Source organism: Hevea brasiliensis, chromosome 5 (assembly GCF_030052815.1).
Source record: "Hevea brasiliensis isolate MT/VB/25A 57/8 chromosome 5, ASM3005281v1, whole genome shotgun sequence".
In the NCBI taxonomy this organism is placed as follows: domain Eukaryota; kingdom Viridiplantae; phylum Streptophyta; class Magnoliopsida; order Malpighiales; family Euphorbiaceae; genus Hevea; species Hevea brasiliensis.
The window spans coordinates 78,289,895-78,434,073 of record NC_079497.1 but is presented as its reverse complement, the minus strand read 5'-3'; the positions used below and the strand labels follow the sequence as shown (position 1 = coordinate 78,434,073).

At 36.0% G+C, this 144,179-nt stretch overlaps 1 protein-coding gene across 5 annotated transcripts; it reads left to right on the top strand.

Annotated features, from left to right (window-relative positions):
• Window positions 1-38,778: 38,778 nt before the first annotated feature.
• On the top strand, window positions 38,779-93,585 carry LOC110671955 (protein kinase and PP2C-like domain-containing protein). 5 transcript variants are annotated; one of them, XM_058147201.1, is made up of 11 exons: window positions 38,779-39,157; window positions 39,272-39,389; window positions 43,558-43,713; window positions 43,781-43,870; window positions 55,702-55,753; window positions 57,127-57,676; window positions 58,363-58,432; window positions 58,521-58,740; window positions 58,831-58,935; window positions 59,625-59,720; window positions 93,315-93,585. In XM_058147201.1, the coding sequence occupies exons 1-11, from the start codon at window positions 39,043-39,045 to the stop codon at window positions 93,327-93,329; spliced, it is 1,587 nt and encodes a 528-aa protein (XP_058003184.1). In that variant the 5' UTR covers window positions 38,779-39,042; the 3' UTR covers window positions 93,330-93,585. The 5 variants fall into 5 exon arrangements, with proteins under 5 accessions (XP_058003184.1, XP_058003186.1, XP_058003185.1 ...); XM_058147203.1 differs by lacking the exon at window positions 93,315-93,585 and having other exon boundaries at window positions 43,563-43,713; window positions 59,625-59,881; XM_058147202.1 differs by lacking the exon at window positions 93,315-93,585 and having other exon boundaries at window positions 43,796-43,870; window positions 59,625-59,881.
• Window positions 93,586-144,179: the final 50,594 nt, after the last annotated feature.

The window sequence follows — 144,179 nt, the reverse complement described above, 5'->3', positions numbered from 1 at the left end:
GAGACAGTTATCAGAGGTTTGTGCACAATAACTATTTCTTTTGAATTTTTCAATTGAAATGAATTATGACTATTTGTACATTATTGTTTTAAATTGTGGAAATGTGTTTGAATGGATATTTATTTCTTGAAAAGCATTGTAAATGATTTGAAACTGTGAGAAATTGTTTGAATGATATTGATGGATACTTATTGATTGAAAAGCATTGGAAATGATTTGAAACCACAGCTATCATGTATATTGATTGTATTCCTCGCTAGCTTGTCTAGTGGGACGAATTGAATTCCCTCTCTGGCTGAAGTGTTGAGGTGTGTGCTTGTTGAGGACGAATAGGATGAGTACTCATATTTTTGCTAGCTAGCTATGTTATTCCTCATTAGTCATCGACTTTTGGGACGAATTGAATACCTCATTAGCCATCGGCTTTTGGGACGAATTGAACCTTGGAACATGATTTAAGCTGTGTGTGATTTATTGATATGCATTGTGAGATTGTGAAATGAATTTAAACTCTTATTGACATATACTGTCTTTTGAATTCAACCATGACCTGACTTATTAAAATTTATTGTGATATTGAGAAATGGAGTTTAAATTCTTGTTGACAATTACTGTCTTGAAATTAACTATGGTTTTAAGTATCCACTATTTATATGATTTATGAATTGTGATTTAAATTGTATGTGGTTAATGTTGTGCACCACTGAGACATTGTCTCAGCGATAGCTTTTTATTGCTGTCGCAGGTAGACAGACAGATAGGGCAGCAGATCAGGCTGCTAGTACCTCCAGCGAGAGATTACCGAGTATAATGAGTATACCAACATTTTGCATTTTATACTGTAATGTATGACCACTGTATGTACATATTATTTTTGGTTTTAAGCAGTTGTAAATTAAAATTGTACATTGAAGTTGTAAAGTAAATTATGAGTTATTTTGACTTTTAAAAATTGTATTATATTTCTTTTATCTCAGTATTTGAAAAATCACTGTGGATTTAAGTTGATAAATATGTTGTGTTGAGAAATATGTTGAAGTTGAGATTTGGAAAAATATTGAAGTGCTTTCTACAGGTTTTCTGAAGAACTGTTTTATCCAAAATACAGATGGCACTCTGCCAAAATTTTTACAGAAATTCCAAATAATTCAAATGTGTTAGTTCTATCACTTCAATTCAAAAAGGTTTTTAATACCTGTAAATAGTGCTCACCACTGTAAAAGAAGTAAGAAAAGTTTTTAAAATCTCTTGTAGTGTATTTAATGGGTTATCAGTAGACGGAGTTGGTAATTCATTAGATATACTACGGGATCATGTTATGCCTTACAGAGGGGTAGGGTGTGACATTGCCTATGCTTCACGCCAGCTTAAACCACATGAGAGGAATTATCCTACGCGTGACTTGGAGCTGGCAGCCATTGTCTTTGCCTTGAAGATCTGGAAACATTACTTATATGGGGAGAGATATTATATATATATACAGATCATAAAAGTTTGAAGTACTTGGGCACACAAAAGGAGTTAAATTTGAGGCAGAGGAGATGGTTAGAGCTGATAAAAGATTATGATTATTTGATAGACTATCAGCCTGGAAAAGCTAATGTGGTAGCTAATGCTTTAAGTCGCAAGACTATGGCTGGTTTGAGGGTTTCCCCATTGTCCATGGTGCATGAGTTAAGGGCATTGCATACTAATTTGGAGATTAATGAAGATGGGCAGATGGTAGCTACTTGGCAAGTGAAGCCAATGCTGGCAGAACAAATTAAAGCAGTTACACAGAAGGATAAGTATGTGAACTTAATGGAAGAGGCTCGAGATGGCAAAAAACCATAATTATCAGTAAATGATGAGGGCTTGTTGTTATATAAGGGCAGAATGTGCATTCCTAAGAATGTTGAACTGCGGCAAACCATTTTAAAGGAAGCACATGATTCACCTTTTGCAATGCACCCTGGTGGAACCAAAATGTATAAAAGTGTGAAAGAGCACTATTGGTGGAGAGGAATGAAGAAAGACATTGCAGAATATATTGCCAAATGCCTAACTTATCAGCAAGTAAAGGCAGAACACCAAGTGCTTGCAGGGTTGCTACAGCCATTGCCAATTCCCGAGTGGAAATGGGAAAGAATCACTATGGATTTCGTGACAGGACTTCCAAATACACAAAAGAATCATGATGCAGTTTGGGTTATTGTTGATAGATTGACCAAGTCTACACACTTTTTGCCAGTGAAGATGAATTACAGCCTGGAAAGATTGGCCAAACTATACATTGATGATGTGGTGAGGTTACATGGAATGCCAGTGTCTATTGTGTCGGATAGAGACCCAAGGTTCACTTTTAGATTCTAGGGTAGTCTCCAAAAAGCCCTAGGAACTAGGGCGAACTTCAATATAGCATTCCATCCACAGATAGACATCCAATCTGAAAGGATCATTCAGATTTTGGAGGATATGCTTCGGGCTTGTGTGATTGATTTTGAAAGGAGTTAGGACACACTTGCTTTTAATTGAATTTGCCTACAACAACAGTTATCAGTCAAGCATCGGGATGCCTCCATATAAAGCACTTTATGGCAGAAAGTGTAGAACTCCCTTGTGTTGGGATAAAGTGGGCGAGAGGAAGTTGATTGGCCCAGAAATAGTGCAGCAAACGGAAGAAAAGGTTAAGCTCATTAGAGATAGACTCAAAGTTGTAATGGATAGACATAAGTCCTACATTGACCTAAAGAGAAGAGATATTCGATACAATGTGGGTGACAAGGTGTTCCTGAAAGTTTCCCCATGGAAGAGGATCATGAGGTTTGGTAGAAAGAGGAAAATAAGTCCTCACTTCATTAGGCCGTATGAGGTTTTAGAAAGAGTGGGTCCATTGGCATATAAACTTGCATTGCCTCCGAAGTTGGAAAAGATTCACAATGTCTTCCATATCTCCATGTTTAGGAGGTATAGATCAGACCCCTCTCTGTAACATCATCCCTGTACGTATTCTGTATGTTCTATTGCTCCAGTAGCCAAATAACAGTCCAGGCAAGTCAAGATGTCTGGAACTACACTTCGGTGATAGTGAACAAACATATAATGATGAAATAAATAAAAAGAAAATACAAGAAAAATTAAAGAAAAATGAAAGAGAGAAAATGAAGCTAAGTTAAGCAGTAGATCTGCGGCGATGGGTGATCAGACTTGGGAAGGTCGTTTGACCCGTGACCGTGGGGAACCCTCGGAATTTAATTTTGAGACATAAATAAAGGCTTATTGAAATGTAATTGACACTAGAAATATCAAAGAAAAATTAATAAATTAGTACAAAGAAAAACGAAAAATCGAGAAACAGACAAAAATCAGTGTTACCGAAAAATCGAGAAAATAACCCGAAGTGGGGTATTTTGGTCATTTGACACCTAGAGTTTCCTTTTGACCTCAATGTCCATTAAAAATAAATGATATTACACTTAGAGAATGTCATGAAAAATTAAATTGTGATACATTATAAGAATAGTGAAAGAAATGGGGGATAAAATCCAATTTATGAAACTTTGAATAATTAACATTAAAATCCAAGTTAGTGCTCCACTAACTCTTAATTTGGGACACCTAAATATGCCTTTGGGACAGCAGAACTATCATCTTCCACCTTGAGAGATAACCAGCCGAGAGAAATGAAGTTCACCATGGAAACCACCATGGACGCCCCACATGCAACCTCCATGGGTGCATGATCAAGCTACCATTTCTACTTAGTTTCTTCATTAAAGCTTACCTACTTACCTTGGGGAAGATATTGGCAACAAGAAAAACAAGATTTGGTGAAGTTTTGATAAGCTTCAAAAGTGGTAAGTGTCCAAATCTTCTCCCTAGCTTTAGTAAAAGTTGTGTTTAGGTTGAGATGAGTAGTTTGGTGAAGAGAAATGAAAGAAATAGTGAGATATGGACTTGTCCATTTTTGGCAGCCATGAACCTTTGTTGAGCTTGAGTTATTTTTACTTCTAATGAATGGAAATGAAGGTTGATTAATTCAAATGAAAGTTGTAGTAAGTTTATATCCAAGTATGTGCATGCTAATGCTTGAATTTAGGGTTTGAAATGGGATTATGATACTTTGGCAAACTGCCATGTTTGGCAGCCTATTAAATCATGAATTTGTGTGTGAATATGTAGTTTATTAATGAAATATGCTAGTGTTAAATTGTGGGCAGTATGTGTAAGTGATATTGAAGTATGATTATGTTGAAGTGTATGTGTAATATTGACATTGAGATATGTTAAATTTTGGCGAAAGTGAATGTTGAACTTAATGGTGAATTGTGTGCATTGAGCACCTGAATATTCAGCCCAAAATTTTTGCTGGAATTGAGTACCATATATATATGGAAGTTTCATTGATTGAATATTGAAGTAATGAGGAGGAGAAGGAATATCAAATTGGAAGTGTATGTGCTTTGTGCAGTTTATATATTGAAGGCAGTGCCTAAATTAGGTCATAAGTGACAAACTGTGAACCCAATTGGTATGAGGCCAATGGGGGGGGGGGGTGAAACTAGACACCAAATAGGCCAACTTTTATGTAGAAATGTTGCCAAAATTCTGCCTAGAAACTGACCTTAAAAATGACCAAATCCGGAATGGCAACCTTGCAACCCAGATTTTTGATCATATGAACAGTAGTTCTTAGGATGACCATAACTCACTCAAAATAGGTCCAATTGACCTGAAATTTTTACCATGGTTAGTTTAGACATAGATCTACAATTCGTACGAGGACACCAAAGCCCAAAAATGGCCAGAACTAAGTCAAATGGCTTGCACAAGTTCGGATACAAAAACTGCCGAACCAAAAGCGACCTAAAATTGACCAAATTTTGCACTAAAGGTGCAATCTGTCCAACTTTAGTAAATTGACCATAACTTGGTCTATATAACTCAGAATGACTTGAAATTTTGCCCCGCATGCAATAAGACATAGAGCTACAATTTTGCTTCTTTGACCAGAAGCTAAAAACTAAGAGAAATAGGACTTTAAGCTAGACCAATCTAGCACACCAAAATTGAGAATTTGACATTTACATACAATAATGCTTGAAGCACTTTGGCAATGAATGCCAACTTGTAAAAATGGTAAATTGCACTATATTGGCAGCATATTGAATTACAATATGTGACATGATGATGCTAGAAACAACTTATCCATAGTACCTAAAAAGGTCAACATATGCATTAACTTATGAATTACATAATAGTTAGTAAACTCTAAAAATTGAAGAATTAAACATTTAATTTATAATGTGCCCTAGTTTGCCTAGTTGACTAGTTTGGATAGGTTGGCATGCCAATAGGATTCTGACAGCTATTCTGTAAATGGCTTCATGCCATACTGTGTTTTTACGGCTTATTATGTCGCACTGTGACTTTAATAGCCTACGACTATACATATTGTGTATTTATTCTTGACTTATCGCCAGATTGACTATATGGCTTTTTAGCCATGCTATTTGCACACCGAGAGACACTTTGTGACCGATGGTGTGATGGCCCGAGGTACTACGTACCCAGTGCCAGTATATCCATTTATCTAGTTTGGTCAGTATATAGGCTACACGAGCAGTAATTCAAGTACTATTAAATTCAAATAGCTAAATCCAGTCTACTGACACATAGCACCACCAAAAATTCGTAAACACTTTATTTACTTTATTTTAGTGTATATTTCTTTATATTTGGCACCGCTAAGCAAAATTGCTTAGCGCGTTACTTTTATAACGCGTAGGTATTGGAGACACAGCTGGGGAGCCCAGCAGACCTACGACCGGTTGAGACATCAGATCTGCACAGGAGTCTAGAGTCATCTGCACTGTATTGCATACATGGTAGGACTTAGAATATCTTGTATTTTATACTTTTATTGTATTTTTGAAATTCGGTCTTGTATTTTGTAATATTATGAAAGCTCTAAAGTTTGTAATATCTTGTACATATTAAATAATATGGAGATTTTCTGGATATATTTAAATTATTAAGGACTGTATTATAGAACTGTTTAATGACTGTAGAAGTCTATTGACTTTACTGAGAAATAGAGACCGTGAAATATTTGAGATTTTGATATTATCATATTAAATTGTTTTCAACAAGTTTGGAAGGACAGTTTGTTCGAAATATAGACGGCACCTTGCCAAATTTTTATTACCAATCTTGAAACATTGATTTTATCAAAGTATGAAAATAGTATCAGCATAATATGAATATTACATAAAAGACTTCTTAAAATCAAATTGAGCTCAGGAAAATATGATAATCACAGACTAGGTGTTCTAGCACGCCGTGTAGCACGCCTTGCTCGGCTATTCTATAGACGAGTGAGGGGTGTTACATTTAGTGGTATCAGAGCACAGTTTAGGCATTTCTGGACCTAGATAGATTGCATATCATGCATTGCATTATAAGTGTTAAGATGATTCTAATGCAGATCTTTTGATTTGTTTTGTTATTTTGATCAGAATATGGACTCCACATAGCAGAGAGCGGTAGATGAGGAAGTGGAAAGTCATGCTCCATCTATGACTGAACTAGGAGACAGAAGGGAACCTGCTCCACCAGTACTAGGTGCACTAGCCACATTTCAGCAAATGGCTGAGTTCTTTAGACAGATGGCAGGAGTTATGCCACCACCACCACCTCCACATCAAAAATCTCATATGGAGAGACTCAAGAAGTTTGGAGCAGTGGATTTTCTAGGCAAAAGGGAAGATGATTCTGTCACAGCTGAAAATTGGTTGGACAGAACTGGAAGAGTCTTGAAACAACTTCATTGTACTCCAGAGTAGAATTTGGAAGCTGCTGTATCACTACTGCAAGATGATGCATACCAATGGTGGGATACAATAACTAGTGAGGTGCCACCATAACAGATAACTTGGGATTTCTTTCTCACTAAGTTTAGAAAGAAGTATGTGGGCAGTGTATACCTGGAAGAGAAGAGAAGGGAGTTTATTACCCTACGCTAGAGACAGCTGACAGTGGCTGAATATGAAAAAGAATTTGTTAGACTGAGCCGCTATGGGCGGGAAATAGTCCCTAATGAGGCAGAGAGATGCAAGAGATTTGAGGAAGGACTCAATGATAACATTAAAGTAATGATTATAGCCTTGGGGATTACAGAGTTTACCAAGTTAGTGGAAGCTACACTGAAGGTTGAAAATGTTAGAATGAATGAGTAGAACAGAAGGGATAAACAGCAGAAAAGAGGTCAGGGTCAGACTGGTACATCTTCTGCCCCTAGTAAGAAATTCAAAGGTTCACCTACTTAGAGTTTCAGTAGAGCACCAAGTCAGGGTCAGTCATAGAGGCCCAAATCTCAGTTTGCACCAAGTAGAGGCCAGTCTACCCCTTCAATGGCTAGCACTCTAAGGACAGGATTTAGGGGACCAGCCCCAACAGTATCTGTTGCTTGCCCACATTGCCAAAAATGGCATAAGGGTGAATGTTGGAGGATGATAGGTGCTTGTTTACAGTGTGGATCTATAGACCACCTAGTCCGAGATTGTCCTCGCAGAACTGCTACATCCACTCCGGTATCAATTGATAGGCCTGCCCCTCTAGCTTCAAGGGATAGAAGGCTGGGTAAGGCTGAGGCACTTCACGTAAAGTCGTGTGTCAGTGCGTGGAGAGCGAGAAGCGAGAAAACCAGCCAGAGCCTATGCTATAAGGGCACAGGAGGAACAAGATGCTCCAGATGTCATCAAGGGTACTTTCCTCCTCTATAATACTTCTGTGCATGCATTAGTGGATCCTGGATCTACTCATTCATATATTTGTATCAAGCTGCCCGTAGAAAAGGGAATACCAGTAGAGGAAAGTGACCAAGACATCCTGGTCACAAATCTGCTAGGCCACATTGTGGTAGTAAACAAGGTGTATAAGGGCTGTCCATTGAAGATTCAAGGGAATGAGTTCTCAGCAGACTTAATCGAACTGCCTTTCTGTGAGTTTGATGTGATTTTGGGAATGGACTGGTTATCCCATCATCAGGCAATAGTAGATTGTAAATTAAAGAGAATCTCTCTGAAAACTGCTGAGAACGAAGAAATAACAGTTGTGGATGAAAGGATAAATTTCTTGTCCAATGTCATCCCAATTACAGTTGCAAGGAGATGGTTGAGAAAAGGGTGTGAAGCCTATTTGGCACACGTGGTTGACACTAGGCAGGGTAAACTTAACTTGTTTGACATACCCACAGTAAGGGATTTCTCTGAGGTATTTCCTGAGGAATTGCCTAGTTTGCCACCAGAAAGGGAAGTTGAATTTGCTATTGAGATTATGCCGGGTACAGCTTCGATTTCAATTGCTCCGTATAGGATGGCACCTGCTGAATTGAAAGAGTTGAAAATCCAGCTACAAGAATTACTAGACAAGGGGTTCATATGCCCCAGTGTGTCACCGTGGGGAGCTCCGGTACTATTTATAAAGAAGAAAGATGGGACACTAAGGTTATGTGTTAACTACCGGCAGTTAAACAGAGTAACAGTGATGAACAAGTATCCGTTGCCTAGTCCCTAAGTCTTTGCTAACTGAAACACACAATTTGAAGTGTTTCAGTACTCATTTAAACCGTCTCTAATAATAAGGCTTAATACTCAATTTATTGAATTCTATCATTTCCTTAGTCAACCTAAGATGTTGACCCTCGATGTAGTCTAGGTGAATTAGGTTTCAATGTTGCCAATATGTCATATTTGTAGCCTTTTAGGGTTGGTACATGTTACCTAATTCATTTCCATGTATACTACGTTTTATTGCAATTTGTCGGATTCCAGTATACTAATTTGACCTAACCGGATGACCTAGTTCCCTCGGTTTTCGAGTTTCGGTCAAAACTACAAACTTGTAGGTCTATGTCTTATTGCACGCGAGGCAAAATTTCGGGTCATTCTGAGTTTACTAGACCAAGTTATGGTCATTTTACTATTGCTGGTCAAAATGTATCAAAATTAGTCACTTTAAGTCATTTTTAGGTCGCTTTTGGTTTGGCCAATTTTTGGACCCGAATTTGTGCAAGCTATTTGACTTGCTTATGGTCATTTATGGGCTTTGTTGTCTTCATAAGACTTGTATATATATGTCTCAACTATTCATGGTAAAAATTTCAGGTCAATTGGACCTGTTTTGAGTCAGTTATGGCCAAAACACTAACTGCTGCCCAAATTGTCAATTTCCAGGCCTTAAATGCACTAATCCGGATTTGGTCATTTTTCAAGTTACCTTCCAAGCAGAATTTTGGTAAGCTTCCTTCATGAAAGTTGGCACTTTTCCAATTGGTCTCATACCAATTGGAGCCACACACTTAAGGTTCTAAGCCAAAATGCACACTGCCCTATTGCAACACTCTTCATCACATACCAAATACACTTTTAACACTTACCAAGTTACACATTCATGCCATTTATGTTTTGTATCATAACATAAACACATTTCACAACACATTTTTGGTCATTTTGGTAGCTTATAACCACACTCAATATGCACATTATAGTCCAAAATTTTCCAAGTTTAAGTTACAAACCATTTAACCACATAACCTAGCTCATTTACATGTCCAAACTCAAACCTTTCTACCCAAGTACAAGCTGCCATAACAAGCACCATAATTCAACCATATAATTCCATAAACCAAACCATGAAATAACACATTTTGGTTCACACTTCAAGTTTTCTGAATTGTACATTTCCTTCCATTAACTTCTAAGCTTCCAAAATCAAGTATACATTCACATACATTTAATATACATCACCTAATTTATTCCTACACATATAAACACTTCATCAACACTTTAATCTACCATTTACATACAAGGATAAACTGCCCTTAAGGAGTTTCCATGGCTGCCAAAAATATACATCTCCCTTCAAACATCAAACTCCAAAAATTCTTCCACAATTCAACTACCCATAACACCCACACAAACTTTAATGAAGTAAGCATCAAAAATACTTACTTACCACTTTGGAACTCTTCAAAACCTTGACCAAACTTGATCTTCTTGCTGCCTATCTACTGCCCAAGTGGTGTAGAGCAATTTTAGTGAAGGAATCAAGTGGAAAAATGGCTTGGAGATGAGAGAATGGAGCTTGCATGGAGCTTGGAAGCTTTGGCCATGGAGGATTCTTTCAAGAAAGTTTTCGGCTGGAATTTTGAGAGGTTGAAGAAGGTGAATTCTGCTGTCCAAAATGAAAGTTAATGGTCCACTTTAGGTGTTAGTGGACCACTAAGTGAGAATATAATGTTAATTTAATCTTAAATTCCCAATTTCTCACATTAAGCTCCCAATTTTTGCTATTTAAACTATGTACCACCAATTTAATTTTTCATAACATTTTTCAAGTGTAATATCATGTATTTTTAATGGAAATTTAGATCAAAAGACAACTCGGGATGTCAAATGACCACAATGCCCCTGTTCGGGTTGCATTCCTGACTTTTCGGTAACACCGGGTTTTGTCTGTTTTTCGATTTCTCACTTTTCTTTGTACTAATTAATTAATTTTTCTTTGATATTTCTAATGATATTTATGCTTCAATAGATGTCTATTTAAGTTTTAAAAATATTTTCTAGAGTTCCCCGTGGTCCAGTGCTAGTCAACGGTCCACGCCGCAACTTCCCGGTACAGTCACCCATCACTAAGGTTCTCGGCTCGTTTAACTTGGTTACATTTCATTATTATTATTTTTCCTTTGTTTTTCTTGTTTTTTCTTTTCTTTTATTTCATTATTCTATGTCTCCTCACTAATATTTAAATATAGTTCTAGGCATTCTAGCTGTCCGGACAGACATTGGTCACCGGAACAGTAGAACGCACAACCAAACATAGGGGTATTACAGGAAAAATTTAAAAGGACTTATTGGGTATTAAAGAAAAAGGTGAACCGAAAACCCGATAAGAGTAAAATTTGGTCAATAAAATTTGGAAGTCCCACATTGATCAAGAATGAAATTTATTAAGCCATAAAGATAAATTCATTTAATTAATTGAGATTATAAAAATTAAATATAATTATTAACAAAGTCAAAATAAATTATTACAAAGATTAAAGGAATTACAAGTTTGCCATTCTAATATATTTACAACTTTGCCATTAATTACTAAATAATTATAAATATCAAAAAAATAAATAAAAAAGCAGAAAATTAGTCTTCATCTAGTCGATTCTCTGTCTCTCTCTCTCTTTCATCTCTCTCAAACCTTTCTTCCACCATTGAAGCAAAAAAATCAAGCTTCATACACCTTAACTTTCTTAATAAACCTTAGTGAAAATTGCTAGGAAATTTACCTAGAACCTTTAATTGAGAAAGACAAGCAAGAAAGGAAAGAAAATTGGAAGGTTTTGGGGCAGCCAAGATTCAGCCAAGGAAGTTGGAGTAAGGGGAAACAAGCTTGATTGATTGGAAAGAGTGGAGTGAGCTTGGTTGAAGATTAAAACAAGGTTAGTGCTAATTAATTATAAGAAATTTAAAATTCCAGTACTTGGGGTTTAGGGTTTTTGAAATTGGAGGTTGGAATTCATTTGCTTGAAATGATATATTTATGTCTAAATTAAGTTATTTGGAATGCAACTAGTCATATGAGTGAATAAAATTACCAAACTATTGGTTGAATGGGGGAATATGCAATGAAACAGATTCTGGACAACTAGTGTCCAGTAGGTTTAAATGGCTATAACTTGAGTTTCATAACTCTAAATATTATGAAATCAGTGCCAAATTAAAGATGAAATCCATACCTACAACTTTGATGATTTGACCCGAACCAAATTTCTTGGGAAACTTAACCAAATTGCTAGGGCAAGTTGAAAATTCTGCATCTAGAATTGCCTAAGATTCCAGTAGAATGCACTATGATATCTATGTACTAAAATTAACATAACTTACAATATACAAGTCCAATTGAGATGATCCAAATTGTTCTAAGAACCTAAGACATAGGGCTATAACTTTGATTTAGAGACTTTACACAAATTCTGAGTGTAAGATACCCAAATATGGAATGCAAAAATTGACCTGAATACTGAAAATTTGGAAATCATAGGGTATTATGCCTATGAACCAGGATTAGTAATGTAACCATAACTTATTATGTATAACTCCAAATGAAGTAAAATTTACCTTGTTGGAAAGCTGAGATATAGGGGAACAAATGTTAAGGAGAAACCTTGACCTGAAAATGATGGGAGAATAGCCAAAAACTGACTGGAATTCGGAATTATAATTTTGGAATCCTGAAAATGACCAAATGAACAGCACACATTTCAATGAGTATAACTCACTCTACAAAACTCCAAATGGAGTGATTCAGAAAGGGAATTAAAGTTAAGACATTAAGGAATAACTTTGATGAAGAACAGTTGATTAAATTTTCACTGTAGATTGGCCTAATATAACAGTGAACTTAGGTTACAAAATCTGAAATTTTTGAAATACTCTTAGAATGACTTGGTATATGGTTGGCAATTAATGTCAACCACTTAATGAACCAAAATGTGGGTTGAACATGAAATTGGGACTTGTGTTCCCATTATATATGGCATAACCAAAATTTAGCATGAATAATGTTGTGAATAGTAACCATAGTGACACAATGTAAAGAACCAACACCTAAAATGCTAATGTGCCCATGTATGCCTAGTTTATGATTGGTTTGGATAGGTTAGTATGCCAATAGGGTTTTGACTTGCAGTACTGCTTATGGCTCCATGCCATTCTGTGATTTATGGCTTTTATTACCATTCTGTGATTTATGGCTTCTAGCCATTACATTTGCACACAGCGGACACTCTATGACCGATAGTGTGACAGCCCAAAGTACTTAATAACTAGTGCCAGTTTACCCGTTTATCCAGTCCAGTCAACTTATATAAGTTACTTGGCCATTAAAATAAGTCCTAAAAATTCACTAATAATTAATAAATAGAAAAACCATTAAATTATATATATTACAAACAGTTATCAAAAATATATCCTGTGTGGTATAATAGTATAATTTCTTTATTTTTAATTATTTAGTTTATTTTTATATTATTATTGCACCACTAAGCATTATGCTTAGCGCATCGTTTTTTGCCACGCGTAAGTACTGGAGATCAGGAGAGAGAGTCAAGTAGACCTTAGATTGGAAGTTGGAGATTTTGGATCTGCATAGTATCGGATTGTGTCACCTCAGACTTGCAGTGCATTTTGGTCGGGTTCACCAGACACAGTTAGTTATTTTTGTGTATTGTAATTATTCATAAATTTTGTAATGTAAATTAAGAACTTTATGTAATTATTTTGTACATTAATATAAATTAATAAATTTTCATACTTCATATATGAATTTGTATGAATGGATATGAATGGAAATGATTATTGAAAAATTGAATTTGAGATGAGAATGATGTTAATAATGAGAACATGTGTGATGATATGAAATTATTTTTAAATAGGTGGGAGATCGTTAAAATATTAATAAATTAGGGGAGACTCCGTTAGTTTTTCCTATTGAATAATTGAACTTAAATTAACAAAAATTAAATTTAATTACTAGAAAATGTAGTAAGATAAGATAAGGTGTTCCAGCATAGAGTGTGACATGTCTTGCTCGACTACACTGTAGACTAGGTAAGGGGTGTTGCATGACTCCTGGCTATTCCTAAAGGTTTTCTAAGGCCTTCAGCAAATATAAATACAATAAGTTAGGATTTCAAAAGGGATGAACCTTTTTACATTCAAGAAAGCGTATTACCTTCAAGAGAGGTGAAAAGAGAAATAGATTTGCAAGGTTTTTAGAAGAGGTTCCAGCTAAAGTTTCAAAAGTTCAAGGCTGTAATTCTCTATCTAGGTTCTCATTTTTTTTCTCTTTTATTTTATAAACTTGATTGTAAAACTCACCATGTGTGAGTAATTTCTTTATTCTAGAGTTAGGGATGTAGCACTTTCAATTCAGTTATGGATTTGAATTGATTTTATGTTAATAAATTTGGAATTTAATCTTTGATTTAATCTCTTATGTTCTTAATGCATACTTTTTGTTGAGCTCCACTTAGTATTGATTTAGATATTAATTAAGAGACTAAAAGGTGAAAATTAATATTAGAATAATAGGATTTTGAACTTAGGATTCTTGATCTAATGATAGGCTAAAATTCTATGTGGAAATGATAATTAGTCAAAGAACATAATAAGTTTTAATTAATTTAATAGCCACGAAATGTAGGATTTGGGTAAATTAAAATATAACTTGAGTGCCTTGGGAGAAGAATTAATTAAGATAACTTAGGATTAATTTCCTTGAAAGTAATAATCTCCCATTTATTAAATGAATTAGAATAAATCTATAATTGATTGAAGTGTGAACCTTTAGCTCTGAAATGCTTTTATTAATTGACATTTAAGTTTAGTTAATTGTTTTAGATTTTATTTCATTTACTTTAGATTTAATTACTATTTCTCTATAATTCAATCGTTTAGATAATTGTAATTGGTATTTAGTTCAATATTCAACGCAATCCTCTTGAGAATGATACTCGCTAATCACTTTATTACTTGTTACTATCCGAGCACTTGTGGAATTTTGCACAATAAAAATATGAGAAGAGCCACATCTAAACCACCTAAAATCTCCTGTTCACTTTACTCAAAGGGGCATCATGAACTATCTAAGCTAGAGCCTAGTAGTTAGAACCAAGTAATATGCTCACTAGGGCACACTCACCTCCTATGGCTATAAAATGGGCAAGTAAGAAGAGCTCAACCAAAGGCCGACTAGATGCAGGATAGAACAAGTACTTGCAAAAGAGGCACTAGATGAAAATAATATGATCAACAGTAGTGGTTATCCTAGTTGAAATTAAGGCATTGTAAGAAGTAAACTTCCCTTTGTGTTGATATTTTGGGTCAAGTTTTGTGATCAAGCTGGATGCATCATTCCCAGTTACTAATAGACCAGTGAATATGTAGATATCCTTGAGTGTAATGGAGATGGGTCCCACAGGTAGGATAGAAAAGTTACAAGTGCGGGACCAAAAGTGGAGAGAACCTGATATGAGTCTAGGGTATAATGGAGGTTCAAAGCGAGTCAAGTAAATAAACTTCACAATGCCAGCCTTCTACCAGAGGCCTGAGTATATAAGAGATAAGTTGTCAATCTACTCAGCCCATCTAGATGTGTATCTGAACTAAGATTTGATCTTCTCTGATTTAGAAATAGCCTTCAAGGTCTTCCATGCAAGTAACTCATCAATTCGGCCAAGTGGGAAAGGAGGATATGGAAAATCAGTAATAACATGCAAAGGACCAATGCTAACATTGGCTACACCTAAGCTCTGCAAAAGGAAAATGAAAGAGGAGTTAAAGACAACTAGAAAACACTAGGAGAAGTGGGCAAAAGAGTTACAAAATGAGATAAGAATGCTTATTGTCATAGATGAACCTGCTGTGGAGGGACTAACACTTAAAGAACTACCAAATGAAGAAGGGAAAAAAAACATGAGGAAGCACCTACAAAAGCAATAACAACACCTAGTTAGAGAAAATTTTAGTAGAGTTTCCCTTGCACCTAGAGGGGACAAAAAATTAGCTTGTTAAAATTTAGGGCCAATCTTTGAAAAAAGAAAAAAACACAACTTGCAAGAAAAACATAGAAGCACAAGAGTAACAAATAACACAACTTAACCCAGCTGCAGCACATATTTAAGTACGAGTATAGTAGCCATTATGGAAAAGGGGTTGATATTGGACATGGGGAAGCTTGGTGGCGAGAAAACTTTCAAAACAATAGAAGCTCGAGACAAAAGTACTTAAGGGTAGAACCACTAGAAGAGACACTACACCAGTACTTGTGGTTGGTGTAATGGCAAATGTGGTACCAAGTGTAGTACCAGATGAGGTGGTAAGTGTTGTGATAGGTGCAGTGGATGACATTTTCGCAATACAAAATCTAAAAAAAAGCACAACACCAACAGAGTATCCATTACACTTCAAATGTGTAAACAAAACCTAATAGCACAAAGGTACCATTTTCATTCCCAAAATAGCAAAGTTTATAGCACCTACAAATTCTTTTGAACTATCTCAAAATTCCCTCAAATTCTTTTCAAATTTCCAACACCCAAACTGTAACGATCGGGAACCAGCCACTAGAGGAATTGTCTGCTTTGGCCATAAGCCTCACGGTTTTGTCCCATAGGTGGAATGGAGAACTTCCCAGGAGGTCACCCATCCTAGGATTTCTCTCAAACGAGCACGTTTAACCCTGGAGTTCTTCCAACTCTCTAGGCCATTCCACCAAAAGGCGCCTCTGTCTAAGGTTGAGCTCCCTCTGAGTTGGCAAGTATTTCAGACTCTTGTGGTCTGTGTAAATGTAGCACTTTTCACCATACAAGTAATGCCTCCATATCTTCAGTGCGAAGATAATTGCTACAAGCTCTAGATCATGGGTAAGCTAGTTTTATTCATGTGGCCTTAGCTGTCTGGAAGCATAAGCGACCACCTTCCCCTCTTGCATCAATACACACCCTAACCCATTATGAGAAGCATCACTATAGACCACGAAGTCCTTTCACGACATCGGTGTATTAACACTGGTGCCTCTGTCAACATAGCCTTCAACTTCTCAAAACTGGTCTGACACTTGTCATTCCAGTCAAATTTGACATTCTTGTGTAACAACTTGGTCATTGGAGCAGCTATTAAAGAAAATGCCTTCACAAATCTTCTGTAATTCCCAACTAGCCCCAAGAAGCTTCTGACCTCAGTTGTATTCCTGGGAGGCTTCCATTCCATCACTGCTTCTATTTTCTTGGGATCCACCCTAATCCCATCGGCTGACACTATGTGTCCAAGGAATGCAATCTCATTTAACTAGAAGTCACACTTGGACAACTTAGCATACAGTTTCTTTTCTCTCAGGGTTTGCAGAACAATCCTCAAATGCTCATCATGTTCTTCCCTAGTCTTGGAATACACCAGAATATCATCAATAAAGACCACTACAAACCGATCTAGGTATGGATGGAAGATACGGTTCATAAGGTCCATGAACGTCGCTGGTGCATTTGTTAAGCCAAAGGGCATCACTAGAAACTCATAATGCCCATATCGTGTCCTGAATGCAGTCTTGGGCACATCTACATCCTTCACCCTCAGCTGATGATACCCTGATCTGAGATCAATCTTAGAAAATACTCCTACTCCCTTCAACTGATCAAACAGATCATCAATTCTAGGCAACGGATATTTGTTCATCACAGTCACTTTATTCAACTGCCGGTAATCAATACAAAGCCTCAAAGTCCCATCCTTCTTTTTCACAAACAGCACTGGAGCTCCCCATGGTGACACACTGGGGCGTATGAACCCCTTATCAAGCAACTCTTGCAACTGAGTTTTCAACTCCCTCAATTCAGTGGGTGCCATCCTATAAGGAGCAATGGAAATAGGTGCTGTACCCGGCAGTGTCTCAATAGCAAATTCAACTTCCCTTTCTGGTGGCAAACCAGGCAATTCTTTAGGAAATACCTCTGGGAAGTCTCTCACTGTGGGTATATTACTCAGGTTTGGCTTAGCCTGCCTAGTATCCACCACATGTGCTAGGTAAGCTTCACAGCCTTTTCTCATCATTCTTCTTGCAACTGTGGCTGAGATGACATTGGACAAGAAATCTGTCCTTTCCCCCACAACTGTAATTTCATTACCCTCAGGAGTTTTCAAAGAAATTCTCTTCAATTTGCAATCAACTATTGCCTGATGACGTGACAACCAGTCCATTCCCAAAATCACGTCAAACTCATGGAAGGGCAACTCAATCAAGTCTGCCAAGAATTCATACCCCTAAATCCTTAACGGGCAACCCTTGTACACTTTGTTCACTACCACACTGTGGCCCAACGGATTAGTGACCAGAATGTCTTGGTCACTCTCCCCTTTCTACGGGTAGGTTGATGCAAATGTAGGAATGAGTAGATCCTGGATCTACCAATGCATGCACAGGTGTAGTGTAGAGGAAGAACGTACCCCTGATGACGTCCGGGGCATCTTGCTCCTCCTAAGCTCTCAGGGCATAATTTCTGGCAGGTGGTACATTATCGGCCTCTCTGTGGCTCGGATCTGAGCCTCTGTGATGGTCCCACCTGCGTCGGATCTGCGGATTTTCTACCTCTGCGTAGTGCGGGAGGCGAGTCTTTACGCTTGTGTTGGAGCAGCTATAGTAGTTCTGCGTGGACAGTTCTTCAACTGATGCTCTGTTGACCCACATCTCAAGCAGGCACCAGTCACTCTCCAATACTCCCCCTTGTGCCATTTCAGACAGTGTGGACATGCAGAAGATGTTGGGGCTGGTCCCCTGAACCCCATCCCTGGAGAGCTGCCCACTGATGGTGTGGACTGACCTCTCCTAGGGGTGAGCGTGGCACTGGGCCCTGAGTGACCACGACCATGTGGCTGACCTGAACTCTATACAGGTGGACCTCTGAACTTCTTCCCAGGTGCAGGAGATGAGCTAGATTGACCCGGGCCCCTCTTCTGCTGTCTCTCCCTTCTGGTCTGCTCACTTATTCTTACTTTTTCAACCCTTATTGCAGCTTCCACTAACTTGCTAAATTCTGTGATTCCCAAGGCAGTGAGCTGAATCTTTATGTTGTCATTTAGTCCCTCTTCAAATCTCTTACATCTTTCAGCTTCATTAGGGACTATCTCCCTTCCGTAGCGGCTTAATCGAACAAATTCCTTCTCATATTCGGCCCGACGGTGTCTGCCTCGAGTTAATAAACTCTCTTCTTCTCTCTTCCGGTGTATACAGTACCCACATATTTCTTCTTGAATTCGAGAGAAAGAAGTCCCAAGTTCTGACTTAGGCTGCACTTCACTGGACACCGTGTCCCACCACTCATAAGCATCATCTTGCAACAAAGATATGGCAGCTTCCAGGTTTTGCTCTGGAGTGCAGTGGAGTTGTTTTAGTACTCTGCCTGTTCTGTTCAACCAATTCTCGGCTGCAATAGAGTCATCTTCTCTCTTGCCATAGAAGTCCACAGCTCCAAACTTTCTTAGCCTTTCCAGGTGTGATTTCTGCTGTGGAGCTGGTGGTGGTGGTGGTGGTGGTGCTGGCATTACTCCGGCCATTTGTCTAAAGAAGTCGGCCATTTGTTGGAACATGGCCTGTGGAGGCTGAGCAGGCTCTGCTTGAGCTTGTGGAGTAGGTTCTCCCCTACCCCCAGTCTCAGCTGCTACAGGTGGAGCATGACTCTCCACTTCCTCCTCGACTGCTCTTTGTGATGAAGGGTCCATATCCTATTCAAAATAAGAAAGACAAACAGATCTGCATTAGTGTCACCTCGACTCTTACAAATGCAATGCATGGTATGGACTCAATCTAGGCCCAGAAACACTTAAATCGTGCTCTGATACCACTAAATGTGACACCCCTTACTCGTGTACAGTATACCCGAGTAAGTAATGCCACACGGTGTACCGGCACATTCTAATATACCTTAATTAATTTATACCATGCTTGTGAATATAATTTATGAAATATAATTTATTTTAGCCATTTATCAAAAGTATTATTTATTTGAGGTTCCGAAGATTTTAAAGAAAATCCGACGGAGTACCGGCTAAAAATGGAGAAAACAGTTCTTCGGAACCTGTGAAAAACACTTCCAAATAATTTCCAAACAATCTCAACTTCAATTCATCAATAAAATCTCAATATCAAGATCTCAACAACATTTCAATTTCAGTTCTCAATCATCCATCACATGTGATGATCACATATAAATCACAAATAAACATTTACTTTTCCATTTACAAACACAGTTTTCATCCTTTACATGAACGTCTATATACATTACATAATCCAAATACATATGAGAAAATAAAATTTAATTACAAATCACCAAAATGACACCTAGTGTCCTACCAATGCACTGCAGAAGTTGAGGTGACACGGACACTGTGCAGAACTGCAGGATGGACTCACCCAGTCTGCGGTCTACTGGGCTCACGATCAGTATCTCCAGTACCTACGCGCCTACGCGTGGCAAAAGCAACGCGCTAAGAAATAATGCTTAGTGGTGCAATAATAAAATAAAAGAAAATAGCAAGAAAACAAATATGTAGTGAATGTGTATGATTCAATTGTTTAGTATGGGTATATACATTAATTCATTAACTTTGTTCACTTTCATTCATTTGGTTGCCCAAGTAACCTACACTAGACCACTGAACTGGATAAACGGGTAAACTGGCACTGGGTATCAAGTACCTCGGGCCGTCACACCATCGGTCACATATGCATCTCCCGGTGTGCAACAGAACAGCTAATAAGCTGTAATAACATCAGGCACAAGGCCAAGTCTCAATACAAAGTCAGAATGGCTAAAAGCTATGAAATCACGGAATGGCATATTGCCATGTGTAGTACTGCTAACTGAATCCTATTGGCATGCCAAACTATCCAAACCAATCATGTTAGGTATACTAGGGCATTTGAAACTTTTAAATTCTTCAATTTGTGCATTTCAAGTTTTGATGTCACTATTCACCTCATTGGTCAACAAAAATGTTGACTTTTGGATAGAAAATAGGTGTATTGGTTTTAACACCCCAAACATACCACATTTTGTATTTAAAACTTGTTGGAATTGATTGCCATTTCCATTTCTCAACTTAATTCTAAGAGGGCAGAAATTTTAGTTTTTGAGACCCAATTTTACTGTTCCATTGGGCCCTGTTGCAGTGGGAATTGGAAGAAATGACAAACATGAAAGTTGTTCCTTATTTTGTCTAGTTGAATTTCTTTTTTTGAATCACTCCATTTGGAGTTTTTTAGCTCTAGATATGGTCCAAAAACCACAGCTGGCCGGATTACCAATCTGCAGAATTGACCATATCTACAGTAACATGAACAGTGACTGTGATTGCATTTTTGAATTGGTTCTGGCCATAATTTGGGGTAGGTTTCTTCATGAAAGTTGTTTTTCTATGTCTTAACTTGTTTCTGTAAAAATTTTAGGTCAATTGACCAAATCTACAGTGAGTTATGGCTAAATGAACAGTCTGTTCATTTGGTCATTCTGCAGAATCAGTTGCAAGGTGTCCGGATTGGGGCCAAGTTTTGGTCCTCTTACTTTGGTCTTTTGGGCATGGTTTCTTCAGCAAAAATGTGCCATTATAAGCCTAGTTTCATGTCCAATTGGCCAAACACCAATTGGACCAATACAGCCAAAGTTATGGCTGTGTAATTTGACTGAAATTTCAGTCCATTGCTGCTGTCCTAGGGCAGCTTACACCTTCACTTTTCCATACTATTTTTCAGTCCAAATTGTGGTCAACTTACCTAAAATGGTCACTAATTGACCATTAAAATGTTCTCTAATAATTTCCTAAGCCAAATCAATTTTTCACTTCTCAAAACCCTAATTCCCATATGAGTTTTCACAAATTCCTTACTTAACTATTTCTTTCTTTGTATATGTATAGGTATGCACTTTAAACATAAGCTCTAGTTCACTCTAAGTCCATCAAACCAATCAAAATAATTCCTTCACAAGGGCTGCCGAAAATTCATAGTATGTATACACATAATTCTTGTTTATTTTAGTTACAATTCTTACTCAATTCAAGTTACAAATCATAAAAATAAAGAGTTTTAAGTATCTAATGCACTAACCTTGAATAGGGCAGATTTTTTTCCAAGTTAAATCTCACTTTCCTTCACTTTCTAGGCTGCCAAACACTCTCCCAAGATGAGTGGACAACTTTTAATGAAAGGGGTTTAGGGTTTATGGTGAAAAGAAGAGAGAAAATAAGCTTGATGGAAGTTGGCAATGGAGGTTGGCTATGAGCAAGGGTTTCGGCTGGAATGGGAAGAGGTGGCTGCTGGTTTTTCTTTTATTTTTTTAGTCTCAATTATCTCTTTTATTTGTTAGTCAAATGGTTACTTAATTGTGATTGGTCATAGTGTTCTTAATGACATCTCCATGATGTCATAAATAAGCTTTTTCCTCACTTTCTTTTCTTTCCTCCACTACTCATCTTCAATTTAATTTCTAGTAATGTTTATTCATATTTTATGTCATATTAATTATTTACTCAACTGGACAAGTCGGCCAAAAATCACCTCTGAAGGCGAAATGACCAAAATGCCCTCCGTTTGGCTTAACGGGTCAAAATTGTCTATACCGATTGAAAAATTTTTTTAAATATTTTCTTGGCATTCTAATGCCATAGGAACCTCAATGACCCTTCTCTGGAGTCCCAAAAATTATTTTATAATTTTTCCCCCGGGTCTAGGGCTCCTAGTTGCGAGAACCGCAACTTCCCTCTGGTTACCCCTCACTAGGGCACCGGCTCGTTTAATTTGGTTGTATTTTATTTCTAAAATTTTTACTAAATTTTTCTTATTAATATTTGAGTTAATAATGGTTCCTGACTTTAGTTTAAATATTTTTCCGGACGTTCTAGCTGTCCGGACCGACACCGGTCACCGGAACAGTAGAATGTACGGAGTTGCTATCGGGAGGGTGTTACACAAACAATACCCAATACTCATATTACTTAGAAATGACTATTAGAGCCAAGATTTGGTTCAAAGAAAACATGAAATAAAAAATGGAGTTGCGAATGAAAGAAAAAAAAGCAACAAAGGTGCAAACTTAGCAATTTTAAAATTTTAATTTCTAGTATTTCATGCAATATACTAATAATTTATACTATTACAAAACACATATTTAGGTTAAAATAATTGTAACTCAATTGCTAAAAGGCCTATTTGCCATTAAGAAACAAAAAACTTTAAATAACAAGACAAAAAAATGATTTTTACCCGAACAGGAGCAGAATCAAATTCAACACCAAATTCGAAAAGCAAAGATCACCAATAGTCAATCCGCTAGTCCATCCACATGAACAAGATAATCAAAACACCAATCTTGAACCAAAACTCCTTTGTGCTTCCTTTCTTGTCTTGGCCAAAGCATGCACAAAGATGGAGTTTAGCATTTTTCTTGGCTTTTAACCTTTTGGAAGTATAGAGAAACAATTTCTCTACCTTTAATTCAAGAGTAATAACTTCAAATATCTCTTGAATTAATCACAAGGAAGGAGATAAGAAAGTTTGGCTCAAGACAAAAATGGAAGAAGAAAGATTAAATCTCTTAATTCTCTTATAATCTCTAACAATTAGAGATTTTTAATTCCCTTAAAGTCAATTAGTGATTGACCACTAATGATTATCAATTTTACAAGTGTATATCTAATTCACCAATTAGATGTGTTTTCTAATTTTGATTAGGCCACTTATCAAGTTAATATAAATTAGGGAATTAAAACACCATACCATTTTAGGGATTCCCATATCCCTAAATTGTTATGGATACATTAATTAATCATAAATTAATTTTCTCTCATGACTTCTTAATTTATTTTAACCAAATTAAAATCTCTTACCCTATAAATTAATTAATCAAGTTTATATTTAAACACTTTAAATATTAACTTAAATACTTCCAATGTTGAATTTACTTTTAAGTAATGCTAGAGACTTTGCAATCTAATTACAAACTAAAAACATTAATTTAATTAATTAATTAAACCATTTAATTAATTAATCAAATTGATTATACTTTGATCATGTTATTCTTACTGTATGTGACTTTCTATATTCATTACCCATTGGCAATGAAAATAATATTAACTCTTTAATATTATTAGAACTATTCCATACTTAGAGTGAAATTATTTTATCACTCTTAGTTCTCATAAATCATGATTGACACCTAGCATAGTATACCATAACTGCTCAACTAATGATAAATTAATTTATGCTTAACTATGAACCTTTATCATACATACCATGCACTAAAGTCTCTTCGTTACATAATTCTAATTCTAGCTAGGGCCATAATTTATGTCAAACTCTAATTGCTTAGAATCATATGTGTTCATCTTAATTCCAATTCTTGATTAATAAGACTTTTCAATTAGAAACACTTTTCTAAATAAGTATATCTGTCCTGGCTAGAAACTTTATTTATCAAGAGCAATTAAGATAGACGTAAAATTTTATCTCTATTTACTTAGAGCGATGGATTCCATCTTGACTGAACACCTATCTCTATATATAACTAGTGAGAGCCAACACATACCCATATACTCATATCTAGTACAAGTATGTAAATGGTATCAAATTCAAGCCACCTATATACAAGATAATTGTGCTATCTCAGGTCAAGAGATTATATGCACTATTATGATCCAGATGATAATGTATTGACAAGAGTAAACTCCACGTACATATCATCTTAATGTCACTAGTTCAGCTTACTTATCTTATAAGTACCCACTATATTTATTATATGGCATGAGACTTACCATTCCATCTTATTAATATCTCATACTAATCCATGAAAACAAACAGAGATGATAGTCTATACAGATAAATTATACCCAATGAGGTATTCTTAACTATAAACCAAAAATTTATAACACTTGTATTAGATTATTCCATCACTCATGTTCTTAACATCTTAAGAATAGAACATCTAACAAGCTGTTAAAAGAAAAGATATATGCCATTAATTAAGAATAAATATTTACAAGATACAAATTACTAGTTATGCTCTAGGGCATACTACTAATAATCTACTAAGAACGAAATACCTTGAATGGTGACGGGTATGGCTAAATGGTCACAAATTGCATGAGAATGCTCCCAAGAGCAGACAACAAGGTTGTTTGCTGATGATAGTCCACGACCGAGAATGCAAGAATCGTGTAGTGGGAGTAATAACGCTTTGAAGAGAAAAGAGAGAGAGAAGAAAGGAAAGAAAAGCTTTGGGTTTTATGAGTTTATGATCTTAGAAGGAGAATGATAATGAGTTTAAGCTTTGGGTATGAAGTTGATGGGTTATTTTTTGGGAGAATTTGAGAGGAAATGGGAGATAAAAAGAGTTGCAGTAAATGAAATGGTAGGAAATCGTGAGAGAAAATGAGTTTCTCTTTAAGTGGGAAGTCATAATTACTTTGGGAAGGTAAAAGGTCGATTTGACTTTGATAGAAATTTTATAGGCATTAGGAACTTCATAGAGATTGAATTTTATTTAAATTTAAATTCTTAGCAGAGGAAGCAGTAACCTCAAGTAAGTTCCACGTTAAATTTTCTAAGTAGAGGGGGGAGCAGGTGAAGTTTAAAGTCCTAAGGAGATTAATTGTCTACATTAGAAACGTCTAACCAACCAATCAATGTGCAAGGCTAATTGTTTGCACCAAAAATAATTTAATCAGCTAATTAATTATTTTTAGGCTTATAATTAATTAAATTAATGTAACACCCCAAAATTTTAAATTTTATTATTTTATGAGTATTATTAATATTTTAATTTTATTTAAATTTTAAGAAATTATTTGAGATTTTTCAGATTTTAAAAATCGGGTTCGATTTTTCGAAAATATAAACTTTGATGATTTTTAAAAATTAATTTAAAGACCACGTGGCAAAACTAAAAATATATTTAGAGTCTATGAATTTTTTTGAGTTTTCTGGAATTTTTTTGAGTTGGCAGAGTAAAAAATTCAAAATTTTGTATCCTGAATCGAACCGACCGAATCGAACCGGACCGGATCGGACCGGTCGAATCGGACTGGCCTTTTCTTTTTCTTCCTTCTTCCTCCCCGTGCGTCCCGACCCCGCTCCCTTTCTCTCTCTTTTTCTCTCTCCTCCCTCCTCCCCTTGCCGCGCCGCCACCTCCCTTGCCACCCCAGCTCGCCGGCGCGCCACCTCACCCCTCCCCCATGGCCGGCCGGCGCACGTGCGCGTGACCGTTCGTCTTCCCGGCTAAAATCCGGCCGATCCGGCCACCAATCAGACCGGATCTTGTGTCTAAACTCATCTACTCGTCGAGAGCTTTCCATAAACACCAAGAACACTGAAATCCATCAAGCGGTTTGTCAAATTTTTGCCTGGGAAGTTTTAACCCATTTTGAGTTTTGGGCTAGATTTCTCACAAATCGTAAACCCCACGAGAAAACCGAGAGTACCAGAGCGCTCCACTCATTGAGAGCTTTGCGGCGACATAAATTTTGAATTTTTCCGATACCGTTTTTCGGTGGGTCCCACGGAACTTCGCAGTATTTTTTCGAGCATTAAATGAGCTTAGAAAATTGCGTAAAATTTATGTACTAACCCCCGTGTTGTGGGCTTCGTGTAGGTATCCTCAATTCACGGAAATTCGACAGTTGTCCGGGTCTATGAATTTCCGACCAGACAGACCTGTTACCGGAAAAGTCTCCGAATTGGACCGAGGTTTTGGCTACCCCCCATTGTCAGACGTCCCGAGCGCATCCCTGAAGTCAGAATCTGCAAAGGTAAACCCGAACCTTGTTTTTTTCGTAATTTTCTAGTGCTTAAATAGGATTAAAAATCCATAAAATATTCGTGGTAGCTCATAAAATTATGATTCTTTTTGAAATAGCCTAGTAATATTACTAAGGACCACGGGGCAAAGTTTTAGAATTTTTAGAGCTTGTTTGGGTAGTTTTTGCAAAAATGATCAATTACAAGGATTAAATTAAAATTTTACATATTGTGATGGATGGCTGATTTGATGGGCCCAGGAGGGGCTGTGTGATGTGATTGAATTGTGGATATATGAGTTGCAAATATAGAAGTGTGTTTTGAGCTCTTTTGCAGGTTGGGTAGGTCCTAGGTATAGGGGAGACTCTGCCAGATTTTCGGCACGACTTAGGACGTATTTGGTCTTTTCTTGATTTGTATTGAGTCATTTGTATTAAATAATTGTAATGTAATTGTCAGGTGAGCCGGGACAGCCTTCTTTCTCCTCCCAGCCGCCACAGTGACCGTTATCAAGTCTGTGAGTAAAATATTAATTTTAATTGTAATTTCACTATTATTATATGTTCAAGTATGCCCATGAATCACTTATATGCATATATCTATGTAGATAAACTTTAGGCACGATTTATGTTGCATTCATAATTGTGAAAGTGCCATATATGTTATTGTGGTAATTTGGAGCAGTGTGCGTGCGTTGGCGTGCGTGTGATGTGGTGTGGACTATGGATAGGACGGGTAGACACGGCTTGAGATCTTCGCTGGGACCCGGTCCTTCGGGGTAGACACGGCTTGAGTTCTTCGCTGGGACCCCGACTTGGTTATTAAGTGGAAGTCCGAGCTGAGTTCTTCGCTGGCACAGTTGGAATTAAGAGAGCTGTATAGGGGATCAGCTCCCATATATATTATGATTGATATTACCGGGTGCGTGAGTGCTCCAAATTACCTTTTTGATGTTATGATGTGAAATTATTGCTGGTGTTGCATTTCACTCTACAGGGTGCATTAGTTTTAGATAGTTATAGAGATTATGGTTAAAATTGATATTTTACTCTCTGAGTCGAACGCTCACTCCTGTTCAATATTTTTTAACTCATCATGAGGATTTTATTGTGGTTAACCTGCTTTTCTCCTTCGCAGGTTGTTTATCAATATTTGTGTAATTTTATTTACTCCTAGAATTTTCGCATGTGTTAGAAATATTAATTGATTCCGGTCTATAATATAAATTGTTATGTGGACCTGTAAAATTACTATATGCATGTTTGATGGACTGGATGAGGGAGCTGAGCTCCCATTTATCTTTATGTTGATATGAGTATATGGAGGGTGAGCTGATCTCCCCAATTGATGATATATTTTGTTTACAGGTCGGGTGAGTCAAAAACTCCCCGTTGAAAGGTCCACTTTATGGCCGGACTCCGTCCGGTTGATTTCTTGATATTGGGCCCAAATGGGCCTTAGAGTTGGGTTAGTGAATAGTTAGGCTTACTACTGGCCTCGGGAGCTTTAGGCTGGCCCAAGTCCTAGTGCCGGTCCAGCCCATAGGTTGGGTCGTGACAAATGTGGTATCAGAGCTTAGGCTACAGATTCTTAGGGAATGTTCATCTAAAGTGTTGGGAAGAGTCTACTAGGAGTCACATGCGGAAAAATAGGGTCCACATTCGTCTTGTATTGTCATCTTTGCTTCTAGTTTCTACTTCATATATTGTATGTAAATATGAGTCTATAGAGCTGTGTAATGAGTAATTTTGAATTTTATGGGCTAATACTGCTGAATTTCAGGAAAATGCGTAGAAGCAGGAGAGCTGCCACTGCACCAGAACCAAATGTGCCTGACGAGGTGTCAGCACAGGATGAGGCGCCTGCCCCGAGGAGGCGAGGTAAGAGGCCTAGAGCTGCTCAAGTAGAAGAGCAGCTGCCAACAGTTCAAGATCAGTCTTTCATGGCACAGGGTCCCATGGACCCCATGGCAGCTACTCTAGCTGAGTTGCAGAGAACCATCGACATGATGGCGCAGTATATGATCCACCCTCCACAGCAGCAGCAGTCCACCGCACCAAGAGGGGAACCTTATAAACAGATCATAAATTTCAAGAAGTTGGTGCCTGGTACTTATGATGTGTCAGATGATGCATATCGGTTTTTGGATTCCTGCAGACAGGCAGGAATAAAATTGCAGTTGACTGATAGAAGACTTATATAGTGTATGCAGCATGTCATGGGGCCTATGCCTAGACAATGGATGAATGACTACATATTACCTTGGATGGAGGGTTTGTCGTGGACTCAATTTGTGAAACTGTTCATCAATCGGTTTGTGCTAGAAAGCTTCAGGGATCAAAAGCAATGGGCTTTTGAGGCCTTAAGACAGAATGGCAGGTCTGTAGATGAGTATGCTATAAAATTTCTAGAGTTGAGCAGGTATGCCCCTACAGCAGTATCTACAGAAACTATGAAGGTGAAGAGATTCCTCAAGGGGCTGGACAGGAGGTATGCAAACCTGGCCATGATGTCTGATCAGTCTTTTGATGTAGTAGTTGATCGAGCCAGACAGATAGAGATTAGCTATGCTGTGGATGACAGCGGAAGAGCAAAGAAAAACAGAGCAGAGGTTCTTCAGGTGTTCCCCACATGGGTACTACGGATAGTAGTGGCCAAACTAATTATAGAGGAAGAAGCAGGAATAAGAGAAGTGGTTTTAGACACAAATCCCGAGGGTTCAGACCAGGGTATGGATCTAGTAGTGGTCACAGTTTGGGGTATAACAATTCTGGGTCTGGTTCAGGATCTTCCTTAGCACCTTGTGCACAGTGTGGAAGAGGACATTCAGGACCTTGTATGATGGGTTCAAGAGTATGCTTCAGGTGTGGCCAACCAGGTCACTTTGCTAGGGAATGCCTCATGTTCAGCGAGCCACAGATGGGGTCACAGGGTTATGTTGCAAATATTCCTCGTCAGTTGTATCCGGGTACTTCCAGTATGGCAGGCGGTCAGTTCAGTGGCCAACAGGTCCGAGGACAAGGGGGACGTGGATTTGGAGGCAGATCAGGAGGTAGAAGTCAATATCAGGGTTCTGCCACTCAGGGTAGGGGTCAAGCTCGGGGTTTCACCCTGACCCACCAGGATGCTCAGGCTTCCAATGCAGTTGTGGCAGGTATTCTACTAGTATGTTCCTATGAGGCTCGTGTTTTGATAGATCCGGGTGCTACGCACTCATTTGTCTCCCCTGTGTTTGCCATGAGATTGGGTAGAAACCCTACAACTTTAGAATGCCCTTTGTCGGTAGCTACCCCACTTAGTGACAACATAGATGTAGATATGGTTTTTCCGAGTAGCCCAGTAGTAGTGGATGGAAAGATCTCCCAGCAGACTTGGTTCCTCTACCAGTAATGGATTTTGATGTAATCTTAGGGATGGATTGGTTGGCAACTCATTATGCCACTTTAGACTGCAGGAACAAAAAGGTGTATTTCCACATACCCAGTGTGGAAGAGTTTAGCTTCGATGGTGGTAGGAGCATGGCTCCATATAACTTGGTGTCAGCAATTAGTGCTAGAAAAATGTTGAGGCGTGGATGTCAAGGGTATTTGGCATTGGTGAGAGATACCTCTGTAGAACGTGTCAACATGGAAAATGTTCCTGTTGCCAGAGAATTCATGGATGTCTTCCCTGAAGAGCTTCCAGGGTTGCCACCAGAAAGGGAAATAGAGTTCTGAATTGATATTGTGCCGGGTACAAACCCTATATCAATGCCGCCTTACAGGATAGCGCCAGCAGAATTGAAGGAGCTAAAGGAGCAACTATAGGAGCTTTTGGACAAGGGTTTTATACGTCTGAGCACTTCACCCTGGGGTGCTCCTGTTCTATTTGTGAGAAAGAAGGATGGGTCATTGAGGTTGTGTATTGACTATAGACAGCTGAACAAGGTGAATGTGAAGAACAAATATCCACTTCCTCGGATCGACGATCTGTTTGATCAGCTCCAAGGGGCTAGATTCTTTTCCAAGATAGACCTGCGATCAGGCTACCATTAGTTGAGAATCAGGAATGAGGACGTGTGCAAAACGGCATTCAGGACAAGATATGGTCATTATGAGTTCTTGGTGATGTCATTTGGACTCACTAATGCACCAGCAGCCTTCATGGACTTGATGAACAGGGTGTTCAAGCCATTTTTGGACCGTTTTGTCATCGTATTCATAGATGACATTTTGGTATACTCTCGGACCTAGGAAGAACACGTGTGGCACTTGAGGATGGTGTTGCAGACTTTGAGGGAGCACCAGCTATATGCTAAATTTTCAAAATGTGAATTTTGGCTAGAAAGCATCTCATTCTTGGGACATGTGGTTTCTAGTGACGGCATTCAAGTGGATCCCAAGAAAATTGAAGTCAGAATCGATTAGCTTAGGCCTACAAATGATCCTTGAGGTGCTAAGTTTTCTGGGTCTAGCTGGCTACTATAGGCATTTTGTGCAAGATTTTTCCAGGATAGCGGCTCTCCTAACTAAGTTAACTCGGAAGAATGTTCCATTCATTTGGACAGATGACTGTGAGAAGAGCTTCCAGAAGCTTAAAGAGTGTCTAACCACCGCCCCTGTGTTGACACTACCTATGGGTGGTGAAGGATACACCGTGTACTGTGACGCCTCCAGAGTTGGCCTAGGGTGTGTTTTGATGCAGAATGGAAAAGTAGTGGCTTATGCTTCAAAACAGCTGAAGAGGCATGAACAGAACTACCCCACCCATGATTTGGAAATGGCGGCTGTAGTCTTTGCACTAAAAATCTGGAGACACTACCTGTATGGTGAAGTGTGCGAGATATACACCGACCACAAGAGTTTGAAGTACATCTTCCAATAGAGGGATTTAAACTTGAGACAGAGGAGATGGATGGAGCTTCTGAAAGATTATGATTGCACTATCCAGTACCACCCTGGGAAGGCCAATGTAGTAGCAGATGCTTTGAGCAGAAAATCTTCTGGTAGTTTGGCGCACATTTCAGCAGAGAAAAGACCATTGATTCGGGAAGTACATGAGTTAATGGATCAAGGTTTAATCCTAGATCTTTCAGATGAGGGGGTATTATTGCCTCATTTTTCAGTGAGGCCAGACTTGCGAGACAGAGTTAGAGTTTCCCAGCACAGAGACCAATAATTGATAAAAATCATAGAAAAAGTATAGCAAGGTGAAGGTGGTGAGTTCGGGTTTGCCAATGATGGCGCCCTTATGCAAGGTTCTAGGATATGTGTGCCTGATGTGGACAATCTCAAAAATGAAATCATGCAAGAGGCACACTATACACTGTACAATATCCACCCAGGCTCCACCAAGATGTACCATGATATGAAGGATAGCTATTGGTGGAATGGCATGAAGAGAGACATAGCAGACTTCGTGTCCAAGTGCTTGACTTGTCAGAAGGTGAAATTTGAACACCAGAGACCGTCAGGGAAGCTGTAAGAGCTCCCTATCCCAGAATGGAAGTGGGAAATGATCACTATGGATTTTGTGATTGGGTTGCCTCGTACCACGCGAGGATATGATTCGATATGGGTAATTGTAGACCGTCTAACCAAATCAGCTCACTTCTTGCCTGTGAAGACTACATATTCTGTGGCACAATACGCCCAGCTCTACATTCGAGAAATAGTCAGATTGCATGGAGTTCCAGCTTCCATAATATCCGGCGAGGGCTGATTCACTTCTCGATTTTGGAGAAAGTTGTAGGAGCCACTTGGCATACTGATTGAACTTCAAGATCGCTTTCCACCCTCGCATGGATGGGCGATCAGAAGGACAATCCAAACACTGGAAGACATGCTTCGCATGAGTGTTTTGGATTTTGGAGGTCAATGGAATGATCAGCTAGCTTTGGTAGAGTTTGCCTACAACAACAGTTACCATTCCAGCATAGGGATGGCACCCTATGAGGCACTCTATGGAAGAAAGTGTAGGTCTCCTTTGTGTTGGACGGAAATGGGAGAAGCTAAAGTATATGATGTAGACCTAGTGCAGTACATTTCAGAGATAGTTTCTTTAATCAGGGAACGATTGAAAACAACTTTCAGTAGGCAAAAGAGTTATGCAGACCCCAGACGGAGGGATGTGGAATTTGCAGTAGGCGACTATGTATTCCTGAAGGTTTCTCCAATGAAGGGAGTCATGAGATTTGGAAAGAAGGGCAAGTTGGCACCTCGGTATATCGGACCTTTTGAGGTTACTGATAGAGTTGGAGCAGTTGCCTACCGGTTGGAGCTACCACCCAACCTTTCTCATGTTCATACTGTGTTTCACATCTCCATGCTCAAGAAATACATTCTAGATCCTTCCCATGTACTACGGCCGGATGTGATAGAGCTAAAAGAAAATTTGACATTTGAGGAGCAACCTGTAGCCATGGTGGACTACCAAGTGAGACAGCTAAGATCAAAACAGATCCCTATGGTTAAGGTTTTGTGGAGGAGCCAGTCGGTGGAAGAGTGTACCTGGGAGTCAGAACGGGACATGCGTAGCAAGTACCCTTATCTGTTCAATGTGTAATCTTGTACTTTATTCTGTCTTGCGTAAAATTCGAGGACGAATTTTCTGTAAGGGGGGAAGAATGTAACACCCCAAAATTTTAAATTTTATTATTTTATGAGTATTATTGATATTTTAATTTTATTTAAATTTTAAGAAATTATTTGAGATTTTTCGGATTTTAAAAATCGGGTTCGATTTTACGAAAATATAAACTTTGATGATTTTTAAAAATTAATTTAAAGACCACGTGGTAAAACTAAAAATATATTTGGAGTCTACGAATTTTTCTGAGTTTTCTGAAATTTTTTCGAAATTTTTAGACCTCGTTTTCGGTCCCGAGGCAGAATAAAAATTCAAAATTTTGTATCCTGAATCGAACCGGCCGAATTGAACCGGACCGGATCGGACTGGTCGAATCGGACCGGCCTTTTCTTTTTCTTCCTTCTTCCTGCCCGTGCTTCTCGACCTCTCTCCCTTTCTCTCTCTTTTTCTCTCTCCTCCCTCCTCCCTTTGCAGCGCCGCCACCTCCCCTGCCACCCCGGCTCGCCGGCACGCCGCCTCACCCCTCCACCACGGCCGGCCGCCGCCTGAAACGCCGAAAAACGGCTCCTGAAGCGACGCGACCGTTCTTCTTTCCTGCCAAAATCCGGTCGATTCGGCCACCAATTGGACCGAGTCTTGTCTCTAAACTTATCTACTCATCGAGAGCTTTCCATAGACACTAAGAACACCGAAATCCATCGAGTGGTTTGTCCAATTTTTACCCGGGAAGTTTTAGCCCATTTTGACTTTTGGGCTAGATTTCTCACAAACCGTAAACCCCACGAGAAAACCGAGAGTACCAGAGCACTCTACTAGTCGAGAGCTTTACGGCGACATAAATTTCGAATTTTTCCGATACCATTTTTCGGTGGGTCCCACGGAACTTCGCAGTGTTTTTCCGAACATTAAATGAGCTTAGAAAATTGCGTAAAATTTATGTACTAACCCCCGTGTTGTGGGCTTCGTGTAGGTATCCTCAATTCAAGGAAATTCGACAGTTGTCCGGGTCTATGAATTTCCAGCCAGACAGACCCGTTACTAGAAAAGTTCCCAAATTAGACCGAGGTTTTGGCTACCCCCTCATTGTCAGACGTCCCGAACGCGTCCCTGAAGTCAGAATCGGCAAAGGTAAACCCGAACCTTGTTTTTTTCGTAATTTTCTAGTACTTAAATAGGATTAAAAATCCATAAAATATTCGTGGTAGCTCAGAAAATTATGATTCTTTTTGCAATAGCCTAGTAATATTGCTAAGGACCGCGGGGTAAAGTTTTAGAATTTTTAGAGCTTGTTTGGGTAGTTTTTGCAAAAATGATCAATTATAAGGACTAAATTGAAATTTTACATATTGTGATGGATGGCTGATTTGATGGGCCCAGGAGGGGCTGTGTGATGTGATTGATTTGTGGATATATGAGTTGCGAATATAGAAGTGTGTTTTGAGCCCTTTTGCCGGTTGGGTAGATCTTAGGTATAGGGAAGACTCTGCCGGATTTTCAGCACGACTTAGAGCATGATCTTGTATGGTTTGATGGATTTAAATGAGTTTATGGACCTCCATTAGTTGATTGATTATGGTTGAAAGCTTTGAATTTAGTTATTTTCAACAATTAAGTGAATTAGGGTTTTGGGACTTAGGGTTTGTGAACCAAAAATATAAGAAATGAGTAAATGGCATGTTTGACCTATTGTGAAGTGAAAAATAGTCAATTGTGACCAAATGAGTTGTGTTTGAATTGTTGGAGTTGAAGCCAAATTTGGAGGGTATATGGTCATGCTGCTGGCAGCATGACCAAGTCAACTTTGAAGGATCAAAACTGAAATTTTACAAGTCCAATTGATATGGTATCAATTGGGGATGAAAATAGACATAAAATGACATAATTTTCATTTAGGAACCATGCCCAAAAAACTGACCAAAACCTAGTGAACAAATTGACCAAAGTTGAATAAGAGCAGTTTGCCACTGTACAAACTGACCAAATGAACTTGTGGTAGAACTCATAGTGGGGTTTGCTTCAAGGCCACCGGAGCATGTTTTAACTGTGGAGGGAGCGGACATTTCGCTAAAGATTGTACTAGTCCGTGCCGGTCTGGATCTGTTGCTACATCGGAAGGATCAGCCCAAGTCTCTGCACCTAGAGGTTCACAGTCAGCTGCTAGAGGTAGAGGTAGAGGTAGGGGTCCTGGCAGCACTCCTGGAAGTCAAAGCACTGTTAACCAGCCAGTATCCAGTGGCGCACCAGTCAGAGTGTATACCATGCGTTAGAGGGAGGAAGCTGAAACATCAGATGTAGTAGCTGGTATTTTCTCCATCCTTGACCAAGATGTGTATGTGCTATTTGATCCTGGCTCCACACATTCGTATGTTAGTGCTAGGGTGATGTGTTCTACTGCTATTCAGTGTGTACCAATGGACTATGATGTGCTAGTAACTAGTCCATTAGGCTAGGAGGTTAGGGTAAATTGGCTATATAGAGACTGTCCTTTGGTGATCCAAGGACACACTTTTCTGTCTGATTTAATTGAAATGCCCTTCAGAGATTATGACATTATCTTGGGCATGGTTGGTTAGCCAGGCATCATGCGATGATTGATTGTAGACTGAAGACAGTCACTTTTGATCTTCCTCAGTATGGTGATGTAGTAATACATGGGGAGAGACAGTTATTACCTTCAAACATCATTTCAGCTGCACTGGCCAGGAAAATGATTAGAAAAGGGTGTGAGGCGTACTTGGCACATGTGATAGACACCCAAGTGGGGAGTCTAGCATTGGAGGACATTCCTACTGTATGTGACTTTCCGGATGTATTTCCTGATGAATTGCCAGGATTACCTCCAGGAAGAGAAGTGCAGTTTGAAATTGATGTTATGCCTGGTGTGGAACCAATCTCCATAACACCATACAGAATGGCACCTGCAGAATTGAAGGAATTGAAAGTGTAGTTGCAAGAGTTGCTTGACAAGGGCTTTATCCGCCCTAGTGTGTCACCTTGGGGAGCGCCAGTATTGTTTGTTAAGAAGAAGGATGGCACTCTCCGGTTATGCATTGACTATCGGCAGTTGAATAAGGTGACAATAAAGAATAGATACCCATTGCCCCGCATTGATGATTTATTTGATCAGTTGAGGGGTGCAGCTGTGTTCTCCAAAATTGACCTGAGAACAGGTTATTATCAGCTGAAAGTACAAGAGCAGAGTATTCCTAAAACTGCCTTCAGAACCCGCTATGGCCATTATGAGTTCTTGGTCATGCCATTCGGGTTAACTAATGCTCCGGCTGCTTTTATGGATCTGATGAATACTATTTTCAGACAATACCTCGACCAGTTTGTTGTGGTATTTATCGATGATATATTGGTCTATTCGAGGAATGCAGAAGAGCATGATATACATCTGCGGATTGTACTACAAACTTTAAGGGAGAAACAGCTATATGCCAAACTGTCAAAGTGTGAATTTTGGCTAAAGGAGATATCATTTTTGGGGCACATAGTATCAGCAGAGGGTATTAAGGTAGATCCTAGCAAGATTGAAGCTGTCCTTAATTGGAAGCCACCCAGAAATGTTATAGAGATTCGCAGTTTTCTGGGGTTAGCTGGATACTACCGTCGATTTGTGAAGGGATTCTCCATGTTGGCATCTCCATTGACCAAGCTACTTAGAAAGGATGTGAAATTTCAGTGGACGGACAAATGCCAGCAAAGTTTTGATGAATTGAAAAGATGTTTGACTGAGGCTCCAGTCCTGACTTTACCTATACCGGATAAAGAATATACAGTTTACAGCGATGCTTCTCACAATAGGTTAGGTTGTGTGTTGATGCAAGATCGAAATGTTATTGCCTATGCATCACGCCAGCTAAAACCGCATGAGAGGAATTATCTAACACATGATTTGGAGCTTGCAGCTATCGTGTTTGCTCCTAAGATCTGGAGACATTATTTGTATGGGGAGAAGTGTTACATCTATACAGATCATAAGAGTTTGAATTATTTGGGCATCCAAAAAGAGTTGAATTTGAGACAGAGGAGATGGTTAGAGTTGATAAAAGACTATGATTGTCTAATAGACTATCAGCTAGGGAAAGCTAATGTTGTGGCTGACGCCATAAGTCGCAAGACTATGGTAAGTCTACAAGTTACTCCCTTGTCTTTGGTACATGAGTTGAGATCATTACATGCCAGTTTAGAGATTAATGATGAGGGGCAGACAGCAGTTGCATGGCATGTACAGCTAGTGTTGATTGATCAGATCAGAATGGCTGCTCAGAATGATGAAAAGTATCAGAAGCTGTTGGAAGAAGTCAGACAGTATTTCCAAACAAACAATGAGCCATCTATTTTATATGAGCAATGTGGCTGACGAGCCATTTATCCTGATGAGCAATGTGGCTAATGAGCCATCTATTCTGGATGAGTAATATAATTTATGAGCAATCTATTCTGAATGAGCAATGTAACTAATGAGTTATCCTCTGGTTGATTCATATATTGCCAAACAATTTATGGTGGAACTATCTTCTAGTCGAACCATATATGACCGAATCATGTGTGGCTAAACTATTTTCTAGCTGAACCATCTTTTGACTAAACCATTTATGGGTAAACTATCTGTGGCCGAATTATTTTCTAGCCAAATCATATATGGCTAAACCATGCGTGGTCGAACAATTTATGATTGAATTATCTTCTAGCCAAACTGTATGTGATCAAACAATTTTCTAGCTGAACTAGTGTGGCCGAATCATTTGTGAGAGAACAATGTGTGGTTGAACTATCTTCTGGGTAAATAATGTGTGGCTGAACAATGTGTGCTCAAATAATGTGGCCAAACAATTAATACGATTTGGCCATGAGCTATCTGAGAATTTGAATTACTAGGTTAAGTGTGGGTGTGTATATATACTTATATTCGGAGTTCTATATCATTATTAATAAAATTAAAATTAAATATAATATATATTTTTTATTTGTCATCTCATGAGGTAATTTAATAGGAGAAATGAACATATTCTAATTCCATCGTTCTGTAATACAATCAATTAAATAATAAATAAATAAATAATAAGTCTATTTATTATATTTTTTTATATGTTGACTGAAAATAAAATTTTTTTGGACTGTCACTATTAGTAATTCATGATATTATAATAGAAATACATGTGGTCGATCTAAGGGGACAAATTCAACAATTTGGTAAAAAAGAGTGAAATTTCAACAATATTACTTGAAGATAATAACCAGAACAACCCTACAACTAGAATCATTGTTGTTAGACCCAGACTAGTCCGATCGGTTTAATGAGGAACTAGAGTTTGGTCTGGTCTCATTTACTCACAAATCTGGGTGGGTTGCTCACAGAAAAGATTTAATTAAGACGTGTTAATGGGATTAGATCCCTGGATGTATTGTTCTTTTTGAAGCCTGATTTTCACTCCAACAAGTGTCGTTACCTTAAATATTATAAGGTATTTTTTAATGATTTAAATAATTTATGTTACATGAATTATATAAAATATAAAAATTTTCTATTTATTATTGTCTAACATTTTAATAAATTTAAAATTTATTTATTTTATTGATATTAACAAATTTATTATTAGAAAAATTATTCTAAATATTTTTATTGTAAATAATCATTTAAAATTTTATTTGAAATATTAATTTTTTTTAAATATTTAAATATTAAACTTTAACTAAATTTATTATAATTATTATTTATAAAATATATTAAATATTAATTATAGTAATACCTTATTTTGTTGCAATTTATAAAAAATTAATAATTTTATAATATATTTAATATCATACCGATTAAACCGTAAACAATAAACTCAGCCATCTCCCTTCACCTGTTCATTGACCGGACGCCAGATTTGAAGGCCTCGACTGAACGAAAACAGCCAAGGAAAGAAGCTTCCTTGAGATGAAAACAAAAAGTGAAACTCGCCCAAAAAACTGGAATAAAATAAATTCGCATCCGTTCTTCTTTCACTTCTCTATGAACACTTTTTAGCATTGCATCGACTAGCAATTCCAACTATTTCCACTCTTCAAAACTGCGTGTAGAGAGCGAGAGCGAGAGATTGCGCGATGGGGCTGGAGATTGTGGAGCCAAACACATGCATAAGAGGTCGCTGCAGCAGCAATTCCATTCCTCTTCACCTTCCTCCGTCTTCTTACGCTCTCCTCTCTCCAATTGCCAGAGGTAACTCTCAAATTCTTCCTCCAATTTCATTTTTTTTTTCTACTTTTGGGACGAATTCTCGTCTTTAAAGCAATCCAATCGCTTCTAATTTCGTAATGATTGTGGTGTATGTAGGGGCGGAGAGTGTAGTATATGAAGGAATTTTGGATGGAAGGAAAGTTGCTGTGAAGAAACCCATCTTGTCTACTTCTGATGACATTGATAAGTTCCATAAGGAGCTGCAACTCTTATGGTATCTCTCTTTCTCTCACCAAAATCTATTGAAAGAAAATTGTAATTTTTTTTTAATTATTTTTTAAGTGTAGTTTAAGTCACATTTCACCGTTTACTTAGCTGGGTTACCTATAAATAATTGCCTTACTTGAACAGTTTACTCTTGCAATCATTTATTAAACATAAGTAATTCAAGAACATTAAAATTATGGTCATATGATCAAACAAACGAATCGAATAGAATGTCCTCAATTTTTTTTATTTAATTATATCTATGATATGCCGTTGTGAAGCTATGGTGATTATATTATGATTTCTATTGTGATAATGTTATGGTTCTAATTACATTGTAATTATATGAGGATCATATTTATATTTCTCTTTTTTAATTATGTCTCAAGTCATGCTGAAATTCAATTTAGGAGAATTGGCTATAGATCCTTTTCTTCCATCTAACTTGATTTAGGGCTGTGTTAGTGTGTTTCCATTAATGTCTGGAGATGCTAAATGCCTCTTCTCTACTTTAGTCTTTTCCTTGGTCCAACTCACATTTTCATTGTTTTCTGTAACTTGAATATGCTTAATCATCCATGCTGATTCATTTGTTGATTTATACTTAATATGGTGATGTAGAACAAAGGGAAAGAATCAAAAACAAAGAAAAATCAAGGAAAGACTCAAAAACAAAGAAAAATCAAGGACCAATCCTTGAACAAAAGAGAACTAATTCTCAAGATATTATTAAGTTTATAGAAATTGTCAGAACAAAAACTACTAACAATGAAAAATTTAGATCTTATTTATAGGATTAGGAATCCCAATCTCATTAGGATTTGAGAACCCTAATTCAATCATAATTAGGAATTAAAGAATTCCAATTTAATTAGGAACCTAATCTATTTAGGATACACAGTCATAAAAAACTAAAATTTTTATTAAACTAAAGTTCTTATTTTCTATATTTTTTCCTAAAATAAGTACTCCTAAAATCTTTAGGAGTGTATTTTGCATCATTCCCCCTTGGTTGAAAAGATCTCGACTCTTTAGAGTTGACTTGCAAATAAGCATCCAAGAGAGAAGGATCTAGGCTCTGGAATTCCTCTCGTGTGATCTAAGTAGCATCAGAATCAGGACGGTCTTGCCGCTTGGACAAGAAATCTGTAAAATCTATGTTGTGAGGAAGTAACAAACTCATCATCAAGCACTGTGTCAATGTTATCTTTAGGCTGAGGAAGTGGTGTCGACTTTGGCACAAGCTGACCTGCAGAAACACTAGAAGGAAAAATAGGAGGCTCAAAAGTGGAGCTATAGGTGACAAGTCCTCCATATTGAAAATAGGACTACTATTTATATCTTTAGGTAACTCAAGTAAATATGCATTAGATGCAAGTTTTTGCACAATGGAAAAAGGGCCAATGGCTCAAGTATGAAGTTTTTTTGGAGAATTTTAAAGAAAATTTTCAAGGCAAATACGAACTATGACATAATCACTAACATCAAATTCTTTATTCCTACGATGCACATTAACAGCAAGTTTGTAATTTTCATTACTTAAAGCAATCTTTTGCCTAATCTCAACATGCAATTCATGAATATGTTGAGCAAAAGATTCAGCAGGCTAGGAAACACGAATATCAGGTGGAAGTGGAACAAGGTCAACTGGGGTATGGGAAGAATAGCCATGAACAATCTCAAAAGAGCTCTTACCTATGGAACAATTTACTGAATTATCATAGGCAAACTCTACAATAGAAAGAACCAAATCCCAATTACCTTGCTTCTGTCCTACAAGACACCTAAGCAAATCACCCAAGTTACAATTCATAACTTCAGTTTAACCATCTGTTTGAGGGTGAAAAGCTGAAGAAAATTTCATTGTTGTGCCAAACAACTTCCAATGTGTCTTCCAAAAGTAACTAACAAGCTTAACATCTCTATCAGATACTATAGAAGAAGGTAAGCCATGCAATTTGATAACTTTCCTAAAGAACAATGTAGCTACATGTGAAGCATCATATGTCTTGTTACATGGAATAAAATGCGCTATTTTTGAAAATCTATCAAATACTACTAAGATAGAATTATGCCTTTGAGCTGTTTTAAGTAACCCAAGAACAAAATGTATACTCACATCTTTCCAAGGGGTATGTGGAATAGGAAGAGGAGTGTACAAACTAGTGTTATGTTTCTTAGCCATACCTAATTTACAAGTGCATTACTGTGAGACAATCCTAGCAACATCTCTCTTTAATGAAGGCCAATAGAACCTATCCTGAACAAGTGCAATGGTCTTATCTTTTCCAAGATGTCCTGTAAGCCTACTTGCATATAATTTCCATACTAAAAATTCTCTAAGTGAAGAACAAGGAATGCACAATTTAGTGGCCTTAAATAAATAAACATCATGAATAACAAAATCACGACGATTACCTATATTCACCTCTTGAAAAATAAGACCAAAATCAGGACAAGTATCATAATCATCTTTCATCTTTTCAAATCTAATGACATTTGCACTCATTTCCTGACGAGCAATTGCTATACGACTAAGTGCATCAGCTGCTTTATTCTCAAAACCAGAATGATGTTTAAGAACAAATGAATACTCATTAAAAAACTCAACCCACCTAGCATGTTTAGAAGTCAATTTCTTTTGTGAGTTCAAATACCTCAATGCTTGATGGTCAGAAAACAAAACAAACTCTTGTGGTAATAAATAATATCACCAATGAGGAAGAGACTGGACAATAGCATAAAGCTCCCTATCATAAGTGGAATACCTTTGTTTAGCCTCATTGAGTTTTTCACTAAAGAATGCTATAGGATGACCTTCTTGACTCAAGGCACCTCCAATACCAACACCTGAAGCATCACAAGCAACTTCAACTTAATTTCATCAAAGGCTTTAGCAGCAACTTTAGTCCAATTAAACTCACCTTTCTTAAGACAATCAGTAATAGGAGCCATGAGTGAACTAAATCTCCCAATGAACCTTCTATAAAAAGTAGCCAATCCATGAAAACTATGTTCCTCAGAAATTGTTTTAGGTATAGGCCACTCTTTAATGACTCTTATCTTTTCAGGATCAGCTACTATACCTTGTGCAGACACAATAAATCCTAAGAAAAGCACTTTAGATTGCATAAAAGAACACTTGCTAAGGTTAACATATGATTTTGCTTCCTTAAGAGTATCAAAAACCTGTCGAAGATGATCCAAATGCTCTTCTTTACATTTACTGCAAATCAAAATATCATCAAAATAAACTACCAAAAACTTACCAATGAAAGATTGTAAAACATGATTCATGACACACATAAAAGTACTAGGTGCATTAGACAATCCAAAAGGCATCACTAACTATTCATACAATTCTTCTTGGGTTTTAAAAGTAGTTTTCCATTCATCTCCTGGTCTAATCCTGATTTGATGATACCTACTACGTAAGTTAATTTTAGAGAACACACAAGATCCTGAAAACAAGTCTAACATATCATCAAGTCTAGGAATTGGGAACCTATATTTAATAGTGATCTTGTTTATGGCTCTACTATCAACACACATTCTCCAGGAACCATCTTTCTTAGGCGTCAAGAGTGCAGGAACAACACATGGGCTAAGACTACGCCTAACAAAGCCCTTTGTTAAAAGTTCTTCAACATGCCTATTTAACTCAGCTCGCTCCATAGGGTTCATCTTATAATGAGGAAGATTAGGTAACTGTGATCCAGGAACTAAGTCAATAGCATGTTGAATATCTCTCATTGGTGGTAACTCACTAGGTAACTCATTAGGCATAATGTCGGAGAACTCTTCTAACTAGTATTTTACCTCAGAGGAGGTGTCAGGTCTAGAATCACAAGGGACCTCTTTAGCTATGACAGTTAAGCAATATTTACTTTCCCTTCATACCTTATCAAAAGCCACATGATTCAAGAGCCACATGATTCAAGATAGTAATTTTCTTTTGAGCCTTAAGTGAAGACTTAGGCTTTGGGTTTGAAGATGAGGAGTTCTTTTGGGAAGGTTTGATAGGTGTCAAAATGATTTTGTTTCCATTAAACTTAAACACATAGGTGTTGTCCTTATCATGGTTAAGCACATAATGATTATAAAGCCAAGGGCGACCTAAAAGAATATAACCAACATCCATAGGTAAAATATCACAATAAATTTCATCTTTATAGTGCAGTGTTATCAAAGGCGAGCGAGGCGCCAGGCGAGGCGAGGCGCCCCTCTGTCGCCTCGACTGGAACACCTGGCTCGGCTTGGAGGAAGCGACGCCTCCGGCAGGAGAGGCGAGAGGCGACGCAGGCGAGAGGCGACGCCTCTTCACAGCAACGGTAAAGTGTTTTTTTTTTTTTTTTTTTTTAAATTAAAAAATCAATAAATTTATCTGCGTACCGTCAGCCATTCCACCAGCAGAGACCCTTTTCTTCTCAACCTCAAGAAGACGCTTTTCTCCTCAACGGCTCAACCTCTACTTCACGACGGCAACAGGTACGCTCTCTCTCTCTCTCTCTCTCTTTCTCTCTCTCTCTTCTTCTTCTTCTTCTTCTTCTTCCGCTTCGATCTCTCTCTCTGTTACGTCCCTTTCTTTTTTTTTTCTCCCTCTCCAGTCTCCACCTCTGTTCGATCTCTCTCAGATCCTTTTTTTTTTTTTTTTTCTTTCCTGCTGCGCTGCTTCGATCTCTCTCACGTCCCTTTTTTCTTTTTCTTTTTTTTTTTCTTTCCCTCTCCACTGTTGATCTCACGCTGCTCTCCTCTGTTGATCTCACGTCCCTTCTGCTCTGTTTTTTATTTTTTCTTTATTTTTTCTTTTTTTTTTCTCTCCTCTCCTTCTTCTTTCAGCAGTCCCTTTTTATTTTTTTTCCTTCTCCTCTTAATTAATTAGTTATTATTAATTATTTATTTATTTGTTAATTTAATTATTTTATTTTTATTAATTAATTATTTAAATTTTATGGGTATTGGTAAATTGATTATTTTAATTTGTATTCTTGTTTAATTAGTTGATTAATTAATATGGGTATTGTTGATTTGTTGGTATTTAGTTTAATTTTTATTTGTTATTCTTGTTAATTTGATTAGTTTTACTTTTTACCTTGTTAATTAGACATTATTTATTAATTAATTATTTATTTTATATAGGTATTATTAATTTATTGTTAATTTAATTTTTTATCTCATTATTGTTAATTAATTATTTAATTTATATGGGTATTGTTAATTTATTATTAATTAGTTTACCTTTTACTTGTTATTATTGTTAATTAGTTTTAATTTGATTAATTTTACTTTTTTCTTTTTAATTAGATATTAGATGTTTATTTTATATGGGTATTATTAATTTATTGTTAATTTGATTTTTTTTTCTTTTTGTTCTTAGTAAGTAATTGTGTAATTTATATGGACATTATTACTTTGTTGTTAATTAGTTTACTTTTTACTTCTTATTATTGTTAATTAGTTGTTAGATTAATTAGTTTTACTTTTGTCTTGTTAATTAGACATTAGTTGTTTACTTTATATCGTATTATTAATTTATTATTAATTTGATGATTTTACTTTTTGTTCTTATTAATTAATTGTTTAATTTATATAGGCATTGTTAATTTATGATTTTACTTTTTGTTCTTATTAATTAATTGTTTAATTTATATGGGCATTGTTAATTTGTTGTTAATTAGTTTACTGTTTTACTTTTTACTTATTATTCTTGTTAATTACTTATTTAATTTATATTGGATATTGTTAATTTGTTGTTAAATAATTTATTTTTTATTCTTGTTAATTTTTTTGTTAGATTATAAATGGGTGATAAGAATAATACATCTGGATCTTCTGCTAGTAGTAGAAGAACGGACCCAGGATGGGCACATGTAATTCAAGTTAGTGAAAACAATACCAATGATCTTCAATGCATGTACTGTATGAAAGTTTACAAAGGAGGAATTAATAGAATCAAGCAACATCTTGCTGGAGGTTACAAAAATGTAATTCGGTGTCCAAAATGTCCAGAAGATGTAAGGAATCAAATGCAGGAATTCATTGCTAAAAAAAGAGCGCAAAAATCAATTATGAATATGGAAAGACCACCTGAATTTGATGATGTTGAAGCACTGGGATTAGATGAAAATGAGGAAGAGGAAGAGTTGATGCAAGAAATTGGCAGTGAAAGAAGAAGGCAAGTACTGGAAGTTACAGGTACTAGTGCTTTTAAAAAATCAAAAGTTTTACCACCACAAAGTAGTAGAGGGCCTATTGACTGTTATTTTTCCCCTAGATCTGCTGTTTTGGGAAAAAATATGAGGCAAACTACCATTGATGAAAATAGTCCAGCTAAAAAGGAGTTAAGGGAGCGTGCTTGTGTTGCCATAGCACGATGGATGTATGATGTGGGAATAGCTTTTAATGCTGTGAATTATGATAGCTTTGGGGAAATGATTCGAGCAATTGGAAATTATGGAAAAGAAATGAAACCTCCAAGTTTTCATGAGGTTAGAGTTCGGTTACTTAACAAAGAAGTGCAAATCATAAATGATCTTCTCGAGTCTCATAAAGAAGAATGGGAAAATTATGGATGTACATTGATGTGTGATGGATGGACGGATAGAAAAGGGAGAACCTTGATTAATTTATTGGCTAATAGTCCAAAGGGAAGTGTATTTATTAAATCAGTTGATTCAAGTGGTGAATCAAAGACAGTGGCATTGTTGGCTAGTTTGATTGAGAAAGAATTGATGGAAATTGGTCCTGAAAAAGTAGTTCAAGTTGTTACAGATAATGCATCAAATAATGTTACAGCAGGTAAAATTTTTATTTAATTTTTTATATTACTAAAAAAAAAATCATTTTATTTTTATTATTAATGGAATGAATTTTTCTACTTGTTTATGACAGGGAGAATATTGGAAGCAAATTTTTCTCATCTATACTGGACTCCATGTGCAGCTCATTGTATAGATTTGATGTTGGAGGATATCTTTAAGATCCGTGTTTTCAAAGAAACATTCCGCAAAGCTGTTGAGCTTACTGGTTTCACATATGGCTCTTCAGGAGCTCTAAATATGTTGCGGAAGTTTACTAATAGAGTAGAATTGCTAAGGCCAGGGCAAACTAGATTTGCCACTGCTTTTATTACACTGGGAAGGATTCATCTTCAGAAAGCCAACATTAGAAAAATGTTTACTTCGGAAAGTTGGACAACTAGTAAATGGGCTAAAGAGGTGAAAGGCAAAAAGTGTGAAAGGACGGTTTTGAGTCCTGCCTTCTGGAATCATGTTGTTTATGCTCTTAAGGTTTCCGGTCCTCTTGTTCGTGTGCTTCGACTTGTTGATAATGAAAAAAAACCAGCTATGGGATATATTTATGAAGCCATGGATAGGGCTAAAGAAGCCATTGCCAACTCACTCAATGGCAATGAAGAGAAATACAAGAGCATTTTTGAGATTATTGATGTGAGATGGTCACTTCAATTGCATCGTCCTTTGCATGCTGCTGGATACTTTTTGAATCCTGAATTTTTTTATCCAAATAAGATGAGAATTGAATCTGATGAAGAGGTCAATACAGGATTGCTTTCATGCATTCATAAAATGGAAAAAAATTCAGCAAAAGTTGATATGATTCTTGATGAAATTGAGAAATACAAGGCAGCTGCAGGGACCTTTGGTTTTCCTTCAGCTATTAGAGGAAGAACAACCAAATCTCCAGGTTATTAATTTAATTCTTATTAATTTTTCATTTTGCTCATTTATTAATTTATATCATGAATTTAACAATCATTGGTTCTATATTTTAATATTGCTTGGTGGAAAACATATGGTTCTTCAACTCCAAACCTACAAAAGTTTCTTTGTAAAGGTTACGAGTCTCACATCTAGAGCAAGTGTTTGCGACAGATATTGGAGTGTTTTTGAGCATGTAAGTAATATATATATATATATATATATATATATATATATATATATATATATATATATATAGATTTCTTCATTTGTTATTTTATCTTGAGCCTTTTGAGTTTGAAGTTTAACTTATTTGTTACTGTAAAATAAATGACAGCTTCATAGTAAGAAAAGAAATCGGCTATTTCAAGAACGCTTGGACAATTTGGTATATGTGAAGTACAATAGAGTGTTGCTACGCCGACACACTTTTGGGGATATCACAACACCTATTGATTTGGCAAATATTGATGAGAGTAATGAATGGTTGCTTGGTGAATTAGAAAAAGGTGATGGGGATGATGATGATGATGATTCTCTTGTTTTCATGAATGACGTATTGACCTGGGGTGATGTTGGTAGAGCAGCTGGAGTTTCTGAATCTCGTTATGAATCGAGAACGGCTGCAAGATCAACATCACCAGTTGAAACTCCATCATTTCGAAGGCCTCGTGCAATGATAGGTGCATCCTCTTCGCAAGTTGATGATGATGAAGAGGAGGAAGAATTTGTGATGGCCGTTGTTGAAAATGAAGATGATTTTGGAAATCTTGATGATGAGTAGTTTTAGTTATAAGTTTTTTATGTACTTATTGCATTCTGTTTATTATGACTTACAACTTATTTTATGTATTAATGTCTGAACTTCTATAATTTATATTTTCTATTATGTGACTTATGACTTATTTCTAATTTTTTATTTATTATGTATAATTTTATAGCGTCACTTTTATCATATACATCTGCTGAAAATTCAGGTATGAACTATTTCTTTTTTTAACATCTCTTATTATTATGTATGTTTTTACTTATGCTATATATTTTAATTTTACAGTCTCATACTTTCACTTGTATCTTATACTTAAGCTGGAAATACAAGTATGCACTATTTTCAATTTCTCTTATTTTAGATATAAACATAGTGTAAATCATATTTTTTTTCTTTTTAATATGTTTTTTTTACTTATCAACTATTTAAAAGTATATATATATATATATATATATATATATATATATAATTTAAACAATTAAGGTTATGGCGCCTCGCTTCAAAAAGGCCCTCGCCTCGCCTCTCGCCTCTCGCCTAAGGCAATAGAATGCTCTATCGCCTTAGTGTCGCCTTTCGCCTTGATAACACTGTTATAGTGACCCATTTAGATAGGAGCAAGACATCTTTCAATTACAGGTAAAGTTATATTATTTACCCAAGCAACCATAAAAGGTTAAGGATATGGCACTACCTTAAGGTTAAGTCTATCAATGGCTTTCTTAGCTATCCCCATCAATTATTTACCCTAGCAACCATCAAAGGTTTAGGATATGGCTCTACCTTAAGGTTAAGTCTATCAATGGCTTTCTTAGCTACCCCCATCAATTATTAACTTGCATGACCTATCCCCACTTTTAACAAAAGTATGAAAGATGTTATTGCGTTTCCAATCATCATCAACAACCATTGACAACACACAGTGAACAATATTAACATACTCATCATCTATATCTAGCTCATTTTCATCACCAGAATAATCAATAGGTCCTACAAATTCTTCCTCATAATCAGATGAGTTATGCTCACTTTCATGTTCCTCTTCACATGTTTGTTCTAAAGCTAGTGCACGGTGTGGACACTGAGATGCAATATGACCTTTATCATGGCACTGAAAGCATTTTATGGAAGAGCTATTAGCTCGAGACCCACTAGATGCAACAACAGAATGAGAATTAGCAGAAACAATTGCTTTACTTATGCTTTTTCCTGTGCTATCTTTAGGACTGAAAGATTATTTTGGCACAAATTTTGATTAACTTGGACCTACAGATTGTGGAGAAGGTTTAGATTGATATGACCTAACTGACTGTGAAGCAAACCTATGGGAGGTGGGGAATTGGTAACAACTCTCAATCTCTAAAGACTTGTGATAGGCTTCTTTTATTGTTTCAGAATGCAATTTGAGTTCCTTTTGAATGTCAAGTCTCAATCCATTAACAAATCGATGAAGCACAAGCAAAGGGTTCTCAACTGAATCACAATATAAATCACATCTAAGCAAAGTTTCCTCAAATTTTTCCATGTATTCAGTAACACTAGAGGTTGATTGCTTAAGATTCATCATCTCATGTGCTATATTGTCCTCATAATAGCTAGGTACATATTTCCTCTTCAACTTACTCTTCATGATAGCCCATTGAGTAATAGGAGGCTCATTCAAGTGCTCCATATTGCGTTGAACACTTTGCTAATATTTTCTAGCAGCTCCAGTCAATTTTATTTTGGCAAAATGAACATGCTCCAAATAGTCTTGTGATAAAAATCACAGTACTCCTCTAACCCATCTAACCAATCAATGAAAGCATTAGGGTCCAATTTTCCAGCATATTCAGGAGCATTTAGTTTGACCTTCGTAGTAATATCAACATTTTCATTATTATCATATCTAGGAGGTTGCCTATGGTCTCTATCAAAGAGTCTACCATAAGGATCAAGTTGCTTGTAGTTTCTATCAAAGGCTCTACCATTATGATCATAATGCTCAAAATGAAGATCTTGTCTAAAATAAATCATTTAGAGTGGAGAAAGAGAATCTATATAGCCGACCCCAAATTTTTGGGATAAAGGTTTAGTTGAGTTGAGTTGAATTGAGTTGTATCAAGAATATACTCATCATAACCAATATGTGTCCTTTCTTTAAAGTGCAAAGGCATATTACCAACAGGATTAAACCTCACTTGCTTTGTTGCTACATTACTACCCCTATGCGATGTATTTTGTGTGCGTGGTGTATAGATTGCAGCAGGTGTAGACTCAACAGAATGAGGTGACCCTAGGTGTAGCTTAACAGACCCTTCTTCCATTACAGTTGGTTTGCCCATGGCTTTTAGATGTTCAACAATTTGTTCCACTTGTCTCTTTAATTCAACAAATTCAGGCTAATTATGTAATGTGGAATTAGGGGGTGGGTATGAGGTAGAGGCATGGTACTTATATTTAGTCATAATGGATGCTAAGCAGACTAAAATTGCTAAAATTAATGCAGATAACAAACTTAATGCAAACACACACCAATAAGAATACCAAATCCAATTTTAATGATTTTTGTCAAGGTTATGGGTAATTGGATTGAATATAAGTAAAAAGACAAATTAAAGGGATGAAACTGTGTAAGGCTAATGTTGAATGGATAAGATGAATTATGAGGCAAATTCTTGGATCTAAAACACCTTACAAAACTACCCAATTTATGAATAATAATAAAGTTTTAAGTAGAAAAGCGTACTTCACCGAAAACACAAAAGTTAGCCTCTTGGAGTTGTTTTCTGCAAAAACGGATGCCAAAATCGGATTCACAACGTCAAAATTAGTCAAGCAGGACACCTTCAATTTTTTTTTGGTTGACGTGGCACTAGATGGCGTGTTTGATGAGGTGGCAGGATGAAGTGGCAGATGATTGCTGGCGTGGTGATGATGTGTCGATGAGGTGGTGGGATGATGTGGCAGTGGTTGGCTGACGTGGTGATGATGTATTTGATGAGGTGGCAGGATGACGTGGTCCTTTGATGAGCGGCAATGATGATGTGGCAGGGATTGCTGACTTGGCGATGACATGTCGATGATGTGGTAGGATGACGTGGTGAGATGATGTGGCACTCAATTGCAAACATGTCGATGAGGTGGCAAGATGATGCCACAGTGGTTGGCTGACATGGCGGCAGCTTCTGGGTTTCTCCATTTCACAATTTTTTTTTGAATAAACAGTAAACTAAAGATAAAAATTTAATGGAAGAAGTTTGAGATTTTAGAAGGCAAGAACACAGATTTGAAAGCTTGAAAGTTTGCGAAAGCTAAAGAAATTTGGATTGATTTTGGCTCTGATGCCAAAATTGATGTAGAACAAAGGGAAAGAATCAAAAAACAATGAAAAATCAAGGACCAATCCTTGAACAAAAGAGAACTAATTCTCAAGATATTATTAAGCTTATAGAAATTGTCATAACAAAAACTGCTAACAATGAAAAATTTAGGTCTTTTTTATAGGATTAGGAATCTCAATCTCATTAGGATTAGAGAACCCTAATTCAACATTCAAATGCCCATGATTACCATATAGTAAACCTCTTCCTGGAGTGCCCTTCAAATAACACAAGATTTGTTCCAAGGCTTCCCAATGAGCAACAGTTGGGGAAGACATAAATTGACTTACCACACTAACGGCATAAGCAATGTCAGGACGAGTGACTGTAAGGTAGTTCAATTTTCCTACTAATCTCTTGTATCTCTCTGGATCTTCAAACAACTCACTATCCCCTGCTAACAGTTGTAAAGTTGGAGTCATTGGTGCGCTACAAGGCTTAGCACCTAATTTTCCTGTCTCTGTCAAAAGATCGAGGACATATTTTCTTTGAGAGAAGAAAATACCCTTCTTACTTCTCATAACTTCGATACCCAAGAAATACTTTAACAATCCCAAGTCTTTGGTCTGAAACTGAGTTTGGAGGAAGGTTTTAAGAGATGAAATACCTGCAGAGTCACTCCCAGTGATGACAATGTCATCCACATAGACTACCAAGAGAATTAGACCAGCCTCAGATTGCCTATAAAATACTGAGTGATCACTCTTACTCTTTTGCATACCAAATTCCTGTACTGCTTCACTGAATCTCCCAAACCATGCCCTAGGACTTTGTTTCAAGCCATAAAGAGACTTCTGAAGCCTACAAACTTTATCCAACTCCCCCTGAGCAACAAACCCAGGTGGTTGCTCCATATATACCTCCTTCTGAAGATCACTATGAAGGAAAGCATTCTTGATATCCAATTGATGCAGGGGCCAATCATATGTAGTTGCTAAAGAGATAAATAAGCGAATAGAAGTAAGTTTAGCTACAGGAGAAAAAGTATCAGAGTAATCAACCCCATATGTCTGAGCATATCCTTTTGCTACAAGGCGTGCTTTTAACCTAGCCACAGAACCATCAGGATTTACCTTTACTGTAAATACCTATTTGCAATCAATAGCTTTCTTAGTAGTGGGCAAAGGCAATAGTTCCCATGTACCATTAGTATCTAAAGCCTTCATTTCCTCTTTCATAGCATCACACCAGTTAGGATGAGACAGTGCCTCATCAATAGTATTAGGGATAGGAACAGAGTCTAAAGAAGTAACAAAACACCGAGAACAAGAAGACAATTGATTATAAGAAACAAAAGAAGAGATAGGGTAAGTACATGAACGTTTACCTTTACGAAGAGCAATGGGTAAGTCTAGATCAGAATCATGGTCGGTATGAGGTACAGGATCTCGCAACGAAGTAGCTGGTGGAGGATCTGAGTCAAGAATCTCTAATCTCCTGGAATAAACATGAACAACGGGAGGTCGAGTAGGTCTAGAGACAGAAGGACCAGGCTGTGGGAGAGGACTAGACATTGGTTGGACAGTATATATTAAGAGATCATCCTCCTCCCCCTGACTCTCATACACAGATGATGGAGGAAAAAATGGAGTGGACTAAAAAAATGTGACATCTGCAGAAACAAGATAACGATTAAGAGTAGGAGAGAAACAACGGTACCCTTTTTGGAGCCGGGAGTACCCAAGGAAGACACATTTGAGAGATTTTGGATCCAATTTAGTAACCTGTGGACGAACATCACGCACAAAACAGGTACAACAAAAAATACGGGGTTCAATAGGGAATAAAGATTTTGTAGGAAACAAAGTAGTATAAGGAATATCCCCATTAAGGACAGAAGACGGCATACGATTGATCAAAAAACATGCCGTAGAAACTGCATCCACCCAAAAGTGTTTAGATACTTTCATTTGAAAAAGAAGAGCACGAGTTACCTCAAGAAGATGACGATTTTTTCTTTCGGCCACGCCATTTTGGTAGGCTTTAGAGATGCCTGATACTGGAAAAATTGTGCAAAATCCTCTGCAGATACCAAAATAGTTTTCTCAAAGGAAGATACTGTAGAATTCTTTGCTGCCATATTTGCCATCTGTGATCGCTGATTTTTCCTCTGAAGTTGCGGACAATTATATTTTGTATGGCCAGGCTCATGGCAATAATAACAAATGACTCATCTTGAGTCCTGATTAGAACTAGCCTCTCCATTACGTTGATTACTTCTGTTGCCTGTAATTCCTCCTCTACTTCCTCTTCTATTACCCTGTTGTCCATTTGGATTACGGCTAATAAGAGCACTACTGGCAGGCTGTGAAGATTGAGTACTCTCTGTATGAAGGATCTGTGTGAACGTTTCATGCAAAGAGGAAATCTCAGAACTGGAGAGAATCTGAGATTTAGCAGTCTCATACTCTGAAGGAAGGCCTGCAAGAAAACTCATAACAGCCAGTTGCTCCCGTTGGGCCTGCTGAACTTTCACATCAGGACTAAAAGGCAACAATACATTAAGTTCCTCATATACCCGTTTAAAATTCATAAAATAAGCCGTGAGAGACTTATCCTCTTTCTCAGCACGGTAGAATGACTTACAAACATCATAAATACGAGAGATATTTCCTTTACCAGAATACAGAAAATCTAAGTAATCCATCAATTCCTTAACAAATTCACAGTGATTAATTAAACTAATTACCTTACTATGAATCGAGCTCCGAAGCTGCAAAAACAACCGAGCATCCTCCCATAGCCAAGTTTGTCGTGTATCATCAGTGGTTGGATCTTTAGTAAGGTGATCATCCTTATCAATGCTACGCAAATAGACCCTAACAGTCTTACTCCACTCCAAGTAATTCGAACTATTAAGTTTGTGTTCCGTGATTTTAGTCATCACCGGAATCACATCAGAAATAACATTCTTATTGTCTGCCATTTGTTGAGACAAAGAAAACTAACCGAAACGCTAATCCAAAGTGCTTATAACAACAAAATAACCCAAAATCACAAATCAAGCAAATACCGAAATAGGATCTGAGAGCCAAACCTCAGAAGTCCTTTAATGGTATACTGGATCAGGCAATAGCACACAGTGGTGGAATGAGGGGGTTGAGGCGACGCCGGCGATGTTGATCGGGGTTGAAACGGTCGGTCGGCGACCAAGGTCTCTCCTGAGCTGGGTAGTGAGAACAAATAGTCACCCTAGATTGATGACCTGCTCTGATACCATGTAGAAAGAGATGATTCTCATTGATTTCGATTAATCTGTACATGGGTATATATATACAATTGATTCCTATAATTGTGTTCTACTAATTAGGAAGAAATCCTAAATAAGAAATCATAAATAAGAAATCCTAATAGGAATACAGAATACAGAATATACAAAGAAATAATATAGTGATTGACTTTCCATAACATAGTGATTGACTTTCCATAACACTGGTCCTAGCACGTTTTAACTGGGTCCTCCATCAGGCATGGACTCTATGACTTAGGTGTGTGCCTTTTTCTAGGTGCATCTCACTAGCCTCCACCACTTGTGAGATTGACTAGCTCTCTCATTGGCAGAGGTCAAGAAATTTTCTTACACATGGCCATCCATGCGGGTGTTACATGGGTCATGCTAAAATAAATTGTTCTCTTTTGCACTTTGGTGCCATATAAGTGTATTCACAAAATTGGCCAAATGTGGTACTGAACTGATCAGGGACAAAAACCTCAGGTGATAAATGGATAAAAGAAAAAACACAGGCCCCATAGCAACTGTTAGAATATAGATATGTAACAAAGCACCGAGTTATGGGGTAAGCTTTTGAACTTATATACGCATTTTGATAAGGGCTTTGTAATCAGTAATTACCATCATCAATGAAAATAAGAGATTGAATTAATTTCATTTATTGTTGAAAATGTGCTGTTGTAAGCAAACTATGCATTATACACACAAAATTTATGCCCTTTTGACAGTAAGATAGTTAACCCAGAAATGACTTGGATTGAAGTTATAAGAAAATATTTGATTGTAAAAGTCTCCTGTAAAATATGACTCTAGTTATGGCAGAATGGAGAGATGATAAAATGCAATTGATCCTAATCACTCCAAGATAAATTTTGTTGAGTTTTCTCTGTGCGTGCACCAATTTATGTGTGTGTGAGAGAGACGGAGAGAGATTGACTGACTCAAAGTAAGCATCTTAACTAATTGCTTGGACATCTACTTGTGTTTAGGACAAGAAAAATACGCTACATAATGCACCACTTTAAGCAGTTCACAGTGGAGATATTGCTTTAGGCAGAGCTAGTTATAGGTGCAAAGTAGCATACTTTGATGCTCCTACCTGTCCCATGTTGGTTTCAATTTCTTGCTTTGTCATTCACCTAGTTCTCATTTTTTGGTCTTTTCTGGAGTTGCTAAAGGAAAATTATTCATTTATTGTTACTCCCCTTTAAACAAGAAACTTCATTTCCATTGTATTGCAGTGAGCTTCTTACTGGTGTTGTCCCATATACTGATCTTCGTGCTGAAGCTCAGGTTAGACCTTTCTTATGTTTGGCTTGTCATTTATTTATTTATGTTATTATTTCTATGTTCTGAACCTTAGTTATCTACTCCAAGTTTCTTTTTGTGTTCTAATGTAAATTATTTTTGCTATTTCATTGTTCTAGATTATAGTCATTTTCCTTTTTAGCTATTGGCATGTCAAATTGAGATGTGTATGATTTGTTGCCATTAGTTGTATTCTAGAAACCACTTTAAAGTCACTAGTACTTATAGCCTCAAAGTTTATACCTGTGTCAGTTTTCAACCTTTGGCATAATTGCATTAGAAGTCTTTCTGTTTATATCAATTACTCAATTAAGTTTAAAACGTTTCCTCAATAAATTCCTCATTATTCACAAGTATTATTGAACTATGTTGATGAAAATGCTCTCTGTGAGATAAATTATTTTTAAATGCTAATGCGAAATGCACATCACAGTTCCTTTTTTTCTAAAACTTTCTTCCCCCTTCTCTCTCTCTCATCTATTTCTCTGCCTGTCTCTCCACCTATCTATCTCATGTTTGAATGCTAATAGAGGTTACATCTTAACATAGATTAATAACACTTATAACTCTAACCTACATCCTTAGATAAATGAACATAAATGACCAATAACCCTAAATCGTAATTATTATATAGGAAAAACAAACTTCTAAATAATATAATTATTTTCTTTCTTCCCCTCTCCCTTTTGTTTTTCTTCTTCCTGGAAATACCCAGCACGCTTCAATTGAAAAAAAAAAAAAAAACGTTTGGATTACACTCTCAGTCTTCTATCGTGTTTAAAAAAGGAGCCACTTCAACTACAATTGTTGAGAAACCTGTATTTTCTTCACCTTTCATCTATTTCTTCATTTTTGTCCAATTTCAGCACTAATGAGCATTCTGGTCGTATTCAATAATCCATCTTCACCATTTACAAGTTGTGAATTTAGTCATCAGTCGATGCACAAATTGAGAGTGAGTATTGAAGAATCTCATGATTATATGAAAATCATGTGATTGATTAGCAAAATCATTGGCTTGATTAATGCTTGTATAAATGTGTGATTTATGGCTTATTGATACGATCCATGTATTTCCATTATAAATATGGACTCTTATATATTATGTTAAACACACAAGTGAATGAAATGGACCCTTTGAGGTTTTGTGTCTGTGGACATGGACTCTTGGTAGACGAATCATGTAAATCATTCTCTTGTTATTTTCTCCTATCTCTTTTATCATTCTAAATTTAAACAGATGATTTTTGAGAGACTGAAATTTATTGACTTGATATTTAGTGACAAGTTTAATGATTGCAGATGAAGTTAGCCCCTAAATATTACAATGTTTGGTTTGACTCCTCAACTGCTGGCAGGCTTATACTGTATTGGAGATGAACTATACTGAGCAGCAACTTACTGCAGCAGTGGTGTCTTGTAAATTGCGACCTGTTCTTGCCGGTCCTGAGTCAGGGGCATCCACAAGTATGCTGACATTGATACAGAGGTGTTGGGATGAAAATCCTCAAAATAGGCCTTCTTTTAGTGATATCATTTTGGAAATTTGTCCAATTTTGGAGCACAGAAAAAAATCAATGGAAGAAAATTTCGCCCCTGGAGCATCTTCTATTTTAGAGGTTGAACAGTTCATTGATGGTGCCAACAACCTTCAAACATTTCTTGAGAGTGTTAACTGGTCCACTCAGGGAAAACAGTTATCAAAGAAAGCTTCTTTAGCTGTTAATTCACATATGAATAATTGGCTTGATTCTTTGAATGAACCTTTGGCTTATCATCCGGTACTTTCTTTGGGATCCTTTGCTACATGCGGGAGAAGGGAAACCATGGAGGATGCACACTTCCTTATGCCCCACATGTGCAATGAAAAGGATATCCATGTTTTTGGCTTCTTCGATGGTCATAGAGGTGTGCTATGGGGTGACTTTCATTGCTAATGGTCTTTTGAGACTGAATTTGAGGAAGAATAGTTCAAATGACAACTAGAGTTCAGTAGACAATTAATTTGGAGACTTGAGACTAAGTTACTAGTATAATCTTTATGGACATCACCGATGAAATGATTCCTAGATAAAGAAAAACTAGAAAAGAGCACAAACTTCTGAGATCTTTTATAATTTCAAGATGATCTTTCCTTAGAAAGTTGCTTCCCACCATCATATTTTCCATTTTTTAAGCAAATCTCGTGGAAGAAAATCCTTGAAAATGTGGCTTACATCGACCAAAGAATTTTATATTGCAAAATTTCTGCTGAGCATTCTGTTATCTGATGTGGGACAGCAAGTTGTGTGTATCTTGCAGTGCAAAGAATCGGTCTACCATGTTTAGCCATTTCTCTTGTTATTATCTGAAATGGCATGCAAAAAAGGATTCCTTTACATGTTGATTGGGCATTTGTTTAGTTTTTAGGTGTTTTAAGTTAGTAATGGCAATGGATAAAATTTCTGGAAGTTGGTAACTGAGAATGTAAGACTTGCTAAGTTTTCTAAGATCCTAATAGTGTCACATTCATTCTTCCTCAGCCTGTTTTGTTCATTTAATTCTAATGCTATTTTTATATATTGATGGTATAGTTGTGACTGGATTGCATGCAGGTGCAGCAGCAGCTGAGTTTTCAGTTCAGGCTTTGCCAGGATTTCTGCAGAGTTTAGCTTCTATAAGAAGGTTTGTTCCTCTTTGGGGGACTATTCTTTCAGCATTTATACGCATGATACAAGTCCTTTAAGTAACTAACTTTTTTGTGTGGATGCAGTCCCATTGATGCATTATTTGAAGCATTTGTTAGTACAGATGCTGCATTTCGAAATGAACTCGATTCTCACCGTAAATTTAAGGGAGTTCTTCAGAAAGACTGGCATCCTGGATGCGCTGCTGTTGCAGCTTTAATAGTTAGAAACAAGCTTTTTGTTGCTAATGCTGGTGATTGCAGGACAATTTTGTGTCGTGCTGGCCATGCCTTTCCTTTAAGTAAGGTGAGGTGAACTGGTTTAAACAAATTCTGTTTTATTGCTTATGTTTTCTTATTAGGTATATTGTGAAACTAATTGACTTTAACATATTAGGATCACGTTGCAAGTTGTCTTGAGGAAAGGGAGCGTGTTATTAGTGCAGGGGGACAGGTTAAATGGCAAGTTGATACTTGGAGGGTTGGTCCTGCTGCGCTCCAGGTTTTCTTCTTCACTTTTCATGATTTTTTTGTCATCCTATTATATAAAATGTTATACTTCTATCCAAATTCTTTATTTCTCTAGTTTCATTTACCCACAACTCTGGTGGATTGCTCAAACTGGAAATAAAATTTGTATGATAATAATGATATGCAGCTTCTGATTGTAAACCAGTAATTCCTTTGTATATGATTGCCATTTGTAGACTAGCAACAGCTAATCAGTATTTACCATTTCCTTTTGGTGTCAAACTTTATTTTCATAAAATTAAATGGTTCTCAATTGCAGAGTTTTTGGGAAGAAAAGAAAGAAATGGGTGCATAATTTTGGTGAACATTCCAATTGATTTTTGGACCAAATATCTGGAATTCCAACTTTTTATGGTATCAGCTGCAATTACAATGACAAATGAGATAGACTGAAATGTTAGATGATAAAATATTGTGGCAATGAATTTGCAATGTTTTCCCTACAGGACACTGCCAAAGAAATTATACAACAATATCTATAGTTAAAGAATTCACTAAAACTATAAATTAAAGTTTTTTATGATCCAAGGAATAAGAAAAATTCTTTTGAAATTAATGCAGAATAGGAAAAGTTGGCAGCTTTACAACTGGAAGGTTTTGTTTACATTTTTTCTTCTTCTTTCTTCTTCCTCTGATTGATTAATTCACTTCTCTAATCAGGTCACTCGCTCCATTGGTGATGACGATTTGAAGCCTGCTGTAACTGCAGAACCTGAGATAACTGAAACTACTTTGTCAGCAGAGGATGAATTTTTGGTAACGTTCATCTTTTTATTGACATAACTATGCAATTTTAAAAAGGCCGAGATTGACTAGTGTATTGTCTCAAACCTTAAGAGGGTAAATAGTAATTTCCCCTTTTCTTATCCATGTCAAACCCTTGAAACTTTTTATCGAAACCCTAAATTGTACATTAATCTGTGTCAAGTTCTCTAATATATGGCCTGAAATGCTGTTTATGGGTACTGTTTATGGTGTAGACCTGCAACTTTAAACTGCCCCAAAACCTTTGTTATGCACCATGGAAGTGTGTAAACTGCAAAGAAATAAAGCAAACACACAAAACACTAATATTTACGTGATTCACCTTCTCAACATAGGGCTACATCCGCGGGTATGCTATCTTTAACTATCAACAATAATAAATCATCATTACAAGCATTAACCTAATTAGACCCAAGAGGACTCATATAAAATCAAAATACTCATAGTAAATATATTAGTTAGTCCATTTCAGTCTTCTCTAGACATAATCCAATATATTTACTATTACAACACTACACCACAAATGGTGCCTTCAACTATATGGGCAAGTGCCCTCTCACCAATGGACAAGAATCCATTCCTCTTGAATTCTATATCCTTACTCCACCTTAGACCGAAGCCTCTCTCCACTGCAATGGGCAAGTGCCCCTTATCAATGGGCAGACCCCTCTCTACAATGGCCAATAGCCTCACTCTATGAGCTGAAAGCCAAATGACCCTTTCCACCATTTTCCTATTTATAGTGTTAATTCCCTCAATCTTGATCTGATTAGGAGTCCTACTCAATTTAAGAATAACACTAAAATAAAAGTTCTACTTTATATAGGAAATATTCTTCTATCCTATTGAGGAATATTTCTCATACTCAAATTAGGAAAAAGTATCTTCAAATCTTACTAGGATTTTGAGTAATAATTCTAACAATCTCTACTTTGACGTAAAATCTATTAACCATTGCATACCTCAAATTCTTGGGTGCCTTCAATTATCACATCTCTATACTTTAGCTTGAACGCTTCAAATCATCAATCTCTCAAATTTTCATCTTGGCTGTAACTTGCTTCTTTTTTCAAAAAATTTTCACGTAATCATTCTTCTTCATTTTGCATCAAGAGCTCCACTTCAATTTCAACTATCCATTATTACCATTATTGCATGTGCGACTTTTACATATCGTAGCAGCTCTACCTTCAACCAAACTCACCAATATCATTCCCATGCTCTGATACTAATTTGTTATGCATCGCGGAAGTGTGTAAACTGCAAAGAAATAAAGCAAATATACAAAACACCAATATTTACGTGGTTCACCCTCTCAACATAGGGCTACATAAACGGACATGCTGTCACACCTTACCCTTCTTTAAGGCATAACATGATCTTGTAGTATACCAAATGAATTACCGAACTTCGTCTAACGATAACTCATTAAATACAGTACAAGGGATTTTAAATCATTCCAATTCATTTTAAATGGTAAAATAATGTTAAAGCATTATTTAAAAGCCTTTAATTGGAGTTTAAATTTTAAGTGAGAAATTTGGTCAATTTTATTTTTCGCAAATTTTATAAAAATTTCGGTAGAGTGCCGGCTGTATTTTAAGAAAACAGTTCTTCAAAGACCTGAAAAGAAAGCAATTTCAATATATTTTTCTCATTTTCAATTCCAACATTTCTCAACTCAGTATAATTTCAACACAAATTCATTTCCATCAACACAAACTCAATACATTTTCCATATCCATCAATTCTTAATTCAACACATTTGAAATAAACATCAATTATATTTCATTTAATTTAATTTACATACTAAAGTCTTAATTTACAATAAGGAAAACAAAAAATAATATCATTACAATTTTTACTGTACAATTGCTTAATTAGTATAATTGATACATATGAACAAAAAATATTTACATCAAATTAAATTATAAGGGTATAAATAATATATCCATACAAAATCCTCAACTGAGCTCCCCTGTCACTTTAGCAGCTCACTCTGCTGCTTTATCCTTTCCCTTATCTGCAATAACAAATAAAAGTCATCGCTGAGTAACTTTTGCTCAGTGGTGCACAATAAAAATTTAAAGATATTGAATATCAAAACATACATCAATAAGCATATATTTAAACCATTTCACAATCATAATTCATGAGATTGAAGTTAACTTTTATAATACCATTTTGTCAAAATAATTTATAAATCACACTGTTGTCAATTCATACACAATTTAGATCATGACACAAAATTTTCGATCAATGCCGTATTGTACACCACGACAAAGCAATCTCAGCCCTACTAATCGAAATCAATGAGGGAGGTGGCTAGCTAGCTATATGAGTACTCATCCGATCTTAACCTCAATTGGCAAGCCAGAGAGGGAGGAAAATAGTCTATCTCAACCCCATAAATGGAAGAGGAATATAATGATACTATCATGCTAAGTGTGAATCCAAAACCAATTCAAAATCAAGTTATTCAAACATTTCATTCAAACATCAAGCAAATTTTCATTTCGAATTTCAATTCACAATTGGGCAACACAGCATTTCTCGAAACCCATAATTAATACAAATAGTTCGCAATGCACATCTAAACAAGTTTTCTAATAGAAAATAATAAATCAAAATTTATTGTGCGCAAACCTCGTATGAGTCGCCTCTAGGCCTTGACTCACTTTTTCCTTATCCTTTCTGGTCACTTCTTCTATTGAAACACAAAATTAGAAACATCTCAATACTCATCTAAACCATTTCCCACAATTAATTCAACACTAATTATATGCATACTAAATTTCTCTTATAATTTTCTCTTAAGTTTTGAGCTCTTTGTATGTGGTATGTTGATGGTTATTATTCATTTGACCAATTGATCAAAATGTTGACTTTTTCATACTAAATAGGTTTGTTAACTGTAATTGCACCCACATACTACATTTTGGGTCACAATTATGTTGGCATTGATTGCCAATTGAATTTCTAATATCCTTAAGTGACTCAACTCAACTCAACTAAGCCTTTATCACAAAAATTTGGGGCCCAAATATGGATTCGCTTTCTCCACTCTAAACGATTTTGGGTTAAATCCTCAGATATGTGTAATGCTTGTAGGTCATGTTGTACTACTCTCCTCCAAGTCAATTTAGGTCAACCCCTTTTTTTCTTTCTATCCTCTAACCTAATGTGCTCTACTTATCTAATTGGTGCCTCCGTATGTCTACGCTTCATATGACCAAACCACCTCAATCTTCATTCTCTCAATTTATCCTCAATTGGCACCACTCCTACCTTTTCTCTAATACTCTCATTACGGACTTTATCTATTCTAGTATTGCCACTAATCCACCTTAACATTCTCATCTCTGCAACTCTTATCTTAGACTCATACGATTCCTTCAGTGCCCAACACTCACTACCATGTAACATAGCCGGTTGTATGGCTGTAATCTCCCTAAGTGAAACTTCAAAAATTCAGTTTTGGATCACTTACTTGTACTGTTCCATTGGTCTTTTTACAGTGGGAATTTGGCCAATTTTCCTTCATCAAAGTTGCTCCTTAATGTCTTAACTTTAATTCCCTCTTTAATCACTCCATTTGGAGTTTTGTAGCTCAAGTTATGCTATTTCTAGGGTGGCTGGCCGGACTGGTTAAAACCCAGAATTTTGGGTACCATTTTGGTTCTGGCAGTTTTGAGCAACCAACTTTGGTTGACAATTTTACTTAATTATGGACAGAATTTGGGTTTGTGTTCTTTATGAAAGTTATATTACTATGTCATAGCTTTCCAATGGTGTAAAAATCAGGTCATTTGGACCTTTCTACACCAAGTTATGACCATTTGAACATATACTGTTCATATGGTCAGTTTTATACAGTTGCAGTGTGTCTAATCCGGATTTGACCTAGTTTTTCACTAACTTAAGGTCAGTTTTAGGGCAAGGTTTCTACATAAAAATTATAGCGTTGGGTCTTAATTTTCATCTCCAATTGGCCTCACACTAATTAGAGTAATCAATTTCTAGTTATACTCATTTGAATGGGCAAGGGTCAAGTTGCCAGCATTGACCCTTACACATTCACCATTCCATTCCAATTCAAACCATTCAAACACTCTTCATTTCACACCAATTGACCATTTTAAGTCTCAATTAGGTCAAATTCCCCCATTTCCCCAAATTCCCATTCCCAATTTTTCTCCCAATTTTCAATGGCCAAGAACTCTAATTCACCCATTTGCACAAATCATTCAAATTAAAGCTTACAAATCACCTTCACCTACTTAGTTAAGCCTAATTACACACTTAATTCCATTTAATTCACTTCAATCACACCTCCCCCATGGCTGGCCGAATTTCACTATGTCCTTTAACTTATCATTTTTGTTCCATTTTTCAACAATTTCCTACTAAATTAAAGTGTCTAAGTATGGTTGTAAAGAGAGAAGTAGAAGAATCAACACTAACCTTAGGTGTAGCTTTTCCCTTTTTCAATTATTCACTTCTTCCTTGGAGGAAAATGGAGGAAAATGGGTGAGAGGAGAGAGAGAGTTGGGACGGCAATTGGGAGAAGATGACACTTTTTTCTTTTTTTTTTAATTTGTCTTATAATTGTTAAAAATTATCTCAAAATTTTCAATATTTTAAAATTTAAATTATTGCATCATGCTTGTGTCATGCATGGTGTCATAAAGCTTTTCTTTTTTGAATTTTTCCTTTTCTTTTTCTTTTTCTCTCTCACCTCTTATCTTTGAATTTAATTTTCAATATTTTAATTTTCTACATTTTATTGGGCATTGAGGCCAAAAGTCACCTCTAAGGGTGAATTGACCAAATTGCCCCTTACTGGTCTGATTCGTTTTCCTAGTAACATTTGATTACTTTCGGAATCCTGATTTGATTATTTGAACTAGTTCTTGGTTCTTTTCTGTGGTTTTCATAATACCCTTAGCTTCGCAATAATTCTTAGGCCTAGGGTGTCACAATGTCCCACTCGAAAATAGGGCAGCGACTGACTTCGCAGTCACTTCCCGTTTTGGTCACCCATCGCTGTGGCCTTGGCTCATTTAACCCATTATGCCTTGTTTTCTTTAATTTACATTTAACCTTTATGTAATTGCTATTAATTTTTGTTTCTGGCTTTTCTAAATGGTTTAATGATGGTTCTAAGCCTCTTGACTGTCCGGACCGACACCGGTCACCGGAACAGTAAAATTTATAGGACTATGCATGTAGGGGTGTTACAATTCTTCCTCCCTTAAAATAAATTTTCTTGAAATTTTACCAGGTGTCAGTCTCTGAACAGCTGTGGGTGCTGTCTTTTCATATCTTCCTCGCGCTCCCAAGTAGCTTCCTGGCCTGAATGATGGTTCCATAGCACTATCACCAGTGGTATCTGCTTGTTCCTCAGTTGTTTTACCTCATATACCAGAATCTCAATAGGCTCTTCCTCATAAGTGAGGCCTGAATTCACCTCAATCTCTTCAATAGGTAGCACATGAGAGGGGTCTGATCTGTACCTCCTTAATATAGATACATGGAAAACATTATGCATCTTTCCTAATTCTGGAGGTAGTGCCAATCTACATGCCAAAGGACCCACCCTGTCCAGAACCTCATATGGTCCAATAAAGCGAGGACTCAATTTCCCCTTTCTGCCAAATCTCATAATCTTCTGCCAAATCTCATAATCTTCTTCCAAGGGGAAACCTTGAGGAATACCTTTTCACTCATTGTATACTTAATATCTCACCTTTTCAGATCAATATAGGATTTCTGGCTATCTGATGCAGCCTTGAGTCTATTTCTGATGTGCTTAATATTCTCCTCTGCCTGCTGAACAATCTCTGGACCAATTAACTTCCTTTCACCCACTTCGTCCCAACACAGAGGAGTTCTGCACTTCCTACCATACAAGGCTTCCTATGGAGGCATCTCTATGCTGGATTGGTAGCTATTATTGTAGGCGAACTCAATTAGAGGCAAGTGTGTTTCCCAACTACTTTCAAACTCAATCACACAAGCCCGTAGCATATCCTCTATTATTTGAATCACTCTCTCAGACTAGCCATCTGTTTGTGGATGAAATGCCGTACTGAAGTTCAATATAGTTCTTAGGGCTCTTTGCAAACTACCCCAGAATCTGAAAGTGAATCATGGATCTCTATCTGATACAATCAATACTGGCACTCCATGAAGCCTCACTATCTCATCAAGGTACAGTTTAACCAATCTGTTCAGGCTATAATCCATTCTCATTAGCAGAAAGTGAGCAGACTTGGTTAATCTGTTTACAATAACCCATACTGCATCATGATTCTTCTGTGTTTCGGAAGTCCTATCATGAAGTCCATTGTGATTCTTTCCCATTTCCACTCAGGTACTAGCAGTGGATGTAACAAACCAGCTGGTACTTGGTGTTCACCTTTATTAGCTGACAAGTTAGGCATTTAGATACATAACTAGCTTTATCTCTTTTCATACCCATCCACCAATAGTGCTCTTTGACAGTTCTGTACATCTTGGTTCCACCAAGGTGCGTAGCAAAAGGAGAGTTATGTGCTTCCTTCATGTAGAAAAAGATGATTCTCCTTGATTTCAATTAATCTGTACGTGGGTATATATATACAATTGATTTTTATAATTGTGTTCTACTAATTAGGAAGAAATCCTAAATAGGAATACAGAATACAGAATACAGAATATACAGAGAAATAATATAGTGATTGACTTTTCATAACACTCCCCCTCAAGTTGGAGCATAGATGTTAATCATGCCCAACTTGTTACAAATGTAGTCAATCTTAGCTCCATTCAGAGCTTTTGTGAAAATATCTCCTAACTGCTCTCCAGTTTTTATGTGTCATGTTGAGATGATCTGTTGTTGAATCTTTTCACGACTAAAGTGACAATCAATCTCAATATGTTTGGTCTGCTCATGAAATACCGGATTAGAAGCAATATGGAGAGCAGCTTGATTATCACACCACAATTTCGCAGGCAGGGAGGTCTTAAAACCTGTCTCATCTAGTAATTGAAGTATCCACATTACCTCACATACTGATTGTGCCATGGCTCTATATTCGAATTCAGCACTAGATCGAGAAACTACACTTTGCTTCTTGCTTCTCCAAGACATTAAATTTCCTCCAACAAAAACGCAATATCCAGTAGTTGACCTCCTGTCAACCTTAGATCCAGCCCAGTCGGCATCTGAAAAATATTCAACATTCAAATGCCCATGATTACCATATAGCAAACCTCTTTCTGGAGCGTCCTTCAGATAACACAAGATTTGTTCCGAGGCTTCCCAATGAGCAACAGTTGGGGAAGATATAAACTGACTTACCACACTAACGGCATAAACAATGTTAGGACGAGTGACTGTAAGGTAGTTCAATTTTTCTACCAATCTCTTGTATCTCTCTGGATCTTCAAACAACTCACTATCCCCTGCTAACAGTTGTAAAGTTGGAGTCATTGATACACTACAAGGCTTAGCACCTAATTTTCCTATATCTGTCAATAAATCGAGGACATATTTTCTTTGAGACAAGAAAATACCCTTCTTACTTCTCATAACTTTGATACCCAAGAAATACTTTAACAATCCCAAGTCTTTGGTCTGAAACTAGGTTTGGAGGAAGGTTTTGAGAGATGAAATACCTGCAGAGTCACTCCCAGTGATGATAATGTCATCCACATAGACTACCAGGAGAATTAGACAAGTCTTAGATTGCCTATAAAATACTGAGTGATCACACTTACTCTTTTGCATACCAAATTCCTTTACTGCTTCACTGAATCTCCCAAACCATGTCCTAGGACTTTGTTTCAAGCCATAAAGAGACTTTTGAAGCCTACAAACTTTATCCAACTCCCCCTGAGCAACAAACCCAGGTGGTTACTCCATATACACCTCCTCTTGAAGATCACCATGAAGGAAAGCATTCTTGGTATCCAATTGATGCAGGGGCCACTCATATGTAGCTGCTAAAGAGATAAACAAGCGAATAGAAATAAGTTTAGCTACAGGAGAAAAAGTGTCAGAGTAATCAACCCCATATGTCTGAGCATATCCTACAAGGCGTGCTTTTAACCTAGCCACAGAACCATCAGGATTTACCTTTACTGTAAATACCCATTTGCAACCAAAAGCTTTCTTACCAGTGGGCAAAGGCAATAGTTCCCATGTACCATTAGCATCCAAAGCCTCCATTTCCTCTTTCATAGCATCACACCAGTCAGGATGAGACAGTGCCTCACTAACAGTATTAGGGATAGGAACAGAGTCTAAAGAAGTAACAAAACACCGAGAACAAGAAGACAATTGATTATAAGAAACAAAAGAAGAGATAGGGTAAGTACATGAATATTTACTTTTACGAAGAGCAATGGGTAAGTCTAGATCAGAATCATGATCAATATGAGGTATAGGATCTCTCAACGAAGTAGCTGGTGGAGGATCTGAGTCAGGAATCTTCAATCTCCTGGAATAAACATGAACAACGGGAGGTCGAGTAGGCCTAGAGACAGAAGGAACAGGCTGTGGGAGAGGACTAGACATTGGTTGGACAGTATATATTAAGAGATCATTCTCCTCCCCCTGACTCTCATACATTGGTTGAATCACTACATTTTCAGTTTTGTAGGCCGAGTTATGGTATTTTTGCCACAACTGGTCAGGTGGCCTGAAGTCCAGAATTTCTAGGTCAGTTTTGGTCCAGGCAGATTTGATGACCTAATTTTGCCTAGTAAATTGGTTAGGTTAGGGACAGAATTTAGCTCTAAGTTCTTCATATAAAATGTCCTCCTATGTCTAAGCTTTTCATGGGTTTAAGAATCAGCTCAATTGGAGCTTCCTAATGTGAGTTATGCCTATTTGAACATTTACCGTTCATATGATCATTTTTCCAGGTCCAACATGTTGTTACTCGGATTCAAGTCAATTTTAGGTCATTTTGTGTTTGGTTTCTGAGCAGGGTCTTGTCACACATTACCCCTCTGTAAGACATAACATGATCCCGTAGAATACCTAATGAACTACCGAACTTCATCTACTGATAACTCATTAAGTACCTACAAGGGATTTTAAAATCATTTTCTTACTTTTTAGAAGTGGTGAGCATTTTCTAATAGGTGTTAAAACATTTAATTAGAGTTTAAAGACTAGTTAAAATTTTTGTCCCTTTTTATTTTTTCGCAAATTTTAGAAAAATTTCGGCAGAGTGCCGTCTGTATTTTGATAAAACAGTTCTTCAAATACCTGAAAAAAAAACTTCCAATGCTTTATCTTATCAACTCAACAACTTCAACATCCACCACAACAAATTTCAACATCATTTCTCAAATTCCAATTTCAAAACAACAATTTCCAATTCAATATCATCCAAAATAATACTAAGTAATTTCATTCAAATTAAAACAAAATACTTTCATTCATATTTCATTACAGTTAAAACAAATTACATTCATCCAAAATTTACATTAGAAAAATCCAACTAATTTTATTACAAACTTTATAAAACTTTATACAACTGCTCATAACCAATTTTACATGTCCATACAGTTACATACATTTACATATATCAAAATAGTTTTTACAATCAGAGTATAAAATGTACCCGATAGACTTCAAGGCAGGTAACTCCTCAATCATCAGCAGCTTACTCTGCTGCTCCTCTAGTCTCTATATCTGCGACAGCAATAACAACCATCGCTGAGTACTTGGACTCAGTGGTGCACAACATACTAAAATAATCTTTATGCAGAATTAAAACATAATTATTCAAAAATTTAACTGAACATGAGACATAAAATTCAAAATATGATTTTAACCCAAACAATTTCATTTCAAAAGTCTCAAAACAAATTTCATAAAAATACACAGTTATATCATGTCATTAAAAACAAATATCATCTCAATAGCCAGAGGCTAAGGAGAAGTCACATCACAAGACTAGCTAGCTCAAATATATGGGAACCCATTCTTTTTCTTCTTCTATTGGCATACACCTTAACACTTCAGCCAGAGAAGAAATCAAAATTCGAAACTGATTTCCCCCACTAATTGTGCTAGTGAGGTATTTAAATATATGGTCATGACACTGTGGTTTCAAAACTATCTTAACAATTTACTAAACATTTGATGCCATTTCAAATATATAAAATTAAACTTTCAACAATTTAAATTAAAAGCATAATAAACATTTCAAGACAATGATATCACAATTCAATATTTCAATTCATTCAAAACGATGTGCAGAAGAAAATTTACAGAAATTCTATGTTGTGCACAAACCTTATACGAGTCGTCTCTTGGCCTTGACTCGACGCCTCGGGTTTTTTTTTTTGTGTTCTTTTCCACTGAAACACACAATTTTACATTGTTTCAGTACCATAAATTATCATAAGTCTAAAAATAATTTCAAATCTGACTTTTTTATGCTTAATTTGACGTTCTTTGAAATTTATATTTCGGGGTTACTATTTATGACACTATTCAAGTCAATTTGTTGACTTTCTAATGCTTAATAGGTATGAAAATTCAAATTTCACCCATATACCACATTTTAGTTACCTAACTTGTTGGTTTTGGTTGTTTTCTCAAATTTTAAGTCCTTTAGGCAAAATTGTAAATTTTCTATTTTGGTGTCCTATTTTGCACTGTTTCATTAGTCATGTTGCTGTTAAAATTTGGCTAAGTTTTTTTCATAGAAATTGTTCTTTATTGTCTTAACTTTATTTCCCTTTTTGAATCACTCAATTTGAAGTTTTGTAGCTCAAGTTATAGCAATTTGAACATGGCTGGCCGGATTAGACTTACCCAGATTTTCTATGCACCAACTTGGTTCTGGCAGTTTTAGGTCAACAACTTTGGGTGGCTAAATGACTTGGTTAAGGGTATAATTTGGACTTATGTTCTTCATAAAAGTTTTAGGTCTATATCTCAGTTTTCTACTGGTAAAATTTCAGGTCATTTAGATCTTCTTAGCTCAAGTTATGGCCAAATGAACAAACACTATTTTTTTTGTCATTTTTGTATAGGGCAGAACACCCAATTCCGGATTTGGTTAATTTGTTCACTATGCTATGGTCACTTTTTGATCATGATTCCTAAATGAAAAATGTGCCATTTTGTGTCAAGTTTCATTCCCAATTGACCTCACACCAATTGGGTTGGTAAATTTTCAGTTTTGGTCCCTGAAAGGGACCTTGGTCCTGTTGTCTGCATAATGGCCATATCCAATCCGAATCTCCACTTGATTCCAACATTTCCAGCATACCACAATTGGTCACATATGACCATTTTTCAGCTCAAACAAGGTCAAACATACCATTTGACTAATTTTTCAATTTTTGTCTTCCAAAACCCTAGGTTCAAACCCTAATTCACTTGATTTGTTACGTTTAATTGATTCTAAGCATACCAACACCATTTCTCAACTCATTCAAGCTTACATACACTTTTAATTCATTCAAAACACATCATATTCTCATATAACTATGGCTGGCTGAAATTCACATATAGTCCTCCAAAGTTGTTTTCATTTCATTTTAAGTACATTTCTAGGTTTATTCAACTATAAACACAATAAATTCAACTAGAACTTCAAGTTTAGATTACTAACCTTTATGCAGAATTTTTTTCCTCTTCAAACTTCTTCCTTTCTTCTTTCTTTCTCCTTGAACTTTCTTTTCTAGTTGCCCAAACAAAGTTTAGTTATGGTAATTGAAGTTTCTATGGTGGGATTTTGTTGTCTTCAAGCTCAAAATTAAGCTTCCATGGAGGATTTGGTGAGAGAGGGATGAGAGAGATGGGTCACGGCAATTTGAAGAAGATGAAGGACTTTTTGTTTTGTTTTTTTTTTTCTCTTTTCTTTTCCTAAATATTTAACCTTTAGTAAGACCAAAAATTATCCAAAAATTTAAAATTTTAATTATAATGTTTATTGCATCATGAATGATGTAATCACTTTTTCAATTTTTTCTTTTTCTTTTTTTTTTTTCATTTATTTTTCTTTAGTTCTTTAATTTAATTTTCAATTCCGAAATTTTCTTTTCTTCGATTTTATTTGATAGTTAGGTCAGGAGTCAGCTTTAGGGATCAATTGACCAAATTGTCCCTCACCGGTTCGATCCGGTTTATAAATAATTTAATATTTCTTCTGGATCCCTGACCTAATTATTTGACCCACTTAATAATTCTTTTTCATGATTTTCTCTTTTCCACTGTGTTTGCAATAGTCCTAAGGACCATGGCGTCACATTTTATGATTCCAAATTTGAGTTTAAATCGACTTCGCAGTCCTTCCCGAGAAGGTCACCCATCGCTGTGACTCTCGGCTTATTTAACCTCTTATGTTCTGTATTTCTTATTTATACTTAACTAATTGACAATTACTAATTATTTGTGTTTAGGGCTTATCTAGTTGTCTTAGATGTTATAATCCCCTTAATTGTCTGGATCGACACTGATCACCGGAATAGTGAAATATACCAGGCTATGCAAATAGGGGTGTTACAGGGTCTCTTAATGAAAAATGTATCATTATGTCCTAAGTTTCATCTCCAATTAGCCTTACACCAATTGGAGCTACACAATTCAACTTATAGCTACACAAACCTACTGGACTCATAGGTCTAGAATTACAGCACAAAGCAACACTTCCCATTTCATTTATTCATCTCAACCAACACATCAATTTATCATAAATACACATAAATTGGTCATTATTTGGCATTAATAATACCAATTGTGCATCATAGCACCAACACGCCTAAATTATCTCAAACCCTAACTTTTGCAATCCAAAATTTCATACCACACATGCAATTCCACATATAATTCTTATATTTCATCTTACCTAAGTTAGAATTCAAATTTAAATTCAATTAAACACCTCAACTCCTTTTCCTGCCATGGCTGGCCAAAATTCCACTTTGTCATACACACTTCTTTTTCATCACTTCTCACCTAATTTCACCTCAATTCATCTTAAATTTAAGAATTAAAGAAGAGAATAGACAAGATTAAGCATTAAACTCTTTTGATCAAATCTCCCTCTTGCCAAAACTTCACTTTCTCTTTAATCTTTCACCTTCAATATTCTTACCATAAGCAGATATCAAGTTTTTGTTTTGGGAACTAGGTAATTTATGGAAGTTTGTCAAAGAAATTAGGCTTGGAAAAGAAAGAAAAATGGAGGAGGGAGAGAGCACCATGAATTCGGCTAAGATGGATGATTGAAGAAGATGATGGCCATTATTAATTTTTGTCTCTTACTTATTGTAACACCCCTCACCCGACTACAGTGTAGCCGAGCAAAGCGTGCTACATTCGGTGCCGGAGCACCCTATCTTATCTTACTTTATTCTTTTAAAATATTAAAGTCGTTATATTTTAATATCAATTATTTTTTGACAGAAAAACCAGCAAAGTTTCTCCTATTTTATTAAATATTGATGTGATTCACTATTCACCTATTTGAAAATTTAAAATCTTATCCATGCAAATCATTATTATCTCATCAATCATTCTCATAATTATCTCATATTTCAAATCTCATCCATATTTTTCAATTTCATAGTCATTTTCATACATTTCCATTCATACTGAATTCATATGTAAAAATTTTTAAATTACATAAATTTACATGATTTATAAACTAATTACACAAGTTCATAATTTACATAATATACAAAATACATAAAATAACTTATATAGGCCCTATCTACATGCATTGCTGAGGAGGTGACAACCTTGAACCCTTCTGACACTTCTGCAGATCTAGACTTCAAAATCCTAGTCTAATATCCACTGGGTTTTGCCTTCAGTATCTGCGCGAAGGAAACAAATCCATCGCGCTAAGCATTTCTGCTTAATGGTGCAATAATATAACAAGAAAATAATATATACAAAATACGGATGGAAATAAAACCTAATTTGCGTAATCAAGAATTATTTTCATGTCATATGGAATTCCTAATATTAATTATCTTTTGTCATATTATATTATTCTTTGGAATCGCTTGTTTCCTAAATTTACTATAGTGATATACAAAATATGAAATATATTAGTATATTACATTTCTATTTATGTTATTTCAGAAGATGTTGTAATTATTTATTTAAATGATATATATTTTGCTAATCTTTTTATCCTTTCACTCAACATTTCCTAGGTGTTTGGATCATTTCATAGTAAATAAAATTTTAAAACTAATTCTAATTTCTTTCTTATTCAATCATTTAATTCACATTATTCTTAACAAATTTCACTGCCCAAGTAACCTATGACAGGCTGACTAAACTGGATAACGGGTCGTTGTGTCACACCCTACCCCTCCGTAAGGCATAACATGATCCCGTAGTATACCTAATGAATTACCAAACTTCGTCTACTGATAACCCATTAAATATATTACAAAGGATTTTAAACATTTTCTTATTCCTTTTTACAGTGGTAATGTGACACCCCTTACCCGTCTACAGTGTAGCCAAGCAAGATATGCCACACAGTGTGCCGGAGCATCAAATCATATTTCAATTCAATTTACCCTTTTTTACTTTTTTATTTACAATTTTTTATTAATCTAAATTTTTCACAAATTTTATAGAAAATTCGGCAGAGTGTCGGCTGTAAATTAGAAAAACAGTTCTTCTGAATCTATTAAAAAGACACTTCCAATATAATTTTCAAATCCAGAACTCCATTATACACACATCTCAACTCAATCTCAAAATCTCAACACTATTTTCTGAATTTTTGTTCACATCATCACTAGAAGCACATTCATGAATATTTCTCAACATTTCATTTTTCAACATAATATACAGAAAATTTCAATAACATGAAATTTCATATCTTTACATTATCACATAAGCTCAAGAATTTGTAATTACAATCAAAACTAATACAAAATGCAAAATACAAAATGCAAAATATAACCCAAAGTCCTAATGTCCTACCAAAACATTGCAAATGTGAGGTGACTCTGAACTCTGTATGCAGATCTGAAAGCTCACCCAGCATGAGGTCTGCTGAACTCCCCATCTATGTCTTCAGTACCTGCGCGTGGCAAAAGCGACGGGCTAAGCAATTCTGCTTAGTGGTGATAATATAAAATAAAATAAAATAAAATAACTAAAATAATATAAATATGCAGAATGTATGTTTACATTTTAGGCAGACTTAATTTCTGGCATTTATTGCAGTATAATTTGATTAAAATTTTGTAAGATTCATTATCATTGCCCGAGTAACCCATACTAGTCGACTGGACTGGATAAACGGGTAAACTGGCACTGGGTACTAAGTACCTCGGACCATCACACTATCGGTCACATTGTGTCTCCAGCAATGTAATGACTAATAAGCTGTAATAATCATCAAGGATATAATTCAAGTATAACAACTCAATTAACATAGCCAAAGGCTATTTTATCACAGAATAGCACGGGAGGCCATAAAACACAGAATGGCATGAAGCCATATGCAGTACTGCTAACAGAACCCTATTGGCATGCCAACCTATCCAAACCAATCTTGCTAGGTGTACTAGGGCATATTACACTCTTAATTTATACAATTCTTGAAACTTAAGTTTAGGTGTTACTATTCATTCCATTAGTCAACAAAAATATTGACTTTTGCATAGACAATAGGTACATTAGTTTTAATACTCCCAACATATCACATTTTGCATTCTAAAATTGTTGGTATTGGTTGCCAATACCATTTCTAAGCTTAATGTTAATTGCTCAAAATTTTCAGATTTCAAGTTTTGTGTTTACTGTTCCATTAGTCATTTTTGCAGTGGGAATTTAGCAAAGTGGTCAACATGAAAGTTGTTCCTTATTTTGTCTAATTATATTTCTTTTCTTAAATCACTCCATTTGGAGTTTTGTAACTCAAGTTATGGCCCAAAAACCACAACTGGCCGGATTACAAATTTTCTAGATTTTATGGATTGATCAAATATACAGTATTCTGGGCAGTGACTGCAGGTCACTTTTTGAATATGTTATGGTCATAATTTGGGTTAGGTTTCTTCATGAAAGTTGTAGGTCTATATCTCAGCTTGTTGCTGGTAAAATTTCAAGTCAGTTGGACCTTTCTACACTGAGTTATGACCAAATGACTAAACACTGTTCATTTGGTCATTTTAGCCAGACAGATTGCAGGTCACTTAGATTAGAGCAATCTTTAGGTCAACTTGGTTTGGTTTTATGAGCATAGTTTCTTCACCAAAGTTGTGCCATTATGAGTCTAGTTTCATGTCCAATTGGCGTTGCACCAATTGAACCTCTACAACTCCAGTTATTGCTGCCCAAACCTACTGGACTCATGCCCAGTCCTGTAAGTCACCAAGGGCAGCCACACTAACTTCAATTCCCACTAAAAAAACCACTTCATTTCTTATTCACACACAGCCCAATGGTCAGTAATTGACCATTAAAACTCTCTTTCACCAAATACATGAACAAAGTCTCAATTTGGGTCCAAACCCTAGCTCCACCATTCTAGATTATTGCATTACTTGCACTTAACCTTCCTAAACAATATATTAGTGTTAAGGGCAACCACAATATCATTTTAATTCTAAAAAATCTTCAAAACTCAACCAAGTTCAAGGCTGTTGGAATTTTTAAGCAAGACATACACATGATGTTTACTGAATTTTCTTGTAAATTTGCATCAAATACCATTCCTTCAACATGAATTGAAAGATAAAAGTCAAGTTTAGTCACTAACCTCTAATGGAGTGAAATTCAAACTTGCAAGAACTCTTCTTTTACACTTCTTTTTGCTCCCAAAAGATTCACCAAGATGAAAGAGCAAGCTTTTGTTTTAACACTTAGGGTTTTTGTTGGAAGAAAACTAGGGAAAGCAAGCTTTTGGTGAGCTTGGCTATGGAGGAATGAGAGAGAGGCTTGGTGCGGCTTGGAAGAAGGGTGAGAGGTTGCTGAAATTTTCTAGAATTCCCTCCTTTTTTCTATTTTTAATGGATTATAATTGTATTTCTTGAATTTTGATTGGCCAAAGATTTTAATGACCTCATGCTTACATAATGCTTATGTAATAAAGCTAAATTTCTTTCATTTTCTTTTCTTTCATTTCCTATTCATTTTTAAATAAATTTTCATCAATATTTGTTCATATTTTATGTCATATAATTCACTTACATAAATGGACAAGTTGGTCAAAAATCATCTCTGAAGACGAAATGATCAAAATGCCCTCCGTTTGGCTTAACGAGCTAAAATTGTGTGTACCGATTGATTAAATTTTCTTGGTATTTTCTTAACATTCTATTATCATGGGAACCCCAATAATCCTTCCCTGAGATCCCAAAAATTATTTCATGAAGTTTTCCCCGGGTCTAGGATTACTAACGGCCTTCAGCGTCACTTCCCTTTCGGGTTACTCATCCTTGGGGTTTCGGCTCGTTTAACCTTAGTGTATTTCATTCCTATAAATTTTCCTTGATTTTTATGAGCATTATTTAGTTTCTTTATAACAGCCCACTTTAGTCTAATTATAATTTCAAACATTCTAGCTGCCCGGACCGATATTAGTCACCGGAACAGTAGACTGTATGGACTAGTTAAAGTGAGGATGTTACAACTCTTCCCCTCTAATAAAAATTTCGTCCTCGAAATTTACCTGATGCAAATAGTTGAGGAAATTGTTGCCTCATTGTCTCTTCACTTTCTCAAGTTGCCTCTTCAGTGTTGTGGTGCGTCCAAAGCACTTTCACCACTGGAATTTGTTTATTTCTCAGTTCCTTTACTTCCCGAGCTAGGATCTGTATAGGCTCTTCTGTATATGTCAAGTCCGATTGGATTTCAATCTCTTCCATGGAGATGACATGTGAAGGGTCTGAGCAATATCTTCTTAGCATAGAAACATGAAATACATTATGGATTTTATCCAGTTTTGGTGGTAAAGCTAGCCTATAGGCTACTGGATCCAGACGTTCAATGACTTCATATGGGCCAATAAAACTAGGGCTTAACTTACCCTTTCTTCCAAATAGCAGTACTTTCTTCCACGGTGAGACTTTGAGAAACACTTTGTCGCCAACTGCATACTCTATCTCTTTTCTCTTCAAGTCGGCATAAGATTTCTGTCTATCTGAGGCAACCTTCAAATTTGCTTTGATTATTTTCACTTTCTCCTCAGTCTGTTTCACCAGGTCTGGTCCTACCAGCTTATCTTCGCCCAATTCAGTCCAACATACAGGGGTTTTACACTTCCTCCCATACAGTGCTTCATACGGGGCCATTTGAATGCTAGCTTGGTAGCTATTATTATATGCAAATTCTGCCAGTGAGAGATATCTATCCCAACTTCCCCCAAACTCAATGACACAACTCCTCAGCATATGCTCCAGAATCTATTACATAATTCACATTGTTACTATCATTTCAATTTGTAAATTGTGAAAATTCAATTAGGTTCTAGGTTTACCTGGATTACTCGTTCTGACTGTCCATCCATCTAAGGATGAAAAGCCGTGCTAAAGCGGAGTTGTGTGCCCAAGGCTTCTTGCAACTTTTTCAAAAATCCCGATGTAAGCCTTGGGTCTCGGCCAGATATGATGGAAAGTGGGATTCCATGCAGTCTAACTATCTCACTGATATACAATTCTGCTAGCTTCTCCAGTGAGTAGTCAGTCTTAACTGGCAGAAAATGTACTGACTTTGTCAATCTGTCCACTATCACCCATACTGTATCATGCTTCTTATGGGTGAGAGGTAGACCACTAACAAAATCCATAGTGACCCGGTCCCATTTCCATTCAGGTATGCTTATAGGCTGTAGCAACCCTGATGGAACTTGATGTTCTGCTTTAACTTGCTGATATGTCAAACACTTAGTAACATAGTCAGCTATATCTTTCTTCATATCAGGCCACCAATAATGAGGCTTCAAATCATTATATATTTTTGTGCTTCTCGGGTGTATAGCATAAATACTAGTGTGTGCTTCTTTTAGAATATTAATCTTCAGTTTCCCATCATCTGGTACACATACTCTTCCTCTGTAGTACAGACACCCATCCGCTTTCATCTCATAATCAGTTTCATTCCCCTCTAGAATTTTACCCACAATAGCCATCAATTTTTCATCGGCCTTCTGCCCATCTTGTATCTACTGTAGCAGGTGTGGCCTTACTTGTAACTCAACCAAAATAGCTCCATCTTGAGCTAAGGACAAACAGGCATTTAGTGATCTTAAAGCTGTGATGGACTTCCTACTCAAAGCATCAACAACTACATTTGCCTTCCCAGGATGATAATCTATCACACAATCATAGTCTTTTAGGAACTCAATTTATCGCCTCTGTCTAAGATTGAGCTCCTTCTGGGTTGGCAAATATTTTAGACTTTTGTGGTCTGTATATATGTGGCATTTTTCACCATATAAATAATGCCTCCATATCTTCAGTGCGAAGATAATTGCTGCTAACTCTAGGTCATGAGTAAGGTAGTTCTGTTCATGTGGCCTTAACTGCCTGGAAGCATAGGTGACCACTTTCCCCTCTTGCATCAATACACACCCTAACCCATTATCCGAGGCATCACTGTAGACCACAAAGTCTTTTCCCGACACTGGCTGTGTTAACATTGGTGCTTCTGTCAACATAGCCTTTAGCCTCTCAAAACTGGCTTGTCGTTCCAGCCAAATTTCACATTCTTGTGCAACAACTTGGTCATTGGAGCAGCTATAAGAGGGAACCCCTTCACAAATCTTCTATAATACCCAGCTGGCCCTAAGAAACTTCTGACCTCAGTTGTATTTCTGGGAGGCTTCCATTCCATCACTGCTTCTATATTTTTGGGATCCACTCTAATCCCCTCTGCTGATACTATGTGTCTAAGGAAAGAGATTTCACTCATCCAGAAGTCACACTTGGACGGCTTAGCATACAGCTTCTTTTCTCACAGGATTTGTAGAACAATCCTCAAATGTTCATCATGTTCTTCCCTGGTCTTGGAATATACTAGAATATCATCAATAAAGACCACTACAAACCAATCTAAATATGGATGAAAGATACGGTTCATAAGGTCTATAAATGCTGCTGGTGTATTTGTTAACCCAAATGGCATTACTATGAATTAATAATGTCCATACCGGGTTCTGAATGCAGTTTTTGATACATCTGCATCAAACTACCCATAGAAATGGGAGTTCTAGTAGAGGAGAGTGATCAAGACATTCTGGTCACAAATCCACTAGGCCACAGTGTGGTAGTGAATAAAGTGTATAAAGGTTGCCCGTTGAGGATTCAGGGGTATGAATTCTCGACAGACCTAATTGAATTGCCCTTCCACTAGTTTGACGTAATTTTGGGAATGGACTGGTTGTCATGTCATCAAGCAATAGTTGATTGCAAATTGAAGAGGTTAAATGTGACACCCCTTACCCGTCTACAGTGTAGCCGAGCAAGATATGTCACACAATGTGCCGGAGCACCAAATCATATTTCAATTCAATTTACCCTTTTTACTTTTTTATTTATAATTTTTAATTAATCTGAAATTTTCACAAATTTTATAAAAAATCCGACAGAGTGCCGGCTGTAAATTGGAAAAACAGTTCTTCTGAATCTGTTAAAAAGACACTTCTAATATAATTTTCACATCCAGAACTCCATTATACACACATCTCAACTCAATCTCAAAATCTCAACACTATTTTCTGAATTTTTGTTCACATCATCACTTGAAGCACATTCATGAATATTTCTCAACATTTCATTTTTCAACATAATATACAGAAAATTTCAATAACATGAAATTTCATATCTTTACATTATCACATAAGCTCAAGAATTTATAATTACAATCAAAATTAATACAAAATGCAAAATACAAAATACAATCCAAAGTCCTAATGTCCTACCAAAACACTGCAAATGCGAGGTGACTCTGAACTCTGTGTGCAGATCTGAATGCTCACCCAGTATGAGGTCTGCTGGACTCCCCAGCTATATCTTCAGTACTTGCGCGTGGCAAAAGCAACGCGCTAAGCAATTCTGCTTAGTAGTGACAATATAAAATAAAATAAAATAAAATAAAATAACTAAAATAATATAAATATGCAGAATGTATGTTTACATTTTAGGTAGACTTAATTTCTGGCATTTATTGCAATATAATTTGATTAAAATTTTGCAAGATTCATTATCATTGCCCGAGTAACCCGTACTAGTCGACTGGACTGAATAAATCGGTAAACTGGCACTGGTACTAAGTACCTCGGACCATCACACCATCGGTCACATTGTGTCTCCCGGTGTGCAACAAAATAGCTAATAAGCTGTAATAATCATCAAGGATATAATTCAAGTGTAAGAACTCAATTAACATAGCCAAAGGCTATTTTATCACAGAATAGCACGGGAGGCCATGAAGCACAGAATGGCATAAAGCCATATGCAGTACTACTAACAGAACCCTATTGGCATGCCAACCTATCCAAATCAATCTTGCTAGGTGTACTAGGGCATGTTACACTTTTAATTTATACAATTCTTAAAATTTAAGTTTAGGTGTTACTTTTTATTCCATTAGTCAACAAAAATGTTGACTTTTGCATAGACAATAGGTACATTAGTTTTAATACTCCCAACATACCATATTTTGCATTCTAAAATTGTTGGTATTGGTTGCCAATACCATTTCTAAGCTTAATGTTAATTGTTCAAAATTTTCAGATTTCAAGCTTTGTGTTTACTGTTCCATTAGTCACTTTTGTAGTGGCAATTTGGCAAAGTGGTCAACATGAAAGTTGTTCCTTATTTTGTTTAGTTACATTTCTTTTTTTAAATCATTCCATTTAGAGTTTTGTAGCTCAAGTTATGGCCCAAAAACCACAACTGGCCGGATTATAAATTTTCCAGATTTTTTGGACTGACCAAATATATAGTATTTTGGGCAGTGACTGCAGGTCACTTTTTGAATATGTTATGGTCATAATTTGGGTTAGGTTTCTTCATGAAAGTTGTAGGTATATATCTCAGCTTGTTGCTGGTAAAATTTCAGGTCAGTTGGACCTTTCTACATTGAGTTATGACTAAATGACTAAACACTGTTTATTTGGTCATTTTACCCAAGCAGATTGCAGGTCACCTGGATTAGGGCAATCTTTAGGTCAACTTGGTTTGGTTTATGGGCATGATTTCTTCACCAAAGTTGTGCCATTATGTGTCTAGTTTCATGTCCAATTGACCTTGCACCAATTGAACCTCTACAACTCCCGTTATTGCTACCCAAACCTGCTGGACTCATGCCCAGTCCTGCAGGTCACCAAGGGCAGCCACACTAACTTCAATTCCCACTAAAAAAATCACTTCATTTCTTATTCACACATAGCCCAATGGTCAATAATTGACCATTAAAACTCTCTTTCACCAAATGCATGAACAAAGTCTCAATTTGGGTCCAAACCCTAGCTCCACCATTCTAGATTGTTGCATTACTTGCACTTCACCTTCCTAATCAATATATTAGTGTTAAGGGCAGCCACAATATCATTTTAATTCTAAAAAATCTTCAAAACTCAACCAAGTTCAAGGCTGCTGGAATTTTTAAGCAAGACATACACATGATGTTTACTAAATTTTCTTGTAAATTTACATCAAATACCACTCCTTCAACATGAATTGAAAGATAAAAATCAAGTTTAGTTACTAACCTCTAATGGAGTGAAATTCAAACTTGCAAGAACTCTTCTTTTACACTTCTTTTTACTCCCAAAAGATTCACCAAGATGAAAGAGCAAGCTTTTGTGTTAACACTTAGGGTTTTTGTTGGAAGAAAACTAGGGAAAGCAAGCTTTTGGTGAGCTTGGCTATGGAGGAATGAGAGAGAGGCTTGGTGCGGCTTGGAAGAAGGGTGAGAGGCCACTGAAATTTTTCTAGAATTATGCCTCATTTTCTCTAATTTTAATGGATTATAATTGTATTTCTTGAATTTTGATTGGCCAAAGATTTTAATGACCTCATGCTTACATAATGTTATGTAATAAAGCTAAATTTCTTTCATTTTCTTTTCTTTCCTTTTCTATTCATTTTTAAATAATTTTTCATCAATATTTATTCATATTTTTTGTCATATAATTCACTTACATAAATGGACAAGTTGGTCAAAAATCATCCCTGAAGACGAAATGACCAAAATGTCCTCCGTTTGGCTTAACGAGCCAAAATAGTGTGTACTAATTGATTAAATTTTCCTGGTGTTTTCTTAACATTCTGTTATAATGGGAACTCCAATAATCCTTCCCTGAGGTCCCAAAAATTATTTCATGAAGTTTTTCTTGGGTCTAGCGTTGCTAACGGCCTTCACCGTCACTTCCCTTTCGGGTTACTCATCCCTGAGGTTTCGGCTCGTTTAACCTTAGTGTATTTTGTCCCTATAAATTTTCCTTGATTTTTATGAGCATTATTTAATTTCTTTATAACTCTCCACTTTAGTCTAATTATAATTTCAAACATTCTAGCTGCTCGGACCGACATTGGTCACCAGAATAGTAGATTGTACGGACTAGTTAAAGTGAGGATGTTACAAGTGAACACTTTAGACAGGTGTTAGAATTTTTTTTTTTTTTAACTGAAGTGAACCCAAATAACATATATGAAGTATCAGTAATTTCTGTAAAAATTTAGGCAGAGTGCCATCTGTATTTTGAATAAACAGTTCTTCAAAAACCTGTAAAAAGCACTTTCAATATATTTGTTCAATCCCAAACTCCAGTATGGCTCAACACAAATCAATTTTCTCAACATTTTTCAAACTCAATTCAACATCAATTTTCAATATTTCCAAAGATAGACTACAAAATGACTGAGTAGTTCAAAAGTTGAGATAAGAGAAATATATTACAACTTTAGTTGACAACTGCTCAAGACCAAGTACAATATATACATACAGTGCACATACATTACAATAAAAATTACAAAAAAGGTGGTATACTCAATATACCCAGCAGAATTCCAAAATGTAGCATAAGCAGCCTACTCTGCTGCTCTGTCTGTTTGTCTACCTGCGATAGCAATGAAAAAGCTATCGCTGAGCCAATGTCTCAGTGGTGCACAACATTAGGAAAATGCAATTTTAAACTATAAACCATAAATCATATAAACTGTAGATACTTAAAATCATAGTTAAATTCAAAAGATAGCGAATGTCATAAAGAATTAAACTGTGACATCCCTTATCCGTCTACAGTATATTTTAATTCATTTATTTATAATTTTGATTAATCTAAATTTTTCGCAAATTTTATAGAAAATTCGGCGGAGTGTCGGCTATAAACTGGAAAAACAGTTCTTCTGAATCTGTTAAAATAATCATAATATCAATCTCAGTCAACCACCAACATATTTTCAACAATTTCTCAAATGACTTCATTACCTCAAATTTCAATTCATTTCATATCATACTCAATTCAATAAGAAATACTCAAATTTATTACTGAACATGGTTCATAAATAATTACATCAAAAGCATAATTACATGAGTTTATGATATACATTACAAAAGTTTACAAATTACAAAAGACAAAAAGTAGCCTAATGTCCTACCAATTCACTACAAATGTCAGGTGACTCTATGTGCAGATCTGAAAGTTCACTCGGTATGAGGTCTGCTGGACTCCCCAGCTATGTCTTCAGTATCTGTGCATGGCAAAAGTGACGCGCTAAGCAATTCTGCTTAGTGGTGACAATATAAAATAAAATAACTAAAATAAAGTGAATATGCAGAATGTATGTTTACATCTTTAGTAGACTTAATATTTGGCATTTATTGCAGTATTATTTGATTAAAGTTTGGAAAGATTTATTATCATTACCCGAGCTGGACTGGATAAATGGGTAAACTGGCACTAGGTACTAAGTACCTTGGACCATCATACCATCGGTCACATTGTGTCTCTCGGTGTGCAACAGAATAACTAATAAGCTGTAATAATTATCAGGGATAAAACCCAAGTATAATACCTCAATTAACATAGCCAAAGGCTATTTTATCACAGAATGGCACGTGAGGCCATAAAACACAGAATGACATGAAGCCATATGCAGTACTGCTAACAGAACCCTATTGGCATGCCAACCTATCCAAACCAATCTTGCTAGGTGTACTAGGGCATGTTACACTCATAATTTATACAATTCTTGAAATTTAAGTTTAGGCGTTACTATTTATTTCATTAGTAAACAAAAATGTTGACTTTTGCATAAGCAATAGGTACATTGGTTTTAATACTCCCAACATACCACATTTTGTATTTTAAAATTGTTGGTATTGATTGCCAATACCATTTCTAAGTTTAATGTTAGTTGTTCAAAATTTTCAGATTCCAGGCCTTGCATTTACTGTTCCATTAGTCATTTTTGTAGTAGGAATTTGGCAAAGTTGTCAACATGGAAGTTGTTCCTTATTGTGTCTAGTTACATTTCTTTTTTGGAATCACTCAAATTGGTGTTTTGTAGCTCAAGTTATGGCCTAAATACCATGACTGGCAGGATTGCCAACTTCCCAGATTTTCTGGACTGACCAAATCTACAGTGTTTTGTGTAGTGACTGCAGCTCACTTTTTGAATATGTTATTGTCAAAATTTGAGTCAGGTTTCTTCATGGAAGTTGTAGGTGCATGTCTCAACTATTTTTGGGTAAAATTTCAGGTCAATTGGACCTCTCTACACTGAGTTATGACCAAATGAATAAAGACTATTCATTTGGTCATTTTGCCTAGGTAAAATGCAGGTCACCCAGATTAGGGCAATATTTAGGTTAACTTGGTTTGGTTTTCTGGGCATAGTTTCTTCATCAAAGTTGTGCCATTATGTGTCTAGTTTTATGTACAATTGGCCTTGTACCAATTGAACCTTTACAACTCCAGATATTGTTTCCCAAACCTGTTGGACTCATGCCCAGTCCTGCAGGTCACCAAGGGCAGCAACACTAACTTCAATTCCCATTACATAACCCACTTCATTTCTCATTCACACATAACCAAATGATCACTAATTGACCATTAAAACTTACTTTCACTATTGTATGATCAAAGTTTCTATTTCATGCTCAAACCCTAACCCTACTGTTTCCAATCATGCATTTACTTTCCTTTTATTATCCTAAACAATATATTAGTGTTAAAGGCAGCCACAATATCATTTTCATTCTAAGAAATCTTCAAAACTCAACCAAGTTCAAGGCTACCGAAAATTTGGGATGGGCATACACATGATGTTTATCAAGTTTCTTTATAAATTTACACTCATTTTCACTCCTCCAACATGAATGGAAAGAGAAAGATCAAATTTTGTCACTAACCTTTAATGGAGCTAATCCCAGGCTTGTAAGAACTCTTTCTTTTTTACTTCTTTTTGCTCCCAAAAGCTTCACTAAGATGAAAGAGCAAGATTTTGTGTTGGAACTTAGGCTTTAATGGGTGAAAAACCAAAGAGATCAAGCTTTGGTCAGCTTGACAATGGTGGACAATGGAAGAGAGGTGGTTCGGCTTGGAGAAGGTTGAAGAAGCTTTTGATTTTTTCTTTACTTTTTCTGCCCATTAAGTCTTTTTAAATAAATTAGTGCCATGTGTCAATATTTGATTGGGTGGGAGGATTATAATGACATCATAATAATGTCATAAGTCCAATTTCTTTCATTTTCCATCATTTTCTTATCTATTTAATTTCAATTAAATTTTTTAATAATATTTATTCACATTTTGTGTTATATTAATTATTTATTTAACTGGACAAGTTAGCCAAAAATCATGTCTGAAGATAAAATAATCAAAATGCCCTCCGTTTGAGTTAACGAGCTAAAATTATGTGTACCGATTGATTAAATTTTTCTAAGCATTTTCTTGGCATTCTAATGCCATAGAGACCTCAATGACTCCTCTATAGAGTCCCAAAAATTATTTTATGAATTTTTTTCCCGGGTTTAGTGCTCTTAGTTGCGAGGACCGTAACTTCCCACTGGGTTACCCATCATTAGGGCACCGTCTCATTTAACTTGGTTGTATTTTATTTCTAAAATTTTTCCTATATTTTTCTTTTTATTATTTGAGTTAATTATGGTTCCTCACTTTAGTTTCAATATTTTTCCAGACGTTCTAGCTATTCGGACCGACACCAGTCATCAGAACAGTAGAATGTACAGAATTGCTACAGTGAGGGTGTTACAACTCTTCCCCTCTAATTTTAATTTCGTCCTCGAAATTTACCTGATGCAAACAGTTGAGGGAACTGTTGCCTCATCATCTCTTCACTTTCCCAAGTTGCCTCTTCGGTGTTGTGGTGTCGCACCTTACCCCTCTGTAAGGCACAACATGATTCCGTAGAATACCTAATGAACTACCGAACTTCACCTACCAATAATTCATTAAGTACCCTACAAGGGATTTTAAAACCATTTTCTTACTTTTTGGAAGTAGTGAGCATTTTGGTAGGAATTAAAATCATTTAATTGAAGTTTCAAAACTAGTTAAAACTTTTGCCCATTTTATTTTTTCGCAAATTTTATAAAAATTTTGGCAGAGTGCCGTCTGTATTTTGAGAAAACAGTTCTTCAAATACCTGAGAAAAACACTTCTAATAAATTTTCCACAACTCCTAACCTCCAAATAATCTCAAGTCAACACAATTCAATTCATTCCACAATTCAACCAAAAATTTATCAACTTAAAATATTTCATAACTTCATTCACAGTGCATATAGTACGAAATTCACAAAAAGAAAATCCAAAATAACATTATTACAATTTATTGTACAACTGCTCAACTTTACATTGATACATAGAACACTATAATGTTTACATCAAATAATTACAAAGGTATAAATAAATACCCGTACAAAAGTGATCAAAGAAGTTCTTGCCAATCCAGCAGCTCACTCTGCTGCTTTTTCCTTGCCCTTATCTGCGATAGCAAAATAAACTATCGCTAAGTATAAAAATACTCAGTGGTGCACCATAAAAATTAAAATGCAGTACATAAAACATTCTTTAACAAATTCACAATTTGAATATTTCACAATCACATTTAACAAATTATCAAAACTCATTATAACACAATTTTGGTTAAATAATTTATAAACACAGTGTTGCCAATTCATGCACAACTTAAGCCATGACACAAAATTTCTAATCAATACCACGTTGTACACCATGACAAAGCAATCTACAACCCCACTAATCGAAATTAATGAGGGAGGTGGCTAGCTAGCTAATGAGTACTCATCCGATCTACAACCTCAACTGGTAAACCAGAGAGGGAGGAAAAATAATCGATCTCACCCCATAAATGGAGGAGGAATAATAAGGCACTGTCATGCTAAGTGTGAATCAGAAATCCATTTCAAACATTTTATTCAAATATTGCATACGAAAATCAAATCAATTTCCAAAGTTACAATTTCATCACAAAGTGGCATCACAAAAGTTCTTAAACTCATAATGCGTACTAAATCAATTTTTCAAGGATAAAATGCTGAAATAGGGTTTATTGTGCACAAACCTGACGTGAGTCGCCTCTAGGCCTTGACTCAGTCTCCCAGACTTTTCGAGTCTTTTTCAGCTGAAACATAAAATTTATAATGTCTCAGTATCTTTACTTCATAACAATTCCAATATCTAATTCCAATATGTTTAAACTTACATTCTTGTAATTTCATGTTGATGTTACTATTCATGGTACTATTCAAGTCAATTTGTTGACTTTTTAAGGCTTAATAGGTATGGAAACTCCAAATTCACCCACATACCACATTTTGGTCACCAATTTTGTTGATTTTGGTTGTTTTCTCAAAACTTAGGTCTTTTAGGCAAAATTACAAATTTTCAGTTTTGGTGTCTTATGTTGCACTATCCCATTGGTCATTTTGCTATTAGAATTAGGCTAAGTTTTCTTCTTAGAAATTGTCCCTTAATGTCTTAACTTTATTCTCCTTTATGAATCACTGCATTTGGAGTTTTGTAGCTCAAGTTATAGCCATTTGAATCATGGCTGCCGGATTGGACTTAACCCAGATTTCTGAGCACCAAACTGGTTCTGGCAGTTTTAGGTCACCAAATTTGGGTGGCTAAATGACTTGGTTAAGTGCATAATTTGGGTTTGTGTTCTTCATGAAAGTTTTAGGTCTATATCTCAACTTTCCACTGGTAAAATTTCAGGTCATTTAGACTTGCCTATCCCAAGTTAAATGACCATTTCTCACCTCAAACCAAGTCCAACACACCATTTAACACATTCCCACATTTTTGTCTCCAAAACCCTAGATGCCAAAACCCTAGTTCATGCCATTGATCAATTCCTTAATCAAATCATTACACTAATCACATATTCAACCTTATTTAAGCTCTAATTCTTGTTTAGTTTAACTAAACACTATCAAATCCAACACCCTATCAAGCTGGGCAGAAGCCCTCACGGTTTTAAAACGCGTCAATAGGGGTTACGAACCAACAACTTATAAACCCAGCATCTCTCTCGTGTTTTATCGATGTGGGATTTGCCTAGGATGTTACAATCCACCCCCCTTATGGGACTCAGCGTCCTCGCTGAGGTTTGTCCCACCATCGCTCAAGGTTGCACGTGGAGCGGCTCTGATACCACAAATGTAATGGCCCGGCCCACTAGTGATATTGTCCGCTCTGGGCCGAAGCCCTCACGGTTTTAAAACGCGTTAATAGGGGTTACGAACCAACAACTTATAAACCCATCATCTCTCTCATGTTTTGCCGATGTGGGATTTGCCTAGGGTGTTACACGGGAAGCATAAAAATGTATAATGATTTGAAGCCTCATTATTGGTGGCCTGGTATGAAGAGGGATATAGCTGACTATGTGACCAACTGTTTGACATGTCAGCAAGTTAAAGCAGAACATCAAGTTCCATCAGGATTGCTACAGCCTATAAGGATACCTGAATGGAAGTGGGACTGGTCACTATAGATTTTGTTAGTGGTCTACCTCTCACCCAAAGGAAGCATGATGCAGTATGGGTGATAGTGGATAGATTGTGAAATCGACATTTTCTCGCCGATTAGGGTGACTACTCATTGGAGAAGCTAGCAGAATTGTATATCAGTGAGATAGTTAGACTGCATGGAATTCTACTTTCCATCATATCTGACCGAGACCCAAGGTTTACATCGAGATTCTGGAAAAAGTTGCAAGAAGCCTTGGGCACACAACTTCGTTTTAGCACGGCTTTTCATCCCCAGACGGATGGACAGTCAGAACGAGTAATCCAGGTAAACCTAAGAACTAATTGAATTTTCATAATTAATAAATTGAAATGATAGTAACAATGTGAATTATTTGATAGATCCTAGAGGATATGCTAAGGAGTTGTGTCATTGAGTTTGAGGGGAGTTGGGATAGATACCTCCCACTGGCAGAATTCGCATATAACAATAGCTACCAAGCTAGCATCCAAATGGCCCCGTATGAAGCACTGTATAGGAGGAAATGTAGAACCTCAGTGTGTTGGACTGAATTGGGCAAAGATAAGCTGGTAGGACCAGACCTGGTGTGACAGACTGAGGAAAAAGTGAAGATAATCTGAGCTAATCTGAAGGTTGCCTTAGATAGACAGAAATCTTATGCCGACTTGAAGAGAAAAGAGATAGAGTATGCAGTTAGCGATAAAGTGTTTCTCAAAGTCTCACCGTGGAAGAAAGTACTGAGATTTGGGAGAAAGGGTAAGTTAAGCCCTAGGTTCATTGGCCCATATGAAATCATTGAACGTGTGGGACCAGTGGCCTATCGGCTAGCTTTACCACCAGAACTAGATAAAATTCATAATGTATTCCATGTTTCCATGCTGAGAAAGTATCGCTCAGACCCTTCACATGTCAGTTCCATGGAAGAGATTGAAATCCAACCGGACTTGACATATATACAAATCCTAGCTCGGGAAGTGAAGAAACTAACAAATAAACAAATTCCACTGGTGAAAGTGCTTTGGAGGCACCACAACACTAAAGAGGCAACTTGGGAAAGTGAAGAGATAATGAGGCAACAGTTCCCTCAACTGTTTACATCAGGTAAATTTCGTGGACGAAATTTTTATTAGAGGGGAAGAGTTGTAACATCCTCATTTTAGCTAGTCAAAATGCAGTTCTTTATTAGGTGACCAGTGTCGGTCCGGACAGCTAGAACGTTCGGAAAAATATTTAAACTAAAGTGAGGAACCAAAAATTAACTCAAATATTAATAAGAAAAAAATTTAGGAAAAATTATAAAATAATTCTTGGGACTCCAGAGAAGGGTCATTGAGGTTCTTATGGAATTAGAATGCTAAGAAAATACTTAGAAAAATTTTTCAATTGGTACAGATAATTTTGACCCGTTAAGCTAAACGGAGGGCATTTTGGTCATTTCGTCTTCAGAGATGATTTTTGGGCCAACTTGTCTAGTTAAATAAATAATTTATATAACATAAAATATGAATAAATATTGTTAAAAATTTAATTGCAATTAAATAGATAAGAAATAAAGAGAAAAATGAAAGAAAAAGGATTTATGACATCATCATGATGTCATTAAAGTTCTCCCACCCAATCTAACATTGACACATGGCATAACTCTATTTAAAGAGATAGAATGGGCTGGAAAAGAAAACAAAAATCAGAACCTCTCTTCTCTTTTCTCTCTTTGCCGTCACACACACCTCCACCATTGCCCTCCATAACCAAGCTTTACCCAAGCTTGATTTCTTGGGTTTTCATCCATTAAAACTTAAATTTCTCAACACAAAAACTTGCTCCTACACTTTGGTGATCTTTTTGGGAGCAAAAAGAAGAGGAAAACAAGAGCTTTAGCAAGTGGGAAAATCTTAATCCTTTGAGGTTAGTGACCTAACCATGAATTTTACTTTAAATTCATGTTAAGGACTTTGAATGAGTGTAAATTACAAAGAAAAAAAATTGTTGAATACCATTTGTATGTAAACCCTAGATTTTTGGTAGCCATGGTTAGGGTTTGATTGTGTTGAGTTTAATGAAATTAAAAGACTATCATGGCTGCCCATAATATGTATTTACTAAGTGGATTGATGAAATGAAGTGAAAATGCATGAATGGTAATGTGTGAGTTAGGGTTTGGAGTGGAAAAATGGGACTTTGACCATGTGATGATGGAAGTAGGTTTTAATGGTCAATTAGTGACCATTTGGTTTGGTTTGAATAAAAAATGAAGTGGGTTTAGTGATGGGAATTGGGTTTAGTGTGGCTGCCCATGGTGACCTACAGAATTGGACCTGAGTCCAGCAGGTTTGGGCAGCCATAACTTGAATTGTAAAGGTTCAATTGGTGCAAGACTAATTGGAAATGAAACTAGACATATAATGGCACAATTTTGGTGAAGAAACCATGCCCATAAAACCAAACCAAGTGGACCAAAAGCTTGCCCTAATCCGAGTGATCTGCAATCTTCCTGGGCAAAAATGACCAAATGAACAGTGTTTGGTCATTTGGCCATAATTCAGTGTAGAACGGTCCAATTGACCTAAACTTTTACCAGCAACAAGCTGAGATATATACCAACTACTTTCATGAAGGAACCTAACCCAAATTATGACCAGAACCTATCCAACAAGTGAGTTGAAGTCACTATTCATCACCTTTGTAGATATGGTCACCCGTAAAAATTTCAATCCGGCCAGTTGTGGTTTTTGGGCCATAACTTGAGCTAAAAAACTCCAGATGGAGTGATTCAAAAAATTAAATTCAACTAGACAAAATAAGCAACAACTTTTATGTTGATCATTTTGCCAAATTTTTGCTGCAAAAATAACTAATGGAACAGTAAAGATGAAGCATGAAAACTGAAAATGTTGTTTAATTAATATTAAGCTTAGAAATGGTATTGGAAACCAATACCAACAAATTTTGAATGCAAAATGTGGTATGTTGGGAGTATTAAAACCAATGTACCTATTGTCTATGCAAAAGTCAACATTTTGGTTGACTAATGAAGTGAATAGTAATACCAAAACTTGAAATTCAAAAATTGTAAAATTCAAAAGTGTAAAATGCCCTAGTATACCTAACAAGATTGGTTTGGATAGCTTGGCATGCCAATTGGGTTCTATTAGTAGTGCTGCATATGGCTTCATGCTATTCTGTGTTTCATGGCTTCCTATGCCATTTTGTGATAAAATAGCCTTTGGCTATGTTATTTGAATTGTTACACTTGTGTTTTAACCCTGATAATTATTACAGCTTATTAGCTGTTCTGTTGCACACCGGGAGACACAATGTGACCGATGATGTGATGGTCCGAGGTACTTAGTGCCCAGTGCTAGTTTACCCGTTTATCCAGTCCAGTCAATGAGTATGGGTTATTCGGGCAATGTTAATGAACCTTACCAAAAATTTTAATCGTATAATAATGCAAATAATATCAGAAGTTAAGTCTATCAAAAAAAAATATATAAACACACATTCTGCATATTTGTTTTATCATATTTTATTTTATTTTATTTTATTTTATATTGTTATTATTAAGCATAATTACTTAGCGCGTCACTTTTACCACGCACAGGTAGTGGAGACCTAGCTGGGGAGCCCAACAGACATCAGACAAGGTGAGCCTTCAGAGCTGCATCCGTGGTCCAGAGTCATCTCACATCTGCACTGCATATAGTAGGATATTAGGACTATAGGTGACCCTTTTGTATTTTTGCATGTTGTATTAGTTTGGATTGTAACTGTAAACTCCTATAATTATGTATTAATGTAAATATATGAAATTTCATATTATTGAGATTTTCTGCATAATGTATGTTAATAAATGAAATGTTGAGAATTTTCTGTGAATATGCTTCAAGTGATGAAGTGAACAGAAAAGTTTTGAAAATAGTATTGTGATTTGAGATTGAGATTTTGAGATTGAATTGAATGTGTATAATGGAGTTTGGATTTGGAAATTATTTTGGAAGTGTTTTACACAGGTTCAGAAGAACTGTTTTTCTAATTTACAGCCGGTACTCTGCCGGATTTTCTATAAAATTTGTGGATAAATTCGGATTTATCAAAATTGAAAATAAATGAATTAAAAGGGATAAATTATAATAGAAATATAAATTGGTGCTCTGGCACACTGAGTGGCATAACTTGTTCGGCTACACTATAGACGGGTAAGGGGTGTCACACTATAAGAGAAAACTCCTTCACAAATCTTCTGTAATACCCAGCTAGCCCCAAGAAACTTCTGACCTCAGTTGTATTTCTGGGAGGCTTCCATTCCATCACTGCTTTTATCTTTTTGGGATCCACTCTAATCCCCTCTGCTGATACTATGTGTTCAAGGAAAGAGATTTCACTCATCCAGAAGTCACACTTGGACAGCTTAGCATACAACTTCTTTTCTCGCAGGGTTTGCAGAACAATCCTCAAATGTTCATCATGTTCTTCTCTGGTCTTGGAATACACCAGAATATCATCAATAAAGACCACTACAAACCGATCTAAATATGGATGGAAGATACAGTTCATAAGGTCCATAAATGTTGCTGGTGCATTTGTTAACCCAAACGGCATCACCAGAAATTCATAATGCCCATACAGTTACGAATGCGCTTTTGACACATCTGCATCCTTTACCCTTAACTGATGATACCCTGATCTGAGATCAATTTTTGAAAATACACTGGCTCCCTTTAACTGATAAAACAGATCGTCAATTCTGAGCAACGGATATTTATTCTTCATAGTTACTTTATTCAATTGCTGGTAATCAATACACAATCTAAAAGTTCCATCCTTTTTCTTCACAAACAGCACCGGAGCTCCCCATGGTGACACACTGGGGTGTATGAACCCCTTATCAAGCAACTCTTGTAACTAAATTTTCAACTCTCTCAATTCAGTGGGTGTCATCCTATAAGGAGCAATAGAAATTGGTGCTGTATCCGGCATTACCTCAATAGCCAATTCGACTTCCCTTTCTGGTGGTAAACCAGGCAATTCTTCAGGAAACACATATGGGAAGTCTCTTACTGTGGGTATATCACACAGGTTCGGCTTAGCATGCCTAGTATCAACCACGTGTGCTAAGTAAGCTTCACAGCCTTTTCTCATCAATCTTCTTGCAACTGTGGCTGAGATAATATTGGACAAGAAATCTGTCCTTTCACCCACAATTGAAATCTCATTTCCCTTGGGAGTTTTTAGAGAAATCCTCTTCAATTTACAATCAACTATTGCCTGATGACATGACAACCAGTCCATTCCCAAAATCATGTCAAACTCGTAGAAGGGCAATTCAATTAGGTCTGCCAATAATTCATACCCTTGAATCCTCAACGGGCAACCTTTATACACCTTATTCACTACCACACTGTAGCCTAGTGGATTTGTGACCAAAATGTCTTGATCACTCTCCTCTACTGAAACTCCCCTCTCTACGGGTAGTTTGATGCAGATATATGAATGAGTGGATCCTGAATCCACCAATGCATGCACAGATGTGTTGTAGAGGGAGAATGTACCCCTAATGATGTCTGAGGCATCTTGCTCCTCCTGAGTTCTTATGGCATAGGCTCTAGCAGGTACTTTGACCTTTGGCCTCTCAGCTGACTCAGATGCAGGCCTCAGTGATGGACTAGCTGCCTTAGATTTACCGGGCTTCCTACCCCTTTGAAGTGTAGGGGCAAGCGTATCAGCTTGTGTTGGGGCAACTGTAGTAGTCCTCTTCGGGCAATTTTTAATCTGATGTTCTGTAGATCCATAGCATGCACCAGTCACTCGCCAACAGTCCCCCTTGTGCCACTTCTAGTAGTATGGACAGGCAGAAGATGTTGGGGCTAGTCCCCTAAACACTGTCCCTGGAGAGCTGTCCACTGATGGTGTGGACTGGCCTCTCCTAGGTGTGAACTATGGTTTGGGCCCCTGGGACTGACCCTGACCTTATGGTTGTCCTGAACCCTGAGCAGGAGGACCCTTACTCTTCTTACTGGGAGTAGAGAATGAACTGGACTGACCTGGACCCCTCTTTTGCTGTCTTTCCCTTCTATTTTGCTCATTTATTCTGACTCTTTCTACTTTCGATGCAGCATCTACTAATTTGGCAAAATCCGTGATCTCCAATGCCGTTATCATGACTTTGATTTTGTCACTGAGCCCTTCTTCGAACCTTTTGCACCTTTCTGCCTCTGTAGGGACTATCTCCCTCCCATACTGGCTCAGTCTGACGAATTCTCGCTCATACTCTACCACTGATAATTGCCTCTGTCTCAGACTAATAAATTATCTTCTTCTCTCATCTAAATACACTTTACTAACATACTTCTTTCTGAACTCTGTTAGGAAGAAATCCCAGGTAATCTGATCCTGTTGCACCTCACTGGTTACTGTGTCCCACCACTGGTATGCATCATCTTGAAGTAGGGACACAGCACCCTCCAGGTTCTACTCGGGGGTGCAATGAAGCTATTTCAAAACTCTGATTGTTCTATCCAACTAGTTTTCTGCTATCATAGGGTCATCCTCCTTCTTTCCAAAGAAATCCACAGCCCCATGTTTTCACAGTTTATCCAGATGGGACTTCTGTGGTGCTGGTGGAGGTTGTAGCTGTGGTTGTGGTGGTGGAATTGCCCCCATCATTTGCCGGTAGAATTCGGTCATTTGCTGGAATAGTGCAAACTGAGGTTGGGTAGGTGCCTCAGCTGCTGGTGGAGCAGATTCTCCCCTGCCTCCAGATTCAGCCCTTGGTGGAGCACAACTCTCCACCTCTTCATCAACTGCTCTTTGAGAAGCATGATCCATATCCTAATCAAAATAACAAAACAAATAAATCTGCATCAGTGTCACCTCAACACCTACAAATGCAATCTCTATCTAGGCCCAGAAACGCCTAAACCGTTGCTCTGATACCACTAAATGTGACACCCCTTACTTGTCTATAGTGTATTTTAATTCATTTATTTATAATTTTGATTAATCTGAATTTTTTACAAATTTTATAGAAAATTCGACAGAGTGCCAGCTATAAATTGGAAAAACAATTCTTTTGAATATGTTAAAAATACTTCCAATATAATCATAATATCAATCTCAGTCAACCACCAATATATTTTCAACAATTTCTCAAATGACTTCATTACCTCAAATTTCAATTCATTTCATATCATACTCAATTCAATAACAAATACTCAAATTTATTACTGAACATGGTTCATAAATAATTACATCAAAAGCATAATTACATGAGTTTATAATATACGTTACAAAAGTTTACAAATTACAAAAGACCAAAAGTAGCCTAATGTCCTACCAATGCACTGCAAATGTGAGGTGACTCTGGACTCTGTGTGCAGATCTGAAAGTTCACCCAGTATGAGGTTTGCTGGACTCCCCAGCTATGTCTCCAGTACCTGCGCGTGGCAAAAGTGACGCGCTAAGCAATTCTGCTTAGTGGTGACAATATAAAATAAAATAACTAAAATAAAGTGAATATGCAGAATTTATGTTTACATCTTTAGTAGACTTAATATCTAGCATTTATTGCAGTATTATTCGATCAAAGTTTGGAAAGATTTATTATCATTACCCGAGTAACCCATATTAGTTGACTGGACTGGATAAATGGGTAAACTGGCACTGGGTACTAAGTACGTCGGACCATCACACCATCGGTCACATTGTGTCTCCTGGTGTGCAACAGAATAACTAATAAGCTGCAATAATTATCAGGGATAAAACCAGAATATAATAACTCATTCAACATAGCCAAAGACTATTTTATCACAGAATGACACGTGAGGCCATAAAACACAGAATGGCATGAAGCCATATGCAGTACTGCTAACAGAACCCTATTGGCATGCCAACCTATCCAAACCAATCTTGCTAGGTGTAATAGGGCATGTTACACTCATAATTTATACAATTCTTGAAATTTAAGTTTAGGTGTTACTATTTATTTCATTAGTCAACAAAAATATTGACTTTTGCATAGGCAATGGGTACATTGCTTTTAATACTCCCAACATACCACATTTTGCATTCTAAAATTGTTGGTATTGGTTGCCAATACCATTTCTAAGCTTAATGTTAGTTGTTCAAAATTTTCAGATTTCAAGCCTTGCATTTACTGTTCCATTAGTCATTTTTGCAGTGGGAATTTGGCAAAGTTGTCAACATAGAAGTTGTTCCTTATTGTGTCTAGTTATATTTATTTTTTTGAATCACTCTATTTGGAGTTTTGCAGCTCAAGTTATGGCCTGAAAACCATGACTGGCCGGATTGCCAACTTCCCAGATTTTCTGGACTAACCAAATCTACAATGTTTTGTGCAGTGATTGTAGGTCACCTTTTGAACATGTTATGGTCAAAATTTGGGTTGGATTGCTCCATGAAAGTTATAGGTCTATGTCTCAGCTATGTTCTGATAAAATTTCAGGTCAATTGGACCTTTCTATACTGAGTTATGACCAAATGAATAAACACTGTTCATTTGGTCATTTTGCCTAGGCATAATGCAAGTCACCCGGATTAGGGCAATCTTTAGGTCAACTTGGTTTGGTTTTCTGGGCATGGTTTCTTCACCAAAGTTGTGCCGTTATGTGTCTAGTTTCATTTTTAGGTCATTTTTGATTTTGGTAGTTTTTATACCCGAACTTGTGCAAGCATTTTGACTTGATTATGGTCATTTCTGGGCTTTTGTTTCTCTATAAGAGTTGTAGCTCTATGTCTAAGCTTTCCATGGTATAAATTTCAAGTCATTTGGACCTATTTTGTGTGAGTTATGGCCAAAATACTGACTGCTGTTCAAATGGTCAATTTTCAGGTTTGCAAAGTCACTAATCCGGATTTGGTCAATTCTCATGTCAATTTTTGGACAGAATTTAGGTAGATTTTCTTCATGAAAGTTGGCAAATTTTGTGCCTAGTTTCACCTCCAATTGGCCTCATACTAATTGGAGTCACACCATTCCATTTATAGCCTAAAACACATACTGCCCTTAACACATTTTTAGAGCATTAACCAATCACACATTCAACCAACTATATCTTCACTTCCCAAACAATTCTGCATTTATACCATACCACAACCATTCATTACTTTACATTATAGTAACTTTGGGCAGAATATAACTAATTTACAATGCACCAATTACACTTCCAATTTTACAATATCCAATTATAAACAATACATACAAATGAATGCTCCTAACCACTACAAATAACTTCCATCCTCAATCATACAAACTACCCTCACATCATCACCACCAGAATTCATCAATAAGTTTCATGATATCATACATAATTTCATGGGTTTAAAGGCTACCAAAAAATGGCAGTTTACTTAGATATTGAATTTCCCTTACAAACCCTTAATTTCAATTGCTCAATTCACACATACACATAAAATACATTGGCTAAAACATCTTATGGCCTTAACCAACATGATTTTCCATCAATTACATGTAAAAACAAGCTAAGTACTTTGAACTTCCATGGCTGCCAAAAATGGAACACCACCCTAACTCATCAAAACCTCAACATTTCTTCATAAATCCACTTATCACAACACCAACACAATTTTTAACAAAGAAAGGAAGAAGAAATGGACATATACCTTAAGTGGAACTTATCAAACCTCTTCAAATCTCTCCCTTTTTGCTCCCAAAATGTTGCCCAAGATGTGTACTCCAACTTTAGTGAAGACAACTTGCAAGAACTATGGCTTGATCATGGAGATTGGGGCATGTAAATGTGGTGGCCATTTGTAACATCCTCACTTTAGCTAGTCCTACAGTCTACTGTTCCAGTGACCAATGTCGGTCCGGGCAGTTAGAATGTTTGAAATTATAAATAGACTAGAGTGAGGAGTTATAAAGAAACTAAATAATGCTCATAACAATCAAGGAAAATTTATAGGAATGAAATACACTAAAGTTAAACGAGCCAAAACCCCAAGGATGAGTACCCCGAAAGGGAAGTGACGGCAAAAGCCACTAGCAACCCTAGACATGGGAAAAACTTCATGAAAAAATTTTTGGGACCTCAGGGAAGGATTATTGGGGTTTCAATAACAATAAAATGTTAAGAAAACACAAAGAAAATTTAATTAATCGGTACACACAATTTTGGCTCGTTAAGCCAAACGGAGGGCATTTTGGTCATTTTGTCTTAGAGATGATTTTTGACCAACTTGTCCATTTATGTAAGTGAATTATATGACATAAAATATGAACAAATATTGATGAAAAATTAATTAAAAATGAATAGAAAAAGGAAGAAGAGAAATTGAGAATAAATGAGATTTATTACCTCATGCTTATGTAAGCATGAGGTAATTAAAATGCTTAGCCAATCAAATTAAAGAACAATACTTATAATACATGAAATGGGCAGAAAAGAAGTCAAAAATTTCTAGAATAACCACTTGCACTTCCTCTCTTCTTCCTTGCCGCACCATAGCCTCCATAGCCAAGCTTTACCAAGCTTGATTTGCTTGGTTTTTACCGAACTAAACCCTATGTTCCCAATAGAAAAACTTGTTCTTTCCTCATAGTAAAGCTTTTGGGAGCAAAAAGAAATCAAAAGGAAGAGTTCTTGCAAGCTTTGGATTAGCTCCATTAGAGGTTAGTGACTTAAACTTGATTTTCTCTTTAAATTCATGTTGAAGGAGTATGATTGAGTGCAAAATTACAAAGAAATTTAATAGATACCATGTGTATGCCCATCCCATATTTTTAGCAGCCTTGGTTGGGGTAAGATTTTGATGATTTTCATGGAGCTAAAATGGTAGTATGGCTACCCTTAGTATTAATCTCTTAAGTGGAGTAATGAAATGCAAGTTATAATGCATGGTTGAGATAGTTGAGTTAGGGTTTGGGATGAAAATGAGACTTTGATCATGTAATGGTGAAATTAGGTTTTAATGATCAATTAGTGACCATTTGGTTTTGTTTGAATAAGAAATGAAGTGGTTGGTTTAGTGGGAATTGAAGTTGGTGTGGCTGCCGTTGGTGACCTGTAGGACTGGGCATGAGTCCAGCAGGTTTGGTGTGACACCCCTTACCCGACTACAGTGTAGCCGAGCAAGTTATGCCACTCAGTGTGCCGGAGCACTCTATTTTATCTTAATTCATTTTTTTATCGTAGTTTTGAATATAACTTGTGAAATATAATTCATTTATTGAAATTGTAATTTATTTGAGGTTCCGAAAATTTTAAAGAAAATCCGGCGAAGTACCGGCTAAAAATGGAGAAAACAATTCGTCGGAACCTGTGACAAACACTTCTAATAATCATATTCATCCATTCACAAACTCCAATATCAAGATCTCAATATTTTTCAACCATTCGTTTCTCAATCATTCATCTCATTTGTTAATCATGTACAAGTCATAAATAGACATTCACTCTTCCATTCACAAATACAATTTTCATTATTTACATGAACATCAAAATATGTTACATAAGTTCAATTACATATGAGAAAATAAACATTAGTTACAAAATACCAAAATGAAACCTAGTGTCCTACCAATGCACTGTAGCCTGTGAGGTGACACGGACACTATGCAGAACTGTCTGGGCCCTTTGTCCAAATCTTCAGTACCTACGCGTTGCAAAAGCGACGCGCTAAGCATAAAGCTTAGTGGTGCAATAATAAAATAAAAGAAAATAACAGAAAATAAATGTGTATTTAATGTATATGCCTTATTTGTTTTGCATTTGTATATCCTTTTTTTTATTTTTTTCATTTCGTTAAATTTGTCCACTTTCATTCATTTGGTTGCCCAAGTAACCTATACTGGACGTCTGGACTGGATAACGGGTCGTTGGCACTGGACACCGCGGTGCCTCGGGCCGTCATACCATGGGACGCAGAACGTCAACCACGTATGCAGTCAATATAGCTAAAAGCTATGATATCACATAATCGGGCATAAAAGCCATGAATACGGGCATAAAAGCCATGGATACGGGCATAAAGCCATGAATACAGGCACAAAGCCTTTCCTTTCGCAGTACTGCTAAAACAATACCCTATTGGCATGCCAAACTATCCAAACCAATCTAGTTAGGTATACTAGGGCATTTGATACTTTTAAATTTTTCAAATTTTGAATTTCAAGTTTTGCTCTGGAGTGCAATGGAGTTGTTTTAGAGTCGCCTGCCTGCTCAACCAATTCCTACCGCAATGAGTCATCTTCTCTCTTATCAAAAGTCCACCGCTCCAAACTTTCTTAGCCTTTCCAGTGTGATTTACTGTGGAGCTGGTGGTGGAGGTGGTCTTGGCATTACTCCACCATTTGTCTAAAGAAATCGGCCATTTCTTTGGAACATGGCTGTGGAGGCCGAAAGGTGCTCGCTTGAGCCGGTGGAGTAGGTTCTCCCCTACCCCCGCCTCACTTCACAGTGGAGCATGACTCTCCACTTCCTCCTCGACTGCTCTCTGTGATGAAGGGTCCATATCCTATTCAAAATAAGAAAGATAAACAGATCTGCATTAGTGTCACCTTGACTCTTACAAATGCAATACATGTTATGCACACTATCTTATTCTATCTATCTATGCCTAGGAACGCCTAAACCGTGCTCTGATACCACTAAATGTAACACCCCTCACCCGACTACAGTGTAGCCAAGCAAAGTGTGCTACATTCGGTGCCGGAGCACCCTATCTTATCTTACTTTATTCCTTTCATATTTTGATCTCGATATATTTTAATATTAATAAATTTTTCGACAGAGAAACCAGCGGAGTTTCTCCTATTTTATTACAAGTTGACGTATTTTACTATTTACCTGTTTGAAAGTTTCAATAATATTTTACAAATAAAATCTCATCAATTATTTTCATAACCATCTCATTCATATATCTCAATTTCATATTCATTTCCATGCATTATCTATATATTTCAAATCTGTCTTCGAATCTATACAATCTCATTCATGCTCAAATCACATAAGTAAAATTTTCAAATTTCTTTAATTTACATAATTTCATAATTTACATGATATATAAATTAATTACATATGAAAAAGCTAATTTATTAAATTACATTACATTTCTATTAATTACCTGCTCATGATCTACATTATAATACAATATCTAGCATTTTATACTAAATACAAAATATGATCTATATGGGCCCTATCTACATGCATTACTGAGGAGGTGACAACCTTGAATACTTCAGGCACTTCTGCAGATCTGGACTCCAAAAATCTTAGTCAAAGTACCTGCGCGAGGAAACAAATCCATCGCGCTAAGCGTTGCTGCTTAGTGGTGCAATAATAGAACAAGAAAATAAAATATACAAATAAAGAAAGAACGAAGCATAATTTGAATATTTAAGAATCAATTTAATTTAATATAATGTGTCTAATATTAATTATCTTTTGTTCTCATTTGTTTCGCTTTGAAAGCGTTTAATTCCGAAATTCACAGGGATAATGTACAACATACAGAATTAATAAAAATACTCAGTTTATATTTATATGGCAATAGAAGGTACATTTAAAATATTTAGTTAAGTTATACCTATTTTTGCAACTCTTTTATCATTTTACTTAACAATTTTTATGTGGTTTGGATCATTTCATAATTGTAACTAATTCTTTTGAAGTCTTATTAACTCATTTATTTGATTTCGAATATTTTTAATTACTAATAGTCTTAATTTATTTTAATAAATTACACTGCCCAAGTAACCTACGACAGACTGACTAAACTAGATAACGGGTCGTTGGCTCTGGACACCGCGGTGCCTCGGGCCGTCATACCATGGGACGCAGAACGTCAACCACGTATGTAGTCAGTATGGCTAAAAAGCCATGATATCACATAATCGGGCATAAGAGCCATGAATACGGGCATAAGAGCCATGAATACGGGCATAGAGCTATGAATATAGGCATAAAGCCTTTTGCAGTACTGCTAAAACAATACCCTATTGGCATGCCAAACTATCCAATCTGACACACATGTCTAGGCAATACAAGGGCACATAATATCATTAAATATTAATATATTGTGTTTTATGACTTTATTATTTCATGATAAATTTCAATTATAATTCATACATTCATTTGATCATTTATATGATCACAATTCACATCAATTATCCTTTTATACCATTTTACTCAAAATACTCATTCTCTCTACAATAATGAGAACAATGTCTCATTCATACATTAATATGGTTTATTTATTTATTCATTATGTTATTCATATTGATCACAATTCTAAACAATGGTTCACATGTACCATTGTATTCAAAACATTTTTCATTTCTCATTTATACATTCAAGAATCTACTTATGTAATTACAAATTTTATATTTCAAGTTGAGTTACTAATATTTTATGAATTCCATTTGTGATGGGCATATAAGCCCTAACTATCTATTCATATCAATTAGGTGACTTATTTTTCATGTTTCAAGTAATCCATAAACATTTCATAGATTTCAAATTTATGGCCTTAATTCCTTTTTAACAATTTTGACTAGGATGCATAGTCCACATTTGTCATACAATTCTAAGCATTTAAGCTTAGAATTGGTTTTAGGTTTTCATCTTAATTTACTAATCATTTTGATTACTATTCACCTTACTAGTCAACCAAAATGTTGACTTTTTCATACTTAGTGGATATATTAATTCTAATTACACCAAGATCCCACATTTTGAGGTTTACATTTGCTAGTATTAATTGCCAATTGCAACTTAAAGTCCCCTAGATACATTTCTAATTTCAAATTTTGAATTTCAAGTTTTGGTGTCACTATTCACCTCATTGATCAACAAAAATATTGACTTTTGGATAGAAAATAGGTACATTGGTTTTAGCACCCCCAATGTACCACATTTTACATTTAAGACTTGTTGGAATTAACCACCAAATCCATTTCCAAACCTAAAACCAAGAGAGCCGAATTTTCAGTTTTTGTGACTCAACTTTACTGTTCCATTGGGTCCTGTTGCAGTGGGAATTTGAGGAAATGGTAAACATGAAAGTTGTTCCTTATTTTGTCTAATTGAATTTCCTTTTTTGAATCACTCCATTTGGAGTTTTGTAGCTCCAGATATGGTCCAAAAACCACAGCTGGCCGGATTTCAATTCTGCAGAATTTACCAAATCTACAGTACCATGAACAGTGACTGCCACTACCATTTGGGTTAGGTTCTGGTCATAATTTGGGGTAGGTTTCTTCATGAAAGTTGTTTTTCTATATCTTAACTTGTTGCTGTAAAAATTTCATGTAAATTGACCATTTCTACAGTGAGTTATGGCCAAATGAACAGTTACTGTTCATTTGGTCATTCTGCAGAATTGAATTGCAGGGTATCCGGATTGGGGCCAACTTTTGGTCCACTTGCTTTGGTCTTTTGGGCATGGTTTCTTCAGAAAAATTGTGCCATTATAAGTCTAGTTTCATGTCCAATTGGCCAAACACTAATTGGACCTACACAGCCAAAGTTATGGCTGTCTAAGTGGGCTGGAATCACAGCCACCCTTGTTGCTGTCCCTAGGCAGCCTACCATTCCACTTTGCCATGCATTAGCTCACTTCAAATTATGATTAACTTGTCTCAAATGGTCACTAATTGACCATTAGAATGTCCTTTAATCATTTCATAAGCCAAGTCAAATTTTCACCCCCAAACCCTAGCCCAAATTCAAGGTTCACCCATATTACCTTAGTTTAACTCACTAATTCATTATCCACATGTATATATTCTTTAATCATGATCTTTAGTCCAATTTAAGTCCATCAAAACAATCACTCTTATCCCTTCCTTAGGGCTGCCAAAATTCAGGGCATGCATACACATAAATTTCATTCATTTGACTTTCAAATTCTCACTCCCTTTTAAGTCTTTAACATGAAAATAAAGAGTTCTAAGTATATATGTGCACTAACATTTAAGTGGCACTTCTTGGACTTGTATTCTCCTTAGAATTTCTCCTCTTTGTGGCTTTCTAAAGCTTCAATTTCCATGCTTTCCTCACCCCAAAACCCTAAGTCACCTTCACTAAAACTTATCCACACACCCTAAGGAAGCTCTAGGCAGTCATTCTGTGGAAACCAAACCCAAATTATGAACATAACATATTCAAAAAGTGACATGCAATCATTGCTTAAAATACTATAGATTTGGTCAGTCCAAAAATTTTGGAAAAATTATAATCCGGCCAGTTGTGGTTTTTGGGCTATAACTTGAGCTACAAAATTCCAAATGGAGCGATTCAAAAAAAGAAATGTAACTAGACAAAATAAGAAACAACTTTCATGTTGATCATTTTGCCAAATTCCCACTGTAAAAATGACTAATGGAACAGTAAACACAAACCTTGAAAACTGAAAATTTTGAACAATTAACATTAAACTTAGAAATGGTATTGGCAACCAATACCAAAAATTTTAGAATGCAAAATGTGGTATATTGAGAGTATTAGAACCAATGTACCTATTGCCTATGCAAAAGTCAACATTTTAGTTGACTAATGAAATGAATAGTAACACCTAAACTTAAATTTCAAGAATTGTACAATTTAAGAGTGTAACATGCCCTAGTACACCTAACAAGATTGGTTTGGATAGGTTGGCATGCCAATAGGGTTCTGTTAGTAGTACTACATATGGCTTCATGCCATTCTGTGTTTTATGGCCTCACGTGCCATTTTGTGATAAAATAGCCTTTGGCTATGTTGATTGAGATATTACACTTGGGTTTCATCCTTGATAATTATTATAGCTTATTAGCTATTCTGTTGCACACCAGGAGACACAATGTGACCAATGGTGTGATGGTCCGAGGTACTTAATACCCAGTGCCAGTTTACCCGTTTATCCAGTCCAGTCAACTAGTATGGGTTACTCGGTAATGATAATAAATCTTACCAAATTTTAATCGAATAATACTGCAATAAATATCAGAAATTAAGTCTACAAAAAATGTAAACACATATTCTGCATATTTACTTTATTTTAGTTATTTTATTTTATATTGTCACCACTAAGCAGAATTGCTTAGCGCGTTGCTTTTGCCACGCGCAGGTACTGGAGACATAGTTGGGGAGTCCAGCAGACCTCATACAGGGTGAGCTTTCAGATCTGCACACGGAGTCCAGAGTCACCTCACATTTGCAGTGTATTTGATAGAACATTAGGCCACTTTTAGTATTTAGGTATTTTGGTATTTCGTATTTTGTAAACTTCTGTAATGTATATTATAAACTCATGTAATTATGTTTTTGATGTAATTGCCTATAAACTATGTTCAGTAGTAAATGTGAGCATTTCTCATTGAATTGAGTGTGATATGAAATGAATTAAATTTTGAGATACTGAAGTCATTTGAGAAATTGTTGAGAATATATTGGTGGTTGACTGAGAATGATGTGAAGATTTTATTAGAAGTGTTTTTAACAGATTTAAAAGAACTGTTTTTCCAATTTATAGCCGGCACTCTGCCGGATTTCTATAAAACTTATTAATTATAAATAAATAAGTAAAAAGGGTAAATTGAATTGAAATATAATTTGGTGCTCTGGCACACTGTGTGGCATATCTTGCTCGGCTACATTGTAGACAAGTAAGGGGTGTCACACCATGGATGAGCTTTTGGAAGGAATTTGGTACGGCAATGGTGAAGGTTAAATGGAGAAGATGGATGCAGAAAATTAGTGGAGAATTTCTGTCCACTTAAGCTTTTAGGTGTCCCAAATTTGCCTTAGTGGAGCACTAAATGAATTTTAAATATTTATTTATTCAAACTTTCTTAATTTTGTAAATTTGCCACCATTCTTCCACTATTTACATTATGTACCACAATTTTAATTTTCATGAAATTTTCAAAGTTTAATATAATTTATTTTTAATGGACATTTAGGTCAAAAGGCAACTCGGGGTGTCAATTGACCAAAATGCCCCTATTCAGATTGCAATCCCGTTTTTTCGATAACATCGATTTTTATTGGTTTCTCGATTTCTTATTTTTCTTTGTACTAATTAATTAATTTTTCTTTGACATTTCTAATGTCATTTATACTTCAATAGATGTTTATTTAAGTTTTAAAAATATTTTCTAGAGTTCTCAGCAGTCCAGGGCTAGTCAACGGTCCTTGCCGTAACTTGTCGGTGCAGTCACCCATCGCTATGGTTTTTGGCTCGTTTAACTTAGTTACATTTCAGGGCTGTTATTTTTTCTTTGTTTTTCTTGTATTTTCCTCTATTGTATTTCATTATTTCATATCTCCTCACCAATATTTAAGTATAATTCCAGGCATTCTAGCTGTCTGGACAAACACTGGTCACCAGAGCAATAGAACGCACTACCGAATATAGGAGTGTTACAATTCTCCCCCCCTTAAAATAAATTTCGTCTCAAAATTTTACCTGGCATCAATTTCTGAATAGCTGTGGGTGCTGTCTCCTCATGTCCTCTTCACATTCCCAAGTAGCTTCCTGGCCTGAATGATGGTTCCACAGCACTTTAACCAGGGGTATCTATTTGTTCCTTAGCTATTTCACCTCATATGCCAGAATCTCTATAGGTTCTTCTTTTTATGAAAGGTCTGGATTTACCTCAATCTCTTCAACTGATAGAACATGAGATGGGTCAGATCTGTACCTCCTTAACGTGGACACATGGAAGACACTGTGTATCCTTTCTAGCTTTGGAGGTAATGCTAACTGATATGCCAAAGGATCAACTCTTTCCAGAACCTTATATGGTCCGATAAAATGAGGACTCAGTTTCCCCTTTCTGCCAAATCTCATAATCCTCTTCCATGGAGAAACTTTGAGGAATACGTTATCACCCATTGCATATTCAATATCTCTTCTCTTCAGATCAATATAGGACTTCTGACGGTCTGATGCAGCCTTGAGTCGATTTCTGATCAATCTGATCTTTTCCTATGTCTCCCGCATAATTTCTGGCCTAATCATCTTTCTTTCACCTACTTCATCTCAACATAGGGGAGTTCTGCATTTTCTACCATACAAAGCTTCATATGGAGGCATCCCAATGCTTGATTGGTAGCTGTTGTTATAAGCAAATTCAATCAAAGGAAAGTGTGCATCCCAACTACCGTCAAACTCATTCACACAAGCTCGTAACATATCCTCCAAGATCTGAATTACTCTCTCTGACTGGCCATCTATCTGTGGGTGGAATGCCATGCTGAAGTTCAATCTAGTTCATAAGGCTCTCTGAAGACTAACCCAGAATCTAGAAGTGAACCTAGGATCTCTGTCTGATACAATCGATACTGGCACTCCATGCAGTCTTACAATCTCATCTATGTACAATCTGGCCAATCTTTCCAGGCTATAGTCCATCCGGACTGACAGAAAGTGAGCAGACTTGGTCAGTCTGTCAACTATAACTCATACTGCATCATGACTATTCTGTGTCATCGGAAGTCCCATAACAAAATCCATAGTTATCTGTTCCCATTTCCACTCTGGTATTGGCAATGGATGTAACAAACCAGTTAGTACTTGATGTTCTACCTTCACTTACTGACAAGTTAGGCATTTGGAGACAAAATAAGATACATCCTTTTTAAACCCATCCACCAGTAATGCTCTTTCATCCCTCTGTACATTTTAGTTCCACCAGGATGCATAGCAAAAGGAGACTCATGTGCTTCCTTCATAATGATCTATCTCAAGTCAACATCATTAGGAACGCACATTCTGCCTTGATGTAGCAATAAACCATCATCTCTCACAGAGAATTCAGGTTTCTTATCGTGCTGGACTTTTTTCAGTAGCTTCTGATATTTTTCATCATTACCGAGCACCATTACGACCGATCAATCAACACTGGCTGTACATGCCATGCAACTACTGTCTGTCCCTCATCATCAATCTCCAAACTAGCGTCCTGTGCTTTCAACTCATGTACCATGGACAAAGGAGAAACTCTGAGACTTGCCATATTCTTACGACTTAAGGCGTCAGCCATCACATTTGTTTTCCCTGGCTGATAGTCTATTAAGCAATCATAGTCTTTAATTAGTTCTAACCATCTCCTCTGTCTCAAATTCAATTCCATCTGGGTGCCCAAGTACTTCAAGCTCTTGCGATTTGTGTAGATGTAACACTTCTCCCCATATAAGTAATGTCTCCAGATCTTTAGAGCAAAAACAATAGTTGCTAGCTCTAAGTCATGTGTTGGGTAGTTTCTCTCATGCGGTTTTAGCTGGCTTGATGCATAAGCAATGATATTTCGATCTTGCATCAGTACACAGCCTAACCCATTGAGAGAAGCATCACTATAAACTGTGTATTCTTTACGCGGTGTAGGAAAAGTAAGGACTGGAGCTTTAGTCAAACACCTCTTCAACTCATCAAAACTCTACTGGTATTTATCTGTCCACTAAAATTTTACATCTTTCTGAAGCAGCTTGGTCAGTGGAGAAGCCAACATAGAAAACCCTTTCACAAATCGGCAGTAGTATCCAGTTAAACCCTGAAAGCTGTGAATTTCTATGATATTCCTGGGTTGCTTCCAATTACGGATAGCTTTTACCTTACTGGAATCTACCTTGATCCCTTCAGCTGACACAACATGTCCCAAGAAAGAGATTTCTTTCAGCTAAAATTCACATTTAGATAATTTGGCATATAGTTGTTTCTCCCTCAAAGTTTACAGCACAATCCGCAGATGTCTATCATGCTCCTTTGCATTCCTCGAATATATCAAAATATCATCAATAAACACCACCACAAACTGGTCGAGATATGGTCTGAAGATAGTGTTCATCAGATCCATAAAAGCAGCTGGAGCATTGGTTAACCCGAATGGCATTACCATAAACTCATAGTGGCCATATCGAGTTCTAAAAGTAGTTTTTGGAATACTCTGCTCTTGCACTTTCAATTGATAATAATCAGATCGCAAATCAATTTTGGAAAACACAGCTGCACCCTTCAACTGATCAAACAGATCATCAATGCGAGGCAATGGATGTATGTTCTTTATTGTCATCTTATTCAACTGCCGGTAGTCAATACATAAGCGGAAAGTGCTATCTTTTTTCTTGTCAAACAATATTGGCGCTCCCCAAGGTGACATATTAGGGCGGATGAAACCCTTTTCAAGTAATATTTGCAACTGTACCTTCAACTCCTTTAATTCTGCTGGTGCCATTCTATATGGTGTTATGGAGATTCGATCCACACCAGGCATAACATTAATCTCAAACTGCACTTCTCTTTCCGGAGGTAACCTTGGCAATTCATCAGGAAACACATCTAGAAAGTCATATACTGTAGGGATGTCCCTCAATGCTGGACTCCCCATTTGGGTGTCTACTATATGTGCCAAGTATGCTTCATACCCCTTTCTGATCATTTTTCTGGCTAGTGCAGCCGAAATGATATTTCATGGCAATAGCTACATCTCCCCATGTATTACCACATCACTATATTGAGGGAGACCAAAAGTGACTGTCTTCAGTCTACAGTCAATCATGGCGTGATGCCTGGCAAACTAATCCATGCCCAAGATGATATCATAATCTTTGAAGGGCATTTCAATGAGATCAGATAGAAAAGTATGTCCTTGGATCACCAAAGGACAATCTCTATACATTCTATTGACCTTGACCTCTTGTCCTAGCGGACTTGTTACTAGCACCTCAAAGTTCATGGAACAGCAATGCAATCAATGATGCTAGCACTCACATAGGAGTGGGTAGAACAGGATCAAATAATACAAACACATCTTGATTAAAAGTTGACAAGGTACCAGCCACAATATCAGAGGTCTCAACCTCTTCTCTCTATCTCATTGTGTAGACTCTGACTGAAGCACTGCCTTGCTCTGACTGATTCACTGTGCCTTGGCTGCCTGCTGGACTACCTCTACCCCTACCTCTACCTCTGCTAAGTGGTTGTGAACCTCTGGTGGCAGGATTCTGAACTGACCCTTCTGCAGTAGTAGGAGGTGGCCCAATGCTACGAGCACTGGTGCAGTCTTTAGAAAAGTGTCCTGTGCCTCCACAGTTATAACAGGCTCCTGTGGCCTTATAACATACCCCACCATGATTTCTACCACAAGTTTCACATAGGCAGGGAGGGTAGGAACTTTTGGTAGTCTGCTGACCAGATGGAGGAGGTCTCTATCCTAAAAATCTTCCCCTACCAGACTTTTTACCACCCCTACTGTGTCCCCTAAGTTCTTTCTCTTCCCAGTAGGACCACTGGAACTCTGATCTACTGATTTCCCCTCCTTTTCTTTTTTTGTATTCTCTGATTTCTTTTTCTCTGGAGCCACTTCTGACTCAATTCTTTCTAATTCAAGTGCTTGAGAAATAAGCTCAGAGAAGTTATTATGTTTGAATTCGACCACTTATAGTCTGAGACTAGGCTTCAAGCCGGTTTCAAACCTCTTACATCTTTCCCTGCTGGTAGAAACGAGACTTCCTGCATAGTGGCTCAGGCGGAAAAACTCCCTTTCATATTCTACCACTGATCTACTTTCTTGTTTCAGACTTAAGAACTCCTGTAGCTTCTGGTCCACATAGGCATCTGGGACATATTTTTGTCTGAACTCCCGAAGAAAGTCATCCCAGGTTAGCACTGGAGGTTCCACCAAACTATGAGGAATGGTTTTCCACCAGTCATATGCATCCCCCTGTAGTAGTGACACTGAATACTCAAATCTGAGCTCCCCTGTACAGTGTAGTTTCTTGAGCACCCTATCCATTCTCTCCAACCATTGTTCTGCCTCTAGAGGATCTATTATCCCCTTAAACTCAGTAGCCCCATATTTAATCAGATTGTCGTACTGCCTGGCTGAAGGCTGTGGTTGTACCATTGGTGTCTGCAGTGAGGCTTGAGTAGGCATGTTACCAGCCATCTATTAGAACATTGCAGCCATCTGCTAAGCAAACTGAGCAAGAAACTGCAGTACTGAAGGGACTGGTGCGGCTGACCTACTCACATTATGAAGGGCTGGGGCTTCCTCTTGCACCTCAGCCTCTATTGATTGATCGATTGAATGGTCCCCTTCTTCCATAGTCAATTAGAGGATATTACACCTCCTGAACAAATAGCACAAAGAGATTTCCTCCCATTAGTGCATATTTATAATGTAATGTACTGTATGTATCAAACCATGACATTGAGCAGTTGTACTATGAAGAAAGAATATTCAAATTACAGGTCAAAATAGAATTTAAAAACTAGCTCTGATACCACTAAAACATGTCACACCCTACCCCTCCGTAAGGCATAACATGATCCCGTAGTATACCTAATGAATTACCAAACTTCGTCTACTGATAACCCATTAAATATACTACAAGGGATTTTAAACCTTTTCTTATTCCTTTTTACAGTGGTGAGCACTTTAGACAGGTGTTAGAAATTTTTTTTTTAACTGAAGTGAACCCAAATAACAAATATGAAGTATTAGTAATTTCTATAAAAATTTTAGCAGAGTGCCATCTGTATTTTGAATAAACAGTTTTTCAAAAACCTGTAAAAAGCACTTCCAATATATTTGTTCAATCCCAAACTCCAGTATGGCTCAACACAAATCAATTTTCTCAATATTTGTCAAACTCAATTCAACATCAATTTTCAATATTTCCAAAGATAGACTATAAAATGACTGAGTAGTTCAAAAGCTGAGATAAGAGAAATATATTATAACTTTAGTTTACAACTGCTCAAGACCAAGTATAATATATACATACAGTGCACATACATTACAACAAAAATTACAAAAAAGGTGGTATATTCAATATACCCTACAGAATCTCAAAATGTAGCACAAGCAGCCTACTCACGCTTCTGTCACTGCTTACTGCGACAAAGAATGAAAGCTATCACTGAGCCAATGTCTCAGTGGTGCACAACATTAAGAAAATGCAATTTTAAACCATAAACCATAAATCATATAAACTGTGGATATTTAAAATCATAGTTAAATTCAAAAGACAGAGAATGTCATAAAGAATTAAACTCCATTTCACAATGTCTCAATAAATATCAATAAATCACACACACAGCTTAATCATATTTCCAAAGTCCAATTCGTCCCAAAAGCCAATGGCTAATGAGGAATAACATAGCTAGCTAGCAATTATATGAGTACTCATCCTATTCGTCCTCAACTGACACACAACTCTACACTTCAGCCAGAGAGGGAATTCAAAGTCAATTCATCCCACTAGACAAGCTAGCGAGCAATTCAATCAATATACATGATAGCTGTGGTTTCAAACCATTTGCAATATTTTTCAATCAATAAGTATCCATCAAATTTCATTCAAACATATTTTTTCACAATTTAAGCAATAACATACAAATTGTCATAATTTATTTCAATTGAAAATTTAAAAGAAATAACTATTGTGCACAAACCTCTGATGAATTCCTCTTGGCCTTGACTCAGTGGTTCTTTCCCCTTCCCTGAGTCTTTGCTAACTGAAACACACAATTTAAAGTGTTTTAGTACTCATTTACTTTGTTTCTAACAATATGGTTCAATAATTAAATTTATTTAATACTATTACTTTCATTAGTCAACCTATAATGTTGACTTTTGATGCACTCTAGGGGAATAAATTTTAATGTTACCAATATGTCACATTTTATAGTCCTTTAGTATTAGTACATGTTACCAATTTCATTTTCAAGTATATTGCATTTTATTGTAATTTATCAAATTTTGGTATGCTGTTTTGACCTAGCCAGATGACCTAGTTCCCTCAGTTTTCGGGTTCTGGTCTGAATTACAAATTTTTAAGTCTATGTCTTAGTGAACTTTTGCCACAAATTTTAGGTCATTTGGAGTTTACTAGGCCAAGTTATGGTCATTTTACTATTGCTGGATAGATTGCACTAAAATGGCAAACTTAGGTCATTTTTAGGTCATTTCCGATTCTGGCAGTTTTTATACCCAAAATTTTGCAAGCATTTTGATGTGCTTATGGTCATTTCTGGGCTTTGGTGTCTTCATAAGAGTTGTAGCTCTATATCTAAGCTTTCCATGGTATAAATTTCAGGTCATTTGGACCTGTTTTGAGTGAGTTATGGCAAAATACTGACTGCTGTTCAAATGGTCAATTTTCAGGTTTGCAAAGTCACTAATCCGGATTTGGTCAATTCTCATGTCACTTTCTGGATAGAATTTAGGTAGGCTTTCTTCATGAAAGTTGGCAAATTTTGTGCTTAGTTTCACCTCCAATTGGCCTCATACCAATTGGAGTCACACCATTCCATTTATAGCCTAAAACACATACTGCCCTTAACACATTTTTAAAGCATCAACCAATCACACATTCAACCAACTATATCTTCACTTCCCAAACAATTCTGCATTTGTAACATACTACAACCATTCATTACTTTACATTATAGTAACTTTGGGCAGAACATAACCAATTTACAATGCACCAATTACACTTCCAATTCACAATATCCAATTCTAAAACATATAAATTCCATCCTTAATCATACAAACTGCCCTTACATCATCACCACCAGAATTCATCAATAAGTTTCATGATATCATACATAATTTCATGGGTTTAAAGGCTGCCCAAAAATGGCAGTTTACTTAGATATTGAATTTCCCTTACAAACCCTTAATTTCAATTGCTCAATTCACACATACACATAAAATACATTGGCTAAAACATCTTATGGCCTTAACCAACATGATTTTCCATCAATTACATGTAAAAGCAAGCTAAGCACTTTGAACTTCCATGGCTGGCAAAAATGGAACACCATCCTAACTCATCAAAACCTCAACATTTCTTCATAAAACCACTCATCACAACACCAACACAAACTTTAACAAAGAAAGGAAGAAGAAATGGACATGTACCTCAAGTGGAACTTGTCAAACCTCTTCAAAACTCTCCCTTTTTGCTCCCAAAATGTTTCCCAAGATGTGTACTCCAACTTTAGTGAAGACAACTTGCAAGAACTATGGCTTGATCATGGAGATTGGGGCATGTAATTGGGGTGGCTATGGATGAGCTTTTGGAAGGAATTTGGTACGGCAATGGTGAAGGTTGAATGGAGAAGATGGATGCAAAAAATTAGTGGAGAATTTCTGTCCACTTAAGCTTTTAGGTGTCCCAAATCTGCCTTAGTAGAGCACTAAATGAATTTTAAATATTTATTTATTTAAACTTTCTCAATTTTGCAAATTTGCCACCATTCTTTCACTATTTACATTATGTACCACAATTTTAATTTTCATGATATTTTCAAAGTTTAATATCATTTATTTTTAATGGATATTTAGGTTAAAAGGCAACTTGGGATGTCAATTCACCAAAATGCCCCTATTCGGGTTGCAATCCCGATTTTTCAGTAACATCGATTTTTGTTGATTTCTCGATTTCTCGTTTTTCTTTGTACTAATTAATTAATTTTTCTTTGATATTTCTAATGTCATTTATACTTAAATAGATGTTTATTTAAGTCTTAAAAATATTTTCCAGGGTTCCTGCGGTCCAGGGCTAGTTAACGGTCTTCGCCGTAACTTCCTAGTGCGGTCATCCATCGCTATAGTTTTTGGCTCGTTTAACTTAGTTACATTTCATTACTATTATTTTTTCTTTATTTTTCTTGTATTTTCCTCTATTGTATTTCATTATTTCATATCTCCTCACTAATATTTAAGTATAATTCCAGGCATTTTAGCTGTCCGGACAGACACTGGTCACCGGAATAGTAGAACGCACACCGAATATAGGAGTGTTACACGTTGGGACTGGACACTATGGCGCCTTGGGTCGTCATACCATGGGACGCGGAACGTCAACCAGGTATGCAATCAAAATGTCTCAAAAGCCATGATAACACATAATCGGGCATAGAAGCCATGAGTGCAGGCATAAAGCCATGAATGAGGGCATAAAGCCATGAGTACGGGCATAAAGCCATGAATACAGGCATAAAGCCTTTCGCAGTACTGCTAAAATAATACCCTATTGGCATGCCAATCTATCGAATCTGACACACGTGTCTAGGCAATACATGGGCACATAAGTACCATTAAATATTAATATGTCTTCATATTTCATTATAAGTTCCAATTATAATTTATAATGTTTTAATTTTATTCTTAGCAGAAGTATAAATTTCTAATTCACAATTCTATATAGTTTATACATTCATCATAATTCATACATTCCTTACATCATTCATTTTGATCTCATTTCACAACAATGGTGTTCATGTACCATTGTATTCAAAACATTCTTTTTTTTTTTTTTTCCTCATATGCCATTAATTATGCAAAGTATAAATTTTTAGCTACAAAAGAGGCATAAGCCCTAACTATCTATTTTTTTCATGATTTAGGTGCATTATCATTCATATTTCAAGTAGTCCATGAATGTTTCATGGATTTCAAATTTAGCTAAGTTTCTTTAAATCCTAGTGTCACTCAATTCCAAAAATTTAAATAAACTATTTATATTATCTATATATTAACTATTACAATAGCTTTCTAATTTATTATACCATTTCTTATATTATTAACTAGAATAGTTCTTATAGTTTGTCCTTCTACTTCACATATTTTAGTGGTTACTATTCATTTGACCATCTCCATTCAAAAGTTGACTTTTTGATTTATAATAAATTTGTGGAGCCTAAATTCACTAAGATACCACATTTTGCATTTTATTTTTATTGGCATTGATTTTCAACACCATTGCAAAGCTTATTTTATGTTATTCAAAATTTTCAGATTTCATACCTTGAGTTTACTATTCCATTGGTCTAAGCTACAGTGAGAATTTGGCAAACTTTTCTTCATCAAAGTTGTTCCTTTATGTGTCTTTTTTAATTTTCTTTTTGAATCACTCTATTTGGAGTTTTCTAGCTCAAGTTATAGCCATTTTACCATAACTGGCCGGATTGACCTGTACCCAGAATTTCTGGGCAATCATGGTTCTGCTAGATTTGATATCTTGACTTTGGTGGACAATTACATTAAGTTCAGGTCAAAATTTGGAGTTATATTCTTCATGAAAGTTGTTCTAAATTGTCTAGTCTTTCCATTGATATAAAATTTAGGTCATTTGGACATTTTCTACACTGAGTTATGACCATTTGAACAAATACTGTTCATTTGGTCAATTTCGAGGACCAACAGGTTGGTTACCCATATTTGGTTAAATTTTAGGGTATCCTAAGTTTGTTTTCTAGGCAAGATTTCTTCATCAAAGTTGTGTCATTATGTGTCTAGTTTCACCTCCAATTGGCCTTGCACCAATTGGAGTTACACAAATCAAATTAGAACTGCCCAAACACATTGGACTCAAAGTTTATAAATTTTGTGACAATTGGGCAGCATACCATTTTAATTCCAAGCCACAATGGTCTCCAATTTAAGGTCAAAATTCATCAAAATGGTCACTAATTGACCATTAGAACTTAAATTAAACATATAAGCATTAAATCCTCAATTAAATCTCAAAACCCTAACCCTAACAATTCATCTTTTCATCTAACATACACAAATCAACATCTAACTCTAATATAATTATCAAATATCATTGCCAAGCAATTTAATTCAATCAAATCAACAATTCTCAACCTTCCCCCCATGGCTGCTAAAAATTAGAATGTTCCTAACATGCATATTTTCTTCAAATTTTCTCCATTTTCTAACTTAACTCAAAGTCCAAATAAAAAATATAAAGAGAGAAGTAAGAGATTTAACACTAACCTTAATTGAGTTAACTACAAGAATTGTAATTCTTCTAATTTTCCCTTTCCTTTTGCTCCCAAGCTCTTAATTAAGGTTAGATAACATATTTTAATAAAGATGGCTAGGAAAATAGAGTGAGTTTTCAAGGGAGATTGAAGCTTGGAAGAATGGCTACGGAGGAATGGTGGAAGAGTGGGTTCGGCCAAAATTTGAGAAATGAAGAAGATGAATGAATTTTTTTTTTATTTCTTTTTTTTTTTGTCTTTTTATATGTGCTTGTCTAAGTATGATTGGTGGAATAAATTTTAATTACATCATTTTACTTAAAGCTTATGTCATAATTAGCATTTAATCTCATTTTTTTTCTTTTTCTTTCTTCTTTTATTACTCATTTTTAATAAATTTTTCTTCAATATTTATTCACATTTTATGTCATATAAGTTAAGTTGGTCAAAAATCGTCTCTAAAGGCGAAATGACCAAAATGCCCTCCATTTGCTTTAAGAAGCCAAAATCGTCTGTACCGATTGAAAAAATTTTCTGAGCATTTTTTTAGTATTCTAAGGCCATCAAAACCTCAATGACTCTTCTCTGAAGTCTCAAAAATTATTTCATGAATTTTCTCCCAGGTTTAGGGCTTCTAGCTGTGAGGATCACAACTTCCCACTGGGTTACCCATCGCTAGGGCACTGTCTCATTTAACTTGGTTGTATTTTATTTCTGAAAATTTTCCTAAATTTTTCTTACCATTATTTGAGTTATTTATGACTCCTCACTCTAGTCTAAATATTTTTCTAAACGTTCTAGTTGTCCGGACCGATATCGATTATTGGAACAGTAGAATGTACAGAATTACTATAGTGAGGGTGTTACACTTATAATTGTGTGTCTAATTGTAATTAGTCATAGTTTTTAATTAGATCATCATGACATCATGCTTATGTCATAATTAAACTTAAATTTTTCCTTTCTTTCTTTTCCTCTTCCAATTGCACTTCTCTAATTGTATTTTCATAAAAATTTCATCATATTTCATTACATAAATTTTCACTTAATTTAATTGACATTTTGGTCAAAAATTAACTCTCCAAGTGAAATGACCAAAATGCCCTTCATTGAACTTATCGAGTCATAATTATCTTTACCGATTGGTATAAATTTCCTTGTATTTTCTTAACATTTTCATTATCATTTATCCTTCAATTAAGTCCTAAATAAATGTCCCATAGGGTTTCCCATGAGTTTGGGGTGGCAACTGAACTATCAGTTACTTCCTATGAAGGTTACCCATCGCCAGGACCTTCTGCTCATTTAACAGATTTGCACTTCGCTTCTTTTATTTTTCTTTAGTTTTACTTGACCTTTATTCAATCAATTTATATCTCCTCACTCTAGTTTAAGTGTAGTTTCAGATATTCTGGTTGTTCAAACAGATGTTAGTCACCACAATAGTAGAATGTACGGACTACCTAAAGTGAGGATGTCACAACCATGGCATTAATTTTTGCTGGATCAGTTGCTACCCCATTTTTGGAAATCAAATGCCCTAGATACTCCACTTTGGACTGACCAAACATATAACTGCTATTGAGAAAGCAGTTGGAACACTTGTTCAAGATGGTTTAAATAAGATTTTAGGTCTGGGTTGTAGATCAAAATGTCATAAAAAAAATACCAATACAAACATTCTAAGATAGGGTTGGAAAATATGGTTCATAAGGGCTAGAAATGTGGCTGGAGCAATTGTTAATCCAAAGGGCATAACAGTAAATTCACAGTGGCCATCGTGGGTTTTAAAAGCTGTTTTAGGTATGTTAGGTGTGTGCATTCTAATTTGGTGATATCTAGCCCTTAAATCAATCTTAGAAAATATTTTAGCACCGTATAGCTCATTAAGTAAGTCATCTATAGTGGGTATAGGAAATTTATCTTTTATAGCATTATGATTGAGTCTCCTATAGTTAATGCAAAATGTCTAGGACTGTGACACCCCTCCCTTGACTACAATGTAGCCAAGCAAGGCATGTCACACTCAGTGTCGGAGCACCCTTTCTTATCTTACCTTCTTCCTTTAATAATTTTGAACTCGTTACATTTTAAAATAATTCATATTCTTTGGAGAAACTGACGGAGTTTCTCCTATTTTATTATTGTTTGACGTGGTTCACTATTCACCTGTTTGAAATTTTCAATAACATTTTCAAATAAAGATCTCATCCATACTCATCATTTCTGATAGTGTCCATATATTTCGATTCTTATTCATTACCACGCATATCCATTCATGCTCATTTCATATATCAAAATTCTCAAATTTCCATTAATTACATAATTTACAAACTAATGACATAATTTACAATTTACATAATATACAAATTAATTAGAATTCTATAATTTACATTTCAACATAATAACTAATTATAAATAGATAAAATAACTTTTGTGAGCCCTATCTACATGCATTGCTGAAGAGGTGACAACCTTGAGCACTTTTGACACTTTTGCAGATCCGACTCCAAAAATCCAAGTCTAATATCCACTGGGCTTTATCTTCAGTACCTGCACGAGGAAACAAATCCATCGCACTAAGCATTGCTGCTTAGTGTTGTGATAATATAAAAAAGAAAATAATATACAAATAAAGAAAGAAATGGATTATACTTTGGATATTCTGGAATTTAATCTAATTTAATATAATACTTCTAGTATCAACTATCTTTCGTTTTAATTTATTTCTCTTAAGAAGCAATTTATTCCTAAATTCACAGTAGTAATATACTTATATCTCTTTTGCAAATTTTTTTATCATTTCATTCAATACTTTTTAGGTTATTGCAGATTATTTCATAATAATTAAATTTTAATATCGTTCCAATTCATTTCAATTCTTTCTACTAAATAACTAATCTAATTTATTTTAAATATTTTTACTCTTTTATTTAATTGTTAATATTTTCAGTTGCTATTATTCTTAACTCATTTCAATAAATTTCACTGCCCAAGCAACATATGACAAGCTGACTAAACTGAATAATGGGTTGTTGGCACTAGACACAGCGGTGTCTCGGGCCGTCATACCATGGGACGTGAAATGCGGAACGTCAACTACGTATGCAGTTAGTATGGCTAAAGAGCCATGATAACATATAAGTATGGCTAAAAGCCATGATAACATATAATCGGGCATAAAAGCCATGAGTGTGGGCATAAAGCCATGAATATAGTGATAAAGCCTTATGCAGTACTGCTAAAATAATACCGTAATGACATGTTAATCTATCCAATCTGACACACGTGTCTAGGCAATACATGAGCACATAGTACCATTAAGCATTAATATGTATTTTATGTCATTATTTCATTATAAGGTTCAATTACAATTGATAAAATTTTATTCTATTCCTAGTAAAAACATAAATTCCTAAATCACAATTACGCAAAATTCATGCATTCCTCGTAATTTATACATTTATTATTCCATTCATGATAATTGCAATTCATATCGATCAATTTTTATGTACTATTTGTACATCGAAATATTTTCCTTTCTCTCATAATGAGGACTAATGCTCCCTTCATAAATCCATATGATTCTCTTATTCATTACAATATTTATATTATTATTTCTTATGTCTTTGGGATTACTATTCACACATACTATTCACTCAAATTCTTGAATTTTTCACACATAATATGTACACAAATGTTTGATACATATTTATACCATATTTTGGGTTCTAAGTTTGCTGGCATTGATTGCCAATTACAATTCAAAGCCTCTTAGAAGTACTTTCAAAAATTTAGTTTTTGTATCCAATGTTTACTGTTCCATTAGTCTAAGCTACAGTGAGAATTGGCAAACTTTTCTTCATCAAAGTTGTTCCTTTATGTGTCTTCTTTAATTTTGTTTTTTGAATCACTCCATTTGGAGTTTTGTAGCTCAAGTTATGGCCATTTTACCATAACTGGCCGGATTGACCTGGCCATTTTATCATAACTGGCCGGATTGACCTGTACCCAGAATTCTGGGCAAAATTGGTTCTGCCAGATTTGATGTCTTGATTTTGGTGGACAATTCCATTGGGTTAAGTTCAGAATTTCAGTTTGTGTTCTACATGAAGCTTGTTCTAAATTGTCTAAGCTTTCCATTAATATAAATTTTAGGTTAATTGGATATTTCTACATTGAGTTATGGCCAAATGAACAAACACTGTTCATTTGGTCACTTTTACCAGGTCCAGAATTGGTTACCTGGATTTGGTCAATTTTTAGTGTATTCTAAGTTTGTTTTCTAGGCAAGATTTCTTCATCAAAGTTGTGCCATTATGTGTCTAGTTTCATGTCCAATTAGCCTTGCACCAATTAAACCTACACCTCTCAAGTGACAGCTACCCAAACTTGCTGGACTCACATCTAGCCCTACAAGTCACCTAAGGCAGCATACCTAACCTCAATTCCATTGGCATAAGTCACTTCAATTCCTCATCAAATATAAAAAAATGATCACTAATTGACCATTAGGACTTTCATTCACCAACACATGAGCAAAACCCTAAGTGTGCTCTAAACCCTAACTTCCATAATCAACTTCCATGCAATTTCACACCAACTAAGGTTATCAATCACATATATACCCTTATATAAGCTTGTATTCAAGTTTTAATTCAACAAAACCCATCAATTCATCCTCTTATGGTTGTTGCCCAAATTTTACTTCTCACTTTTATGCATGATTTCTTCTAATTTCTTAATTATTTACTAATATTTAAGCTAAATTCCAAGAAATAAACAAGATTTGAAGGTTAATATGCACTAACCTCCATTGAAAAAATTCTCAAGCTTGCTAACTCTACTTTCTCCTCTCCCTTTTGCTTTAAATCTCTTAGGAAAGGTTTAGAATTAAGTTTTTGTTTTGGGGATTAGGGTTTTTATGGACATTTATCAAGGGAATTAAGCTTGAAAAATGAAGAGAATGGAGGAGAGAGAAATAAATTTCAGCCAAGGAAGGAAAGAAATGAAGAAGCAGATTTTTGAGTGGTTTTTTATTCTCTTTTATGTGTTTTAAATATATTTGTTGAATGGTGATTGGTGGGTAAACTTTAAATGACATCATCATGATGTCATAATTAGCTTTATCATGCAATTCTTTTTATTTTGTTTTCTTACTTTCATTTATCATTTTTAATAAATTTTTCATCAATATTAATTTACATTTTATGTCATAAATTTCACTTACTCGACTGGACAAATTGGTCAAAAATCATCTCTGAAGAAGAAATGACCAAAATGCCCTCCGTTTGGCTTAAGGAGCCAAAACTGTCTGTACCGATCTTAAAAATTCTCCTAACCTTTTCTTGGCATTCTAATGCTACCTAGGGTGCCATAACTCTTCTCTGGAGTCTCAAAAATTATTTCATGAAATTTCCCTTGGGTTTAGGGCTACTAGCTATGAAGACAACAACTTCCCGTTAGGGTCATCAATCACTGGGGCACTGGCTCATTTAACTTGGTTGTGTTTCATTTCTAAAATTTTTCCTTAATTTTTCTTACACTTATTTGAATTATTTATGACTCCTCACTCTAGTCTAATTATAGTTCTAGACATTCTGGCTCTCCGGATAGCCATTGGTCATCGGAATAGTAAAATATACAGACTAGCTAAAGTGAGGGTGTTACAATTCTTCCCCTCTAACAAAATTTTATCCTCAAAATTTACCTGGTGTAAATAGTTGACGAGCTGCTATCTCCTTATTTCTTCACCTTACCAGAGAAAACATATCTGCATTAGTGTCACCTCGACTCATATGAATGCAATGCATGTTATGCACACGATCTTATTCTATCTATTGATGCTTAGGAATGCCTAAATTGTGCTCTGATACCATTAAATGTGACACCTCTCACCCGACTACAGTGTAGCTGAGCAAGGCATGTCACACTTGGTGCCGAAGCACCCTTTCTTATCTTACCTTATTCTTTTAATAATTTTGAGCTCGTTATATTTTAAAATAATTCATATTCTTTGGAGAAACTAACGGAGTTTTCCCTATTTATTATCGTTTGATGTGATTCACTTTTCACTTGTTTGAAATTTTTGATAACATTTTCAAATAAAGATCTCATCCATACTCATCATTTCTGATAGTGTCCATACATTTTAATTCTTATTCATTACTATGCATATCCATTCATGCACATTTCATATATTAAAATTCTTAAATTTCCATTAATTACATAATTTACAATTTACATAATATACAAATTAATTAAAATTCCATAATTTACATTTTAACATAATAACTAATTATAAATACATAAATAACTTTTGTGAGCCCTATTTACATGTATTGCTGAGGAGGTGACAACCTTGAACACTTTTGACGCTACTGTAGATCCGACTCCAAAAATCCCAGTCTAATATCCACTGGCCTTTATCTCCAGTACCTACGCGAGGAAATAAATCCATCGCGCTATGTAAGACCCCTATTTGAATAGCTTGGTACATTTTACTATTTCGATTACTAGTGTCGGTCTGGACAATTAAGGGGATTAGAATCATGTTTAAGATACCTAGATAAGCCCTGAATACAAATAATTAGTAATTGCCAAATAATTAAGTATAAAGAAGAAAAACAAAGCATAAAATGTTAAATGAGCTGAGAGTCACAGCGATGGGTGACCTTCCTGGGAAGTGACTGCGAGGTTAGCATTAACTCAAATTTCGAACTGGAAAATGTGACGCCGCGGTCCTTAGGACTATTGCAAACACAGTGGAAAAGAGAAAATCATGAAAAAGTGTTGTTAACTAGGTCAAATAATTAGGTCAGGGATTCGGAAGAAATATCGAATAACTTGTAAACCGGATTGAATTAGCGAGGGGCAATTTGGTCAATTCACCTCTAGAGCTAACTCCTGACCTAATTGTCCAATAAAATTAGAGAAAAGAAAATTTCAAAATCAGGAATTAAATTAAAAAACTAATGAAAAAATAAATAAAAAAGAAAAAAAAAAGAAAACTTTATTTACATCATGTTTACATCATTTGGATGACATCATGAGTGATGTCAAAATTGATTTTATTTTGCCCATCAATTTTGACCTAGTTAATTAAGTAAAACTACACATAAAATACTTAAAAAAAGAAAAGAAAAATTATTTCTTATTTTCTCCCCTAGTGTGCTGGCTTCCTTCTCTCTCACCACCATTGAAGAACTCCATCAAAGCTTGAGTTCAAGCTTTGAAACTCCCACTAAACCTTACCTTGCCCCCAAATTTCTTCATTATAACTTGATAACCTCACTTGAGAAGAGGATTGAAAAAGAAAGAAAGAAGAAAAGAGGAGTGGAATTGAAGATTGAACTTCAAAGTTTAAGATTAGTGAGTTAAATTGAAACTTTTAGTTTAATTCTTGTGTTCTTAGCTCAATGAACCTAGAAATTAACTTACAAAATTAAAGAAAATTATTATGGGGGATCAAAGAGGATTTTTGGCCAGCTTATGTTAGGGTTTAAAATGAATAATTTTGATGCAATTGATTGGTTGTTTAGGTTGAATGAAGTATGTAGACATTGAATGTGCACTTTGAATGCATTAGATTTTAACTTTATGCAATTAGAGTTCTTGAGTATTTTGATAATTGGAAAAAATTTAGGAAATTGGTCAATTGATGCTATTGACCTTACTTGAGTTGAGAAATGGTCAATTGTGACCATTTGTGGTGTGTGTGAATTGCTAGAACCAAGTTTCAATTCGGATTGGTTAGGGTCAGTATGCTGACAGCTTGACCTAGGTCCCTTTCAGGGACTAAAACTGAAAATTTACCAACCTAATTGGTGTGAGGTCAATTGGGAATGAAAATAGACACAAAATGACACATTTTTCATTCAGGAACCATGCTTAGAAAATGACATTAGGATAGTGAACAATTAGGCCAAATCCGGATTTGGGCACACTACCTTGTGCAAAAATGACTAAATGAACAGTAGTTACTTAAATGACCATAACTTGGTCTAGGAAGGTCCAAATGACCTGAATCTTATACCAATAGAAAGATGAGACATAATCCTACAACTTTTATGAAGAAAACAAACTCAAATTTTGACCATAACCTATGCAAAAAGTCACCTGCAGTTAGCACACCAAAACTGCCAGTATCCAGAAAATGCCTAGAATTCTAGGTAACACCAAATCCGGCAAGCCCCATTTAAATAGTCATATCTTGGGCTACAAAACTCTAAATGGAGTGATTCAAAAAGGGAAATAAAGTTAAGAAAATAAGGAACAACTTCTATGAAAAAAATTTAGCTAAATTTCAACAGCAACTTGACCAATAGAACAGTGCAAAACAGGATACCAAATCTGAAATTTTGAAATTTCACCTAAGAGACTTAAAATTTGAGGAAAAAACCAAAACCAATAAATTAGATAACCAAAATGTGGTATGTGGGTGAAATTAAAATTCCCATACCTATTAAGCATGAGAAAGTCAACAATTTGACCTGAATAGCATCATGAATAGTGTCACACCCTACCCCTCTGTAAGGCATAACATGATCCCGTAGTATACCTAATGAATTACCAACTTTGTCTACTGATAACCCATTAAATACACTACAAGGGATTTTAAAACTTTTCTTACTTCTTTTTACAGTGGTGAGCACTATTTATAGGTGTTAAATTTTTTTTTTTGAACTGAAGTGAAACAGCTAATACATTTGAATTATTAGTAATTTCTGTAAAAATTTTGGTGGAGTGCCCTCTGTATTTTGAATAAAACAGTTCTTCAAAAACCTGTAAAAATATACTTCAATTATATTCTCAACCTCAAACTCCAACATTTAATCAACACCATATATTTCTTAACTCAAATCCACAATAATTTTTCAAAGGCTGAGATAAAAGAAATACAGTACAAATTTTACAAGCCAAAATAACTCATAATTTATTTTACAACTGCAATGTACATTTTAATTTACAACTGCTCAAAACCAGGAACAATATATACATATAGTGAACATACATTACAGTATAAAATGCAAAATGTGGTATACTCAATATACCCGATGATCTCTTGTTGAATGTACTAGAAGCCTAGTCTCACGCCTGCTGCTTTGCCTACTGCGACAAAGAATAAAGCTATCGCTGAGACAATGTCTCAGTGGTGCACAACATTAACCAAATACAACTTTAAATCACAAATCACAAATCATATAAATAGTGGATGCGTAAAACCATAGTTAAATTCAAGACAATAAATGTCATAAGGAATTTAAACTCTATTTCACAATATCACAATAAATCTCAATAATCAAAACATAGTTAAATTCAAAAGATAGTGAATGTCAATAAGAATTTAAACTCCATTTCCCAATCTCACAATACATATCAATAAATCACACACAGCTTAATCATGTTCCAAAGTTCAATTCATCCCAAAAGCCGATGGCTAATGTGGTATTCAATTCGTCCCAAAAGCCGATGGCTAATGAGGAATAACATAGCTAGCTAGCAATAATATGAATACTCATTCTATTCATCCTCAACAGGCACACACCTCAACACTTTAGCCAGAGAGGGAATTCAATTCGTCCCACTAGACAAGCTAGCGAGAAATACAATCAATATACATGATAGTTGTGGTTTCAAACCATTTCCAATGCTTTTAAATCAATAAGTATCCATCAATATCATTCAAACAATTTTTCACAGTTTCAAACCGTTTACAATGTTTTTCAAGCAATAAGCATCCATTCAAACACCTTTCCACAATTTAAAACAATAATGTACAAATAGTCATAATTCATTTCAATTGAAAAATTCAAAAGAAATAGCTGTTGTGCACAAACCTCTAATAATTGTCTCCTGGCCTTGACTCAGTGTTTTCTTCTCTTTCTCTGAGTCTTTGTTAGCTGAGAAGCACAATTTGAAGTGTTTCAGTACTCATTTAAACTGTCTCTAACTATAATGCTTGATAATTAATTCACTGAATTCCATTTTTTGCTTAGTCAACCTAATATGTCGACCCTCAAAGCGTTCTAGGTAAATTAGGTTTTAATGTTACTAATATGTCACATTCAATAGTCTTTTAGGGTTGGTACATATTACCAAACTTATTTCCATGTATATTGCATTTTATTGCAATTTGCTGGATTCCGGGATACTAGTTTGACGTAGCCGGACGACATAGTTCCCTCAGTTTTCAGGTTTTGGTCGAAACTACAAACTTGTAGATCTATGTCTTATTGCATGCAGGGCAAAATTTCAGGTCATTCTGAGTCATGTAGACCAAGTTATGGTCATTTTATTATTGCCGGTCAAAATGCATCAAAATTGGTCCCTTTAGGTCATTTTAGGTTCGGCCAGTTTTTGGACCCGAACTTGTGCAAGCTGTTTGACTTGCTTATGGTTATTTTTGGGCTTTGGTGTCTTCATAGGACTTGTATATATATGTCTTAACTATTCATGGTTAAAATTTCAGGTCAATTGGACCTGTTTTGAGTGAGTTATGGCCTAAACACTAACTGCTGCCCAAATGGTCAATTTTCAGGCCTTAATTGCACTAATCCGGATTTGGTCATTTTTCAAGTTACCTTACAAGCAGAATTTTGGTAAGCTTCCTTCATGAAAGTTGGCACATTTTGTGCCTAGTTTCACCTCCAATTGGTCTCATACCAATTGGAGCCACACACTTAAGGTTCTAGGCCCAAAACCTAAACTGCCCTATTGCATTTTTTTCATTACTCATCAAAGGTCACTTTTAGCATTTGCCAAACTCCACATTCATGCCAATTTTGGTTTGTACCATAACCTAAACATATTTCACAACATATTGTTGATCATTTTGGCAGCTTATAATCACACTCAACATACACCATATAGTGCAGAATTTTTCAAACTCAATTACAATAATTTAATCACTTAATCATAACATATAACTTCTCCACTATCATAACATATAACTGCACCACTATCTTACATACACATTTGGCAAACTTTAGGATTACAATTCATCAAACAACTTCATGAATTCCAGCATTCTTCAAGGAGTTAACAAGCTGCCAAATTTGTAAAGCTTGCATAATTGCCTTCAAGCTCAAATTTTCACTTGGTCCACCATCACATATACATGAGGTTAACTTACTAAAATCTTAAATTACATTAGTCAACATTAATTCTCCACAATACATGTAAGAATAGTTTATTTAGTATATAATTTCATGGCTGTCCATTTAGGCATTCACGTATAGAATTTCAAACTCAACATAAATTTCAACTCAAGTGTTCAACTTTAACACACACCAATAATTAACCTACTAAAACTTTTATTCACTTTAATCAAAATTAATACCCATCAATTTCATGTGAAAATAGTTCAAACTCTTTAATTACCATGGCTGCCTAAACTAATACATAATCATAACTCACCAAAAACTCAAAATTTCTTCATCAATCTATTTATCTTAAGCTTCCTATAAACTTTACTTAAGAAAGAAAACAATTTAAACACTTACTTATTGATGAGGCTTGTTAAATCTTCAGCAAAATCCCTTGAATTTAGTATCTATTTCTTCCTTGTGATGTGGGGATCAAAGTTAGTGAAGTGACTTTGGTGTTTGAGTTGGAAATGGTGGAGGTTTAGGAAGCTTTAATCATTTCGGCCATGGAGGATTTGGAGAGCTTCATTTCGGCATGGAAGAGATGGAGGTTGAAGATGAAGTGTTAGTGGATTTACACCTGCCCACTTAAGGATTACTTTAACCCCATAGTGCTCCACTCACCATAAGATAATGATATTATATGTTTAAAGTGTTAATTACTCAATTTATACCCCATTTTTGCTATTTACATTAGGTATCACTAATTTATTTTTTCATTATATTTTCCAAGTGTAATATCATGTGTTTTTAATGGACATTTAGGTCAAAAGACAACTCAGGGTGTCAAATGACTACAATGCCCCTATTCGGGTTGCATTCTCTATTTTTCGGTAACACCGGGTTTTGTCCATTTTTTGATTTTCTCACTTTTCTTTGTACTAATTATTTAATTTTTCTTTGATATTTCTAATGATATTTATAATTCAATAGACATTTATCTAAGTCCTAAAAATATTTTCTAGGGTTCCCCACGGTCTAGGGCTAGTCAACGGTCCACGCCGTGACTGCCTAGTGCGGTCACCCATCGCTAGGATTCTCGGCTCGTTTAACTTGGTTACATTTCATTGCTATTATTTTTTCTTTGTTTTTCTTGTATTTTCTTTTCTTGTATTTCATTATTTTATGTCTCCTCACTCATATCGAAGTATAGTTCTAGGCATCCTAGCTGTCTGGACAACACTGGTCACTAGAACAGTAGAACGCACTACCGAACATAGGGGTGTTACAATTTTCCCCCCCTTAAAATAAATTTTGTCTCGAAATTTTACCTGGCATTAGTCTCTGAACAGCTGTGGGTGCTGTCTCCTCATATCCTCTTCACGTTCCCAAGTAGCTTCCTGGCCTGAATGATGGTTCCACAGCACTTTAACCAAGTGTATCTATTTGTTTCTCAGCTGCTTCACCTCATATGCCAGAATTTCTATGGGTTCTTCCTCATATGAGAGGTCTGGATTTACCTCAATCTCTTCAACTGATAGCACATGAGATGGGTCTGATCTGTACCTCCTTAACATGGACATATGGAAGACACTGTGTATCCTTGCTAACTCCGGAGGTAATGCCAATCGATATGCCAGAGGACCCACTCTTTCCAGAACCTCATATGGTCCGATGAAACAAGGACTCAGTTTCCCCTTTCTGCCAAATCTCATAATCCTCTTCCAAGGAGAAACTTTGAGGAATACCTTATCACCCACTGCATATTCAATATCTCTTCTCTTCAGATCAACATAGGACTTCTGAAGGTCTAATGCAGCCTTGAGTCTATCTCTAATCATCCTGATCTTTTCCTCTGTCTGCTGAACAATTTCTGGCCCAATCATCTTTCTTTCACCTACTTCATCCCAACATAATGGAGTTCTGCACTTTCTGCCATACAAAGCTTCATATGGAGGCATCTCAATGCTTGATTGGTAGCTGTTGTTATAAGCAAACTCAATCAAAGGCAAGTGTGTATCCCAACTGAAGGAACGGAAGCGTGAAAAACACAAGTTTATACCATTGAATTCAAAAATTTTCACCTAGGGTCACATGCATCATGCAAGATTTAATTTTATCTATTTGATTTCAATGATAAACAACATATTAAAACTCTTTTAATATGTTTTTGGATCTGTATTTTCCATTTAAGATTTTAAAATTAATCAGATTAATTTTAGAACCCTAGATTAAATCAAGAACGATTACACTAACCTCTTGATGCACTGCAGCGTGTCTGCGCCTTTGAGATTCATCTTTAGGACACCAGATGTTGTCCCTCTAGCTTGTCCACACCGAGAACACCTATGGCAGCCCTTGAACAGCTTCTAAAGCTTTTTCTATTAATTATAAATTCAAGTTCTACCTTTTAAGAGATTAGAGATGTAAACAGGACACTAGAAACAATTTCTAGTGTTCTTAATTCAAGAGATTGATGGCTAATCTCTTTGAATTGATGAGAGATGAAGAAAAATAGATGAAAAGCCTCAAAGTGGCGTGACAAAGGAGAGTAGTGGCTGCTGGTTGCTTTTCTTTTTCATAACAACACTTAAATAGCTAGGTTAACACATTAAACCCTTGCCACATGTCACCCTTTGATTAGCTCTAGGTTTAAGTGACCCAATCACATTGTGCCAAGTGTTAAACCTATATTTAATCTTGATTTTAATCATCTTACATGATTAAGAAAACATTTGGCAAGCTTATGTGTAATTCCATGTGTCACCATCTCATGGTGCCACGTGTCACACTGTGAAATGACCAAAATGCCCCTGTGTCTTAATTTTGAGTTCTTAACCCAAAATAATTATTTTTCTTCTTCTAATCAATTTATATCAAATATAAATTAATTAATTAATCTCTATTAATTAATTTCTTATTAATTAAATTCATATTTAAACACTTTAAATATAAATTTAATTTATACTACACATTCAATAATCTAGATTTGGTTTCAAGTCATGCTAGGGACTTTGCAATTTAATTGCAAACCAAACCTATTTAATTAATCAATTAAACTTTTTAATTAATTAATTAAATCATATTTAAATAGGTGATAACTTGTGTATGTGTGTGACTTACTAGGCTCATCACTAATTGGCAATGAGACATGATATCATCTCTTAATATCATCAGAACTCTTTCTTACCATAAATGATTTCTCTAAATCATTTTATGAACCTCATAGACCATGGTTAACACCTAGCATAGCATGCCATGGCCACCCAATTAGTAATAAGGTTTACCTTAAATGAACCTATAATCTTATGTTACCATGCACTAGAATCTCTCTGTTACAAAATCCCAACTAAAGCTGGAGTCATGGTTTATGTCAAACTCCATTTGCTATGAATATTATGTTCTCTTTTAATTCCAGTTCTTGATTAAAAAGATTTTCTCATCAGAAACTCTTTTCTGAATAAATCTATCTGTCCTAGCCAGGAACTTGAAACATCAAGAACAATTAAATGAACATAGGATTTTATCTCTATTTACTTAGAGGAACAGATTCCATCTTGATCAACACCTACTTCCACATATAACTAGTAGGAGCCAACACATGCCCATATGCCCATATACAGTACAAGTATGAAAGCAGTACAAGATAACTGTGCTATCTCAGGTCTAAAGATTATATGCACTGATATGATTTGTGACAAAACGTTAACAAGAGTAAACTCCATGTGCTTGTCATAAGTGTCACTGGTTCGGCCTACTTATCATTTATAAGTGCCTATCATGTTTGTCATATGGCATGAGACTCACCATTCCATCTTATTTATATCTCATATAAATAACTTGGTAATAAACACGAATACAATCTTTCTGGATAAGTCATGTCCTTATTATGAAGTATCCTCGATTGTGAACCTATTTATGATATTTTGTGTTAGAAATATTGTCACTCATATTCTTAACAACTTAAAAATAATATTTCTAACAAAATATCAATGGACCTTTTCTATTACACATAAATATATTATGTAAACGAAAAAGTGGAAATGCCTTTTATTAATAAAAATATGTACAAAATACATACTAAATAATATGCTCTAGGGCATACTACTAACAATCTCCCACTAGCACTATAGCCATTCATTAAAATATCTTAGACCTATCTTCTCAAGTTGTCGATCTAACTGAGTGTGTGACATAAGCTTAGTGAATGGATCAACTGGATTTTCAGCTGATGCTATTTTCTGCATGGCTACATCGCCTCGCCCAACTATTTCTCTGATAATGTGGTAGTGTCTTTCTATGTGTTTGGATTTTGGGTGAGACCTTAGTTCCTTTGCCTGTATGACTGCTCCATTGTTGTCACAGTGTAGTGGAACTGCTGACTCAATGGAAGGAACTACTGCAAGTTCTGTCATGAACTTCTTTATCCAAACAACTTCCTTTGCAAAGATTCGATGCAAAGAATATACTCAAATTTCTATAGTGGAATCTGCAATGTGGCTCGCTTGGAACTCTTCCAACTGACTGCACCTCCATTACAAATGAACACATATCCAGAGGTAGACTTTCTATCATTGATATCTGATTGGAAATCAGAATCAGTATAACCATCCAATTGCAAGTCTCCACCTCCATAAATCAAGAATAAATCCTTAGTTATTCTCAAGTACTTAAGGATATTCTTGACAGCTATTCAATGTTCCAAACCTGGATTGGATTGATACCTGCTAGTCAAACTAACAGCATATGCAATATCCGGCCTAGTACACAACATTGCATACATTAAACTTCCAATAGCCGAAGCATATGGAATCCTGGCCATCTTATCTCTTTCTTCAGGTGTCTTTGGAGACATCTCTTTAGAAAGATGGATACCATGTCTCACTGGTAACAATCCTCTCTTGGAATCAAGCATGTTAAACCTTTTTAACACCTTTTCCAAGTATAGACTTTGGGATAAACCAATTATTCTTTTCGCTCTATCTCTATAGATGCGAATCCCAAGAATATAGGTTGCCTCCCCTAAGTCTTTCATGGAGAATGTATTTGACAACCATACCTTTATAGTTGTTAACATACCTGTGTCATTACCCATCAACAGTATGTCATCCACATATAAGACAAGGAAAGTGATAGCACTGTCACTAACCTTCTTATATACACATGCCTCATCCGTATTTTTTATAAAACCAAAGGATTTAATGGCTTCATCAAAACGGATGTTCCAACTCCTCGAAGCTTGTTTCAACCCATAAATGGATCACTTTAGCTTGCATACCTTAGAACCATCTTGGGATTCAAATCCCCTAGGTTGTTCCATGAAAATGTTTTCTTCAATGTATCCATTGAGAAAAGCTGTTTTGACATCCATCTGCCAAATCTCATAATCATAGTATGCAGCTATTGCTAATAAAATCCTAATTGATTTAAGCATGGCAATAGGCAAGAAAGTCTCCTCATAGTCGACTCCTTGCCTTTGGCGAAACCCTTTCGCTACTAGCCTTGCCTTATAGGTCTCTACCTTTCCATCAGAACCAATTTTCTTCTTGAAAACCCATTTGTTCCCTATAGGTACAATACCTTCAGGTGGGTCAACAAGATCCCAAACTTGATTCTTATACATGGAATCAATCTCGGATTTCATAGCATCAATCCATTTTGAAGAGTCTATATCTGATATAGCTTCTTCATAGGTAAGTGGATCATCTCCATGATCTACTTCTTCATGAGTAGACAACTCTTGTTCTTCTTCATGAAGAAAACCATATCTCACTGGTGGGTGAGATACCCTGGTTGTTCTACGAGGAACAACTGTAGATGTTTCATCAACGGGTATAGGTTGACTAGATGGATCTATATCCATCTGATCTGTTGGTTGGTCAGAATTCTCCAATTCTAACTCTATTTGCCTTTCTTTGCCTCCTTCTTGAACAAACTGTTGTTCAAGAAATGTGACATCTCTACTTATCACAGCCTTTTGTGAAGTAGGCAAATAAAAATAATATCCAAAACTATCTTTTGGATATCCAACAAATCGACCTTTTTCTGATCTGGTCTCCAATTTATCAGTGTTCAGCTTTTTGATATAAGCTGGACAACCCTAAATCTTAACATGCTTAAGACTTGGTTTTCTTCCACGCCATATCTCATAAGGTGTGGAAGAAACTGATTTTGATGGAATCCTATTCAGAATATACAAAGCTGATTCTAATGAAAATCCCCAAAAGAAGATTGGCATATCAGTATAGCTCATCATACTACGTACCATATCCAATAGGGTACGATTTCTCCTTTCAGATACACCATTCAGTTGTGGCGTTCCTGGAGGAGTCAGCTGAGAAACAATGCCATGCTCTCTGAAGTATTCATCAAATTCAGTACTCAAATATTCACCTCCACGATCTGATCGAAGAGCTTTAATACTCTTTCCTGTTTGATTTTCTACTTCAGATTTAAATTCTTTGAACTTTTCAAAAGATTCATGTTTGTATTTCATCAAATACAAATACCCATATCTTGACTTATAATCAGTAAAGGTAATAAAATAATGAAAGCCCCCTCTAGCCATTTCTTTAAATGGACCACATACATCACTATGTATTAGCTCCAAAATATTTTCAGCTCTTAGCCCTTGTCCAACAAAGAGTGATCTAGTCATTTTGCCCTGAAGGCAAGATTCACAAGTTGGAGTAGGCTCAGAGCCCAATGAGGATAGAATCCCCATTTTCTCCAGTTTTACAATCCTATCTTCTACAACATGACATAACCTTAAGTGCCAAATATATTTTGAACTTGAGTTGATTTTCACCATGGCATTGCATTCATTTAGATTGCTAAACTCGGCGCTGGAAACACTTTCATCGGCAATGGAAACACTTTCCTGTTGGCAGTGGAAACACTATCCTGTTGGCAGTGGAAACACTTTCCTTTGCCTTTGTCAGCTTTGGTCTTCCTTTTCTGTTTAGCTATTTTCTTAGAAGGACTAGGAATCTGAGATTTCTTTTTCTTATTGCCCTTCTTCTTGTTGGACTTTGCAGCAGAAGAAGATGCAATCAAAGCTACCTCTTTTCCTTCATTGCCCGACATATTCTTTTGGGCAATAACCAGCATGTTGAGTAAACTAGCTAAGGTGCATTCCTGTTTAGTCATATGAAAATTTGTCACAAAATTCCCAAAAGACTCAGGAAGGGACTAAAGGATCAAATCTGTCTGTAGTTGGAAATCCATGTTGAAGTCAAGATGTTCCAACTGTTCAATTAGCCGAATCATCTTGTGGACATGATCCCCAACATTCTGTCCCTCAGACATCCTCATACGGAATAGCTGTCTAGATATCTCATACCTAGCATTCCTGCTGTGCTCACCATATAACTCTTTTAGGTGAAGGAGGATCTCACTCGCACTCAACATGTTCTCATGCTGCTTTTGTAACTCATTACTCATGGAAGCAAGCATGTAACACTTAGCTCTCATATCATGCTCCTTCCACTTATCCAAAGTTTCATGTTCCTCTTGTGTGGCCTTTGGAGGTAAGGGACCAGGAACATTTGAATCTACAACATATCCTATATGTTCAAGGTTTAGGACAAGTTTCAAATTTCTTAGCCAATCAGACAGATTAGGTCCTGTCAATCTATTGCGATCAAGTATGCTTGCAAGGATATTGGATGGTGGTGGTTGTTCTGTGCTCATTATTATCAGAAAATTAATTGCAGAAAATAACCAGATTAATTAGTAAATGTATCATGTAATTAACCAAAATGATTATGGTCTTTTAATCAAATTGGTCCTCCCACTAACTTAGCGAATCCTACACTTTCAAAATAGAAAACGGAAATCCTAGTTGGATGGATTTCTAGTGGGTGATTGAATTCTTATAATTCTATTGATCATCCTCAGGTACATCCATTATTGGAATTACAATAAACTATAAGTGAGCAACTCCTTGCCCATCACATCTCATGTGAGGTTCAATCCTTTACCTAGCCCCTAATGCTCAAAATCTCAGGTACATCCATTATTGACTTATCTTGCATTAGTTAAGTTGATCCCATTGAGCCAGTAATTATGCAAATAATTTTAATGTCCTCAGGTACATCCAATATTGGCCACCAAACCATTTACATATTTACAACATCTCATGCTTAACAATTATTCTTAAGAAAATCTCTTAAATTAATTGCATCTTATGCAACTATTTAAAATTTCTTAAAATAATTGCCCCAATGGAGGGCCTATGTTATAATTACTTTAATTATAGCATTTCCAGCTTAATCATTTGTTTGGAAGATTTTATGGTCATTTTAATTACTATTAAGGTCTCACTTTGCACATTATCCAATTAGCATGCATATATCATATAATAGCATACATTCCCATACATCTCATGCATTCATGGATAAGCAATAAATATGGTATGATCATGGACTTTCTAAGGGATTCAATTCTGAGCCACCAAGAATTGAATCAGGGCATTCCTAGGTGCATTTCATTCATTCATTTTACAAGAGTTGCTGAAGGAGTACATAATCAACACTTGATCTTGAAATCCTCCCACTGGTCCCACCAATGCTCTTGACCTCCTTGAACTTCTTGCAATCCAATATTACATAGTAATCCTTGGCATACCAAGGCGAATTTACAAGAATTTAAATAAATGAAATTAAAACCCAAAAATTATTACAAACTTAATAATACATGCCCAAAATAAATTAAAATAAATTAATTAATTTACAATCCCAAAGAAACATAAAAGAAATAAATCCAATCACATTGGTCTTTTATAGTCCATGATCATCCATCATGCATATCACTATTTAACAATTAAATAAAACATACATACTTAAATTAAATTGAATATCTCATATTCAACTTAAAAATCCAGATTTGAATATGATTCAAATAAATTTAAAAATTCAGATTTGAATCTCATTCAAACAAATTTAAAAATTCAGATTTGAATCACATTCAAACAACTTTAAAAATTGAGATTTGAATCACATTCAAACATTTTTTAAAAAATCAGATTTGAATCACATTCAAACATTTTTTAAAAAATCAGATCTGAATTTTATTCAATCAATTTTAAAAAATCAGATTTAAATATGATTCAAACAACTTTAAAAATTCAGATTTGAATCACATTCAAACAACTTTTAAAATTCAGATTTGAATCACATTCAAATAATTTTTAAAATTCTGATTTGAATCATAATTTAATTGTGTGATAAAAATTCTAATTAAACAATTTAATTAGACATAAAATGGATCTTAGATCATACAACAATTGCACATTCACCGTCCATTTACCTTTGCACACCATTGTGGTGCATCAACCATGCGCACCATAGTGTTCATCATTTGTGCCGCCACCTTGGCTTTGCAACCAGCAATGAACTTTTGATCTCATGATCAAACACACAATTAAATCATATAAAAATCAATATAAATGGCAAATATAGTGGCTCTGACACCAAGTGAAGGAACGGAAGTGTGAAAAACACAAGTTTATACCATTGAATTCAAAAATTTTCACCTAGGGTCACATGCATCATGCAAGATTTATTTTTATCTATTTGATTTCAATGATAAACAACATATTAAAACTCTTTTAATATGTTTTTGGATCTGTATTTACCATTTAAGATTTTAAAATTAATCAGATTAATTTTAGAACCCTAGATTAAATCAAGAATGATTACACTAACCTCTTGATGTACTGCAGCGTGTCTGCGCCTTTGAGATTCGTCTTCAGGACACCAGATGTTGTCCCTCTAGCTTGTCCACACCAAAAACACCTATGGCAGCCCTTGAACAACTTCTAAAGCTTTTTCTATTAATTAGAAATTCAAGTTCTTCCTTTTAAGAGATTAGAGATATAAACAGGACACTAGAAACAATTTCTAGTGTTCTTCATTCAAGAGATTGATGGCTAATCTTTTTGAATTGATGAGAGATGAAGAAAAATAGATGAAAAGCCTCAAAGTGGTGTGACAAAGGAGAGGAGTGGCTGCTGGTTGCTTTTCTTTTTCATAACAACACTTAAATAGCTAGGTTAACACATTAAACCATTGCCACATGTCACCCTTTGATTAGCTCTAGGTTTAAGTGACCCAATCACATTGTGCCAAGTGTTAAACCTATATTTAATATTGATTTTAATCATCTTACATAATTAAAAAACATTTGGCAAGCTTATGTGTAATCCCATGTGTCACCATCTCATGGTGCCACGTGTCACACTGTGAAAATGACAAAATGCCCCTGTGTATTAATTTTGAGTTCTTAACCCAAAATAATTATTTTTCTTCTTCTAATCAATTTATATCAAATATAAATTAATTAATTAATCTCTATTAATTAATTTCTCATTAATTAAATTCATATTTAAACACTTAAATATAAATTTAATTTATACTACACATCCAATAATCTAGATTTGGTTTCAAGTCATGCTAGGGACTTTGCAATTTAATTGCAACCAAACCTATTTAATTAATCAATTAAACTCTTTAATTAATTAATTAAATCATATCTAAATAGGTGATAACTTGTGTATGTGTGTGACTTACTAGGCTCATCACTAATTGGCAATGAGACATGATATCAACTCTTAATATCATCAGAACTCTTTCTTACCATAAATGATTTCTCTAAATCATTTTATGAACCTCATAGACCATGGTTAACACATAGCATAGCATGCCATGGCCACCCAATTAGTAATAAGGTTTACCTTAAATGAACCTATAATCATATGTTACCATGCACTAGAATCTCTCTGCATAAAATCCCAACTCAAGCCGAGTCATGGTTTATGTCAAACTCCATTTGTTATGAATATTATGTTCTCTTTTAATTCCAGTTCTTGATTAAAAAGATTTTCTCATCAGAAACTCTTTTCTGAATAAATCTATCTATCCTGGCCAGGAACTTGAAACATCAAGAACAATTAAATGAACATAAGATTTTATCTCTATTTACTTAGAGGAACAGATTCCATCTTGATCAACACCTACCTCCATATATAACTAGTAGGAGCCAACACATGCCCATATACCCATACACAGTACAAGTATGAAAGCAGTATCAAACTCAAACTACCCATATACAAGATAACTGTGCTATCTCAGGTCTAAAGATTATATGCACTGATATGATTTATGACAAAACATTGACAAGAGTAAACTCCATGTGCTTGTCATAAGTGCCACTGGTTCGGCCTACTTATCATTTATAAGTGCCTATCATGTTTGTCATATGGCATGAGACTCACCATTCTATCTTATTTATATCTCATATAAATAACTTGGTAATAAACACGAATACAATCTTTCTGGATAAGTCATGTCCTTATTATGAAGTATCCTCGACAGAACCTATTTATGATACTTTGTGCTAGAAATATTGTCACTCATATTCTTAACAACTTAAGAATAATATTTCTAACAAAATATCAATGGACCTTTTCTATTACACATAAATATATTATGTAAACGGAAAAGTGAAAATGCCTTTTATTAATAAAAATATGTACAAAATACATACTAAACGATATGCTCTAGGGCATACTACTAACACCAACTACCTTCAAGCTCAATCTCACAAGCCCATAGCATATCCTCCAATATCTGAATTACCCTTTCAGATTGACGATCTGTCTGTGGGTGGAATGCTGTACTGAAGTTCAATCTAGTTCCTAGGGCTCTCTGAAGACTACCCCAGAATCTAGAAGTGAACCTAGGATCTCTGTCAGACACAATTGATACTGGCACTCCATGCAGTTTTACAATCTCATATATGTACAATCTCGCCAATCTTTCCAGGCTATAGTCCATCCGAACTGGCAAAAAGTGAGCAGACTTGGTCAGTCTGTCAACTATAACCCATACTGCATCATGACTATTCTGTGTCCTTGGAAGTCCTGTAACAAAATCCATAGTTATCTGCTCCCATTTCCACTCTGGTACTGGCAATGGATGTAACAAACCAGCTGGAACTTGATGTTCTGCCTTTACTTGCTGACAAGTTAGGCATTTGGAAACAAATTCAGCTATATCCCTCTTCATACCCATCCACCAGTAATGCTCTTTCAGCCCTCTGTACATTTTAGTTCCACCAGAGTGCATAGCAAAAGGAGATTCATGTGCTTCCTTCATAATGATCTGTCTCAATTCAGCATCATTAGGAACGCACATTCTGCCTTGTTGTAGCAATAAACCATCATCTTTCATAGAAAATTCAGGTTTCTTGCCCTACTGGACTTCTTTCAGTAGCTTCTGATATTTAACATCACTCTAAGCAGCCATTTTGATCTGATCAATCAACACTGGCTGTACATGCCATGCAACTACTGTCTATCCCTCATCATCAATCTCTAAACTGGCATGCTGTGCTTTCAATTCATATACCATGGACAAAGGAGAAACTCTGAGACTTGCCATAGTCTTGCGACTTAAGGAGTCAGCCACCACATTTGCTTTCCTTGGCTGATAGTCTATTAAACAATCATAGTCTTTAATCAGTTCTAACCATCTCCTCTGCCTCAAATTCAATTCTTTCTGGGTGCCTAAGTACTTCAAGCTCTTGTGATCTGTGTAAATGTAACATTTCTCCCCATACAAATAGTGTCTCCAGATCTTCAGAGCAAAAACAATAGCTGCTAGCTCCAAATCATGTGTTGGGTAGTTCCTATCATGCCGTTTCAGCTGGCGTGATGCATAAGCAATGACATTCCGATCTTGCATCAGTACACAGCCTAACCCATTGTGAGAAGCATCACTATAAACTGTGTATTCTTTACCCGGAGTAGGTAAAGTGAGGACTGGAGCTTCAGTCAAACACCTCTTCAACTTATCAAAACTCTGCTGACATTTATCTGTCTACTGAAATTTTACATCTTTCTGAAGTAGCTTGGTCAGTGGAGAAGATAACATAGAAAACCCTTTCACAAACCGATGGTAATATCCACTAAACCTTAAAACTGCGAATTTCTCGTGATATTCTGGCGGTTTCCAATTAAGGATAGCTTCTACCTTGCTGGAATCTACCTTGATCCCTTCAGCTGACACAACATGTCCTAAGAAGGAGATTTCTCTCAGCCAAAATTCTCATTTCGATAATTTAGCATATAGCTGTTTCTCTCTTAAAGTCTCAAAGATAATCCATAAATCAATGATCCATAGTTCAATGATCCATAAATCACAATACATATCAACACCGTCACCTGAGCAAAGAGAACACATTACCGAACTTTGGGGTGTTACAACTCTCTCCTTAAAATAAATTTCGCCTCAAATTTTACTCGCATTAGTCTCTAAACAAACAGGTGCTGTCCTCTCCTCATATCCTCTTCACGCTCCTAAGTAGCTTCTGGCTCGAATGATGGTTCCACAAAGACTTTAACCAGTATATCCGCTTGTTCCTCACCGCTTCACCTCATATGCCGTAATTTTTATGGGTTCTTCCTCATATGAAAGGTCCGATTTACTTCAATCTCTTCTCGATAGTACATGAGATGGGTCGATCTGCACCTCCTTAACATGGACACATGGAAGACACTGTGTATCCTTGCTAGCTCTGGAGGTAATGCCAACCGATATGCCAAAGGACCCACTCTTTCCGTAACTTCATATGGTCCGATGAAACGAGGACTCGCTTCCCCTTCGCCAAATCTCATAATCCTCTTCCAAGGAGAAACTTTGAGGAATACCTTATCACCCAATGCGTACTCAATATCTCTTCTTTTCATATCAACATAGGACTTCTGACGGTCTGATGCAGCTTTGAGTCTATCTCTAATCAATCTGATCTTTTCCTCTATCTGCTGAACAATTTCTGGCCCAATCATCTTCCTTTCACCTACCTCATCCCAACATAGGGGAGTTCTGCACTTCCTGCCATACAATGCTTCATATGGAGGCATCCCAATGCTTGATTGGTAGCTGTTGTTATAAGCAAACTCAATCAAAGGCAAGTGTGTATCCCAACTACCAACAAAATCAATCACACAAGCCCGTAGCATATCCTCCAAAATTTTAATGACCCTTTCGCATCGCCATCCTGCGTGGGTGGAATGTCAGGTCAAGTTCAATCTAGTTCCTAGGGCTCTCTGAAGACTACCCCAGAATCTAGAAGTGAACCTAGGATCTCTGTCAGACACAATTGATACTAGCACTCCATGCAGTTTTACAATCTCATATACGTACAATCTGGCCAATCTTTCCAGGCTATAATCCATCCGAACTGGCAAAAAGTGAGCAGACTTGGTCAATCTGTCAACTATAACCCATACTGCATCATGACTACTCTGTGTCCTTGGAAGTCCTGTAACAAAATCTATAGTTATTCGTTCCCATTTCCACTGCATCGACAAAGGATGTAACAAACCACTGAACTTGATGTTCGCTTTACTTGCTAACAAGTTAGGCATTTGGAAACAAATTCAGCTATATCTCTCTTCATACCCATCCACCAGTAATGTTCTTTCAGCCCTCTGTACATTTTAGTTCCACCAGTGTGCATAACAAAAGGAGATTCATGTGCTTCCTTCAAAATGATTTGTCTCAATTCCACATCACTAGGAATGCACACTCTGCCCTGATGTAGCAATAAACCATCATCTCTCACAGAGAATTCAG

Coding starts and splice junctions, on each gene's coding strand:
- LOC110671955 (XM_058147200.1), top strand. CDS start 39,043: ATGGGGCTGGAGATTGTGGAGCCAAACACATGCATAAGAGGTCGCTGC. Junction 39,390..43,557: donor AAGGAGCTGCAACTCTTATG/GTATCTCTCTTT, acceptor TCATCTTTATAG/TGCAGTGTTATCAAAGGCGA. Junction 58,936..59,624: donor TTGGTCCTGCTGCGCTCCAG/GTTTTCTTCTTC, acceptor TTCTCTAATCAG/GTCACTCGCTCCATTGGTGA.